At 53.0% G+C, this 139,387-nt stretch overlaps 7 protein-coding genes, 1 long non-coding RNA gene and 2 pseudogenes across 11 annotated transcripts; 4 read left to right on the forward strand and 6 right to left on the reverse strand.

Annotated features, from left to right (window-relative positions):
- Positions 1 to 1,963: 1,963 nt before the first annotated feature.
- On the forward strand, positions 1,964 to 6,528 carry LOC119248681 (GTPase IMAP family member 5-like). 2 transcript variants are annotated; one of them, XM_037515566.2, is made up of 4 exons: positions 1,964 to 2,062; positions 2,393 to 2,578; positions 3,643 to 3,691; positions 5,428 to 6,528. In XM_037515566.2, exons 3-4 carry the CDS (start codon positions 3,649 to 3,651, stop codon positions 6,312 to 6,314), a joined length of 930 nt encoding a protein of 309 aa, XP_037371463.1. In that variant the 5' UTR covers positions 1,964 to 2,062; positions 2,393 to 2,578; positions 3,643 to 3,648; the 3' UTR covers positions 6,315 to 6,528. The 2 variants fall into 2 exon arrangements, with proteins under 2 accessions (XP_037371463.1, XP_037371455.1); XM_037515558.2 differs by having other exon boundaries at positions 1,964 to 2,058.
- Positions 6,445 to 10,520, reverse strand: LOC119251522 (GTPase IMAP family member 3-like). The gene is given in 4 exon segments (XM_037518777.1): positions 6,445 to 6,563; positions 9,050 to 9,187; positions 9,190 to 9,708; positions 10,493 to 10,520. Coding segments are annotated over 4 exon segments (804 nt in total).
- Positions 10,521 to 11,308: 788 nt separating this feature from the next.
- Positions 11,309 to 12,187, reverse strand: LOC119251533 (GTPase IMAP family member 7-like). Its single transcript, XM_037518784.1, is given in 3 exon segments — positions 11,309 to 11,636; positions 11,638 to 12,070; positions 12,073 to 12,187. Coding segments are annotated over 3 exon segments (876 nt in total).
- Positions 12,188 to 22,823: 10,636 nt separating this feature from the next.
- Positions 22,824 to 26,256, forward strand: LOC119248727 (GTPase IMAP family member 5-like). The gene is made up of 3 exons (XM_037515606.2): positions 22,824 to 23,007; positions 24,066 to 24,114; positions 25,231 to 26,256. The coding sequence occupies exons 2-3, from the start codon at positions 24,072 to 24,074 to the stop codon at positions 26,109 to 26,111; spliced, it is 924 nt and encodes a 307-aa protein (XP_037371503.1). The 5' UTR covers positions 22,824 to 23,007; positions 24,066 to 24,071; the 3' UTR covers positions 26,112 to 26,256.
- A 3,848-nt stretch (positions 26,257 to 30,104) lies between these two features.
- Positions 30,105 to 38,456, reverse strand: LOC119251544 (GTPase IMAP family member 3-like; annotated as a pseudogene).
- Positions 38,457 to 38,495: 39 nt separating this feature from the next.
- LOC119251555 (GTPase IMAP family member 7-like) lies at positions 38,496 to 39,372 on the reverse strand. The gene is given in 2 exon segments (XM_037518799.1): positions 38,496 to 38,693; positions 38,695 to 39,372. Coding segments are annotated over 2 exon segments (876 nt in total).
- A 13,509-nt stretch (positions 39,373 to 52,881) lies between these two features.
- On the forward strand, positions 52,882 to 55,843 carry LOC129145373 (uncharacterized). Its single transcript, XR_008550905.1, has 3 exons — positions 52,882 to 53,122; positions 53,373 to 54,075; positions 55,514 to 55,843. It is a non-coding gene; the product is annotated as an uncharacterized LOC129145373 (long non-coding RNA).
- An 11,638-nt stretch (positions 55,844 to 67,481) lies between these two features.
- LOC119248572 (GTPase IMAP family member 7-like) lies at positions 67,482 to 75,320 on the reverse strand. 3 transcript variants are annotated; one of them, XM_037515473.2, is made up of 3 exons: positions 75,309 to 75,320; positions 71,480 to 72,297; positions 67,482 to 68,857 (listed from the first exon to the last, which is right to left on the reverse strand). In XM_037515473.2, exons 2-3 carry the CDS (start codon positions 72,265 to 72,267, stop codon positions 67,993 to 67,995), a joined length of 1,653 nt encoding a protein of 550 aa, XP_037371370.1. In that variant the 5' UTR covers positions 72,268 to 72,297; positions 75,309 to 75,320; the 3' UTR covers positions 67,482 to 67,992. The 3 variants fall into 3 exon arrangements, with proteins under 3 accessions (XP_037371370.1, XP_037371365.1, XP_037371361.1); XM_037515468.2 differs by lacking the exon at positions 75,309 to 75,320 and adding an exon at positions 73,630 to 73,667; XM_037515464.2 differs by lacking the exon at positions 75,309 to 75,320 and adding an exon at positions 73,569 to 73,605.
- Positions 75,321 to 120,290: 44,970 nt separating this feature from the next.
- LOC119251567 (GTPase IMAP family member 5-like) lies at positions 120,291 to 122,413 on the forward strand (annotated as a pseudogene).
- A 2,294-nt stretch (positions 122,414 to 124,707) lies between these two features.
- Positions 124,708 to 131,091, reverse strand: LOC119248809 (GTPase IMAP family member 3-like). Its single transcript, XM_037515690.1, has 3 exons — positions 130,942 to 131,091; positions 126,836 to 126,884; positions 124,708 to 126,062 (listed from the first exon to the last, which is right to left on the reverse strand). The coding sequence occupies exons 2-3, from the start codon at positions 126,876 to 126,878 to the stop codon at positions 125,383 to 125,385; spliced, it is 723 nt and encodes a 240-aa protein (XP_037371587.1). The 5' UTR covers positions 126,879 to 126,884; positions 130,942 to 131,091; the 3' UTR covers positions 124,708 to 125,382.
- Positions 131,092 to 139,387: the final 8,296 nt, after the last annotated feature.

The raw sequence follows: 139,387 nt of genomic DNA on the forward strand, positions 1-139,387 counted from the left end.
AGGTAGACTGTGATAAATGGTTAAATGCCCCAGAATAAAAAGCAGAGACCATAACACTGGATGAAAGAAACCAGTTATATGCTATTTACAAGAAACTCATTGTAAATACTACAAATGTATTTATTTTCTGTTGCTGCCTAGCCAATCAGCCAGGCTCTGTAAAATAAGGACACACACAGACCTGGGAGCATAAGGAAACCTACATTTATTATCGCACAGTGTCTGTGGGCCAGGTCCGAGGCTTATGCGAGCCCTCTGCTCAGTTTCCACCAAGTGCTGCCGTGCTGTGTTCTCACCAGGAGCTCCAGGCCCTTCCCTAAATGTACTCAGGTTGTTGGCAGAATTGAGCTGCTTGCAGTTACAGGACTGCAGTCCTTCTAGAATCTCCTGGAGGCTGATTCTCCTCACAGGCAGTTCACAACATAGACATTTGCTTTCCTCCAAGCTGGCAGGATTATCCTTTTCTTAGTGAGGCCAGACCCATCCAGCACAAGCCTCCCTTGGACTAAGCCAAAACCAACTGATTAGGAAGCTTAATTATGTGTACAGATGTTATTAAGAGTCTCTTTTTCTTTGCTATGTAACCAAGACAGTAACATCCACCTTATTCACACTTTTGCCCACATGCAAGGGGAGGGGGTGAGCCAGGGTTGTACACAGCTGGAGGGGGGAGGGCATGATCTTGGGCCCCATCCTAGAATTCTGCCTAGCATAAAAACACAGTGTAAAGGTAAAAGAATGGGGAAAGGAATATCATAAACACAGTTATGAAAAGAAAATTACTATATGAATTACTATATGAGTAGAAAGTTCATCCATAGAACAAGGACTATTAAACAATAAAGACAGACGTTACTAAGGCTGATGTGTGGACTCTCCAGGAAGACCCAGCAGTCCCAAACATGATCCACCCCCAGCAGCTTCCAAATACAGGAAGAAAAAACGAAACAAATCAAAAGGCTAAATAGACAAATGCAAAGTTATACGGGGAGACTTTAGATCTCTTAGTCATCAGTAAAGCACAGAGGCTGAAAGTGAGTAAGAAAAGAAGGTGTAAGACGATGATTCTCCCTCAAGGTCAGCTTCATCCTCCCTCCTGTTCAGCATCAGAATGGACGTCCAGCCAGCGACACAAGGCCGCAAAGAAAAGACAGAAAAATCACGCAGATTGGAAGGGACATAGTCAAGTCTTTACTCCGAGGTGATGTGATTGTCTGTGTAGAACAAGGACGGGAGAGGCATCTCTGTGAAGGTGAGCCTGAAGGCAGGGAGCAACCACTCGGGCTCGGAGCGAAGGGAGGAGCCTGACTTCAAGACGCCCAGCTCCCTGCAGCCCCAACTCTCGTCATGAAGAGATGAGAAGTTGACTTTTCCTTTGAATAAAGGCAATCAGGGAACACAGGCGCCCCCTCCCCATCACCGTGTGAGTGTGAGATGAACTGTGGTAACAGCTAGTGGGCTGGCTGACCCTCCGTGTGAGGACCAGCGTGATTGATCCTGAGACCATGGATGCGGGGGGGTTTCACAGAAGGGTTCCTGGGCTGGGCCGTCTCTGGGGTTTGCCTGTGCTGCGCCTCACGGCCGCCGAGCTCAATGCTCACTTGATAGTAAAATCGCTCTTTCTCTTCATTTTAGGGGAGAGTCTTTCTGGGTTGGCAAGTGATTGTTTTGTTTCCCCCGATTGTTCTTACTTCAGAAGTGGAGGGAGACATGCACAGACTTCGGGAGAGGCCCCTGGCCGCGCGCACTGTGCTCTCCGGCTCACTGTGCAGCTCGGTGGTTTCACGCTCATGACGCTCTCGGGGAGCCCTGGGTAGACAAACGGCGCGGCCAGGGGTCCCCCCTTGAATACACGCCCTTAAGCTCCAGCCCCTGAGCACGGGCTGGTCTGACCAGTGGGAGCGCAGAGCCGCCCTGCAGCGCATGGAGAGCTGGTCAGAGGCGCCTCCTGGGAGCGGCTCTCCCCGCCCCCTGGGGACGGCAGCCCTCTCTGTCCCTGGTCAGCAGGAGCCTTCTGGGGGCTGCAGCTTGAGGAGGCAGGGCCGGAGAGTCGCCAGAGTAGGTACTCCCGGGATGGGGGCCGAGGGGGGCGACGGCCACCCCACAAGGGATGTTCTGGGTGGAGGGGAGGCCTTTCTGCATCTGGAGCCCCGTCTGCCTTCTTCATTTTTTCCCTCCAAATTTTCTCCCTCCTTATTTTAACAAGTTCTGAAAAGGAAATGGGGGTGGGGGGCTGACTAGGGCAGGTTTAGCAGGAAGCTCTGGTTAAGGGGAGCTGAGTCTCCTAGGACTGGGTCCTGTTTGTGACAGTTTGTGACCCCGGGAAGAGATTCCCTTCTGCTGGGGGGCTGGGGATCCACTCCTCAATCTTTCTGTTTTCTTTTCCCTGCAGCTGTGCTCTGCGCCATTCAGCCACACGCAGGCTCCTCCTTAACTGCATCCGCCAGGCTTCCTGCTGCGCCCTCACTGAGCACCACTGGCTCCCGGGTCTGTCCCTTGGCAGACAGGACTCTTCCCAAGGACCGCCCTGTCCCGCTGCCCACAGCCTCGGAGCAGCTAGCCCGCAGCACTGCGCCTGGTAAGGGGAGCCAGGGAGGGTCCCCACATCTATGGGGACCCAGAGAGCACAGCTTAGTTCTTGCCTCTGGTTTCTGGTGGGGTCTCACACAGGTTACCCCACCTCCAGGCGATGGTGGGCGCATTCTGGGCAAGAGCAGGTCTAGGTGGGTGGAAAACCAGTGTGGGAAGCAGCACCCCACAGTCCCACTCAGCCACGGCCACCGCGCCGGCCTGGGCCAGCAGATCCTCTACTTCTTAGCCCAGGGGGTCTCGGGGCCACGCAGGATTCCATAAAGCTGGACCAATATTTTCAACCCGGTTGTCAGATGGGAAAAGGGAACCCCCAGCACTCCCTGCTGCGGGAACCAGGCCAGGACACACACCTCATCTTACCCTCCTCACTTCTCATTTCCCTCCCCGCAGCCCGTCCTGGAGTGTCCGTGGCCCAGTGACCCTGGGGGAGGGGAGCAGATCCTTGAGGTCCCGTAGGGCAGATGTGGCCTCAGTATCTCCCACCCCACGAGCTACAAGTTCCCTCGTCGCCTCTGCCCCCTTCTCCCCAATACACACTCATGGTGACAAGATGAGGGACTCAGCCTGAGGCCCACCCGAGTTCAGGGGAGTGGATGGAAGAAATCCATCCCTTTATCGGCCGAGCCTGTGGGGGAAAGTGTCACAGACTCACACTCACGGAACTAGAGCCGTGACCTGGGTCCCGGAAAACACAGGGATGGGCCAGAGGAGTGGAGGAGACTCTTAGGGCGCTTGGCCACTGTCCCCCCAGGGGAATGCGTTCTTCACTTCATGCTTTCTCAAGGGGAGAGGAGACCCTCCGTGGATTTGTTTAAAAACAGTTTCTGCTTTCTCGTAAGGAGTGAGAAGAGGGGAGAGAGACGCTCCAGTCCAGGGTGTGACACAGCCTCCCCCCCGGCTGCTGAGTGATTTACAGATGCTTGAAAATACAATAGAAATAAAATAGAAAATGGCCCAAGGAGATAGTTCCCCGAGGATAACGATGCTCAGGTGTCTGAATGTGAGGTGTTCTCAGACCTTCTCGACTTTTCATTTCTGTTTTTATTCCAGAAGGGAATGGAAGGCCTTCAGAAGAGCAGCTACGGGACTATGGCTGAAGGTGAGAAAGCCCCAAAGCACTGGAGACCTCCGGCCCTGGGGGTGTGGGGGGCTCACTATCTCCCCCACATGCCCCTGCCCCTCCCTTAAACACGGCAGCAGAAGCCAGTGGTTTAACCTGAAGGCGAGAGAGGCAGCTGCTCTTTGTCCCCCGCCTGCCTCCACCATCACATGCCCTGGGGGGGGGGGCGCCCGGCGCGGCCTGTGGGAAACATGGAGATGAAACTTCTGGCCACAGGGTGGAGGATTTGGAACTGAATTGTGAGACAATGATTTCTGCTGCTGCTTCTGCTCCTGCTCTCAGCTGAAGAGAGGAAACCTTCCCCTCGGAGGTTTAGTTATCATTTTGCTCCTGAAGGACAGGAAAACCACTGCAGCAGGAGGAATAAACCAGGGCCCTGAGGAGCCTGAGGAACTAAATTCATCTGGGCTCCCCAAACGCAGCAATCCTTGGGTTCTCATCTCTTCAGACCTTCAACGTGCTAGTTCTTGGTTCCAGGTCACCCTCTCCAGCTCCACTTTTGTTATAATTTCCCGGATTCCCATCAGCCCAGTAGATGATCCTCCCAGCACGTGTCCTGGAACATCTTCCCCACCCACCCGAGGTCACTGCCAGGCTCTCCTTGACATCAACTCAGACCCTTCAGGCTTCCCCATTTCAACACCCAACTCCCCACCCAAAGGGCACACCCCCCCAATTGACCCTGGGTGGAGGTCACGAGGCCGCGACCTTGGAGACTTCCTTTCTCCCCAGGCTGAGCTGTGGGTGCTTCCACCCGAGCACACCTGGGGGTTTTCTCACTCGTGACTTCTAATTCACGTTATTCAGCCTGAAGCTGGTAAGAACCATCCATGGAAGCCCTTTTTCTGCAGGCCCGGGGGCTGCTCTGGAGGACGGGCATGGGGCCCCCTCCTTGGAGTAGCAGGACTCACTCTGGGCTGTGGGTATGTTACAGGGCAGAGAGGGGGCAGCCCAGTCCCGGAAAATCTGCCTGCTCTAAATAGGTTCTGCCATCTGCTGCATCAACAGAAAACATATGAGACTTTAATAGGAAGAAACTTTATCACAATTAGTGAACAAGACAGGAAAGGCAAAGAATCTTGTTTTTAAATCAAGCACCCAAAGTGACCTGTCCCCTCGTGGGTAAAAGTCCACCCAAGCAGGATTGGCCCAGAGCAAGGCCCCAAAGCCTGTCCCAAGTCTAAGGCACCTTCCAGTGGGGACCCACAGAAAAGGGTCAGAAACAACCAGACACGTCTGGAGGGAAAAGAGCAAAATCAAAGTCAAGACGAAAACTGCCATTGTCACCTCCCCACGGGTCTCCCCCACATCTGAGTCACCCAGTCCACGACCAAAACACAAGCGCAGTTTCTTCACGTGTCTCTGCTCCATGTGCCTCCTCCAGGGCTCCTTCTGGCTCCATCCTGCTTCCTTCCATCCTCAGTCTCCTCTGCAGCTTCTTCTCTCTCTGCTCAGTCCACCCTCCTTGGGGTGGCGCAGGAAACCTGGAACCTCCCCGTTTCCTGGGGACCCCCCTGTTACTGGTACAGCCGGGGCTTGCCCTGGGGGTCCCCTTCTGCCCAAGAGCCTCCTACGTTGCCTACAAAACTTGGCACGTGTTCCAATAGGACTGTCCATCTGGGAAAGAGGCCCAGGGCGTCCATGAGGAGCTGTGACCAGAATCCTCAGAATTACTCAGTAGGGCACAGAAAGCTCCCTCTTTCTTTCACACACAGGCTGGGCAGGAGATGACAGGATCACAGCTTCGTCCTCACTGAGGCTCGTGCTGGTGGGCAAGACGGGCTGTGGGAAAAGCGCCACCGGGAACAGCATCCTCCGCCGGCAGGTGTTCGAGTCCCGGCTGGGGGCCCAGGCCGTGACCAGGAGGTGCCAGAGGGAGGCGGGCACCTGGAACGGGAGGAGCCTCCTGGTGGTCGACACGCCCCCCATCTTTGAGGCAGAGGCTCGGACAAGGGAGATAGCCCAGGACGTCGGGGACTGCTACCTGCTGTCCGCCCCCGGGCCCCACGCGCTGCTGCTGGTGACCCAGCTGGGCCGCTTCACGGAGCAGGACACGCAGGCCGCGAGGAAGGTGAAGGAGGTCTTCGGGGCAGAAGCCATGAGACACGCGATCGTCCTGTTCACCCACAAGGAGGACCTGGGGGACGGGTCCCTGCACGATTACGTGGCCGATACAGACAACCAGAGCCTGCGGGCGCTGGTCCGGGAGTGCGGGAGGCGCTACTGTGGCTTCAACAACCGGGCCACGGGGGAGGAGCAGAGGGTGCAGCTGGGGGAGCTGATGGCCCTGGTGGAGCAGCTGGAGAGGGAGCTGCAGGGCGCCCACCTCAGAAACAGCCTCTTCTCGGAGGCTGAGCTGCTGCTGCTGCGGGGCAGGGGCGGGGCCTGCGGGCAGGAGCTCAGGGCCTTCCTGGCCAAGGTGCAGGCACAGGTGGAAAAGCAGAAGGAAGAGCTGAGAGAGACCCAGAGCTCAGGGGTGATGAGGGGGTTCCTCAGAGTCTGGAGCTGGGTGATGTCTCACCCCGGAACTTCTGCCTTCCTTGGCGTGTGCGTGTTGGTTTCTGTTGCCCTTTTAATTTACTTTGGGGCTGGTGGCCACTGAGCACAGGGGACACGCTCTGCGCGCCTTCCCTTCAGAGCCGCCCGCTGCCCGTCGGGGCTTCCCTTCCCTTCGTGAGGGCACTTTCAGCCCCTCCCCCGGCAGGATCGCAGCCCTTTTCAGTAAATAAAGCCTAGAGGAAAAGCTGGCGTCTCTGGTTGTTGTTAAAAAGTCTGAGGGTGAACCCCAGGGACCTGGCCACAGCCCTGGAGCCTGGCTGCAGGAAGGGCGCGGGCCGAGGGGCTGAGGGGCCTAGGCAGGAGGGGAGGGGAGGGGAGGGGGGGAGGGGGCGCAGGCACAGGGCTGGTTCTGTGAGCTCTGTCCATCGTCCTCCGTGGGCAGTAAAGCTGCTGTGTTACTCTCCAGGGCTGCAAGTAAGTGATTCACAGCCTGCGCAAGGGCCCAGATGTAACCTCCTCAAACCCTTGAAGAGTTCTCAGGCCAAGGACCACCCCCTCCATGCAGCCTTCCCAGACTGCCCAACCTAATTTGTCCATCCCTCCTGGCTCCACTTGGTCCTGCTACACAGACACTAAGACAGGACCATGAGTGCCCAGCTCTCTGCTGGGAGCAAGGAACATAAGGTAGATAACACAAGGTTCCTGCTTGGAAGAAGTCACTGGGGATGAAGTCATAGAAAAATGGGGTAAACGTGATGTTGCTTGGAAGTGGGGTGTCAGCCAACAAAAGGTTATACTTGGCCCTTCAGAGGCTCCCTGGACAGGGTGGTGCTGGCCTCTCCCAGGAGTCACTTCAGGCTGAGGCAGGCCACAGCCCAGGAAGGGAGTGGGATCAGCCATGGAGAGAGGGTGCAGGGAGAGATGGCACTGGCAGGGCCTGGGCTACCAGGGCCAAGGGCTATGTCACAGGGCAAGGGTTGGTGTACTGGGAAGATTGCACATGGTGGTTGGAAATACAAGGCAAGCCTGGGGACTGGGGGAGTATTGGGGAGAAAGAATCCCATCTGGGGGGTCAGAACCAGGGCTGTGTGGATGGGAGCGGAGCAGGGAGGGGAGGATGGGCCTGAGGCACAGAGGAGGTGGAGGGACAGCAGTCGGGGAGGCAGCCAGTGTCATCCTGGGCATCTGGTGACTGTGCTCCCGTCACCCCCAGGGCCTGCGGAGGGAGAGCAGAAAGGTGAAGACTTCAGATCTGGATGTGTGGCCGTGAAGGCCTCTGGGGCATGTCCAGTCTGGGAGACAATCGCGGGGGGATCCCATCCTCCCTGTAGGAAAGACCCTTGATGCGTGATCCAGGCCTGAGGAAGTGTCAAGGGCAGGGCTATAGGAGGGTGGCTCCCGCCAGGGTGCCAATGGTCATTCCCAGGCTCCCATGGGGAACAGAGCACCCACACTTTGCCCACAAGCAGCGCTGCCTGTGACCCAGAGGGCCCCCGCCTTTGTGGATGTGGGAGGAGCAGAGGTTGGAGCGTGACCTGGAGATAAGCAGCCGTGGAGGAGAAGGGTTGGCCAGCCCTTTACTCAGGGGGAATGTTCAGGAAAAAAATTCCTTGGGAGTGAGCTCCTGAGCTGTGTGTTCCTGCTCCGTACCCCCCCCCACCCCACCACCCGGCCCTGCCTCCTCCCCCATATTCTCCCAAACAGTCCTGCTCTGAGTATCTGTCACTTCATTCAGAGTCTGTGAGCAGTTACTTGACCAGGCCCCTGAGCAGGCCCCGGGTCCCACCGAAATCTAAGAACAAGAGAAATCTGGTCCCTTGTCCCCAGGCCATGTCCTCCACCCTGACGCGTGTTCTCATATTTCAGAGGAACCGTGAGAGGCTTAAGGATTTAAAAAAAAAAAAATATGGAGTCGGGCCTCCCTGGTGGCACAATGGTTGAGCGCTGTGTTGCGAAGCTGCCCGCAGCCTCTGCAGCGCCGGTTCCATCCTCGGCCACCGGGGAGGGTCCCACATGGCGTGCAGACCTCTCCTGCTGCCCACTGCTCCCCTCAGCAGTGTATTTCGTCTGTCTGCCTGTTCTGTCCCCCACACTGGCTCTGGTGAATTCTCTCACCCTCCTGCGCTTCTGACTATACGCAGTGCTTGTATAAATAAATAAATAAATCTTAAAAAAAAATCATTAAAAAAAAAGAAATATGGAGTCAAATGCTTTCAAATGTAGGTAAGAAAAAGACCAAAACTCAAATAGCTTAATCAATAAGGGAATTTATTCTGAAATAATGGGGAATTCAGAGGTAAGTTGGGCTTCGGGAGCAGTGACTCAGGGGTTCAGGTCTGTGTCATCTCTGTTCTACTCTCAAGCATTGACTTCACCCCACCCTAGTGGCAAGATGCCGGCTGGCGCTCCAGACATCACCCTCAGATCCAAGAAGGATCTGAGACAGAGACTGTCTTTCTGAGGGACTCGTTGGCCTAAAACGAGGCATCACACCCATCCATGAGCTCGTCGGGGCAAAGAGACTAAGGTTGGCGCCTGCAGGCCACCAGGCGGCCCGGGGCTGGGCTGTTGTCCTCTGCTGGAGCACAGGGCTCGGTGCCAGCCAGGCAGAGTCCAGGCCCCCCAGGAGTGTCCGAGGCAGAAGGGAGGGACCTGCAGGGACAGCAGCCTGTTCTCTGTGGACAGGACATTCATTCCAGAATCGGTGACTCGAGGACCGTGAACCCACGGGGTGTTGTTTAGAACATGCTCTGACGTGCAGATGCCAGCTGGAGTGAAAGAGGGTGGAAGATGGCAAGAGAAACAGGAACAGGTCAGCAGAACAAACAAGACAAACACCCCCTTTTTTGCAGAGTGTCTGGTCCTTGGAGGGCTCAGAGCCCTTGAGGAAGGAGGCGCCCTGCAGCTCCCTCTCCAGCTGCGCCACCAGGACCATCAGCTCCCCCAGCTGCACCCTCTGCTCCTCCCCCGTGCCCAGTTGTTGAAGCCACAGTAGCGCCTCCCGCACTCCCGGACCAGCGCCCGCAGGCTCTGGTTGTCTGTATCGGCCACGTAATCGTGCAGGGACCCGTCGCCAAGGTCCTCCTTGTGGGTGAACAGGACAATCGCGTGTCTCATGGCTTCTGCCCCGAAGACCTCCTTCACCTTCCTCGCGGCCTGCGTGTCCTGCTCCGTGAAGCGGCCCAGCTGGGTCACCAGCAGCTGCGCGTGGGGCCCGGGGATGGACAGCAGGTAGCAGTCCCCGACGTCCTGGGCTATCTCCCTTGTCTGAGCCTCTGCCTCAAAGATGGGGGGCGTGTCGACCACCAGGAGGCTCCTCCCGTTCCAGGTGCCCGCCTCCCTCTGGCACCTCCTGGTCACGGCCTGGGCCCCCAGCCGGGACTCGAACACCTGCCAGTGGAGGATGCTGTTCCCGGTGGCGCTTTTCCCGCAGCCCGTCTTGCCCACCAGCACGATCCTCAGCGGGGCCTGCCCTGGCCCTGAGCACTCTCCTCCTCCTGTGGGGGCATGAAAGCAGGTTTGCCTCCCTCTGGGTTCCTCAGCTGAAACCCGTCCCCAGCATGAGGGCCTCTGGAAGGAGGTTTGGTTTCCATGGGGTCGTGAGGGTGGAGCCCCCGTGATTAGGGGATAGTGTCCCTGTAAGTAGAGGAGTCCAGGGGCCTCTCTCCACCAGGTGAGGACACAGCCCCAGGAGTGGGTCCTCCCCAGACGCAAATCCACCAGCACCTTGACCTTGGACCTCCCGGCCTCCAGACTGAGAGAGATTTGCTGCTTCCCACCCAGGCTGCGGCGCCAAGGAGGCCTCATGCCCTCCTGCCGTCACGGGGCTGCACCGAGAACCCCAACTGCCCCTCAACAAAAGCAAGAAAGGAACTCAGGCAGGGCTGGGAGGCCACATCACCCCAGCTGGGCAGAGCCCCTGGGCTCTTTCCTCCACGACTGCCGCCGCCCTTCTAGAACCTTCTCTCTATTTTGTTCCCACCCAAAGTGATGCTCAGGGCCTCCCACAACCAGGAGTTGATTGGCCCCTACTTTCCACTCCTGTCCTTCCTGCCTGATCTCTGTCTTACAAAATGACAGGGTTTTACTAGAAAAATGTAACCTCACTACGGAGAACATCAAAGCAAATAGCCCACCACGTGACATTTCCTGGGGAGATGCATGTCCTGCGTTGCTGATAAGTTGAGTCACCCCAAGGAGGGGAGTTTGCTCCCCGATGCTCAGGTCCTGGCCCCCAAGTTCATAAAAAGCTCGCAAGACCCTTGCCTTGTCTGGAGGCACCTTCTCCGTCCTGAAGCCCTTCTTCCATGATGCCCTAGAAGGACACGCAGGGACGGCCCACACTGGAGTGGCTGGGCATGCCCCACAAATCCCCACATTTATAGAGGAAACAGGGGTGGGAAGAAACAGCCACTGAAGGTGGGACATGCAGGAGGGACACCAGACCAGGTCTGCGGGGACCCGGCCCCACCCCACAGCCTGGGCTCCCGGGAGGTTCACGCACAGCCCAGCATGGATGCAGCCGCAAGGGCTTCCTGTCGCCGTGAGTAGCTCACGGGGGGGCACTGAAAATGCAGCGTCCACCCTGAACACCTAACCAGTGAGAGCACCGCTGCCTGCCAGCTCCAGGCCTCTGGGCTCCCGTCACTTTACGGTCAGTCCTGCCAGACTCACGGCTGCCTGCAAGCGTGCCCTTGCGTGCTGCAGACGGGCCCCTCCCTAAGCGTCTGCATGACGGGAGCACCTCACTTGTGCTGCAGATGGAAGGTCAGCCTGGATGGGCCAGTGAGTGGACCTCTTGTCCATGGAGGGTTCTCGGTGGTCCCGTGGGCTTGCTCACCACATGGTGGCCGGTCCAAGGGTGAGCACCCAAGGGAGCAGGGGGCAGGTTCCGGCTCCACCTGAGAAGTCCTGGGGCTGCGTCAGCCACCTGCTGTTCACCCACGTCAGGGAGGGACACAGACCCCTCTGCTCAACGGCGGGAGCAAGGTCAGGGTGCAGGGACAAGGAAGACAGGAGACACTGCCACGGCCTCACGTGGGGACGCACGTACCGCATTAGCGTCACCGCAGACTGGGAAGGAAGCTGAGGCTGACATTACTCCCAAAACCCGTCCCATACTCCTGACAGTTTATCCTTGACCCAATTTACAAAATTCACAATGTCGTCAAGCACACCGCCCTTAGCTTCATCCCTTGCATTTTTGCTCTGCTCTTCCCATTGCCTCTGCAGCGCTTCGATTTTCCTTTCCCTGTCTTCCCTTGGTTTATCAGCATCTTCCTTTTCTACCTGTTTAATTTTTTCATGTAATTGCTCCATGTACTTTTGCTTCAACTTCTCCTCCTTTTCTTTGAGCTTTTTCTCCATGTCCTCGTAGATGTTGTTAGAGAAGCAGGCCCCTCCGTTGCTCTGCACCATCTTCACCCACCAGCTCCTGCACCTGAGCCTCCTTCTCGGCCTCCCCCGCCCTGTTGTTGAAGGCGCAGCAGCGGCCCCCACACTCCCTGACCATGCTTCTTAGCGGCTCGGGTCCTTGTGCTATAAACTCACTCAGGCTATCGTCCCCCAAATCATCCTTGTGCGTGAACAAGAAGATCATGTGCTTCATGGCAGAATCCCCAAAGACGTTCTTGATCAACTTGATAGTTTTCTGCTCTTCCTCTGTGCAGCAGCCCAGCTGCATCACCATGACTACGGCGTGGGGCCCCGGGGCCGAGTGCAGGACGCACCGGCTGATCTCCAAGCAGGTGGTGTCCAGGGTGTCCTTGGTGTCAAAGAGCCCCGGGGTGTCGACAAGTAGAGGGCTCCTCCCCAGCCATACCTGGGATTCTACCTGGCACGTCTTGGTAACAGCGTGGGTGCCATTTTAGATTCAAAAACATTCTTCCCCAGGAGAGTGGTCGCTGTGGCACTTTTCCCACTTCCGGTTTTCCCCACGAGCACGATCCTCAGAGTGTTGTCCTCGCTGTCAGCCATGGACACCGGGTTGGACCTAGAGGGCAATGTGAGGAAAGAGAATCACTGTAAGCAATGGCGCGTCCTGACTAAGTGGGGTTTATCCTAAGAACCGAGGGGTGAGGTGGGGCTGGGGGAGCTCAAGGGAGAAACATGGTTCATATAAGAAATCTCAATAAGAAATGGAAGAAAAGGGCCTCCCCTGGTGGCGCAGCAGTTGAGCGCTGGGTTGCAAGGCTGCCCACAGCCTCTGCAGCGCTGGTTCGATCCCCAGCCACCGGCGAGGGTCCCACCAAAAAAACAAAAAAAAGAAATGGAAGAAAAACAAAAGACTGGAGAACTAGCCCAGCCTCTCCTCCTCTCATGCCCTCCGGACACACCCGCGCTGCAGGCTCCTGGGGCCGCTGCTTCACTCCCTTCCTCTCACTCTCTCATTTCCACCCACGCCCTCCTTGCTCTGCAGGAAAGCAGTGTCTACAGCGCTAGACGTCACTGTCTTCTCCTTTGGTGTCACGCGCGTTCTGATCCGGAACAGGCTCAGGTGTCTTCGTGACGACCGATCTGAGGACGCTGGTGGGAGCAGCTCGCGTTCCGTGCAGGGGAGACAGCGTCCTTACCCCAAAGCAGGCGCATCGGGCACTCAGAGTGTGGACTCGAGGGGGGAGTGGGTGCTGCCACTGGGCTGTGGGCAGCTGGGCCGCGGGGCTCAGCCGAGGGGATAACCCCTTGGGGCGGGATGTGAGCACTGCCTGGGGTTTGTGCTTGCTCTGTGTAGGCGGTGGGCGCATCTCATTTTCTCAGGTTACCCAGATAAAGAGAAATTTGACGTCATTGTTTAAAAATACTCCAATATTTACGAGAGCATGACGGAGTTACTTGTGACCTAGTGTGGGTCTGCTAATCCTAAGCGGCCTGTTTGGCCGCCATTTTGTTGCCTACGGTTCTGAATCCTAAGCAAGGTCAGAAGGGCCTGGTCAGTTAGGTCCAGGAGCCCCGCAAGGTGCCCTTGAGATCCATCAAGAGCACAAAGCTGGATCACGCTGGGAAGGGTGTGCTTCACGAGTATGACCGGGAACACCGGGGTAGATGTATAACAAGGGACCCCAGAAGCTGATCAGTGGAACGCCTTGTTGATAAGAATAAAACCAGGGTGGGGGGATTAGGGTGTGATCTCCATGACAACACCGAGTCATCAAGCAGATGAGAAGCACCTGGAGGGCAGATTCACAACCCCTGATCTTCTATATTCCTCCCCTTTCCTTAATCTCCTTCCCCTTCATCTCCTTCCTCTTTCCTTTTGCTCTGCCCCCTTACACCGATGCTGTGAATCAATAAAAAGGCCAGGATCTTGCTCTTCAGCAGCATCCCGCATCATGTAGCCTGCTCCACCACTCCCGTCTCTTTATCAGTGTGGTGTTGCCTGACAGAGCAATCTATCATGACAAAGTGTTTGAAGTGAGCTTTGGCATCTGACTCCGAATTCTAGAAGCTGTTCCTTTGCTGAGTGGTAACATAAACCAAATCACAGTCTTTATGAATTTCATGTGTGGGTTACAGCTAAATGCCCGTGACCATCATGGGCCCGGAGAGGCATCAGATAGAGAGTGACCCTGATGGTGAAGACTCCACAGTTGAGGAGCTGGAAGATCTGGTGGCCAGTCTGTGCCCGAGGCCAGGAGCAGGTGTTGCTGGGAGGGTCATCTCAGGCACTTGGTGCAGAAGGCTGTCCAGGCTTCACCTTTGGGGAAGGTGTGGCAGTGAGCACTAAGATGGGTCCAGGTGTGGGGGAGGACCACGCCATGCACAGCCTTCCTGCATACAAGCACTGGGTACAGTCAGAAGCACGGGAGGGTGAGAGAATTCACCAGAGCCAGAGCAGGGAGCAGAGCAGGCAGAAGGACCGAAGTACACTGCTGAGGGGAGCAGCGGGCGGCAGGAGAGGTCTGCGCGCCATGCGGGACCCTCCTCCGGTGGCCGGGGAGCAGCCGGGGATCGAAACAGCGCCGCGGAGGCTACAGGCAGCTTCGCAACCCAGCGCTCAACCGCTGCGCCACCGGGGAGGCCCCTGGAATTCACTTTCAATCAACCATTTTGTTCCATTTGGGCCTTGAGCTGATTGCATGAGACCCACCCACGTGGAGGAAGGCAAATTTCTGTGCATCTCCTCCACTGCTGGTGCTTCTCTCAGTGGGAAACATCCTCACAGACACATCCAGAAGGTTTGACCAAACATCCGGTCACCCCATCAATTGACAGACAAATTAGCCATCATGTTGGTGGTGCAGGACCTTGAGCTCTCACAGGGTTACTCCTACCACCTGTGGGGTCTGTGACTTATCACGGTCTGAAACGCAGGGGACACTTCTTGCTCCTGGAGCCAAATGTCTGTGCTGTACTTAGAATGTCAAGTGTTCTTCCTTTTATAAAAAAATTAGTGGTTACTCTAGAGTTTGCAATACACATTTACAAATAATTCATGCCAATTTCAAATGATGTTCTACTGCTTCCCGGATCAGCCAGGTACTTTATAACAGAGTATTCCCAGCTCCTGCCTCCCGTCTGCCGTAACGCTGCTGTCATTCACTTCAGTTACCCACGTGCTGGCATCGTGTGATGCGAAGCTCCTTTCATCGCTGTGAACAAAACATCACCTAGTAGGCCAGGTCAGAATAAGAGACATGAAAGATTTCCTACACAAATGCTCTTACTTTCCTCATGTAGAGCTGATTCCTGACCTGTGTTACTTTCCTTCCTCCTAAAAAACTTCTGTTTGTTGTGGGGCCGGTTTGCTGGTGATAGAATCCCTGACTCTTGTTTGCGTGAGAGAGTCTTTACGATTCACTCCTGAAGGCTGTTTTTGATACAGAGTCTACTTGGTGGTTTCCTACTTTCAGCACATTCAATATTTTACTCCTCTCTATGCCCCTTGCACGGCTTCTGACGAGCAGTCTGCTCCTGTTCTTACCCTCTCTCCTCCGTAAGTAAAGTGTTTGATCTTTGGGGCTCTTTCCAAAATTTTCTCTTTGTCTTTGTCTTTCTGCAGCTTAAATACTCTACGCCAAGTGTGGATGTTTTGGTATTTATCCCAGTTTCTCTTAGATCACGGCATCTGTGGCTTGGGGGGTGTCATTAACTTCGTCTGCCATTGTTCCTGAAGATGGATTTATTATGTTTTATTCTCTCTTTCTCTCTTTCTTGTATTCCAGTTATGCTCCTCTGGAAATTGTCACACAATTCTTGAATATTCTGTTCTATCTTTTCTATTATTTTATCATTTCAATTTGGGGAATTTGTATTATCTTCAAGCTCATTAATTCTTTCCACGGTTGTGTCCACTTGTCAATGAACGCCAGAAGGTCATTTCTCATTTCTCTATGGCACTTTTGATTTTTAGAATTTCCTTTTGAGACTGTCATGCTGTTTCCCTATCTCTGTTTACATTTTCATCTGTTTTTGCATGTTAGATACCCTTTCAGGCAAACCCTTTAACATTTCAACCACTCATTTTATTTAAAAAATTATTTACTTATGCGTACAATAACTGGGGTACAGGCCAGAGTTGTGGGGGGTGTGAGAGGATTCTCCAGAGACAGAGTGGGGAGAAGAACAGGCAGATAGACTGAAATCCACTGCTGAGGGGAGCAGTAGGAGACAGGAGAGGTCTGCTGCGCCATGTGGGCCCCTCCCTGGCCAGGCATCCAACTTGTGCTGCAGTGGTTGCGGACAGCTTCATAGGTTGTGCCTAAACTTCTTGCGTGACCAGGGAGGCCCCAGAGTGTATTCTCTTAATTAAAATATATTTGATGTACAATTTAGAGTTTTAATATAATCTTAGAGATTTAGATTGTTTCCTATTATCCCTACTTAAATGTTTTTCTATAGGAGGTATGTGTTGAAATCATGAAAGTCAAAAGGGTTTGGGTTACACTCCAAGGACACAATCCCGAATGCTGGAATTCCAAAGCCAAAATTCGAAAAATAAAATGATAGAGAACATCAACAATCCTTCCAGACATTTCTTGGCCTTTTGGAAAGGGCTTGCTCTGTGTGAGGGAGAAGTGAGCACCTGCTGTCCCTGCGTCTGGAGCGAGCTGGCCATCCACAGCGTTGTCAGCAGGATGTAGGCGCCGCTTGGTGATCGCGCTGCTGTGTCTCCCACCCTCTCTAGCCACCCTGGGGTGCAGGCTGGAGCCTGGGCCCATCTAACTCCCCCATGGGAAGGAGTGGGTGCAGGAGGCGAGACCGAGGACTGGGCGGAGACCGTCCTGCTCTGCTTGCGGGAGGCAGCTCTGAGACGCAGCTCTGAGACGCGTCTGCCACCCAGCATCGCCCCTTCCTGAGGGCTGGCTGAGGCGCAGCGAACACGAGCCCACATCCCATCAGCATCAGAACTGGAACCTGCCTGACCCAGCGACCTGGAATCCCAAGCCCAATCCTCGAGGGCCCACGGGCTTCCCTCCTGCTGGTCTGACCCGGTCAAGTCTAATCTGCCACACTGGGAGTCGTAAGGACACGTCAGCGGGTCCCGGGAGGGCACCCTCGTCAGCCCTCATCAGGAGGAGCCGATTCTGTCGCCCGTCAGGGCTGCGTGGCCGTCACGGAGTCTGTGCAGAGACCTGCCCTGACCACGGCCACCGTGTCCAGGGGCTTTGCCCCTGCTACTTCCGGCTGGTCCACAAGACCCCGCTGGTCCGGGCACCGGCTGCGGCCACCGCTGTGAGGAAAAGAGATTCAACTGTAGGAAGGAGATGGGAAGAGAGTGGAAGACACTGTCCTGGAGGGCCTGAGGGAAGGGATGTAGGGATGTGGACCCCTTTCTTCCTGACCAGCCCCCCAGGTGACTTTACACCCCCACTGACCCCAGGTGCAAAGTCAGGGCGGTTACTGGTCTGTGGAGAGGTGGGAAGAGGACCCGGAACTCCAGAAAGGGCTGTGGCCACCCTGGCCCCTGGTTATTTGGGCCAGGAGGGAGCAAAAGCACTGGGTTGCCCTTCAGTCTCCCACCAGCCTTCTCTGCCCACCCTGGGCCGGACACGGGACCAGAGGTTTTTGGTGACTGTGGCCTGTCAGGGTCCTTGCTGTCAGCCCCGGGATCGGTCACCACCACCCCCTGTCTGCTCACCACCTGTGGTCTCCTCTGGAGCAGCCTGCAGCCCCCCACCTGTCTGACCGGTGGGGACGTTGCGGGTAGGTGGGCCCTGGCCCTGCTGACCTGGGCAGAGGCTCTGAACTCGCTGCCCAGACTGGACACTCGGGCCATCCACCACGGCCCTCATTCCACCCCAAGTCAACAGGGGTCAGAGCCCGGTGGGTCCTGCCCGTGGCCATGGACCTGGTGGCAGCTCACGCCCCTCCTTCTGTGAGACGCAGGCCAGTTTCCCCTTTACAGGTGCGTGTTGGGGCGCGGGCTGAGGTGTGGGGAGTGCACACGGACAGAACAGCCCTGTTGCCAGCCGCTTTGGGAGGGCGAGACAGTCAGACACCAGATGGAGGGACAGACGCCGGATGTGTAACCTGTGGCTAAAGCCATAGACTGTTACAGGTGGCGGTGCCTGGAAGGTGGTTGGTGAGGACAGACATCTCTGGGAAAATGCTAAAAAGTATTGCATTTGGGGTGGGGCAACTGATAATAATATAAGGGGCGCAGATTCATTCAGTCTTCGAATTCAGGTGTTTGGATCTTCAGCATTTGGGTTGTGGATTCCGGCCCCCACCACGCCAATCTTCCAGAAAGCTCTTGCTGGCCTCTGAAGGTGGAGGCCTCCAGCAGCCAACCTCAGAGAGGAGAAGTTCAGAGGCTTTGCAGGTGCTGAGCAAATGAAACTGTTCCTGGTTTTGCTGTGGTTACAGCCTGGCAGGGAAGGCGAACACCTGGAGCTGGTGCTGGGTGCCCCGCTGAGCTATGAGTGGGGCCGTTTGGCGGTCTTTTAGCTGCTGCAGCTGCTGTCTGAGTGTCCCTTGTCTGGTGCTGCGCTGGGGGTCCCGGCAGCTCCGGGAGCATCTCCTGTTGTGTCTCCTGTTGTCTTCGTGAGGCTGAGCCTGGCCTCAAGTCTGGATCCTGCATGCTCCAGGTCAACAGAGGCGGGAAGACAGCATCTTGGGCACATGGCCTATTGTTCATGAGAGGAGCCCCGTGTCCTCAGTGGCAGGAAGACGCCATCTTAGCTGCTTTGTTTAGGACTGAGAAGCACTGGACACAGCTTCGGGTGAGGTAAAGGCCATTTTTGGCCTCAGTGACTCTTTGTTTATCCATGATTTGTTAAATAAATCCCATTGTTGTGGTTCCCTGAGCCTGAGTAGTCTTGTAATTGTGCGTGTGGGTGAAGAACTCAGACAGTGACTGGTAAACTATTGGGCAGTATCCTTAGCCAGTTCTGGTGCCCCTCGCTGCCCTGTGTCAGATGGAGGGGCAGAGGTGATCTAGGGGAGGCTCAGGCAGAGGCCCCAGCTGCGCAGTGGAGCAAGGCCAGGAGCTAGTGGCCCCTGTTGCAGGGACGCTGCTCTGGTGGAAATTCAGACCCTGTTGCTGTGTGAGGACTCTCAGGACAGAATCCCGTCAGTGGACAGGGGCCGGGCGACCCATCTGACCACTGTAGCCTGACCTCGCCTGCTCCCTGACATTCCCCCCACCTGTCAGGAAAGAACGTCCTTGCCTGGTCTCCAGCTCACCCGAGCTCTGACAAATTCCTCCTCAGAGGGCCTCAAGCTATGACCTGAAGTAGGAGACACTGTGAACGGGGGCTGGATGGTCAGCCCGGGTGTGAGTGTGAGTGTGTGTGTGTGAGTGTGGTTGAGTATTGTGAGTGGGTGAGTGTGTGATGACTGTATGGGTGTCACTGTGACTGTGTGTGGGTGAGTGTGTGTGTGATCAGGTGTGTGAGTGTGAGTACACGTGTGTGAGTGAGTACACGTGTGTGAGTGAGTGTACGTGTGTGAGTGTGCTCACTTGTGTGGCAGCTCCCCGAGGAGCAGCCTGGGCACAGGGGTCAGCCTGTCCGGGGCGCCAGGGGCTCTGCTCTCCCTTGGGGGTCTCAGGCCTGGAGCCTCCGGGGCCTGTCGGGAGCCCAGGCCGGGACTGAGGGGGAGTGTCCAGGCAGTTGCTGCCCCAGGCCCCGCGCACAGTGAGGACGGGCCCAGGACGCTCCTGACAGTGTGCGAGGAGGCGGGAAGGAACAGGGAGGGGAGGAATAGGCGCAGACTCCCCGTGGGGAACATGGGGTTCCGGGAGTGGGGGGGAGAGAGGGGTGGTATGGGGTGAAAGGTAACGTCCCTCCGGCCCCAGTTCTGCTTCTCCACTTATCCCTGCAGCCACCGAGATTATGGAGCTGAGACTCATCACGTCTGCGGCTCAGGAGACCCTCCCCGCGGTCTCGGGTCTGGCTCTGGGGAACCTCGGGTGCGCGTCAAGCTCAGGCTTTTGCCCCAGCCCGGCTCCCGCCATTTTGCCGCCTCTGAGAGACGCAGCCGCGGCCGTGGGGTTGGGGCCAGGCCCAGGCCTGGCCCCTCCTCAGCCCCTGAGCAGCACTGGTCTGCTCCTCACCTGAGCGGCTCTGCCTCCTGCTCAGCGCCTCCCGCCCCTTTTCTGTCTCCCCGTCGCTCCCTTTGCCAACCAGCCTCCTGGGGAGACCATCACTCAGGAGGGGCCCAGCTCAGGGCAGGGGGGCTGGTGCGCCTGGGCAGAGGGAGGCCGGTCCCTCTGGGTCCCCCAGGCGAGCTCGGGGCTGGGGTGAGGGGGTCGAGCTCCCTCCCCGCGGCCTGGGCTGTGGTGTGTGTTCACACGCTGAGGCAGACACGGTTGTTTTCACACTTGGGAAGCGCCCAGTAGCCGCGTCTCCTGGGGCAGAGCTGAGCTCACAGAGAAGTGACATGGACAGGTCTTGTGCCCGGGCCTGGCGGGAGCGGGGCTGAGCTCTGAGCCCCGGGGGTGTCAGGACGGGGTCAGGAAGCAGCGGCCTGTCAAGGTCACGGCCAGGTCTCCGGGGAACACAGTGCTGCTTCCTGCACGGAGGGGCCGAGGGGCCGGGGCGGGGTGTGAGGGGGCAGCAGCAGGCCTGGGGAGCTGCTCCCTGCCCAGCCTGAAGCGGGAGGGGGGACAGGGCTCCCCAACCCCCACCCGCCCGCGGGTCACACAGGAACAGTCAGCCCCTGGCGGCTCCCACTTCCCTCAGGACACACGTGGGTCCTGGACAGCTCACCCGCCTCCCGCTCCAGCCTCGTCTACACAGCCTGACCTCCCCCTCCTGGGGCTCCCCGCACCTCCCGGGAGCACCGAGAGCTCCCTGCGGCCCCAGCCCCGTCCTCACCTTCACTCCCCCCCTCCCCAGGCTCTTCCTGGGGCCCCGGTGCAACCCCCCTCCCTGGGGTGTCCTCTGTCCCCTCAGCCAGCAAGGCCTGCGCAGTGTCGCCCCGCAGAGAAGGAGAGGAGTGACGGGGGGTCGGGGGGAGATGGAGAAACCTTATTTTTTAAAACTATTTTTGAAACTGAATGATGACATAATTAATTCATTAAAATTTATTTTCTTTCTCATAAAAAGCAGGGGCGGGCGCAGCTCCGGGGGGGCCGGCAGCACCAGTCGGGGCCTCGGCGTGGGGCTCACGGGACCCGCGTCCTCTGGGGCGGGAGGCCCAGCGCCCCGAGAGCTCAGGGGGGCCCGACGCCCCCCGCCAGGCCCCGCGCCCGCCCCGCCGCCCCGGCCCGAGGGCTCCGTCTCCCGGGGTCCCTCCCCCCCGCGCGGGCGGCGGAGCGGCAGCCGCGGACCCTGCCCGGGCCCGGGGGCGGCCGTGGCAGAGGAGACCCCCCCCCCCCCCCCCCCCCCGCGCCCTCTCTGCGGGCCGGACCCCGAGGCCAGTGGGCCGTTCCGGGCCCACCCGGTGTCGGTGTTGGCGCCGCGGGGCCGCCCGTGACCCCACCTTGACCCGGGTCCCACCTGAGGCTCCACCTGCGCCCCTCCCGCCCCGGCCCCCGACAGCCCGCGGCTCCGGAGGACACGGCCCGGGCCTCGGGGTCCGGCCCCGCAGCCACCGAGATTAGGGAGCTGAGACTCATCGCGTCTGCTGCTCAGGAGACCCTCCCCGCGGTCCTGGGTTGGGCTCTGGGGCCCTCGGGTGCGCATCAGGCTCAGGCTTCGGCCCAGCCCAGCACCCGCCATTTTGCCGCCTCTGAGAGACGGAGCCGCGGCCGTGGGGTCCGGAGAGGAGGCGCAGGCCTGGCCCCACCTCAGTCCCTGAGCAACACTGGCCTGACTCTCCCTCTCTTTGCGTCTTTGTGCTGATACGGAAGCAGGAGTCACGCCGACCTCCATGCTGCTGACGGCGCCCCGTGAGCGGAGCTAAAACACGGGGCTCACCTGGATGACCAAACAGGGGCTGCGCCTCCTTCTCCGGGCGACCTGCCTGCTCTCCCCGCCAGGTCATGCTCTCTGCCTCCAAGTCATCCTCCTGTGCCGTGTCCCCCACCCGTCTGCCTGTCTGTCCCCAAAGCCCCGCATATTTCCAAACCCCTCCTTCGGGGGAAGCCCCCAAGTGACGTCCTCACCCCAGGCCGAGGGCACAGACCCCTACCCCGCCTGTCCACCGGGCCCTGTACTTCAAGGCGCCCAGCTCCCTGCAGCCCCAGCTCTCGTCATGAAGAGATGAGAAGTTGACTTTTCCTTTGAATAAAGGCAATCAGGGAACACAGGCGCCCCCTCCCCATCACCGTGTGAGTGTGAGATGAACTGTGGGAACAACTGCTGGGCTGGCTGACCCTCCGTGTGAGGACCAGCGTGATTGACCCTGAGACCATGGATGCGGGGGTTTCACAGAAGGGTTCCTGGGCTGGGCCGTCTCTGGGGATTGCCTGTGCTGCGCCTCATGGCCACCGACTCAATGCTCAAGCAATCATAAAATTGCTCTCTTCTTTGTGAATGGAGAGACTTTCTGGGTTGTTTTAAATTGTTTCCCCCGACTGTTCTTCAGATGTGGAGGGAGACACGCACAGACTCTTCGGGAGAGGCCCCTGTCTGAAGCTACACTGTGCTCTCCGGCTCACTGTGCAACTCAATCGTTTTATGCTCATTGCTCTCATGTTCGGGGATCCTTCAACAGGCAAGTAGCGGGGCGATGGGTCCCCACTTGAACACACCGCCCTTAAGCTCCAGCCCCTGAGCACGGGCTGGTCTGACCAGTGGGAGCGCAGAGCCGCCCTGCAGTGCATGGAGAGCTGGTCAGAGGCGCCTCCTGGGAGCGGCTCTCCCCTGCCCCTGAGGACTACAGCACCTTTCCCTCCCTGGTAGAAGAACCTTCTGGTGGCTGCAGCTTGAGAAGGCAGGGCCCGGAGAGTCGGCCAGAGCAGGGACTCCCAGGATGGGGGCCGAGGGGGCTGACGGGGACCCCACAGCAATGTTCTGGGTGGAGGGGAGGCCTTTCTGCACCTGGAGCCCCGTCATTGCCTTCTTCATTTTTTCCCTCCAAATTTGGCTTATTTGAACAAGTTGTGAAAAGGAAATGGGGGGCCTGGCTAGGGCAGGTTTAGCAGGAAGCTCTGGTTAAGGGGAGCTGAGTCTCCTAGGACCGGGTCCTGTTTGTGACAATTTGTGACCCCGGGAGCAGATTCCCTTCTGCTGGGGGGCTGGGGATCCGCTCCTCAATCTCCCCATTTTTCTTTTCCCTGCAGCTGTGCTCTGCGCCTTTCAGCCACACGCAGGCTCCTCCTTAACTGCATCCGCCAGGCTTCCTGCTGCGCCCTCACTGAGCACCACTGGCTCCCGGGTCTGTCCCACCCTTCGCATACAGGAGTCTTCCAGAGGGCCATGCTGTCCCGTGCACAGCCTCGGAGCAGCTAGCCCGCAGCACTGCGCCTGGTAAGGGGAGCCGGGGAGGGTGCCTGCGACTAGGGGGACCCAGAGTGCACAACTTAATTCTTGCCTCTGATTTCTGGTGGGGTCTCACACAGGTTACCCCACCTCTGGGCGATGGTGAGAGCATCTGGGCAAGAGCAGATCTAGGTGGGTGGAAAACCAGTTTGGGAAGCAGCACCCCCCAGTCCCACTCAGCCACGGCCACTGCGCCGGCCTTGGCCAGCACATGGCCTGCTTCTTAGCCCAGGGGGTCTCGGGGCCACGCAGGATTCCATAAAGCTGGACCAATATTTTCAACCCGGTTGTCAGATAGGAAATGGGAACCCCCAGCACTCCCTGCTGCGGGAACCAGGCCAGGACACACACCTCATCTTACCCTCCTCACTTCTCATTTCCCTCCCTGCAACCTGTCCCGGCATATCCGTGGAGCAGTGACCCTGGGGAGGGGAGCAGGTCCTTGAGCCCCCATAGGGCATATGTGGCATCAGTATCTTCCACCCCATGAGCTACATGTTCCCTCGTCCCCTCTGCCCCCTTCTCCCCAAATACACACTCATGGTGACAAGATGAGGGACTCAGCCTGAGGCCCACCCGAGTTCAGGGGAGTGGATGGAAGAAATCCATCCCTTTATCGGCCGAGCCTGTGGGGGAAAGTGTCACAGACTCACACTCACGGAACTAGAGCCGTGACCTGGGTCCCGGAAAACACAGGGATGGGCCAGAGGAGTGGAGGAGACTCTTAGGGCGCTTGGCCACTGTCCCCCCAGGGGAATGCGTTCTTCACTTCATGCTTTCTCAAGGGGAGAGGAGACCCTCCGTGGATTTGTTTAAAAACAGTTTCTGCTTTCTCATAAACAGTGAGAAGAGGGGAGAGAGACGCTCCAGTCCAGGGTGTTACACAGCCGCCCCCCACCCCCCCCAGTGATTTACAGATGCTTGAAAATACAATAGGATCAGAAAATGGCCCAAGGAGATAGTTCCCCGAGGATAACGATGCTCAGGTGTCTGAATGTGAGGTGTTCTCAGACCTTCTCAACTTTTCATCTCTGTTTTTATTCCAGAAGGGAATGGAAGGCCTTCAGAAGAGCAGCTACGGGACTATGGCTGAAGGTGAGGAAGCCCCAAAGCACTGGAGACCTCCGGCCCTGGGGGTGTGGGGGGCTCACTACTTCCCCACATGCCCCTGCCCCTCCCTTAAACACGGCAGCAGAAGCCAGTGGTTTTAACCTGAAGGCGAGAGAGGCAGCTGCCCTTTGTCCCCCTCCTGCCTCCACCATCACACGCCCTGCGAGGCCTGTGGGAAACGTGGAGATGAAACTTCTGGCCACAGGGTGGAGGGTTTGGAACTGAATTGTGAGAATGATTTCTGCTGCTGCTTCTGCTCTCACTGAAGAGAGGAAACCTCCCCCTCGGAGGTTTAGTTATCATTTTTGCTACAAAGCATCCGGGCTCCTGAAGGACAGGAAAACCACTGCAGCAGGAGGAATAAACCAGGGCCCTGAGGAGCCTGAAATGAACTAAATTCATCGGGGCTCCCCAAACGCAGGAATCCTTGGGTTCTCATCCTCTTCAGCCCTTCAACATGCTAGTTCTTGGTTCCACGTCACCCTCTCCAGCTCCACTTGTTTTACAATTTCCCGATTCCTGTCATCCCAGTAGATGATCCTCCCAGCATGTGTCCTGGAACATCTTCTCCACCCCTCTGAGGTCACTGCCAGGGTCAACTCAGACCCTTCAGGCTTCTCCATTTCAAACACCCAACTCCCCACCCAAAGGGCACACACCCCCAACTGACCCTGGGTGGAGGTCATGAGGCCCCGACCTTGAGACTCCCTTTCTCCCAGGCTGAGCTGTGGGTGCTTCCACCCGAGCACACCAGGGGGTTTTCTCACTCCTGACTTCTAATCCACATTATTCAGCCTGAAGCTGGTAAGAACCATCCATGGAAGCCCTTTTCCTGCAGGCCCGTGGGCTGGTCTGGAGGACGGGCATGGGGCCCCTCCTTGGAGCAGCAAGATTTATTCTGGGCTGTGGGTACAACCCGGGCTTGCCCTGGGGGTCCCCTTCTGCCCACGAGCCTCCTACGTTGCCTACAAACCTTGACACGTGTTCCAATAGGACTGTCCATCTGGGAAAGAGGCCCAGGGCGTCCATGAGGAGCTGTGACCAGAATCCTCAGAATTACTCAGTAGGGCACAAAAAGCTCCCTCTTTCTTTCACACACAGACTGTGCAGAAGATGACAGGTCCACAGCTTCGTCCTCACTGAGGCTCGTGCTGGTGGGCAGGACGGGCTGCGGGAAAAGCGCCACCGGGAACAGCATCCTCCGCCGGCAGGTGTTCGAGTCCCGGCTGGGGGCCCAGGCCGTGACCAGGAGGTGCCAGAGGGAGGCGGGCACCTGGAACGGGAGGAGCCTCCTGGTGGTCGACACGCCCCCCATCTTTGAGGCAGAGGCTCAGACAAGGGAGATAGCCCAGGACATCGGGGACTGCTACCTGTTGTCCGCCCCGGGGCCCCACGCGCTGCTGCTGGTGACCCAGCTGGGCCGCTTCACGGAGCAGGACACGCAGGCCGCGAGGAAGGTGAAGGAGGTGTTCGGGGCAGAAGCCATGAGACACGTGATCGTCCTGTTCACCCACAAGGAGGACCTTGGCGACGGGTCCCTGCACGATTACGTGGCCGATACAGACAACCAGAGCCTGCGGGCGCTGGTCCGGGAGTGCGGGGGGCGCTACTGTGGCTTCAACAACCGGGCTGCGGGGGAGGAGCAGAGGGCGCAGCTGGGGGAGCTGATGGCCCTGGTGGAGCAGCTGGAGAGGGAGCTGCAGGGCGCCTACCTCAGGAACGACCTCTTCTCGGAGGCGGAGCTGCTGTCGGGTACGGGCGAGGCCTGGGAGCAGGAGTCCAGTGCCTTCCTGGCCAGCGTGCAGGCGCAGGTGAAAAAGCAGAAGCAAGAGCTGACAGAGACCCAGAGCTCGGGGGTGATGAGGGGGTTCCTCAGAGTCCGGAGCTGGGTGTTGTCTCACCCCAGAACTTTTGCCTTCATTGGCGTCTACGTGTTGATTTTTGTTGCCCTTTTAATTTACCTTGGGGCTGGTGGCCACTGAGCACGCGTGGCCTGGCTCTGCACACGCCTTCCCTTCAGAGCAGCTGAGTCTGCCCCTTGGAGCTTCCCTTCCCTTTGTGACTGCACTTTCTGCCCCTCCTCCGGCAGGATCACAGCCCTTTTCAGTAAATAAAATCTAGAGGAAAAGCTGGCGTCTCTGGTTGTTGTTAAAAATTCTGAGGGTGACCCCAATGACCTGGCCACAGCCCTGGAGCGCGGGGTCTGCAAGAAGGCGGGGCCCTGAGATGCTGTGTGCACCTGTGCCCCGCGCCCCACTCTCTGTCCTGCTGCGGAGGGAGGGGAGGCCTCAGGGACCTTTATTTATGGGCAACGGGCTGGTTCCCCAGGCTGGCGGTGATGGAATGCACCTGTCCCCGCGCCCAGGAGACAGCGAAGGGACTGGAGGGAGAATCAGGCCATGGGGAGGCCAGAGGGGCTGAGGGGCTGTGGCCACGGAGGGAGGGGAGTGGGGGCAGCCACAGGCCAGAAGGGCTGAGCCGGTGAAATGCCAGGATCGAGCAGAGCTCATGGAACTCCCCAAGGCCATGAATCCTTGTTTGTCTTGGGTGACGTCAGCGTTAAACACCCGAGGACCTTCTGAGGTCACTGACCCAGCCCACAAGCGCAGGCAGGGCGGCTCCCATCTTCTGGGAGTAAATGGCCCTGGTTGAGCTTCGTTGTAGGTGACACCGTTTATCCCGGTCTAGGCCCAGCCGTGTGTCACGTGAGGGCCCCAGAGCAAGGGTGGGGCACCCCATTTGAGGGATGAGATCCGGGCCTCGGCCAGGCACCCAGTGGAGATAGGAAATCAGAGGCTCCCCCACCCTCCCCCTCTGGGTACCCGCTCCACACCCACCCTCTCTGCCCCCTGCACCCTGTGAGGGAGGCCCACAGACACCCCAGACAGCCTGCGAGGGTGGGGCGGGGTGGGCACAGGGCTGGTTCAGTGACCCCTGTCCATTGCCCTCCGTGGGCAGTAAAGCTGCTGTGTTACTCTCCAGGGCTGCAAGTAAGTGATTCACAGCCTGCGCAAGGGGCTCAGGTGTAACTTCCTCAAACCCTTGAAGAGTTCTCAGGCCAAGGGCCACCTCCTCCATGCAGCCTTCCCAGACTGCCCAACCTAATTTGTCTATCCCTCCTGGCTCCACTTGGTCCTGCTCCACGGACACTAAGACATGACCATGAGTGTCCAGCTCTCTGCTGGGCGCCAGGAACATAAGGTAGATAACACAAGTTTCCTGCTTGGAAGAAGTCACTGTGTGGTTGGGGATGAAGGCATAGAAAAATGGGGTAAACGTGATTTTGCTTGGAAGTGGGGTGTCAGCCAACAAGAGGTTATACTGGGCCCTTCAGAGGCTCCCTGGACAGGGTGGTGCTGGCCTCTCCCGGGAGTCACTTCAGGCTGAGGCAGGCCACAGCCCAGGAAGGGAGTGGGATCAGCCCATGGAGAGAGGGCGCAGGGAGGGATGGCACTGGCAGGGCCTGTGCTACCAGGGCAAGGACTATGTCACAGGGCAAGGGTTGGTGTACTGGGAAGATTACACGTGGTGGTTGGAAATACAAGACAAGCCTGGGGATGGGGGAGTATTGGGGAGAAAGAATTCCCTCTGGGGGATCAGAACCAGGGCTGTGTGGATGGGAGCGGAGCAGGGAGGGGAGGATGGGTCTGAGGCACAGAGGAGGTGGAGCGACAGCAGTCGGGGAGGCAGCCAGTGTCATCCTGGGCATCTGGTGACTGTGCTCCCGTCACTCCCAGGGCCTGCGGAGGGAGAGCAGAAAGGTGAAGACTTCAGATCTGGATGTGTGGCCGTGAAGGCCTCTGGGGCATGTCCAGTCTGGGAGACAATCGCGGGGGGTCCCATCCTTCCTCCAGGAAAGGCCCTTGATGCGTGATCCAGGCCTGAGGAAGTGTCAGGGGCAGGGCTAGAGGAGGGCGGCTCCCGCCAGGGTGCCGATGGTCATTCCCAGGCTCCCACGGGGAACAGAGCACCCACACTTTGCCCACAAGCAGCGCTGCCTGTGACCCAGAGGGCCCCCACCTTTGTGGACATCCGAGGAGGGTGAGGTTGGAGCGTGACCTGGAAATAAGCGGCCGTGGAGAAGGGTTGGGCAGCCCTTTACTCAGGGGGAATGTTCAAGGAAGAAATTCCTGGGGAGTGCGCTCCTGAGCTGTGTGTCCTGGCTCCGGCCACGCCCTCCTCGCGCCGCCTCCTCCCCCCTCACCCATCCTCCCAAACAGTCCTGTCTGGGCATCTGTCACTTCATTCAGAGTCTGTGAGCAGTTACCTGGCCAGGCCCCGGGTCCCACCTAAATCTAAGAACGAGAAATCTGGTCACTTGTCCCCAGGCCATGTCCTCCACCCTGACGCGTGTTCTCATATTTCAGAGGAAGCGTGAGAGGCTTAAGGATTTTTAAAAAAGAAATATGGAGTCAAATGCTTTCAAATGTAGGTAGGAAAAAGACCAAAACTCAAACAGCTTAATCAATAAGGGAATTTATTCTGAAATAATGGGAAATTCAGAGGTAAGTTGGGCTTCAGGAGCAGTGACTCGGGGGTTCAGGTCTGTGTCATCTCTGTTCTACTCTCAAGCACTGACTTCACCCCACCCTAGTGTAACAGGGTGGTCCCCAGGAAAGGGGGAGATTCCCTGCCCCACCCAAGGGAGGGTGGAGCTGAGCAGGAAGAGGAGAAGCTGCAGAAGAGACTGAGGAAGGAAGCAGGATGGAGCCAGGAGACCTGGAGGAGGCGCATGGAGCCTAGAGACACGTGAAGAAACTGCGCTTGTCTTTTGGTCGTGGACGGGGTGACACAGATGTGGGTGAGACCCGTGGGGAGGTGACCATGGCAGTTTTTATCTTGATGTTGATTTTGCTCTTTTCCTTCCGGGCTTGTCTGGTTATTTCTGACCCTTTGCTGTGGGTCCCCACTGGAAGATGCTTTAGACTTGTGGCAGGCTTTGGGGCTTTGCTCTGGGCCAATCCCATTTGGATGGAGTTTTACCCACGAGGGGACGGGTAACTTTGGGTGCTTCATTTAGAAACTAGACTCTTTGCCTTACCTGTATTGTTTCCTAGTTTTATTAAAGTTCCTTCCCATTAAAGTCTCCTATGTTTTGTGTTGATGCGGCGGATGGCAGAACCCATTTAGAATAGGCAGGTTTGCGGGGTTTGGGCTGCCCCTCTCCCTGTCCTATAACAGATTTCTTCCAGTGGGGACCCACAGAAAAGGATCAGAAACTACCAGACAAGCACGGAAGGAAAAGAGCAAAATCAACATCAAGATAAAAGCTGCCATGGTCACCTCCCCACGGGTCTCACCCACATCTGTGTCACCCAGTCCACGACCAAAAGACAAGCTCAGTTTCTTCACGTGTCTCTGGGCTCCATGCCCCTCCTCCAGGTCTCCTGGCTCCATCCAGCTTCCTTCCTCAGTCTCTTCTGCAGCTTCTCCTCTCCCTGCTCAGCTCCACCCTCCCTTGGGTGGGGCAGGGAACCTCCCCCTTTCCTGGGGACCACCCTGTTACAATAGTGGCAAGATGCCGGCTGGCGCTCCAGACATCACCCTCAGATCCAAGAAGGATCTGAGACAGAGATTGTCTTTCTGAGGGACTCGTTGGCCTAAAACGAGGCATCACGCCCATCCATGAGCTCGTCGGGGCAAAGAGACTAAGGTTGGCGCCTGCAGGCCACCAGGCGGCCCGGGGCTGGGCTGTTGTCCTCTGCTGGAGCACAGGGCTCGGTGCCAGCCAGGCAGAGTCCAGGCCCCCCAGGAGTGTCCGAGGCAGAAGGGAGGGACCTGCAGGGACAGCAGCCTGTTCTCTGTGGACAGGACATTCATTCCAGAGTCGGTGACTCGGAGGACCGTGAACCCACAGGGTGTTGTTTAGAACATGCTCTGATGTGCAGATGCCAGCTTGAGTGAAAGAGGGTGGAAGATGGCGAGAGAAACAGGAACAGGTCAGCAGAGCAAACAAGACAAACACCCCCTTTTTCTCAGAGTGTCTGGTCCTTGGAGGGCCCAGAGCCCTTGAGGAAGGAGGCGCCCTGCAGCTCCCTCTCCAGCTGCGCCACCAGGGCCATCAGCTCCCCCAGCTGTGCCCCCTGCTCCTCCCCCACGGCCCTGTTGTTGAAACCTCAGTAGCGCCTCCCGCACTCCCGGACCAGCCCCTGCAGGCTCTGGTTGTCCGTCTGGGCCCCGTAATCGTGCAGGGACCCGTCGTCCACGTCCTCCTTGTGGGTGAACAGGACAATTGCGTGTCTCATGGCTTCTGCCCCGAAGACCTCCTTCACCTTCCTCGCGGCCTGCGTGTCCTGCTCCGTGAAGCGGCCCAGCTGGGTCACCAGCAGCAGCGCGTGGGAACCGGGGGCTGAGAGCCAGCAGCATTTTCTGATGTCCTTAGCCTTGGTTTGAGCCTTTGCCTCAAAGATGGGGGGCGTGTCGACCACCCGGATGCTCCTCCCGGTCCAGGTCCTTGTCCCCTGCTGGTAGGTGCTGGTCACAGGCTGGGCCCCCAGCCAGGACTCGAACACCTGCCGGTGGAGGATGCTATTCCCGGTGGCGCTTTTCCTGCAGCTTGTCTTGCCCACTAGCAAGATCTTTAGCGGGGCCTGCCCTGGCCCTGAGCGCTCTCCTCGTGTGGGGGCATGAAAGCAGGTTTGCCTCCCTCTGGGTTCCTCAGCTGAAACCCGTCCCCAGCATGAGGGCCTCTGGGAGGAGGTTTGGTTTCCATGGGGTCGTGAGGGTGGAGCCCCCGTGATTAGGGGATAGTGTCCCTGTAAGTAGAGGAGTCCAGGGGCCTCTCTCCACCAGGTGAGGACACAGCCCAGGAATGGGGTCCTCCCCAGACGCAAATCCGCCAGCACCTTGACCTTGGACCTCCCGGCCTCCAGACTGAGAGAGATTTGCTGCTTCCCACCCAGGCTGCGGCATCAAGGAGGCCTCATGCCTTCCTGCCATCATGGGGCTGCACCGAGAACTCCAACTGCCCCTCAACATAAACTAGAAGGCAAGTCAGGCAGGGCTGGGAGGACACATCACCCCAGCTGGGCAGAGCCCCCGGGCTCTTTCCTCCACAACTGCCGCCGTCCTTCCTAGAACCTTCTCTCTATTCCGTTCCCACCCAAAGTGATGCTCAGGGCCTCCCACAACCAGGAGTTGATTGGCCCCTACTTTCCACTCCTGTCCTTCCTGCCTGATCTCTGCCTTACAAAATGACCCTAAACCTCCAGAGAGAAAAATTAACTTTCTCTTTGACGGCTGCTTTGTCAGACATGGCAGCGCCTGGGCCGGACAAGCAGGTGACCCGCCTGAGCACGGAGAGGGACCGACCCTGAGCTGAGCTCCAAGCCTGGCTGGAGCCAGGAGTGACGAAGGCAGACGAGGGGCTACCGGGGCGCCGGCCCCCACGGGAACTCAGGCACCAGAACTAAGAAAAGCTTCCTCCTGAGTCCCCATGGGGGAGCCGTCCTGGGCCAGCCAAAGAGCTTCAGCCACGCCCACCTCCAAGGGCCCCTTGCCCACTCTTCAGACAAGAACATTTAGCTCCTTTGTCCTCACCTCTGGTCCCCAAACCCGCATAACCTCATTTCCTTTATTCATCAGGGAGGCTGACTTGAAGGCATCTCCCCCTCCTCGCCAGTCCATCCACAGCAAGCTGATGTCTCCCGGGCCTGCTGCCCTGACCTGACCGGGCACCCAGGCAGGGACCCTGCTGGGTGACGGGACCACCTCGCTGGCGTGGACGAAAGTAATGAGGGCAGCCAGCCCAGCGGTGCCCAGGAGGGTTCGGGCAGGCGAGAAACTCGCTTTATTAAGGGAGACGAGGCCCCTAGGGCCCCCCTGGAGCCACGCCCTCCTGCTGTGGCTCCATCCTGGCTCAGGGGAGGGTTAAACCAGTCTTTAAACAATAAGCTGTGTTTCTCTATGAGAGTAAAATAAACACTTTACCTGAGCAGGTCACCTTGAGTCCCGCTCCTGAGTCTCTCTCGTCTCTGAAACGGGAACGTGTGTGCGGCGCTGAGAGGAGGCGACGAGGCGGGAGGATATCAGCAGAGCGGAGCAGGCCTGGTCGTGAAGTCAGGTGGAAAGCGAAAGGCAGTTCGCAGCCCACTGGGCCAGGGCGGCCTGTGACTCTGGGGAGGGGGAGGGAGGGAGGTGCCACCGGCCCCTGCCCAGGAGCCTCCAGGCGCCCAGGCCCAGGTAGCAACACTGGGCACACGTGAGAGCATTTTGCATAAACACGAGAAAGAGGCTCGTCACTATCACCAGAGGGCGCCACCTCGGCTACTTTTGCTCAAAAATTAACCTTCTGGAAGGTGTTCTATCAGTCATCTTTCAATGTGCAGTTATTTAGGCCTTTAAAGTCTGTAACTCTGGACCACAGTCATTCGGGAATAAATGGGCCTGGAAAGCCCAAGTGTCGGCGCCGACAGTGTCACTGGCAGGCCCGGAGGGAGAGACGGAGACGGGGTCACAGAGGGTGCAACGAGCCTTTACCTGGCAGGGCCTCCACTCTCGTGGGGCGACCCACCCTCCCTCCCAGGCTGCTTCCTGCCCTGGCTGCCGGTCTCCCCAGAGAGCACCAGGGCAGTGACAGATGGACACACGGCCCAGGCCGAGCTGCCAAGGAGGGCGGGTTTCGGGGTCAGGAACAGAGCCGTGGGCGTGCTTCCTCCCCAGCAGCTTCAGGGGAGCCCGGGGGACCTGGGAGAAGCCGGGGAAGAAGGATGTCTTGTGTTCGTTTTGTTTTTAATAACAGCTCCGGTTCCTCCTCCCCCCACGTCTGCAATGCTTTTGTGCAAACCAGATCTCCAGCAGAATCAGCCCAGAGACACCCAGGAAACCTGGGCCCAGCTGCGCCCCCCGCCACGCCCTCAGCCGCCGCTACCACCCCGGGGGCCAGCGTGCCCCACACGGCTCCCTCTCCCCGAGACAGGGTCTTTTGTTTGTTGTTCTTTTTACTAAGGAACTGCTGGTTGGTAACTCTGAGAATGATTTAGGGGCAGGTTTGCACCTCTGCAGGTGTCTGTCACCCCTCCCAACCCACCCCACAGCCCCCACAGATTCTACCGGGTCCACTGCCCCCCTGGCCCAGGGAGCCTCAATTCTACGGTCAGATTTCTAGAATTTTTTTGCTTTCGTTTTCTCTGTCGTTTTGTTCTTTATATTCCACAGAGAAAAACAACCCGGGGTGCCCTTCTCCTTCCCACTTCTCCTGGCTGCTGTGAGGGCTGAGCTCGGGGCTGGGTGGCTCTGTCCTCCCTGCTATTTCTCATCCATGCCCTCGGGTCCCCCACGCACCCTCTGAGGCGGCCAAAGGGCAGGACTTCCCTGCATGGAGGTGAACCCTCATTTCCCTGGAGACAGTAGCGCCCACCATGGGGTGACTGGGCCAGAGTGAGGCCTTTAAGGGGGGCTGTGCTCCTCCATAGCCTCCAGGCCCTGGGGGTGGGGGCCCTGGGGGTGGGGGCCCTGGTGGGGGAGGATGGGGCGAGCTCTGAAGCCCCTCTCCAGACCCAGCCCCAAGATGAGCGGTAAGTCTGCTCGCTCCTCTGGCGTGTGAGCTCACGGTTGTTCCCGGAAAACAACTCGAAGCGGAGGTGAGACCAGGTAACCCTCGGTCCTCTGCTGAGTGTGGCGCGAAGCCAGTTCTCTGCAGGAGCCGCACAGGCCTCCTGTCCTGGAGCAGGCCGGGCTCACAGGACCCCCTCCCAGCCAGCGCCGGGGCTTCAGCTTCTCAGGTAACACCCGCTGTCATCCTGAACCAGTGGGCAGAGGGCGTGCTTTGGCATGTGCAGCACGTTGTTCCTCTTCACCCTCTATCATTCCTCTGGTGTCTCATTTTTGTCAGAAAAAAAGATCTAAAGGTCAACTGCTCCAAACCTCAATGACTGTGTTGGGGACACGCGTCAGCTCCAAGCTGGTTTGCCGTGACTATGTCTACGCCTGAAGTCGCCCCACCCAGGCGCGGCTCACGTCTTGCACCCACTCGGGGAAGGGCACGTTCAGAGGCGCCTGCAGCCACCTGCCTGCGCCAGCGGCCAGCGTCCCACCCGTGGGCCTGCCCCGGCCACGCGTCACCATGGAGACCAGGCCCAGCTCCTGACCAGCTGCTGTCTGCCGGCCAGAGAAGCCGATCACTGCCACAAGAACCTTGGTTCTGTCTCCAGGACTTCCTGAGGGGCCGAGCCTGAGTCGGGGTGTCTCTCCTTGGGTCGCCCCAGGGCTTCCCTTCAAATTACTGGTTCTTCCACTTGGTGGCTTTTTCTGTAAATCCTAGGTAATTTTGTTGCCGATTCAAGAAAGGCCTTTGAAGGAAAGAAAGGAAACCTGAGCTCCTCCGCCCACACCCGCGCTGCCCTCTGTGGTCACCTCCAGGTCCCTTACGATGCCTCGCCTTGGAGACCCCTCATCCCGGCTGACTGTTCGCCCGCAGGTGCTCCTCGTGCTGGCGAAAGAAGCATCAGCAGTAAAGGGGGTGCTGTTCTCTGCCCTGTCGCTGCAGGGAAAACAGCAAATACCCCTGGAAGAAGCCCGTGTGACGTCGTGCTCAACAATCGCCGATTTGTCACACAAAAATAACCTCCATGTGTGAGGCCCTGCAGGTGGGTGATGCCCTTATTTACCAAAGCACCCCATGTTGGGAAGGAACTGAAACCCGGTGACCCCCAAGGCCCAGGGCTTGTCAGGGTGCTTGGGCAGACCCCACGGAGATCAGTAACAGTTCCTCCTCCCCCACAGACGCGGGTGATAAAATGAAACAAAACAGCCAGAGTCTGGGAAGATCCTCTCATTTAAAATCACACGACACGCAGAAAATCCCCCGCGGCTGTGTCACGAGCAGGCGAGCGGCGCCCCTGCTGTCTGCCGTCAGGTGGTCGTGAATGTCACCAAATGTCTCCTTTAAGGTGCCCGGCCTTAGACAGCTCCTTCCTGTCCTGTTACCCGAACATGTGTTACTCGTGCCCACACGGCAGTACCCGGCTCTCGCGATGCTTCACAGCAGCTTTGTTCATCCCCAAACTGGGAGGCGAGTGGAGAAGTGAGCGGTGCTCCCTGAGCGGTGGGTGCTGTGCAGCCCCAAGGAGAAATGAGCTGCCGCCTCAGAAAGATGGAGAAATCGCCAATGTCATGACGAAGGGAAAGACACTGGCCTGGAAATCCTGCCTCCTGCATAAGGGCAGGGTAAAGGAGTGTCAGGCTTCCTGCCCTCCCGCCATCAGGATGGATGATGGATCCTGCGGTCCTGAATGCCTGCCTGATGGTGGCACCCGGAGTGGGGTGTGGGCATGTGCTGGTGGGCACACCTGGGCTGGGTACACCTGGGCTGAGAGACTGGGCTTATAAGGGCGGCATCAGGGGGACGCCAGGAGCAGAGCAGAACCACGAGAAGAGAGAGAAGCAGAGGCCATGAGAGAACGCCAGGGAGCCCTGGAAGAGTGGAGACTTGCTGGGGGCTGGGAGGCCTGCCCGTCTCCTGACACCACCCCCGCCCCCCGCACCCCTGCCTGCCATGTACCTGGTAAATCCCAATAAAAGCCCACAAAAGCCACCAAGAGCTCCAGGACTCTCTCCTTTACCCCGCCTGCATGGGATCATAGAAAACCTGCGCTGTCCCTTCCTGCCCCTACAACAAGCCGCTGTGGGCACTCTGGAAAGGCAGGGGGAGGAGACACTCAGCGATTAGTGGCTGCAGGTGGGGGAAGGGGATGCACAGGTGGAGCACAGGGGGCATCTGGGCAGGGGAGACTAATGGTGTCACTCCACATCCGATCCCCATCCGACGGGAACCCCCTGAAAACTATGGGCTTTAGTTAATAATACTGTGTCAGCTTATCAACTGCAACAATTATACCTCATTGATACGAGGTGTTCATGACAGGGGAACCGTGAGCAACTTGACTTTTCTACAAGCCTAAAACCCCTCCCCCAAATTAAAGTCTATTTAATTTTTTAAAGGCCGGACGAGAGGAGGCGAAGATCAGGAAGGGGCTGAGGAAAGGGGGGATTGAGAGAGAAGGTGGGATGGGGATGGGGTGGGGTCCAGGAGGGGGTATCAAAGGTGAGAAAGGGTAAGAGGAAGGGGGTGGGGGAGCAGAGGGAGCAGAGGGAGAAAGGACAAGTCATTTGCATGTCGCAACCCCCTGCCTGTGGGGACTTACACATGGGAGAGGCAGCCAGGAACACTCAGCTGTGATTTGCTATAAGTAATATGAATAATATGAAGATAAGGATGTTTCAATAATTGTTAAGTTTTGTACTGACTCAAGGAGCTGCTCCCCCTCCCCACCACCCTTCCAGGTGACTGACAGCCCGGAGTGGAGACTTCATCCTCCCTGGCGCACACACAGTGTCTGCTTCACTGGGTTGCTTTGTTGTCGTTGTTTTGTTTTCGGCCTGCGGCGCCACCGTGAGCCACTGTCCAGTGATCGACAGTAGAGAGGATGCAAAGATGTCCTCGAATATAGGTATATACAAAATATGTGGGCCTCCCTGATGGCGCAAGGGGGTGGGCACCACACTATGAGGCAATCCACAGCCTCTACAGCACGAGTTCGATCCCTGGTCAGCCAGGGAGCACCCCACAGGGCGCAACAGACCTCTCCTGTCTCCCCGCTGCTCCCCTCTGCAGTGTGTTTCAGTCAGTCTACCTGTTCTACTCCCCACTCTGTCTCTGGTGAATCCTCTCAACCCCCACACCTCTGTCCTGTACCCCAGTTCTTGTATTAAAAAAAAGCTAATATGTAGACATACAAAATAGTAGAGACATAAGCTATGCTATTTTGAAGTCTTAAATGATGTGTGAATTGGTATAAAGAGGTATAAATAATAAGTTAACTGATTCTTTGTCGCAAGGGGTCAAGATGCAACCTATGAAGCTCTCCACAGCCACTGCAGCACGGAGTTCCATTCCCAGCTACCCACATGGCGCAGCAGACCTCTCCTGTCTCCCCACTGCTCCCCTCAGCAGTGTACTTCGGTCAATCTGCCTGTTCTGTTCCCCACTCTGTCTCTCATGATTCCTCTCACCCCCCACCTCGGCCTATACCCCAGTTCTTCTATGCATAAACAAATAAATCTTTAAAAAAACCCCACAATTTTAAAACCTCTAAAAGATTTACCAAGAAAAACTAGAAAACACAAAGTCCATCAAAATTAAGAATTTTTGTACATCAAAAATCACGATCAATAGAGCGGAAAGGCAGCTCACAAGGGGGGGCGGGGTCTGCTGGTCACGTCTCTTACGGGGCTGATGTCCAGACCACGTCCATCCCACAGCTGAAAAGATGACCTGGTGTAAAATGGGCGCGGGGTCACGGGGGTCACAGGGGTCCGGGGTGCGCACAGCACAGTATCTGCTTCACTGGGTTGCTTTGTTGTCGGTGTTTTATTTTAGGCCTGCGGTGCCACCGTGAGCCACGGTCCAGTGACAGACGGTAGAGATGATGCAAAGATGACCGAGAATGTAGGTGTATACAAAATATGCTAATGTGTAGTCATACAAAATAGTGAAGACTTAAAGCTATTTTGAAGTCTTAAATGATGTGTGAATTGGTACAAAGAGGCATCAATAATAAGTCAGTCAACGATTCTTTGAAACATCAACACAAGTTGAGGCCTCCCTGGTGGCACAAGGGGTAACGATGAAGCTGCCCACAGCCACTGCTACACAAGTTTGGTCCCCGGCCAGGGAGCTACCCACATGGCGCAGCAGACCTCTCCTGACTCACCTGCTGCTCCCCTCAGCAGTGCACTTTGGTCAGTCTGCCTGTTTTGTTCCCCACTTTGTCTCTGGGGAATCCTCTCACTCTCCCCCATATGTCTGGCCTGTACCCCACTCTTGTATCCATAAATAAATAAATCTTTTTTCAAAAAAGTTTGAAAACAAAAAAAAAAACCTAGTGGTTCAAAGGAAGAATCATTTATTTTAATGAATCCCATGTGGACGGGTCTGGGGGAGGGAGGGCTCATTGCTGCTCTCTCAGCCTCATGGGCCCTTGGGCAGCTGGAGCGTCCCCTGTCCCTGTTCCTCACTTATGCTGCAGATGGAAGGTCAGCCTGGATGGGTCAGTGAGTGGACCTCCTGTCCATGGGGGGCTCTCGGTGGTCCCGTGGGCTTGCTCACCACATGGTGGCCAGTCCAAGGGCGAGCACCCAAGGGAGCAGGGGGCAGGTTCGGGCTCCACCTGAGAAGTCCCTGGGGCTGCGTCAGCCACCTGCTGTTCACCCACGTCAGGCAGGGAACACAGACCCCACCACTCAACAGCGGGAGCAAGGTCAGGGTGCAGGGACAAGGAAGACAGGAGACACTGCCATGGACTCACGTGGGGACGCACGTACCCCATTAACGTCACCGCAGGCTGGGAAGGAAGCTGAGGCTGACATTACTCCCAAAACATCTGCCATATTCCTGACAGTGTATCCTTGACCCAATTCACAGTGTCGTCAAGCACACCGCCCTTAGCTTCATTCCTTGCATTTTTGCTCTGCTCTTCCCATTGCCTCTGCAGCGCTTCGATTTTCCTTTCCCTGTCTTCCCTTGGCTTATCAGCATCTTCCTTTTCTACCTGTTTAATTTTTTTTATCTCTGTGCTCTGTGTCCTTTTGCTTCAACTTCTCCTTTTCTTTGAGCTTTTTCTCCATCTCCTCGTAGATGTTGTCAGAGAAGCAGGCCCCTCCGTTGCTCTGCACCATCTTCTCTATCAGCCCCACCAGCTCCTGCACCTGAGCCTCCTTCTCGGCCTCCCCCTCCCTGTTGTTGAAGGCGCAGCAGCGGCCCCCACACTCCTCGACCATGCTTCTTAGCGGCTTGGGTCCCTGTGCTATAAACTCACTCAGGCTATCGTCCCCCAAATCATCCTCGCGCGTGAACAGGAAGATCATGTGCTTCATGGCGGATTCCCAGAAGATGCTCTTGATCAACTTGATAGTTTTCTGCTCCTCCTCTGTGCAGTGGGTGAGCTGCATCACCATGACGACGGCGTGGGGCCCCGGGGCCGAGGCCAGGATGCACTGGCTGATCTCCAAGCAGGTGGTGTCCAGGCTCTCCTTGGTGTCAAAGAGCCCTGGGGTGTCGACCACATGAAGCCTCCTCCCCTGCCAGACCCGGGATTCTGCCTGGCACGTGCTGGTAACAGCGTGGGCTGCAAGTTTAGATTCAAATGCTCTTCTCCCCAGGAGGGTGATCACTGTGGCACTTTTCCCACTGCCGGTTTTCCCCACGAGCACAATCCTCAGCGCGTTGTCCTCACTGTGAGCCATGGTCACCGGGTGGGTCCTGGAGGGAAATGTCAGGAAAGAGAATCAGCAGCGTTGGAAGCCATGGCGCGTCCTGACTAGTGGGGTTTACTCTAGGAACCGAGTGGGGAGGTGGGGCTGGGGAAGCTCAATGGGAGAAACATGGTTCATAGAACCTGCGAGGAGCCATTCTCTCCCAGTCACCCCGCAGGAGAGCAGCGGGACATGCTTCTGATCTTTCTCCATCTATCCAGCACCAGAGGCGGTGGACACGCTCTCACTCCCAGACCACGTTGGCGAGGGTGGAGGGGGTACGGTCAGCACGGGGAGAAGCAGTCAGGACAGGCCGGGAGGGGAGAAGACACGGGGTGGCAGTGACTCACCTGGGGGGGCTTCGCAGGGTGCTGCCGACGGGGGGACCGGGCAGGAGGCAGCACCCCCAGCCGAACTGGCCTGAGGGTAGGCGCCCCTGGAGGGGTGGGGTCGGGGGGAAGGCTGGGCTGGCCGGGAGGGCAGCCCCCTCCCCTCATGCTCCCTGGGACCTGCCGGAGGGTCCAGATGTCACCCCCAGAAGCGACGCCCCGCGACACCACAGGAGACAGGCCCGCACCCCCCAAGCCTGAGCTGGGGAGACTTCCCCAAACTTTCCCCAAAACACGACGCAAACCGGGCCCGAGGGGGACACCTGGACTTGGGGTGTGCGGCTCTGACCATGAGGCCCTGGGCCGCACCCCGCCTTCCTGACAGCGGGCAACAGCTGGGGAGAGGGGGACCCCGCGGTGCTTCTGGGGTCCCCGAGACCCCGGGGGATGAGAGACAAGTGCCACCCCGCAGTCAGGACGTGAGGGCATGTTGGAGAGGGGGCGCCAGGGCGAGACCCCAGGCCGCGGGGTCCCCCAAACATGTCCCCCGTGACTGTGGGCCCAGAGGAAGGGTCTCCGGGCAAACCCCGCGTTCCCCCGCAGACAGTGTCCGGCAGGTGCGGGCTCCGCTCCGGCCCCGGGGGCCTCACGGGCAGGTCCTGGCATTTCAGGGTGACAGAGGCCTCGTGCCCTGAAACCACGGCTCATTTGGAGGGGGCGCCCAGGGCGCGTGGCAGAGGGTAAGCAAGAGAACGAGAGGGTAAGGGGGGGTGGAAGGAAGAGGGCATTTTGTGTTTTGATTTTAGCACCATGTAAATACTGTACATCACAACAAGGTCATATTGAAAATTCCTTCTTAAAAATGAAAGGAAACAAGGGAACAGACCCGTGTGCCTGAGAACATCACAGGAAGAACTACACACAGGAGACACTCCAAGTGATTCAAAACACATTAATTGCATGAAAACCTCCAGCAAATGCATCCCAAGGTGGAAAAGAACCAAACCACTTTTAAGCTCTTCTTATAATTCACCACGAGTAACGTCGGTGTGATCCTGAAGTTGTGTGGATCTGTCTCTGCACACACTGAACACACACACACACTCTATTCGAAAGATCTAGACTAGGACACACCCTTTATTGCTTAGAGTCCAGCTTCTGGGACCATCTTCCAGGAAGAGGAACTTGGGGTTCTCCCAGGAATGCCTGACTGACAGCCCGAGACAGGAAAGGCACAAAGTGATGAAGCATGAGATGAGAATGAAATCTAAACATTGACCTGTGGAGGTCACTCCAGTAAATCTCTTGGTTTCCTGACACATCTCCCCTCACGCCAGCCCCCGCCGGCGCTCTCCTCCATGTCCCCCCAACACTCACACTCACACTCTTGAGGCGCATCACCACACCCACGGCCCTCTTGGCCTCACCTTCTCTGCAGACGATGAGTCTCGAGTTCTCTGGGAGAGCCCTGAGCTGCTGCCTCTGCTGCGAGTGAGGACAAGTGTGTTCCTCCTTCTGGAGCCCTGAGCCCTGGGCCACAAGCATAGGAAGCTCAGGTGAGCGGAGCCAGCGATGTGCATTTGCATTTACAGAGAAAAGGGAAATGTTTCCCTGTTGCTGGACTGGCCCTGCAGGTGGCTCAGCTCACACCTTTCCCTCCTTGCACCTGTCCCGTTGCTGGTTTTCAGCCAGGGGCCTTAGGTCACAGCCAGCCCAGGGGGCCCATGGCCTCCACCCATGTGCCCAGTACAGGGTGTGCTGGCCTCTGCCCTGAGACCACAGACCATTCCAGGATGAGCCCTGGGCTCCCCGCAGATGGAGTTTCCATGGCTGCCAGCTCAAGGTCCACCCAGTCCCCAAACTTAAGTTATTCCCTGGGTGACTCTGGGTTGTATTTACCACAACCAAACTAAGTACATGTCTGTGATCTCATGGAGTTACCATGTTCTTTTCTCTCCTTGTTTGTGGGGAGAACACTCCTATTTTATGGCTATTTACTAGTGCCTGTTGTTCTGGGCAGCACCACTGCCAATGTCGCAGGCACTCCTTTTGGTGAACACACGCACCTGCTTCTGCTGGGCTCCCCTTGGGGTACAGTAGCTGCACCCTGACTATTGAGGTAGGAGGTTCCCTAGCCACTACCAGGATTGTCCAGGGTGGTTTGACCCGCTTACATTTTCCCTCAATACCCTGTGAGAGTTCTGCTTGCTCCACATCCTGACAATCTTGTTCAAGTTTTCTTCAGGTCGATTTTTTTTTTTTTACATAATTTTAAAGGTTATTCTTCAGTATTTTATTTTTGGTTATTTTAAAAATGACAATTTGTATCTATTGGGCTACTGTTTCATGTTAGTCAATTTTTAGAGTTTTTATTTCATCTTGCATCCTCCACTTGGAATTGGTCTCATTGTTTACAGGAGTTTATCAGTGTATTCCCTTGATTTCCCCAGATATATGATCATAGCATCCACAAATAATGATAATTTTGCAACATCTTTTCATTTTTCATAGATGCAATTTACTTCTTGGTGCTGATCACGATCCTGAAAGACACAATCACAAACCCCAGATCCAGGAGGTCAAATCCTGAAATCTAAAATCTCGGAGCTCATGGTCCTGCGTGATCAAAATGTTGAAATCCTGAAGGCCTCCATCTCCGTGGCAATAAAGAGAAGAAAGTCTACTAAATCTAAGGGGTGTGAGAGCTGGGCTGGTCGCAGGCGGGTACTCCAGCAGGTGGATGGGAAGGAGTGCGCGTGTCCCCTCGCAGAGCTGGCACATGCGACCACCGCACAGGGAAAGGCAGAGCCGGGAAGATCATTCTCCCTGGTGCCGAGAAAAGAGGACCTGGCTCGGTGTCCACAGCAGCGCCATCACCAAGCGGCGCCTACGTCCTGCTGACAGCGCTGTGGACAGCCGGTTCGCTCCAGACGCAGGCGTAGCAGGTGCTCACGTCTCTCACACAGAGCAAGCCCTTTCCAAAAGCCAAGAAATTTTGCTTCAAAATTAAGCCATGTCTCCTCTGTGTTCAGCCCTCTGGACACCCTCCATTAATTCCCTCCTCAGGAAGTGGGGGTGATCGTCTCGGCCCCAGGGGACACACAGTACCTGCTGCCAGCTGCCTGGTGAGTGCCCGTGTGGGGGTGAGGGGTGTGTGAGGGATGGGCGTGTCTTTGAGTTTGTGTGTGCTGTGTGTGTGGGGGGTGACGGTTGTGTGGGAATGCTTGGTGTGAGTCAGTTGTGTGGCGTGTTTGTGCATGTGTATTTGTGTTTCTGTGCACGATATGTTTGTTCCTGTTACAGATGTGTGTGTATGTGCGCGCACATGTGCGTGTATGTGTGGTGGGTGAGTGTAACTGTGTTGTGTTGTGTGTGTGTGTGATGAGTGTGATGCTGTGTGTTGTGTCTACGCGTCATATTTAGGTGTTATGTTGTGTACGTAGGTTCGTGTGAGTGTCTGTGTGTTGTGTGAGTGTGTGTTGTCACCTGCTGTGCATGTGTTTGGGTGAACAGAGGGTGCCCTGGCCGCCTGTCTGAGGGGAGTTGCTGCTCCTTCCCGGGGACGTGTCCCGAGTTCGCCGTCATCCTGAGAACCCACCGGGGAGCGGTGCCTGCGGGTGTCTGTCTGGAGACAGAACTACCCCAAGCAGCACCCCTGGGGGCCCGGTCCGGGGCAGGGCTGGGGAGAGGCAGTGGCTGGGGTGTGGCTCACAAGGGGCCTGGGGTGCAGGATCCTGGTTCCCAGGTGCCTCAGGGCCCCGCCCTAGCCCAGCCTGCCCCTCTCTGGGAGGAGGAAGGAGACTCATGGGGGAGGCGCTGCCGCAGCCACAGCAAAAATGCAGGAAACCGAGGGCAAGGGGCTGAGTGTCTGCACTTTGCAGAGACTGTTCCAGAAGCCCCTGGGGGTTAGACGCCATGTCCCTGAGAGAGTGTCCGGTCTGGGAGACACTGCTCATAGGCCTGGAGTTCTGCAGAGAGTCACAGCTGACTGGGGAGTCGCCATGAGCGGCATTACACCCCACAGCCCTGGGCAGCTGCTCCCACCCACTGGCTCCTGGGGCTGGGGGTTGCAGCGCGTCCATGACCCAGAGCAGCACCTCTGGCCGCAGGGTGGGGGCACTGTCCATGTAGGCCCCTGAAGTTGGGTCCCACACCTGGAGACTCTGTCTGACTGCAAAGGTCTCTGGGTGTCCTGGATGTTCTGGAAACAGTCCTGGGCCGTGGGGATCCTGTCCAGGCTCCCAGAGAACATCAGCAGACCGGACCCCAGGGCTCCTGAGAGAGGGAGCCGGGTCAGTCCCCGAGGAGCCTGGCCGGGCGCCCACTGCTCTCCACCAGCAGGGTGACGGGTTGCTGGGAGGGGTGACACGGCCCTACATTTCCAAGAGGACTAAGACTTGATCTGAAAAGTGTCATGAATGTGCTGGAATCTTACTGGGGAAGAGAATCTGGTTCCACCAAGTACTGACACTCTGGGGACACCGAGGCCCAGGCAGCAGGCACCCCCTGACTGTGACTGTACAGATGAGCCCCAGGTCTCCCACTGTCCTGCCTGGGGGTGGGGGTGCTGTGCGTGCTGTGTTCTTCCCCCAGACCTGGACCCCCCGCTCTCATGCCCACATAGTGCTCACTGCCAAGTCTCCCCCATAGGTGAAGCCTGGACAACCTTCTGCCCCAAGAGCCAGATACAGCTCCTCCCAGCAACACCTGCTCCTGGCCTCGGGCACAGACTGGCCACCAGGTCTCCCACTATAACCCCAACTGCTCTGGGCCCCTGTTCCTCCGTCCTGCCCACAGAGCACCCCGGGGCCCCTCTTTATTCAAGTGCCACCCATTCAGGGGCAGGGAGATTGTGCAGGACCTTCCTCCATGACACCTCCTCGGTCCTGATGGACACCACAGAGGGTGTGTGTGTGTGTATGTGTGTGAACAAGTGTGCTCAAGCGTGAGAGAAAAGGTGTGGGGGGGGACGCAGGGTCCTGAAGAGGTAAAGTATCTCCCGCCCTCCCTCAGCAAGCTCCATGATTAAACATCCTCCGGCAAACACAAGTCATTTGATTAAAACTCAGAAAAATCAGAAACATGTCATATCTTCTCCCTAAAAGGAGGAAGGAAAAAAATCTGAAGAGCAAGTGCCTGAAGACATTCCAGAAGCGCGGTCTCAGAATCATTCGGGGGACCCATCGCCAGGTAACCCACTGTCCCAGCTGACTTGAATGTGAGAAGGTGCAGGGGGGTGACGGGCAGGTGGTGTGTGGAGAGGCCGCATCAGAGCCCCATCAGAGGGCCTCTGGGGAGGGGTTTTTCCCTCCTGCCCCCGTCAGATGAGAGGGAAAGGCCATGACAGGCAGTGTGTGGAAGGAATTCCAGCGCCCCTCACCCTGTACTGGACCCCTCCCTGTCCCCAGGCTGGGGTCTACATCCTGGGGTCCCTGCTCAGGAAAGAGGGGCTGACCCCACTGTACACAGTGGGTTGGGGCCAGCAGGCCCCGCGTGCCGGTCGGCTGGATCAGATGGGAGCTCCCGGCCAGGCTGCAGACTCCAGGTGGGCAGAGGATGTGCTGGCAGCTGCTCAGGACTGGGGACAGCTCTAGGGTACCCCAAAGCTCATACTGACATCAGGGCAGGTGCTCCACTTTCATGGCTCATTGTGCACTAACTTGGGAGACAGATCGGATGTGGAATCCATCCGTCTCCGGCCAGGATGTGTCATAAACACTGATGACACTGAAGATGTTTCACTAGACGAACTTCAAGGCCTGAGCCTTTAGGAGAAACCTGTGTTAACAGGCGGCATTAAAACACCAAGGAGTCCTGAGGCCTGATTTGCCCTTTTTAGCCATAAACAAGCTTCACTATTACTTAAGAATCCTCAGGGCCCAGGTGATGTGTTCTTCTTAGAGCCCAGTGACCGGTCTGGCTCTGGCTGGTTCTGACAGGAGACTGTCCAGCGCTGCGCTGGGTGGGCAGGGACGGGCTTCTGTGGGAATCCTGCCCATTCACTCAAGTTCCTTTCAAGTCACTTGGGGGTGCTCAAGGACCCCAAGTCATCTCATCAGAACTGGCTGGTGGGTCAGCCAGCCACAGGTGCAGCAATGGAAAAAGTGGGGTGCTGAGGAGACTCAGAGGCCGACAGGCCGGTCCCCCTCAGGGGCCGTGGACCCTTCCCGTAGACGCCTCAGGGACGTCGTGTGGGACAGGCCTGGCCCAGCCCCACCTGGCGCCTCTCATGGTGCTCTGGTCCTGGCCCTGGAGGTCAGGAGACGGGCCTGCCCTCTCCGCCCTCAGTCCAGGCATCACTGACATGCTGACACTGGGCTTCTCTATATGCCCCGTTATTGGTCCACGTCTCCGCTCAGCCGAATGTCTCAGCTCCATGCTGGTGAGAGGCTCAATCCAGTCACCAAGGAGTGACCTGGGATGTGACCCCGACGGGTCTGCTGAGTAGCCCCCACGGCCCACCCGCCCGAGGGAAAAGCTGGGGAGGAGGGTGTGACTGTCCCCTCGGAAGACGTGGTCCCTGAGTCACACCCCCCTCTCACTGAGAAGGGCCTTCAGTCAGGGTCCCTGGACACCCAGGCCCACGTCATGGTGGACGGGCCCCCTGGTGAGAACGCTGACCCTAAAATGAGGTTTAAACGTGAACCTGGGAACATGGTATCCATGTGGTTTCCCAGCATGTGCACCCCTAGAGCACATCGGACCAGGCCCTCTGGTGGCTGGCCAGACCCACCCCCTCTCCTCCCCAGGTCTGAGGGAGCTGACCCCGAAGCCCACAACGCTGAGGCTGCTCCTGGTGGGCAAAAGCGGCAGCGGGAAGAGCGCCACGGGCAACAGCATCCTGGGCCGGTGCGAGTTCGAGTCCCGGCTCAGCTCCCAGCCGGTGTGACCCAGGCCTTCCAGAAGGCGCGGCGCAGGCGGGCCGGCCTGGAGCTGGAGGTGCTGGACACGCCCGACCTGCTGTCCAGTGGGGGCCCGGCCGATGCGGCTCTGCGGGACGCCTGCGAGGCCATCTGGCTGTCGGCCCCGGGCCTGCACGCCGTGTTGCTGGTCACGAGCTGGTCCGCTTTACTGAGCAGGACCGCACGGCAGCCTGGCGCCTGCAGGAGCTCTTCGGCCTGGCCGTGCTGGCACACACAGTGCGGGTGTTCACGCGCAGGGAGGACCTGGGCGACGGCTCCCTGGACGAGTTCCTGCGCGACACCGACAACCACGACCTGGCCTGGCTGGCCATGCTGTGTTCGCGGAGCCACTGTGGCTTTGACAACGGGGCCAAGGGCGCCGAGCAGGAGGCCCAGCTGCAGGAGCTGCTGCTCCAGGTCCAGGGCATGCTGTGGAAAAGTGAGGGCCGCCACTTCAGCAACGCGGCCTACCGGTACTGCTAGGACCACCCTGGGCCCCAGGAGGTGCCCGGGGAGCCGCTGGGCCAGGGCCAGGCCACCAAGGAAGGGCCCCTGGGGGAGTGCTGGCCAGAGGGCCTGCGCAGGGTCCAGAAGGAAGTTGAGGGAACTCACAGACGGCTGCTGCCCAGGGCGTCCATTTAAGCCTCTGCTGGACTCCACCAGGGCCGTCACGTCCTGCAGCCTCCCTTGCTCATGGTCACCTTGCCCAGGGTGACTCGGTCACTTCCTGCCCAGGGTGACTGACCAGCCCAGGCCTCAGGCCACGCTGTCTGGTGTGGTGAGACAGGGTGTGGGCTCCAGTCCCGGCTCTGTCAGGCCCTTCATCAGGTTGTCCAGGGCACACGGCTCCCTCCCCTGTGCCCCTGTAGAGAAGGAGCCTCTCCCCTCAGGCCTTCACCTCTTGAGATGCTCGTCTCTAGCCCATAGACACGAAGCTGCCTCTGGGCAGCCTGGGCCTCATGTTCCTGTGCACCCCAGCGTGGGGTCCCTGCAGTCACTTGTTCATGCTGATGTAGCGTAACGAGCGGGAAATACCTGCGCTGTGTGGGCTCGGGGTGTGCATGGGCTTGGAGACACGTGGGAGGGACGGAGGCTGGGCCGGGCCAGGGAGTGAGGTGGGAAAGAGGCCATCGCCACAAACAAGCCTTCCCGCGAGACTCTTCAGGTGGGAGGGAATAACGTAGGGCAGGGCTGCCCGAGAAGGTGGACCCAGAGCTGGCTAAACCCTGGGGCCGCCAGGGGGACATGAGCAGAGAACCCGTCCCTGAGCCCACACACTCAGGCCTGACACCTGTCACTCCTCAGGCCTCCTGCCTCCCGGCCTTAGAAAATAAAGACCTTTTAAGCCCTGCCTCAGCCCCTTCCCTTCCCCCTTGCTGGTGGGAGAAGGCTTGGGTGGATGAGTGTCTGCCGTTTGAGTCCCCCAGGGAGATATCTGGGGGCGAGTATGGAGGGAGGCAGAGAGGAGAGGGCCCGCAAGGGGAGCAGATGAATGACTTGAACATCCTGGAGCACCGCCTGGTTGATGGGGAGCACCCTGCAGCGTGGGTGTCTGTCAGAGGAGGCTCCCGTGGACAGGACTCAGCAGAGGTGGGGTGGGAACAGGAGGGAGCAGATAGGGTCTGCTCGGGCTCTGGTCTGCCAGTGCCCTCGGACTGCAGGTGGAGGCTGACCCACCCCTGATGCAGCTCAGTTTCCTGGGGTCCAGACGCGCATGGGGAGCCTGACCTTCAGGGTGCAATGATGAGAGAAAAGGGGGGAACATGCTTCCCGCTCGCTCCTCCTTGGCTTTCTTCAAGCACAAGTTCTCTTGCCATGTTTTCGGTGGTGGGAGGGAGTGGAGGTGGGGTGACGACTGGTGAATAAACTGGAGTCCCAGGACACAGCCTCAGGCCTGGCCCACCCTCGCCTGCTGACCAGAGATCCTACACCTCAGACCCCTCACCTCAGGCCTCCAGCTGACCGCCAGGCCACCCTCAGGCCCCAGAGCAGTGGACTCCTACAAAAGGCTTAAGAAAACTTTTCTTTTGCTAAAAGCCTCGGAAAAATCTGAAGGCCGCACACAGACTTGTCTTGGTGTATTCTTAAGAAAGCCGCCTTCTCACGACAGCCAGAACCATGGACTTCATCAGCAACCCACTTCCCAGTGAACTGTATTCGGTTTTCATATCTTTGTCAAATCCTTGTCAGGATGTTTGACTCTTGTTCCTGTCTTCTGCTGTTCTGCTCCTGTGAATAAAGCAGTGATGGGATGACTGCCGTGTGGACTCTGCTGTGGTTGGCTGATTCCCCCTCAACCTTCCTCTCATATGCCCTTTGCTTCCCTTGGGCCTTTCCTATTTATGTGACAGGTAAATCACTCATTTCATTTTCAAAAAAGAATCTGACTGGTGTTGGCAGTTGGAATTCTCTAGTGTTTACACATGATTTTATCAGGAATTGGCAAATACTTCAAGGTTAAGTGAATCAAGGTCATCCACAAGGTCAGCGCTAGTAAAGTAAAGATAAAATCATCTGCATTTCCATTAGGGTAAGAAGACAGGTGTCCTTCATCAGGTGTTACTGTTTAAGCTTAGGTGTTAATTAATATCAAAATAGGTCATATGGGCATTTCACCAATGACACCCATCCAATCACTCTAAAGGCAAGTCAGAAAACATGTCATTTATTAAAAATTTGAAAGGAATTTTCTGTGTTTATATCAAAATGATGCTTTCTGTCCTTACTATAAGAATCAGGGAAGCCGCTTCCCCAACATTTCAGGAGGAGAGATCGGTGCTGCCACCACCCCCTGGCTCCAGAGAATGGGGAAGGCCCATTCCAGGCTTCCGGAAACCCCACAGTCTGGGTGCTGCCAGTAGGAGGGTGGACTGAGGTGCAGTGAGGAGGGAGGGTTGTCTTGGTCAAAGCTGTCAACAGTTCTACTGAACTTTAACATGGATGAACTTTTAATATCTATTGTTAGTGAACTTTAAAATGTCTATTTTAGAAAAATCATCTTACTCCGGAGCAAAGCAGGAGAGCCAGGGATTTGGGGTGTTTGAAGAGCGAGTGAGTGCAGGGTTGTTTGCTCCTTGTTGGGTCAAAGAAACTGTTAGAAGTCACAGGACAGTTTCTGACTCCCAACCCTCCTGAATAGCATTAATGAATGACGTAGAAAACACAAAAGAAATTTGAAAACTACCATTTTGAACGTCCTGGGAAGTACTAAGTATGGGCAGATATAGAGGGAACTTGACCCTGAATTGGGGGGAGTACCCTGCTGTCACGTGTGAGTCTTTTCCCCTGAAGATGCTTCCCATTTGCTGACACCGAGTAATCCCTCAAGCAGAAATTTACAGTGACCCGTGAATAAGAGGACGGAGTTCTGGGGCAGCCAGGACATTTAGCAAATGATGGGGAACTCTTGAAAGAAAAAAGCCACAGAATGGGAGAAAGGCCATTGGAAATTCTGCGTATAACCACACTTTAAATCACAGACTGACCTATGAACTCTGATCTCCAAAGTGATCAGGGGAGAATTTTCTGGAAGGATGAAATAACTGCTTTCTTGGTCAGAGAGGTCAGCTGTTGCCCACAGCAGCAATGGAAGCTCCATTCCAGCACATAAGAGGGTGGTAAACTTGGAAATTTCGACTGAAATACCAAAGGGGTCACACTTGAGGACTCAGAACCACATGAGGTCTAAGGAATTTGCGCTAAAGGAAGAGCAAACTTGTAGTGCCTTGTGAGTGACATGTCAATACAGGCCTTCCCAAGGTCATCGTGTTCTGCCAGTAACTGAAGTGCTGCTGGAACAAATTCATCATTCTTCAGAAGGAGATAACAGGATCCAGAGTCTCGACAGTACCCTGCGCACTATTATTTATTCTTCTAAATAAGGATACAAAGCCATGCAGTTTCTCTCTGTGTGTTTCTATTACACAATTTTTGGTATATCTGTTTTCATGATCATTCAGTTTAAAATACTTCGTTTTCTTTGTGACGTCCTTGTTTACTTGTGAATTAGAAGGGTGTATTTAATTTCCAAATACTTGAGTAATTTCAAGGAAATGCAGTTTGCGCTGGGGGAGCCGCCTGCCCAGAGGCTGCTGAGTGTGTGAAATCCAGCTGGAGCCCTGAAACACTGATTTTTAAATTTTAGTTCATTATAATTGGCTTTAGTTTTCCATTAAAAATTGGAAGCAACATAGGATTTTTTACCTCAAAACACTGCTTTACTGTTTAATAGAAACACACTACCTGCTGTATCACATATTTGCCGCATTAAAGGAGAAGAACGTATTTTGAATTTCTACTCTTCTACTGACACGCCAGAGAGCAGGCAGCATCCGGGCTGCCTCAGGCTGAAGGAGCTGTTTTACACGCGGATGTAATACTTTCATGTGACTATTTGCACAGACAGCACGCTAGAATGGCCCTCCCTACATTGACATCAGTAATTAAGTGTAAATAGTGATAATTATAACAAAATTACATTAATTTCAGCTGAAATATGGACACATTGTAACTTTAAGACAAAGGCAATAACTGATGTGAAAGTGACTGGAGGTGTAGTTTGCGCAAGGGAAGAGAGACGGGCAGAGAGAGGCGGGAAGAGCAGGCATCACAGCAACAAAGGCAGTGGGTTTGCTGCAGTCAGGAGACAGAGAGAAGAGCTGGTGAAGACCCGACAGCAAATACCCAGGGAGTCTGCAATGTCATTTCCTCTCAACAAGCAAAACCTCTGACAAGCCTGGTCACCTGAAGCCAGAATTAAAGGTCCAACAAAATATTCTAAACAAGGGTGAATAAGATCTGAGCTTGTGACTCGGCCCCTGGGCCCCAGGCCGTCCCCTCTGACTGGCAGGAGGGGTGGGTGCTTGTTCAGTGCAGGTCAGGGCATCTCCAGGCCTCCTCGCCACCAGCACGGAGGGTCGACCGCCGGGTGTGAGGACACTGGGAGCCGGGCATCCATCAGACCACTTCCTGCTATTATTTCCACATTTCAAAACAGGAAACACACTGAAGAGAGTGTCCTCTCCCCTGACCTGCGGGGACCAGGCAGGGCCTGTCCTGGTTCCTTGTTTCATTCCACAGGCGGCCAGAGTCCTCTCCCTGGCGGCCAGCAGGCCTGGGTCCACAGGCCTCAGGCTGTGACTGTCTACGCCAAGCTCAGTGCAAGGAGAAGCCAAAGACTCTGGCCTTTGGCCCCTGACATGGTCTCCACCGCATCTTTACCGGGAGGCTCCCGAGGTGTGGCGCCCACACATGACATGAGCTTATTCGATGTTTCCTTTTTTTTTTTAAGATTTGTTTGTTTGTTTATACAAGCACTGGGTACAGTCAGAAGCGCAGGAGGGTGAGAGAATTCACCAGAGCCAGAGCGGGGAGCAGAGCAGGCAGAAGGACTGAAGGACACTGCTGAGGGGAGCAGCGGGCGGCAGGAGAGGTCTGCGCGCCATGTGGGACCCTCACCGACGACCAGGGATAGAACTGGCGCTGCAGAGGCTGCGGGCAGCTTCACAACGCAGCGCTCAACTGCTGCGCCACCGGGGAGGCCCATTATTTGATGTTTCTTTATCTGCAGTTTCCGTCAGGATCCAGCAGGGGAAAGCATCCTTGTAGCCCTGCATCAGCTGGAAGCCCGAGGGTCAGGGGACTCGCCTCGGCCATTACGAAGGCATTTCCACTTTTTTCCTTCCAGCGCAGGGGTTCTCTCTGTGGAGGCCTCTCTGCAGGGGCTGGTTCTGTGGCAAGCCAGTCGGGAACCTGCTCTGGTAGCAGAATCTCCTGTTGCACGTGTCCACTGCATCGAAACTTTGTAGTTTAATAAGATTCCCAGGTGGCTCTGATGGCTACTGCCTCAGAGAATACTGAGAAACACTTAAACATCAGCCTCTAATATTAAAAAAAAAAAATTGTGAAAAATGCCAACTGTGTATGACTGGGAATTTCCCCAGAATGGGTTGTCTATTCTCCATCACTTGGGTTTTGGGGAAATACAGAAGAGGTGTGGCCTTATTTGGGCAACCTGGCTTGGGGTCCAGAGAAGCCAGTTTCAAGATGGCAGAGCAGGGAGAGCTGACAGGGTCTCCTGGGGCCACCAGAGCACGTAGGGGGACATGGGGTGAGCTGGAGAAGCCCCAGGAGCACCCAGGGGAAGGAGAACAGGAAAGGAGTAGGGGCTACAGTTCTGTCCCCCAAATTTGAAAGGATTTGTTACACCACAGCATCCTCAGAATGTTGGTTAACTATGATGTCTATCAGAACACAGTGAGGAGTGGAAATCCAGGGGAGTGGGGTCCCTGCTGACAGAGGAGGTGACAGCGGCTCAAACCCTCCGGGGAAGAGGAGCTGGAGAGACGAGGGCAGGTCCAGTCCACACCACCCTAGAGATTTTACCACACGTGAAACTCATCACCGTGTTCTCACACGCAGCGTGGCGACTCCCAAGAAAACCAGACGGCAACTGTGCACCATATGGAGAATAAAGCTTTAGTATCATAGTGATAAACAGCGACTCACCAGGTAGGCAGGCCTGAGCTGAGGACCCAGGTCAGCCAGAAGCCAGCTATGGGGTCCTGAGAGGGGGTGCGGGGGGGGGGGGGCGGTTACAAAGAGAGCAGAGAGCCGGGTGCTCAGCAAGTGGGTGATGCTGCGGTGGGTGAAGTGTGTCCGCAAATATATCTACAACGATTGTTCTGTCATCTGCTGCATCTCTGCCCTTCTCTTTTCATGGCATTTCATGTAATCAAGTACTAAAAAATCTAATTTCCAGACAGAGCTTTGTTCTCCAATGGGAAGGAGGTGAGAAATGATTGAGTCCTCCTGTAAAATGTAACTAAACATGTTTACGTTCATTCAGAGAGAGATCTATACAGTCCTCAGCCATAAAACTGACTCTGCAAATGCTTAACCTTTCTATAACCCACATGGGTGAGGTGACGGGGTCTGGAAGGTACAAATAAGGGCGGAGAAACCCTGGCAAGATCATCTCCCCGTGAGAAGACTCTGGAGAAAGGTGTGTTTGGGGGTAAGGAGAGAAAGCTCGGGGTCACCACCTTTGGTCCCTGCATCCTTTGCTCTGCGTCTCAGGGAGAAATCGCACGGCGGCACCGTCAATACCTTCTGCTCCGAGTTTCCCAAACTGAGAACTTGCGTGTCCTGCAAATCAGTGAAACATTTACCAGTTGCCACCATGAGCTTGGCTGTGTCCCATGGTGCTGCGAGCAGAGGAACGGGGAGTGTGTGACTGTGGGGAGTGAATTCTACGGGGCACGGTCTCCCAGAAAGTAGACACATTTCCATCACGCTTTCTCGTCCTTGAACAGACGTGAGAAAACCAGAAACGTCATCTCCAGCGCTTCCAGGATCACATCAAGTGTCCCTCTCTGATTCTCCTGTTGCGAGCCAGCCGCAGCAGTCTGGGTGTCAGGGGTTCCTGAAGGATGGGAAGGCGTCGGCGCAATTGTAGAGAAATGGTAAGGGAAGGGGAAGGGGAATGAAGAGACGCAGACACTTGATCAGGTGCTGACATCATCCTGCTGAGGGGCTCAGCAGCCCTTTATTTATACTAAGCAAATCGTGAGTGCACAAGCATAAGGTAGGAAGGTAATAATCATCACATGTCCTTTTTCAGGAGCCGCCAAGGGTCTGTTTGCCTTCCGGCAGAGGTGTCACATTTATTATTCTTTGTCTTAAAGAAGGCACAGTTGCTAAACAAATGTTTTCAAAGTCGTTATTTACAATCCAACAGTTATTGTATCACTAGCAAAAAAACCTGTGTGTCTGCAACTAACATTTCTAAGTTTGCCATGGTGAAGGATTAACTAAGGGCTGAGGGAAACAAAGGGCGGGGAGTTACCTGGGGGAAGGGAGACAAAGAGATGATTTCTAACTAACCTATAAAGTTTAGACTAACTTATAACTAATTGATTCAAGTAAAAAAACAGAAGGCTTTTATATAGAAATCATCATCTATAGTATATTGTTTTAATACTGATTTGATATTAAGGAGCCAAGGGCCTGGAGGGCGTTCATGCCAGGCAAGCCGCACTGACTCTTCCCTAGGCCCCAGCTCTCAATGAAGGGAGGAAGTCTCCTAATCTAAACAAAGAGTTTTCTACCTATCACTCCTCGACTATCTAGTCAGCCTAGTTTCAGTATTTAACTATAAGATCAAGGGGCAATCTCTCCTTCCATAAGGTTGCTGGTTGTTGTTTTAAGGAACTACAAATATTTCATCAGGGGCAGGAGCGGAGATGGTTATAGCCTTTGATTCTCAAAAATGGTCCATATGTGACATAGCAGTAGTTGTAACATTGACCATTTCCGAGTGCGTTATTTGTGCTGCCGTGATTACTAGCTCAACCAGTCACAAATTGCTGTTGACTTATTCTTGAATGCACACTCTAACAGCTACCATCCCAATTGTCACATCCAGGGGAATTAGCCCTAAACAAACAGGAAGAATTTAGCAGTAGTCAGCTATGGCGTCTCCTGGTTTATCAGGAATCTTCTTATACTTGGAGCATGGCTCGCCTCTGCCACCCAACTGTTATCTTTAACTTTAAAGTAAAGGAATTTCTTTCTCCAATTAGCTCTTGCCTCAAGACACCACATCTCTATATCAAAGACTTGGCTGATAGAAGTTTACAACCTTTTGGTTCCAGAAGTTTTTTCACTGGTTAATGTAAAGCCAAATGTTGCATTGCTGCCTTTTTGGCAGGGGACTACTAATTTTATGAAAAATGTAATATTTGTATCATGCAGTGCCATTTGCCATCAAATTGGTTATTCAGTGATTGATCAGTGTTTGCAGTTTTACTTTTAAGTGCGTATTTTTAGCAATGGTAGAAACTAGCCATAAACAAATGAGGAGACTCTTGGAGTCAGCTAACGAGATTCCTGATTTTTCAGAAATCTGCCCCATGCCCGGACTTTTGTCAGACGACATGAGTAGCGCGGCTCCCCATAATCTCCTTGCTGGTGTCAGCATCGGGTTTCTCCGTATCGAAGATGCCAGGCGTGTCCACCACCACCACTTCTCCCCCGTGCCAGGGGCTGCTCTCTCTCTGGCAGGACTTGGTGACGGATTGTGCAGCGAGGCTGGAATGAAACGCCTTCCTCCCGAGGATGCTGTTCCCCATGGCGCTTTTCCCTGCTCCAGTCTTACCCAGTAAGACCAGTCTCAGCTGTGACCCTCTGGGGTCTCGGTGTCCAAGGCCTGGGATGAGCTGGGGGGGCAGACAAAAGCCGCGGTGTCAGGGAGTCCACCTCCACCGCAGAGCCCCACCTGGTGCCCCCGCCCTGCCCACGGGGTGCTGCCCCTGAGGCCTCTGCTCCACAGGCAGCCATGCACAGCCCCACCTGATGCCCCTCTTGCAGCACTGGGGGAACAAACTCGTGCTTTCAGGGTTCCTTGAACTTCTTATTCTGATGACTCGAAGCAGAGAAGCCCACGGTGTTGTAAACAAAATGATCAACAAGTAAGCGCTGAGCAGCTTCAGTTCCTCACGAAAGAATGCAGGAAGCTAGAAAATACCAGACCTCAGGATCCCTCGCCCACTCCGATTTGTATTTAGATGGAACTTTGCTTCTTCCCATCACGGAGCCAGACAGGTGGTTATGCAACGCCTCCCCTCCCTGCCTTGCGGAGCACCTCGGTGGTGCCAGCGCAGAGACAGTGCCCCTTACGCCACAAACACGCATCCCTCCCCAGGGAGTACCGCCCAAGGAGAGCGAAATACCTGTTACTTCGGGTTAGCAAATAGAGATGGGACTAATACCCCCCCAGCAGTGGGGGGCCGTGACCTCTTCCCTGTCGGTGAGGTGGACCATGCTTCTGGCACGTGGGATGTGCTCCCTAAATTCCTGTGCACTCTAGTCCTTGGAGACATTGCAAAACGCATCTGGAAGCAGAGGGCCCCTGATCCTTTTGCTTGTTTGGGAACTTTCCGAGTCACTTCCTCAGGTTTCCCTTTACTCTCCCAGTTCTCTTCCACCGCACCCTGCCCATTTTACGCATTATAAGTAGACTTGAACCCCAACAACGTTTGCGGAACATTTAGTAGCATCTGGCCTCTGCGCCAGCGGTTTGGAGAGTCACAGGGAGGAGTTCCCCGGGCCGCCCTGGGCAGCTGTTCACCACACTGACCGTCTTCCCGCTGATTCACAAATGGAGGTGTTTCCCCCCATGTCCAGCAGGGAGAATCTCTGGGGTGACCCTTATAGAGCATCTCTTTCTCACCAAACACAAGGGGTTGGTCTGCCTCAGGATTTTAGCACATTAGGGGAGCCTGACATCCATCACACTCCGTCCTGCTGGGATTTTTTCTTTTCGAAAACTGGAAACACACCGAAGAGAATGTCCTCTCCCCTTGGGACCTGTTGGGACCACACGCGACCCGCACCTTTGGCTCCTTGTTTCAAGGTACAGGCAGACCAGGGAGTCCTCTGTGGTGGGTCCAGCTCAGTCTTACTCTTCAGGTTTCAGCTCTCAGGCCCCTTGGCTGTCGGATGACCACATTATGTGCAAATCAGTCTCTTTTTCAGGGAGAAGCAAGAAGACACTACCTGTGGCCTCGGGCCCCTGACATGGTTTCCAACCGCATCTTCACCGGGAGACCCCAGACTCGTGGTATCATGTGTGATTGGCCTCATTTGACTCAGCTCTGTGTGTACATTCCCCTTCAGAGTGCTGGAGGTGACAAGTGTCTTTGCAGCCCTGGTTCAGTCTGGTGAAATGCATTTTTACTGGCTCAGTCTCATCCCCTCTAGACACAGGAGGGACGTCTAGTCCCTCAGCCAAGACTCAGCAACATGAGTGAGTTAGCCCGCGTGAGCAGCCGTGGCCCACTGCGTCTCTACTGGGAGCCAGGTGCTGTGAGCTAAGGCGTGCACGCACAGACAGCACAGCGGCCAGTCAGGTTCCCGTGGACCCAGACACAAATGGAGTGAGTGCTTGAGATGCACATCCAGAGAATAGGGTGCCAAGGTCTATTGTGGGCAACAGAGCAAGAGGAGGAGCTGCAGGGAGACCTCCTTTAGCAAAGAGGCTCTCTCGTGGAGGCAGCTTTTGGGATACCTGGGGTTCTGTGGACTTTGGGTCCATTTCGCTGATGCCATCTAGGTGGTTTCTGGTCTTCAATTTCCCTTCTCCAACCACAAGGCACACTGTGGACTGTGAAGATAGCCGGGAGGTTGAAAAGATGGTTTAAGATTCAAGTAAAGATGAAGTGCTGCAAGGGCAGAGTGTAACAGTCTGAGATTAAAGAGAAACTTGTTCAGGGTCATAAACTAACAAGATGGTTTAATTGAGCGCTGCAGAGTCACCTGAGTCAATGGATCCCTAGAACTGTGGGGTGGGGTGTGACGGGGCACCCTGAAACTGTTGGGGTACAAGGTTGAATGCACTAAGTTGCTAGAGCCCAGCCTTCCCAACATGGCGGGCCCTGGCTGCCCTTCACCGTGATGACATAATCTCCTTCCTTCCAGTCCACGCACGGGGTATTTGCCTGCAACGTCCCTCTCTAGTGTGGCCCTGGCCCTGCCGCATCAGCCCCTCCTGGGAACTCGCTAGCAGTGCAGACCCTCTGGCTCCACCCTTCTCCCACCAAACCAGAATCTCTGTATTAACGAACCTCCCCGATGGTGTCGATCGGTGCTAGTGTGTCCCCGGACACTGGGGCGACTTGAAACCCAGGCTCGAATGAAAACAACAACAGCATTTCATGAAAACACATCTCCGTGTGTGCCCGGTAAGTCCTCTAGAGGGATTGTGTACTTCTGTCACCTTTCCAACGGGCATGTCCAGGCCCACCCAGCTTTCAGCGTCCAGGCACTAACCCTCTGCACAGGGGAGGTGCAGACTGAAGAGACGGCAGGCATCACTGCCTGCGCGGGACTGGTGACCTCCCCTCGCCCTCTCTCGGGGAAAGGAGAGAGAGAAGCGCAGAAGGACAAAACAGCTGTACGGGCAATGTGTGCTCACTGGGCGGCAGGGATTTACTAGATAACCGGGTTGGGTTCAGGCACTCCCTGGCTGTGAGTCACGGTCGGAGGAGGTCCTCGGAGGACGGCCATCGACACAGGATGCCGCCCTGTGCAGTTCTTGTGTCAAGGGTCTGGGGACAGGCCGGGGACCGCGCTGGGCAATAATAACAGACAAGACACCCTTTTGCAGACACACTCGAGTCAGTGACTCGAGCTGATCGTGTATTAATAACGACGCCACCTTCCGCGAGACCCTTAAGTAGAAGAACTGCTTTTGTGTAAAAAGTCTTTCCATCCGCAAATTATACTGCCCTCTATGAAACCCCTCTTCTTGGAAGGAAACAGGAAAACTGAGGTGCAAGTTCTTAAGATCATGATAACAACATGACCGCCCGTCGTGCTGAATGTCAGCGTCTCGGTGTATTCGAATGTCAATAATGTCTCAGATACTCTAATGTCAGGACACCGGCAGCGCCGGGGTTCATTGAAAGAAGTGATGGGAGGAAAACGCATGGCCGCCAAGAGTCTCAAACACAAAAGAGGAAGAGGAATGGATTAATGCTCACTTAAAAAAAAAAACAAACCTAGAAAATACAGCAAAATAAAGCAAAACAAAGCACAAGCGTGGTGACAATAGAAATAAAACAGGAATGTTTGAAGTGTGGAGGAGAAAATGTCAGATCTCGTTGGTAAACCAAATCGTGTTTCACTGGGAAAAGTTAACACAGACGATCAGTGATTCAGCATGATCACGCGCAGCCCCGCTCACACATGTGCATCACACGGCACCCGGTCAGCGTCTGGCCACCTGGCGAGCCCTGAGCACAGGTCAGGACGGAGCACGTGCCCACCTTGGCTAACCAGCGTCGTCGCGGGGGCGGCGGCCAGAGAGGTAGACGGGACGGCGGGCAGCGGCGCGGGAGCAGCGGAGGAGCGACCACTGCGGCACAGGTAGGAGGCAGAACATCCCCGGCGGGGAGAGGACAGGTACGCAGACACCCCACGTGGGTGAGCGCCAAGCCACCTGCTCAGCGGAGGGGCCCCTGTGCCAAGGCGGTTGTCTTACTTCTCACCGGGTTCCCCGCGTCAGGTGTAAACGCTGCCACGGATTGCCATCAATGGACGATAGGAACAAACCCCCGACATTTGAGAGCGGGGGACACGCCTCAGTTTCTCGTTGTGTCCATCACAACACGTGTCCTCTCTCATGGGCCTTCCGCCTGCTCTCTGCCCTGGGAGGCAAGTGGGCACCGGGCGCCAGGCTCTCCCCGACCTCACCCCGCAGGCTTCTCAGCAATTAGCTGCCCTGGAGAGCAGACGTGTTTTCTTTGCCTCATCGACAGCACGAACCTGGTGCAAAGGCGGGAATAAACGAAGGTGTCCATTTTGAGGAAAATGACCACGGCTGTCCAGAGCATCCGTCGCCCGCATTGTAGGGTATTTCCTTTCTCCTTGGGGGTACGTGCGGCTCTTTGCTTCAGCACTGGCTTGGGAAGGCTATAATGCAACAGAGCGTACGATGCGAGTCTTAGAATTTTCCCTAAAACTTCAATGACGAAAACAGCAGACAGACATACACCCAGATTCTGCACGGTGAATAGCTATTTTTTATTAAATGTACACTTTAGACTCATTTTTGTCTGGGGCGAAGGAGGGAGCTGCAGACGTCCTGCTTTGGATAAAATTGCTTGGGATGTGGAGAAGCCAGTTTCAAGATGGCAGAGCAGGGCGAGCTGACGGGCTCCCCTATGACCACCAGGACACGTGGTGGGACATGGAGGTGAGTTGGGGAGGCCCTAGAGGTGATTAGAGTTGGGAACTAGAAAAGGGATAGTAACTGCAGCCTCTTTTTCTGTAAACAAAAGAGCGTTTCTGCACCAGCAGAGCCAGAATGATCTAGAAACCGTGGTTAAACATAATTCTATCTGCATATAGAAATGAATCCAAGGAGAACATGGCCTTTGATCAGCACAGAGGGAGCAAGTGCTGCCCCTGGCTCGCTTTCCCCACCACTCACAGAAATACCCATCACTCCAGTTACAGGAGCGAGGGTGGGTGAGCTCTAGAGTTGTCCCTGGAGCTGTCTCCTCCCGAGCACAGTGGGACTAGGTGGATATAAATTATAAATTTATAATTCTCTTTTTCTCTGTATATCATTTACTTTCAACAACACTGAAAGATCTAGAAAGGTGAGTGTGTTCCCCTGTTCTCATTTGCTGATGCCTCCAGCTGGTAGGGCAGTGACTGGTCCTTAAAAGGCTGTCAATGAACTTGGCCTGAAAAATCAGTTGCTTAATGTTTTTTCCTATTCATAATTTGATTATTTGCTTTTACTCCTGCTTTTAAAGAATTAGTGAATAAAGAGCTGTGCAGATGATCTGGTGGTTAACTTACTCTCAGCTGACACGCTGCTGCTCTGATATTAACATTCATCTTTCCTAGGTGGGAAAGTTAGAAGTGCGGGAGCATGAGAGAATTCACCAGGGCCAGAGCGGAGAGTAGAACAGGCAGACTCATGAAGTACACTGCTGAGGGGAGCAGCGGGCGTGGCAGGAGAGGTCTGCGCGCCATGTGGGACCCTCGCCAGCGGCCGGGGATCGAACCGGCGCTACAGAGGCTGCAGGCAGCTTCACAGCCCAGTGCTCAACTGCTGCACCACCATGGGAGGCCCTAAATTTATAATTATTTATAAAATACTTGAGATGTTCACTGTGTACATAAGAAAATCATAACTTCCTGAAGTTAGGGTTGAGAGTGGAGAAGGCAGGTCAAACAACAGCAGTGTGGCCAGAGCTTCCCTCCCACAAAGTCCTAGTCATCACGACAAAAAATGGTTTTGTTTTTATACGCACCACATAAAGAGGCATATGGCTTAAAGGGACAGTTAAATCACAAGAGAAGCAAAGTAATTAACATCTGTGATGACATATTTAACACATATCTCTCAGACATTGCTAAAATGGCAGAGAAAATTTCTAAAGGACACAGAGGATTTAAACATGATCAAGGAACTTAAGCTAATGAACTCATATGAACTATTTCTTAAATGTTCAGAGTCAGTTGTTTTCAAGTATACAAGGGAATATTTATTAATTCTGGTCTTATTTTATCCTTAAAGAAATGCTCTACAAGTTTCACGGGTCTGAACTCACATAGCCCATATTTTCTGATCACAGTGTAATTAAATGTAAATAATCAAGTCAAAATCCCGTGTGTTTGGCAATTGGAGAACAGTTTCATATAACTCATGGCTCAAATGAGATACAACAGAAATTGATATTTACCATTAAAGCATAACTAAACTTCTTAATCTCCTGTATTTCAACATTCATGAGATACAGCACAGCTAGGACAGTGATGAGATTAAATTTTAACTTTAAGCATACATTTTAGATAAGAAACAAGGAATAAAAAATAATCAGCAGGGCCTCCCCAGTGGCACAGCGGTTGAGCGCTGGGTTGCAAAGCTGCCCGCAGCCTCTGCAGCGCCGGTTCGATCCCCGGCTGCTCCCCGGCCACCGGAGGAGGGTCCCGCATGGTGCGCAGACCTCTCCTGCCGCCCGCTGCTCCCCTCAGCAGTGTGCTTCGGTCCTTCGGCCTGCTCTGCTCCCCGCTCTGGCTCTGGTGAATTCTCTCACCCTCCCGCGCTTCTGACTGTACCCAGTGCTTGTATAAATAAAAATAAATAAATCTTTAAAAAAAATAATAATCAGCAAACTATGTATGAGAAGCAATAGGAAATAATAACTGGAGAAAATTTTGCAAAAGTCCAGTTTAAAATAGGCAAAATCATGAATAAGCACTTTGACATATTACAAGATGAGATGAGTGTCTGGATTGACGACACTTCACACACACAGCACCTGATGGCGTCACCACGAGTGTCACGAGTGTCACGGAGCCTCCTCAGTCTCGTTGGAGGCCCTCCCTTGCCGCTCTAAACTGCGCACAGATGCATGGCTGATGCCCCTGACAGGAGCGTGTGCGTGAAAGAGACCCACTACAGAGGGGTGATGCTATACCTTCGTGGAGGACATGGTGGTGATGCAATGGGGATGATGGCGACGATGACAATGATGTCATACCTACCGTCTCCCTCCACAAGGGGTTGTTGATGCCAACCCCAGAGAAAGCACTGCAGCTTAGAGGGGTTTAGATCATCAAGATGCTTTCAACAAGGAGGAAGGAGGAACTGAAAAACCATCACTTAGAGTCCATCTTATTTGCTTGTGAGCACAGAGGCCTGCTTTCTACAGACACACACAAAACAGTGCGATTTTGCACTCATGTTCAACAAGTGACTGTTCCCACAAGCTGGCTTGTTCTGGGCTTTTGCACAGCACACAGCGAGTGACTGCTCTCTCCCCAAAGCCTTCTGTGCCTGAGGGCTGTGGACTTGCTAAGTCTCTGGAGTCCCTCTGAATTGTCTGTGGAAGGAGAACCCACAGTGGGAAGGGTCTAAGTCCAGCTGCTTCTGCCCTCCCCAGAGTCAGTGGGGCTTCACTGGCCCCCAGACTGAGATGCTGTCAAGTGAAATCTGTTTCCAAAGACCTGGCTGTGCCCTCTCAGAGGGGCCAGTCTTGCACTCTCACCCCATGAGCTCAGCATCGGGTGTTCCAGGCAGAGGGGAGGTCACACCCGCTCTCCAAGTCTCTGTCCTCCTGTCCTGTCCACCAGGACAAGGTGACCCCTGAACATAGATTGTGAGCGCCCAGGGCTGGATGCCAAATGATCTGGAGAACAAGGCCCAGGGCCCCTGGGGACATGTAGTCCTGCTCCCTGTTGAATCTCTGGCTCTGGGCCTTCAGTGAAATCCTCTCCAGGTGTGGACACTGGATCCCCCAGGAATTTGGGGGTGCCCCTGTCCCTGTTACAGGGCAGGGAGGGGCAGCCCAGACCCCGCAAACCTGCCTGCTCTAAATAGGCTCTTCCAGCCACCACATCAACACAAAACACGAGACTTTCATGGGAAGGAACTTTAATACAATTAGGAAACAAGACAGGAAAGGCAAAGAATTTAGTTTCTAAATCGAGCACCCAAAGTGACCCGTCCCCTCGTGGGGAAAAGTCCACTCAAGCAGGATTGGCCCAGAGCAAGGCCCGAAAGCTGCGCCTTTTACTGGGGACCCACAGAAAAGGATCAGAAACAACCAAACAAGTCTGAAAGGAAAAGGGCAAAATTAAAATCAAGATAAAAGCTGCCATTGCTATCCTCCCCACGGGTCTCACCCACATCTGTGTCACCCAGTCCACGACCAAAGGGCTTCAAGTGCAGCTTCTTCACGTGTCTCTTGGCTCCATGCGCCTCCTCCAGGTCTCCTTCTGGCTCCATCCTGCTTCCTTCCTTCCTCAGCCTCCTCTGCAGCCTCTTATCTCCCCGCCCAGTTCCACCCTCCTTTGGGCAGGGCAGGGAACCTGGAACGTCCCCCTTTCCTGGGGACCACCCTGTTACATCCTCACCACTCACATGAACTCCCAGTTACAGGGACAAGGGGGATGAGCCCTGGGTCCCTGCCTGCAGCCTCCCTTCCTGGGCACAGCAGATCACCCACACATCACTATGTGACTAAGCCAGGGGGACCCAAGGGACCAGGAAGGGAGACACGTGCTTTCTTCTCCCCTGACACTCGAATGCGCCTCCTGGGGCTTCGAGAAGAAGCCTAGGCAGGCTCCACCCCAAGGACAAACCCTCCTTCCCTGCTGGTCACACTTCATCAGGGCCCCCCACAGCAGACTCTGCATTCCCTGAGGATGAAGCACCCCTCCTGGGCCGCACCTGCACAGACAAAGGACCCACGTGTGGGCCGGGCTGCCGCCTAGGTCTGGCCCCACAGCCGGCTCCTCCTGCAGACACTCACCTTGGTTCTGAATCTGGAGGGTGGGGGAGGAGGACACACTGAACTGGGATGTAGCCTCTGGGGAAGGGGTCCCAGTGCAGCCCTTGTCCTCATGGGGCCCCCCTGCTGAGTCTGCAGAGACCCCAGATCTGGGATACCAGTTCCAGGAGGCCAATCTCGCTCCAGCTGGTCAGCTCCACTTCAGCCCTGGGGTCTGGGCGCCCACAGCCCCGGCTCCTACCCCGCTGTTGAGGTCCCTATGGCCTCCTAGTGGCTTTGGCTTCTCCCTCCTGATTGGCCACATTGCTTTATGGGAACACACACTCATCCACAGGCGTGGACACCGGGTCCTTCATCAGCCTCCTGCATCTTTGCTGTGCCCGCTGTGACTAGCAGCCCCCGCTCATGTTCTCGAGTGTAGGAGAGCACAGGCGCCAACCAAACTCTAGAGAAGAGGGGTCACCTCTGCCTAGGACCCCCTGAGGACACCAGCCTCGTCCTCTGGCAGCACCAAGACCAACAGGCTGCCTGCCTTGGCCTGGGGTAAGAGGGAATCCCATCCCTTCAGGGGGGCACAGCGAGGGGTCCACATGGAGTCTCCCCTGTCTGATCACACAGGCCTCTTTCCTGGGAGCTGGGGCTCTAGAGATGGACCCCAGACCTGCCTGCCCCAAGGGCCATGTCCTGGTCACCAAATGTCCCCTTTTCAAAAGTCCTTTCCTCCTGAGCTGTCCAACCAACTGTGGAATTAATTTTATTACTATACATCACAAAACTGGTTTCTTCTAGATCATTCCTGTGCTAGCCCCACATAGATCTTCCAGGCCAGAGCTGTGGAATGTGGGCATATGGTGATTATTGAGGACGCAGCGGGAATGTTTACATTAAGACCTTCCTCGCTAACCCCAGGCCTTTCACATAATCCCCAGCCCGGTACTTAAGGTTAACCCAGGGAACCAGCACAGAACCCTCCCTTTGACATCTGATACTCACTTTGTCATACACCTCATGCAGCCACTGCTCCTGGCTCTACCCATCGCCTCACATCGGAGCTGCGGTCCCTAGCTCCCTTTTTACTGAAGAGAAGTGTGATCCTCATTCTCACCCCCACGGTCATGGACACAAACCTAGCAGTAGACTGAGTGCTGGATTCGCCTCCAGTCCTCTCTTATGACCCCTGCATGAACTGCCCACAGCAGGTCGGGGCTGCCGCAGCTTTCGTAAGAGGGACAAAGCGACTTTCATTGCTGGCACTTCCAGGGACCTCAGCCCTCAATTCTCAGACCTCAGAAGGACCCTCAGAGCAACTGGATATGAGGAAGGTTAAGGTCATTCGGTGGGGAGTGTATTTATTTCAGTTGCCTCAGAAGAGATAAAGTCAATATGATTGATTTCATTGTCTCATTTTCTCTCCCGAGGATGTCTTACTTTCCAAAACAGACTGGAAGTTGGGAGAAAAGAAATGAATGACTCGATTACATCTTCAGTGGGTACGAACACCCATCTGGATGCACACGAGTCAGGTGAGTTAAGATACTTCGGCAAGAAGTGTTTTCACCTGACAGAAAAAATCCTTCATATGGTCCTTAAAGGACTTCAGTCGCTAGAGATGCTGCTGTGCTGGTGAGACACTCACAAGGAGCCGCCTGGAAAGTAAGATGCCCAGGGTGGCAACGAGCGGTTGGGTGGAGCGGTCTGACCTCGCATGTGTGAGGAATGTGCTCTCTCACGTCAGGCTCTCTCCTCCATGTTGCCTTTACGGCATCCAGAAGAATCCTGACGGTCTCATCTTCTGCGGAGCTGATCTCTAGTCCCTGCCCCCACCAGCTTCATAGATGCAGTAATGCTCTGTGGTGCCCCGGGAGGAAACAAAGGACAGTGTATGAACCCCAACAACTGGAGTCTGGGTCGCCTCTGCAGTCATTATGTTGGAGGTAAGTCCCCCTTTAGCCGGAAAGTTCCTCAATTATTCTTGCAAGAGAGACAGATTCACCTGCTCACTGCTGGGCCCGTGAGTGAGGGTGAGCCTGCCCAGGAGTCCGGCTGTCAGGAGAGGTGTTCCTGGCAGCAACACGAAGGGATTAAAAATGACACAGGGAAGTCAGGGAAGGTCTGGAGGAGAAAACGAAGCAGGTATTGTGAGATTTATCAATCAGACTCCAGTGACAACTGGTGACCCGCTGTAATTCGGAAACAACTAGGTGTGAACCCTGTGGGGTGAGTGAAAACGGAGCCTATCGGGGGACTATGTAGAGAGACACCCCACCCCCGGGGAGGAGTAGGCCCTTGGCTCAGGGGTGCGGGTGGCCAGGTGACCCCGTAGGGAGGAGGGAGCACGTCTCCTGGCCTCGCCCTCCTACCCCCAGGTGATCCCCCGAGTGGAGGGCCCATGGGAATCCAAGCAGAAGTCAGAGAGCAAGAGACACGGGGTCTGGGCGTGGACAGGGGCCCCCGGGAGGGGTGTGGGGTCTGCAGAGACCAGTGAGGATGTGGCCCAGAGAGATTGCTGTGTGGCAGTAGGGACATTGTACGTGGGGTGGTTCCTTACAAAGGACAAGCAAGAAAATCAACAGGAGACTTTCTCACCTGAGATGCACCGGCCATGAGCGTCCAGCCAGAGAACCTCAGTGTCCGCCGCCCCCACCCTGACTTTTCAGGGGTTTATATTATGTCACTTTACTTCATGAGAGACCTCCATTGGACCCTGTTCTTGGTAAGCAAAAGAAATAGAAAGAGGATTTTTGCTTCGGTGGCAAAAGTGAAAGTAGTGCTGGGTTTTCACTTGAGGCCATTTAGCTCACACAGGATTCACAGGGATGTTGGGCTTTTGGGTCATAGATGCAGGGGGAACAAACCACATGGCCATTGACAACATGTCATGTCCAGTTCTGATTTGAATTTTCCTAAATGGACGTAGTACCCAGTGACAGATTATTGCCTCTAATGCCAATTTCTAACTTGTTCACTTGTTTGTGAGGAGGAATAAGGGGTGCAGGGAAAATGTTTAATGCTGGTTAGTAGAGCTGCACAAAAGACCATCCCAACGCCTACTGGTTGAAAAGAAGAATCATTTATTTTCTCATGAATCTGCATTTGGATGGGACTCAGGGTGGGTGGCTCGTCTTTGCTCTCTCCAGCTTCATGGGAGGGGGCTCAAAGGGCAGCTGGGGAATCCACTTCAATGTCCATCTCTTGTGCTGCAGATGATCATCAGCACTGGACTGGACAGTGACTTCAAGTCCTCTCCACGGGGGCTCTTGCTGTCCCCTAGGCTTGCTCAAAACATGGTGGCCAGTCCAAGGGCGAGCACCCAAGGGAGCAGGGGGTATGTTCTGGCTTACCCGAGAAGACCCCGGGGTTGCTTCAGACACCTGCTGTTCGTCAAAGCGGCCTGGAAGTCCATCCACTTCAAGGCAGGGGACACAGACCCCGCAACTTAATAGAAGGAGAAACAAGGTCAGACTGCAGGAATTAGTAAGACAGAAGGCATTTTTATAGCCATATTTGGGAAATACAATCTACCACATTAATAAATCCACTAAATTAAGTAGAAAACCTGAAATGTTTTTACTTGAAAAACTTATTCCACATTTTTGAAAGCATCTTCTTAAACCCACTCACAACATAATCAAATATATTCTTCTTAGCTTCTTCATTTATAATTTTCATTCTCTCTTCATGTTTCCTCCTCAGCTGTTGGATTTCTCTTTCCCTTTCTCCCTGGGGTTTATCAGCATCTTCCTCTTCTACGAGTTTAATCTCATTATTTAATTGCTCTGTGTAGATTTTCTTCAAGTTCTCCACCTTTTCTTTGAGCTTTTCCTCTATGTCCTTGTAGATGGCGTCAGAGAAGTGGGCCCCTCCGTTGCTCTGCACCATCTTCTCTATCAGCCCCACCAGCTCCTGCACCTGATCCTCCCTCTCGGCCTCCCCTGCTCTGTTGTTGAAGGCGCAGCAGCGGCCCCCAGCCTCCTTGACGATGCTTCTGAGATTCACGTGAGCTTCCTTTATAAACTCACTCAGGCTGCGGTTCCCCAACTCTTCCTTGCGCGTGAACAAGAAGATCATGTGCTTCATGACGGATTCCCCAAAGACGTTCTTGATCAATGCCATGGTTCTCTGCTCCTCCTCCGTGTAGCGGGTGAGCTGCACCACCATGAGGATGGCGTGGGGCCCCGGGGTCGAGGCCAGGATGCACCGGCTGATCTCCCTACAGGTGGTGTCCAGGCTCTCCTTGGTGTCAAAGAGCCCCGGGGTGTCGACCACTAGAAGGCTTCTCCCGTGCCATACCCGGGATTCTCCGCTGCATGTCTTGGTAACAGCGTGGGCAGCAACCCTTGAATCAAACACTTTCTCCCCAAGGATGGTGTTTCCTGTGGCGCTTTTCCCATTTCCAGTTTTCCCCACGAGCACGATCCTCAGAGGCTTGAAGCTTACAGAAGGGAAGAAGAGGGAAAAGGTAAAAATTACATGGAATTCATTCTCTTATCTCTCCCTCCCTGAAAACTGGGAGCCATCTACTATTCACCTTGCTCCTGGCAGAGACTGGAAGACGCAGCAGTTACGCTGCGACGATACAGAGTTTTCCTGCAAGAGCGCCAGGCCCAGGTCTTTCCCGGGGAGCCCTTGCAGGCCCGAAGATCTCATCGGATCCTCTCAGGGCTGCTTAACTTGCTTCTGATGATGCAGAAAAGAAGGAATCTTCCTTTCGTTCTACAAAACTGTGCCATTTTGGTCCCCAAGCTAAGATTTCACCAATAAACAAAGCTACAGCTATGTCTCAGCATGAAGGTTGATTCCCAAATCCTAAATGAATCACTAGACGAGGCATCAGGACAGCGTGACTAAGTGTGATCTATTGCAGCAATGCTGGGGTGGTCTCCTGTGAGAAAACTGATGCCTACACCATCGAATATCCCATGAAGAAATTGGAGGTGAACTACCCCATGCAGAAAAGACGCTCAGCACATTACACACTGACTCAAACACTACACAGTTGGGATTGAGAGACACTTTTCACTGTAATTGTATAGATCATACAATTTCAAGGGCTTGCCCTCCCTACTTCCCCCTGCGGCTGAAACAATCAAATATAAAGTTTTGTGAATGAAGAAAAAAGCAAATAAGCTTGAAAAATCAAGAAATCAGTCTACCAGATAGGAAACGGTCTGTAATGAGGGCAGTGAGCCGTTGGCGCATAAATGGGAGCCAGAGCAGAATCCTGGGCCTGCGGGAGCTGCAGAGACTCGGCAGCGCCGCCTGTGGCCTCCGTGCCTTCCCCCAAGCTGTGCGAGCAGAGAGACACCCGGGGCGGCTGGGTCGAGTTGGTGATGCTCTATGGGAGTCTTGCTCCTGGAGCCTGATTCCGTCTATTTCTAAGACAGCCTTTCCCTGGGGACTCCCCTGTGGCACAGCGGTTGGGCGCGGGGCTGCGAAGCTGCCCGCAGCCTCTGCAGCGCCGGTTTGACCCCCAGCCGCCGGGTGAGGGTCCCACATGGCGCTCAGACCTCCCTGCCGCCCCCTGCTCCCCTCACCAGTGCACTTCGTCAGTCTGCCTGCTCTGCTCCCCGCTCTGGCTCCGGTAAATCCTCTCACCCTCCCGCGCTTCTGACTGTACCCAGTGCTTGTGTAAATAAATAAATAAATCTTAAAAAAAAAAAAAAGACACCCTTTCCCTCCCCACTGTCACTCCCGCATATTCACAGAGAAAGGCCCACGTGTTGGACATTTGCTTCCAAACCTGCAGCACCTGTTGTTGAAGGCGCAGCCGCGGCCCCCAGCCCCCCGACGATGTTTCTGAGATTCACGTGAGCCTGTGCTGTAAACTCGCTCAGGCGGGTGACACAGGTGACACGAGATTGATGTATTGATAATTGTCTGCGGTGGAGCCACATGGATTTCCTGATATCGGGCTCCTTGTCTGTGATGGGATTAAAGCTCCCACTGTGAGACCTGCCCGTGTGCCGTGTCCACGCCAGCGCCCTGAGCCCCCCACGCTACGTGCTTCATTATCTCAGCGCCAGCAGCCGGGGAAGCTGACTCCATCCATCCAGCTTTTCAAATAAGTGATGTAATGGGACTTACAATGCTGAGGAAAGTGCCCCAGGTGGCCCTGCTACCGGGGTTGGCAGAGGGGCCCACTTAGTGACCCCACATCCACCCTGAGCCACTCACACTCCCGCCTCCCCCTGGCTGCTTCTCAGGCCCAGGATTCCAAATGTGGGTGACCTCACAGCAGAGACAGGCCAGGGCGGGGGGCAGAGCCCACTCTCTCCCTGACGGGGAGCTGCAGCAAGCCGGGACTCAGGGCAGAGGGAGGAGACTCCACTTATGTCGTCCCTTAGGGGGCCCACCCTCACCAGAGCACCCCGTCCTCACCCCACCTCATGCTCAGGGCCGCGGCTTCTCTCTGGGAAAGGCTGGCAGGATGCAGCAACCAGATTCTTCATTTCCCCCGTCACCGGTGACCTGGATGCCCCGGGAGCCCTCCCTCCCATCCCCACCCTGGCCAGTGAGGTGCAGGGCTGTGGTGCTGGTCAGACCCGGCTCCTCTGACCCCTGCACCCCCACTGCTCTGTCCAGTCAGTGTGGTCAGCAGATGGAAGATGGACCAGGTGATGGGCCAGCAGACATGGGGCCTCTGCACCACAGTCTCTTGAGGGCCCCTTGTGCTTGCTCACAACATGGTGTCAAGTCCAGGGGTGACCACCTGAGGGAGCAGGGGGCACGTGCCTTCTCTACCTGAGGGTCACATAGGGTTGCTTCAGCCACCTGCTGTTTACAAAGCAGCTGCAAGGTCCATCCATTTCAAGGCAGGGGACAGAGATGCCGCGACTTAATGGAAGGAGTAACCAGGTCAGATTGTGGGAAGAATTAGGAACCCAAGATAGATACTGTTAGGGGCATATTTAGAAAATACAACCGACCATCTTGGCACATCGTAGTAGATTAAGAAGAAAAGCCGAAATTCACATCACACCCAAACCATGTCCAGCGCTTTGACAGCGTCTTCTAAGCACACTCTCAGCAGCTCCAAGGGCATTGCTCTGCTTACCTTGTCACTTGTTTTCGGTCCTCACATTGCCTCTTCAGAAGTGCAATGTTTCTTTCCCTTTCGTGGGGTTTATCAGCATATTCCTCTTCCACCAGTTTCATTTCATTGCATAATTGATTATCGTAGATATTCTTCAGGTTCTCATCCTGCTGTATCAGCTTTTCCTCTATGTCCTTGTAGATGTTGTCAGAGAAGCAGGCCCCTCCGTTGCTCTGCACCATCTTCTCTATCAGCCCCACCAGCTCCTGCACCTGAGCCTCCTTCTCGGCCGCCCCCGCCCTGTTGTTGAAGGCGCAGCAGCGGCCCCCGGCCTCCCTGACGATGCTTCGTAGAGACACCTGTGCCTGTGCTATAAACTGACTCAGGCTGCTGTCCTCCATTTCATCCTTTCGAGTGAACAGGAAGATCATGTGCTTCATGACAGATTCCCCAAAGACGTTCTTGATCAGCGCGATGGTTTTCAGCTCCTCCTCCGTGTAGCGACAATCCAGCCGCATCACCATGACGACGGCGTGGGGCCCCGGGGCCGAGGCCGGGATGCACTGGCTGAGCTCCCTGCAGGTGGTGTCCAGGGTCTCCGTGTCAAATTGTCCTGGGGTGTCGACCACAAGGAGCCTCCTCCCCTGCCATTCCTGGGACGCTGCCTGGCACTTCTTGGTAACCGCTTTGGCAGCAGGTCTTGAATCAAACTTTTCTGTCCCCAGGAGGGTGTTTCCTGTGGCACTTTTCCCACAGCCGGTTCTCCCCACGAGCACGATCCTCAGAGTGTTGTCCTCACTGTCAGCCATGGTCACCCAGAAGGTTTCGGAGGGTGTTCACTTTAATATTTTAATGAGGCAGAAAAAAATGGATGTAGATAAATATCCCAACCTTTCTTTTCTTTATTTTATGCCCCCCTGATTATTCAAATCATGCCCGTCTCCTAAGACAAGTGTTTCACTAAGTTACTCTCCATTTCTTTTATGCCCCGTCCTATGTTCTGTGAGGAGAGCGGTGTTAACAATTTTAAATCTTACTACTTTTTCCTTTGTCTCCTACATATTTGATCCAGAACAGATTAGCTTATTTTCCTAAGAGCTGAAACCCGAGGGAGCTGGTGGGAGCACGTAGTGTTCCCTCTAGGAAAGTGCCGGTTAAAAAGCAGGAGCATCGGACACTCAGAGTGTGGGCTGGGGGTGAGGGGTGCCACCTGGTTGTGGGCAGCTGGGCTGCAGGGCTCAGCCCAAGGGAATGACCCCGTGGGGCGGGATGTGAGCACTGCCTGGTGTTTGTGTTGCTCTGGGTACACAGTGAGCAAGTCTCATTTTCTCAAGATACCCAGAAAAAATAAAGATAAATTTGACGTCATTATTTTAAAATAATATTTACAAAGAGAGATGCGATGTTTCATGCGATCTATAGTGACAAAGTGTTTGAAGTGAGTGTTTGGCATCTGACTCAAGAATTCTGAAAGCTGTTCCTACACTGGTGGTAACAGAGACCAAATCATCTTTTAAAATCGCATGTGTGGGTTACGGTTAAGCAGGTGATCATTGTGGGCCCCTGTAGAGGCATCAAACTGAAAATGGCCATGACAGTGAAGACCCCACAGAGAAGTACTTGAGGAGCTGCTACAAGGAGCCTGCCCCCGGAGCTGTCCCAGGACCATCCCATCCAGCCCTCAGCTCCAGACTCCCGGCCCTACTCACATTAACCTGAGAAGGGCGAGAGGAAACCTTAGGAGTCCTCCCAGGAGTCCTCCCAGGAGGTGAGCATCGCCTGAACTGCCTGACCCAGAAAATGACCCAGATTCTCATCCGTGATAAATACCCAACATTCTGACAAAATGTTAGAGAAAGAGGCTTCAGGAGCATTGTAAGAAATGGCTCGTCCCAACTAGTGGGATTTATTTTAAAAACCAAGGGGTGAGGTGGGGCTGGGGGGAGGGCGCAATAGGAGGAAAATTAGTCATGTAACATACCAGCAGCTATTCATTTAACACATTGCACCACGTATGAATTGCAGCATGCTTTCTTACCTGTTTTTCTATCTATTTAGCACCAAAGACAGCAAATTGGTTAATGTGCGAGCACTGCTCACTAAACCATACCTCGCTCGTCCGCGGGAGTTGGGAGTTGAGGAAGTCGCATGCAAGCGGAAGAAGCACTTACAGGAACAAGAAGGAAAGTAAGGAGTCGGGCGACCAGTGGTGACTAGTGCAGGAAGGTGCCTTGCAGGACTGGTGCACAGACAGGAGCTCAGGAGGCAGGAGGCAGCATCTGCAGCCACACAGGGCAGTTAGTTCCTGGCCTGTGAGCCCCACTCAGTGGAGAGAAGTGGGCATTGAACTGGTGTGGGGGATTCCTGGGAGTCGTTTGGGAACTAGATCTGGACTCATTCCTCAGGCTTACCCGGAAATATGGATCCAAAAACTAGTTGTTACAAAGTGCGATCATACAACGCTAGAAGAAAACAGGCCAGTTCTTTCAAAACAGAGGGTGAGGAAAACTTTCCTAAAATTATCCCAAAACACAGATGCAAAATGGACCCAAGGGGACAGCTGGTCTTCTGGCTTGCAGCTCTGACCATCAGCAGCCTGGATGGCACCCGCCTTCCCACCAAAAGCTGAAAAGAGGGGGACTTGGCAGCATTCTGGGGTCCCTGAGGCCCCGGAGGACACAGGACAAGTCGCCACACTGCAGTCAGGATGCAAAGGGCGTGTCGGGAAGGGGGCGTCCAGGGTGAGACTCCCCCAGGCCAAAGCTTCTAGGCAGGGATAGGGCCCTGATGGAGGGGCCGCTAGGGGCTCAGTGGGGACACTCTGAGCTCAAGTCTCCAGGGCGCCCAGGCACAGGGAGCCGCCCAGGCTTTTGTGAGCCTCACTGCTGGGAGCTGGGCCAGGTTCCCGCATGGTATCAGGGAAACCATACACACCCTCAGACGAAGGGCCGTGGTTCTCGCCGTGCAGGGGGTGAGACTAGGGAGACAGGTGCCCAGATGGAAGCTGGGCTTCTTTGAATTGACTGCGCTCTGCAGATTTGATTATAGAATGATAAATACTGCACTTGATTTTACAACAAAATTATATTGAAAATTCATTGAAATGAAAGGAAACAAGGAACGGAACCATGTGTGCTAAAGAACATCATAGAAAGAACTACAGACGAGAAAAATTCCAAGTGTTTTAGAAACACATTAATTTCATGATAAGCTCTAGCCATGTATCCTAAAGTGAGAAAGCATTAAAATCTCCTTTAAGCTCTTTTAATAGGGGGCTCCGCACTCTGTCTCTGGCGAATCCCTTCACCAACCCCTCTCCCCGCACCTCTGGCCCATACCCCGGTTGTTCTACGCCAAAAAAAACTTTTTATAATTTACCATTAGTATTACTGGTAATGTTAGCTGGAATTATGTGTGTATATGTGTGCATCTGCGGATTGTCTATGTAGACACAGAGACACATGCACACAGACACTCTATTGAAAGATCTAGAAACAGAAACATACCCAGCAGCTATGGACACCTTTAATGTTCATATTGTAGCTTTCAGTACCATTTTCAGAAAAGCAAACAAACAAATAAAACCCCTCAGGATTCTTGGCAAAATGATGGGAAGAGAGGCAGGAGACGAATAAAATTATCTGGGACTACCTCATTAGATGTTTTTTCTGCTTCTTGATTCAAACAAAACAAACTGTCAATGAGTTACGAGATAATCCATGAAATATGAATTCTGATGTGCGGACATCACTCTAATAAATGTCTTACTTCTCGTACTAGCTATCCCTTTCTCCCACCCTGAAGCGCTCCTCTATTACGCCTCCATTAAACACTCTCACGGGGTACTCACCACGCCCACGGCCCTCTTGGCCTCACCTTCGGCCCTCTTGTCCTCACCTTCTCTGCAGATGATGAGTCTCGAGTTCTCCGGAGAGCCCTGAGCTGCTGCCTCTGCTGCGAGTGAGGACAAGTGTGTTCCTCCTTCTGGAGCCCTGAGCCCTGGGCCACAAGCACGGGAACCTCAGGTGGGCGGAGCCAGCGACGGGGGTTTGCATGGACAGAGAAAAAGGAAACTTTTCCCTGTCACTGGACTGGGGCTGCAGCTGGCCTTGCTGACACCAGTCCCTCCTTGTACCTGTCCTGCCGCTGGTTCCCAGGCCTTGGGTCATAGCCCGTGTGCCTAGTCCAGGGTGTGCTGGCCTCTGCCCTGAGACCACAGACATTTGGGGCTGAGCCCCGGCTCCCCGCAGATGGAGTGTCCATGGCCTCCAGCTTGGAGCAACCCAGACCCCAAACTTCAGCCGTCCCCTGGGGTGACTCTGCTGAAGAGACTCACCTCCTCTGAGGTCATCCCCATCCCCCTATCCTATGCCCGCTTGATGTGGCAGTAACAGGCCTGGCTGTGCCCCAGTTGGGGTGTCTCTGGGCCTCTCTTAGCCCTGAGCTCCTGCTGGGGTGACAAGCGTGTGACCGGGGCTCGTCACAGCCCAGGGTGTCCTTCTGCCCAGCCAATTCCTCCCTGTCCCACAGGCTTCAGCCAAAGTGCCTCCTAAACTGGTCCTTGTTCTGGGGGAACCTGCTTCCTGGGGAGCCCTGGGTGACCCTCTGAAGCACATGTGACTTTCCTGATTGAGTGGAGGGAAAGCCGGGGATCTGCAGGAGGAGGGCTGTGGGGGTGACGGCTGCAGTGAGGTGTGGGCTGAGGGGCTGGGGCTTCCTGGTGGCGGTGTGGTGGAATGGTCAGTCCCCCCAGAGCCGCTGTCCTTACCAGTGTGTTTACAGCTGTGTTTCAGAGCAAACGTTCCTCTCCAGGATAGAAGGAAAAATTCCAGGGACCTGGTTAAAAAATCGACATAAGCCCATTTGCTGACATTTATGTGAATAGAGTTTCCCTTCCCAGGTGCATTGCACACCTTGCATTTTATTTGTCCTTGTACTTGTGCCCATTAGTCACGTCCTTATTTTTTTCAATTTTAAGTTTTTGTTGAACTATCATAGACGTAGAGAAAACCAGACATCAGTGTTCACACTCACTGGATTGTCTCCCTCTGTGTCCGCTTACTTCACAGGTGGATCTACCGCCTTCAACGTGACATGTACGCCTACCAACTCCGTTCCAAAAAACAAAGGAGGACCTGGGCCTCCCCCGTGGCGCAGTGGTTGAGCGCTGGGTTGCGAAGCTGCCCGCTACCTCTGTGTCGCCGGTTCGATCCCCGGCTGTTCTCCGGCCACCGGAGGAGGGTCCCACATGGCGCGCAGACCTCTCCTGCCGCCCGCTGCTCCCCTCAGCAGTGTACTTCGGTCCTTCTGCCTGCTCTGCTCCCCGCTCTGGCTCTGGTGAATTCTCTCGCCCTCCCGCGCTTCTGACTGTACCCAGTGCATGTATAAACAAAACAAACAAGCAAATAAATAAATAAATAAATAAAAACATGCCTTTAAAAAAAAAAACAAAAACAAAGGAGGACCTGCTGCACCTCCCCCTGCAGTGACCCTTAGGGCTAATGGCTTTGGTCCCTAGGTCCCGCTGGGCAAGGAACCAGCACGCAGGGGGAGAACAGCAAAACTCCCTGAAGCAGGGGGAGAACAGCAAACCCCCCAAAGGCATAGATAAGACGGAAGCCTGTTGAAAGATAACGACCCCCAGGAGCCACTACAGGAATGCTGTCCGCATGGAAACCTTATCTCGCCTTCTCAAGGCCCACAAACTTTATTCTAATACAACTGTCTCTCTAAAATCTTTTCTCTTTCTAAAATCTTTTCTCTTTCTCTGTCTAAAAAGGTCATTGGTTTGCTGATTAAAAAAACATACAAAATCTAATAACTAGGCTAATTCAAATGAAACGTTACTAAACTCTGTGTATTAATAGAACTGTTAACTTAATTTCTCTGTTGTATGCTTAGCCTTGTTAGCATTAATCTTAATGATACAAATATTACATTGTGAAAAGTAAAATTCACCCGTATTAATTAATAGTAATTTAGTGGTAGTGCGTAGTTTAAACAAAAAGTAATCACATAAAATAAAAAGAAAAATGAATAGCCTAACTACTTAGGAACGCGCCTGGGTCCAGATGTAAATCACGGCCCTGTCAATGATAAGCTAAACCTATAAGCAAGCTGATTTCTTCACCGATGTTCGCCATTCCTATGCCTTTAGAAAACACATATATATTGGTCACCAACTCAAAGAAAATGACACTCAGATTTTCACTCTCTTGAAGTGTGTCTGTTTGTCATTTCTTTCGCCGACGCCCTGACCACCCTGCACGCTTCTCTCAACCCTGAGGCGGCCTCATCGTCTACTGCTGTGCTGGCCCGCGGCAGTAACCCAAGCCTCCAGCTCCCTGAACCCCGGCTTCTCATCAGACCCCATCATCTGGCACCCAATGTGGGGCCTCACAGCACCAGTAAGGTGTCTTCCTCTCCCTCTTTCTCGCTCACCTTCTCTCTCTCTAAGCAGGTTAGTGTTGGGTGAGTGTTGGCTGCACTCCGCACACTGACGGTCCCTGGCTGAAGGGAAAATGCAGTTACTCGGGCTTTCTTCCGCCTCCTGCCGCTTGCCTCTCTGGCCCCCAGCTGCAGCCTTGCTGTCCGGCCAGGTTCCATGCCCACACGTCACATCACGATGGTGCAAGAAGTACTTGGGAGCGGGAGCATGGGCACCCATGGGCGCCCAAGGCTGAGGGGCATGAGCACGGGGCGAACGCGCCTATGATTATGGACGTCTGTGCCAAGAAGCGGATGAGCACGGGGCACGCACACCTGTAACTAGGATGCCCGGCCCAGGAGAAAGAGGGAGACCGGGAGAGAACACCAGAGGGAAGCGAGAGTGGGAGGGCGGAGATGGCAGGCGCTGGGTGGCTCATTTGCTGCCAGCCCCCAGCCCCCTCACCTGCCTGCCCAGCTGCCTCCCTGCCGGCTGGTGGGCCTGAGTGCCGGGTTCTCTGCTTCAGCATGAAAGGCCCGTCAAATTTACCGGAGGCTCTGAAATTCCCTTTTGGTCGGCCCGAATCAGCAATGAACCTCCCAGCCGATGGTTGCACAACGCTGGCCAAAGCTACTGTTTGGTGGGTGGCAAAGCAGGCGGGAACGGCCTTCCACTTCCCCTCAGCCTGAAAACGCAAACACTTGGCTTCCCTTTTCTCTCACTCGAATCTCTTCTCCTATCTCGTGGTAAGACCTGCGCTGTGCAACTGTCCCAGGCCTGGCAGGTTCACCAGTGATTCAGGCGAAGAGAGAAAGAACCTTGGCGCCTCAGGTAAATCTGACATGCTTTTAACGCTGAAGCAGGGACTGGATTCCCCGGGCAGGCAAGGCGGCAGGCAGGCAGCAGCCGAGCCAACTGCTTCCCATGAGGTCTGGCTTCTCGGCCCAGTTGTCTGCATTTTTGGTGCACGTACCCTGTGCTCTGCAGCTCCTCAGCCCGTGTGGCCGTAATCACAGGTGGGCATGCCCCATGCTCGTGCGCCAAAGTGCTTTTTGCAGTGACACGATATCACACATGGGCAATGAAACCTGGGAGGCAAAGCTGAGGGTGGCCCCCACAGAGGCGGCCACTGGGAGGCAGAAAAAAAGCCTAGAATCCATGTTCTTTACAAGCTGCCGTCCCCTTTCTCCCTTTGCTTTGGCAAAAGCGCTGGCTTCCAAGCTCTTCTGTTTTCAGACCAGGTCTCTGTGGGCACTTGAAATAATGGGCATAGGACCTGCAGTTAAGAGCTTTAGGCTGGCTGCCACTCTCGAGAACACTGCCATGACAGGATTTAGGCGGGACCTGGCTTTTACAACTCTGTCCTCCATTGCGGATTGTCCTGCTTGTCTGCATCCTCTGCGCCCTCACGCTTTCCCTTGCCGCTGTGAACAGACTCACTCCTGAAAAGGCTCCCTTTGTCCGCGTTGGTGCTGACCAGTAGCTGACCCAGACTTCCTGCCGCGAAGGTCGTGTTTCCTCCCTGCTGTGTCACTGCCTTTCGAGCACCTTCCTGCATCCTTAGAACTCTCATACCAACCTTCCCTTGCTTCGGGGACATGATTTTCCCTCCTTGGCTGGTGAGTGGGCTCTAGTCCTTAGCTCAGGGTTCAAACCTGCCTTAGCTTTAAAATTCTAGAAGAACAGAAGCAATTCCTGTCAAATCCTCAACCCTGAAGTGGCAGAATCTTATAAATCTGCTTATAAATCATCTCATCAGATGCCACAGGGTCTACATGGTAGCCCGGACTAAGACCAGGCACAACATGGACTAAGTGTACATCCAATAGGACCCAAACACATCCAGAGTGTAGGGGACAGCGACAGCAGTCAGGAGACCTCACCCCACCCCCGCTGTTCAGCTTTCTACAAACTGGCCCTTACAATTATCCACTGGGGTGGGGTGGGGGGATAATCACACAATCCCCCTCTCCCCAGAGAAGAGAGAAGTGGAAGGAGCAGTTATGGAGTGAAGGCTCGGGGATGCCCACAATAACAGGATTACTCCCCGTTTAGGGCATGCCCGTGGCTACCCCCCAACTCTGTGACAGACATACACAAGCTGTCCATCTGTGGAGGTGCTTGCCCAGTCGTTTAACTGCTCCCCTGGAGGGTGCACCCATGGGTGTCTGCAGACACTCATCCATGATGGGGTCTGCTCTGCCAGCCCTATGGGGTCTCCTCTGGGTTGTCTCTGGAGGAACTAGGTGCTTTTATTATAACAAAGCCTAGGTTCTTTACAAATAAGAGAACCAAGAGGCATGGCCTCCCTCAGCTCTACCTTTCCCAATTAGACCTCGTTCCCCGTGACTGAGGCAAAAGGCACAAATGCAATTAGTTCCAGCTGACTGGTGCAGGGGCTGCCTTCCTTGTCAAAAGCCTGCTGTGGGGCCTTACTCCAGCACTGAGATCAGCTGCCTCCCACCTGCAGGGAGCTGAACTCTCCTTCTGTCCACCTTGAGGGGCGGTTTTGGTCTGTCCCATGGCTAGGAAGTCGTATTTTCCCCATGCTTTCCTCCTCCTCTTCAAAAGGCCACTCTCAGGCTCTGTTTAACTGTGATTAAATTACGGTGGGCTACGAGACCATACAGGATGCTTATTGGTTGGTTGGAAAACTTCCAATGTGCTTATTGAGCCTGAAAAAATTTCAGTTTATTATTTAATAGTTTGATAAAATACAAATATTGAGACAAAAATGTGTCTTTTGGGGAGCCAAACTCCAAACCTCAGAATCCTGACAAGGATCTGAGAGCTGGCAAACTGCAAGATAAGAGATGTCAATCTATCCCCTCTCCTGTGCCCCTCATGATCTGTGAACGTGTTCTTTTGTCTTAGACTATGGGGTTGGTTATCAGTGAAGGTCCAGCAGCAAAAAGGACTTTGGGAAACAATCTGACTTCTCTCCTTTTACCTTTAAAGTGGTCCAGGCTTGAAACTTACTGGTTTTGTAATAATTAGAATGGGACAACCCATATTCTAAATGAAAGGATTTTAGCTTCTGCCTCATGCTGGAAACTTCCTTGATGGAAAAGCACATTGGAGGAGAACTTAGCTAAATAGGCATTTCCAACTCAAAAGCTAACCCCTAAGTTATTTCGGAAATCAGGTTATTAGACATGGGGCATAAATGAAATCTTTTTTTATCCAAAATATTCTCAAAGTTTTTAAGAGGAAAATTTCTGGCCTTAAGAAACTAGCTGAAGCTAGTTCTTTGGACCAAATAGCCATTTGTTCCTATAAATGCAAACATAAGGAGCGATTTCTTATCTGAAAGAGAAAAGAACTTTTCAAGAAACATTAAATCAATAAAAGTATTCAGTGTCTTCACAAATATTGGTGAAATAACTATTTTTTTTTAATCAGCGAACATGGACAAAATGTTAAGGAAATAGTGTCTACCACCTCTGGAGGGATATTATATTAGAATTAATTTAAATGGTGCCTATATAAGTTCTGATATAATAAAAATTGAATCAAAATTTTGAGATTGTGATCTAGAATTTTTGGCAAACAAGAAGTAGTTCAAAATCAAATGGCAACCAAATAATTACAAGGAAAAATTACAAACAATTCTCAAACCCAAACTTGATAACTTGGTTAAAATGGACCAACTCACAAACTACCACAGCTGGCTGAAGAAGAAATAGAAAATCTGAATAGACCCATAACTAATAAAGAGATTCAATAGCAATGAAAAATTACTTTACAACGAAAATCCCAGGACCATTTGGCTTCGCTGGTGACATCTAACAAATATTTAAGAGGAATTAATACCAACTTATAACAAACTCTTCCAAAAATAGAAGAGGGAGCCCACGTCCCAACTAATTCTAGGATGCCAGCATTATCCTGATACCAAACCAGGAAAAGATATCACAATAAATAAAAATGACTTATCCTATGACTATAAATGCAAAAATTCTCAACAAAATACCACTAAAAAGAATCCAGCAATATAGAAAAAGAATATACACCATGACCTAGTGAATTTATGCCAGGAATGCAATGAGATATATACCACATTAACAAAAGGAAAGATGAAAGTCACATAATAAAGACCACATTTGACAAGCCACACTGACATCATGCTCAACAGTGAAAAATGGAAAGCTTTTCCTTGAAGGTCAAGAAAAAGAAAGGAATGTCCAGCCTCGCCACTGCTGTTCAATATTGTATGGGCCCTAGCCAGTACAGGGCAATTTGCTTTATAAAAGAGAGAAAGGCATTCGTATCAGAAAGGATGAAGTAAAATGTCTCTATTTGCTGATGAGTTGATCTTATATGTAGAACCTCCCAAAGACAACACCTAAAGGACAGTTGGAAGTCATAAGCAAATTCAGTGAAGTTTCAGTATACAAAATCAAATTACAAGCGTCAGCTGTGTTTCTACCCAGTAAAAACAAAATATCTTAAAAAGAAAGAGAGAAAAAATCCCATCTACGATAGCATCAAAAACAATAAAATACTTAGGAATTGTTTTAACTGAGGAGGTGAAAGATTTACAAGCTAAAAAATCTGAGATTTTGATGAATGAAAATGAGACACAAATAAACGGGCAGATAGTCTATGGTCATGAATCAGAAGAAACATTATTGTTAAAATGTCCTTACTACCCAAAACCGTCTCTAGAGTCAATGCAATCTCTATCAAAATAGCAATGGCAGTTTTCGTGTGTGTGTTGTTTTGTTTTGTTTTTAACAGAAAGGGGCATTTAAACAAACAAACAAACAAACAAACAAACTTTGTATGACTCCACAAAACACCTTAAGCAGACAAAGCAATCCTGGGAAGTGAGACAAAGGTGAAGGCATCACACTTCCTGATTTCAAACCCTATTACAAAGCTATGTGTTCCCAAACAGTATGGTACTGGCATACAAATGAGCACGTAGACCTAGAAGACCTAGAAGACCTATGGAACACAATCAAAACCAGAGAAATGAAGCCGTCACATGGGGTCACCTAATCAAAGGCCAGGGAACCAAGCACGCTCAGTGGAGAAGGGGAAGCCTCTTCAATAAACAGTGTGGGGAAAACTGAACAAAACGAACAAGAATGAAATTGGTCCCTCTACTGCATCATTCAGAAAACTTAACTCATATCGGAGTAGAGACTTAAACATAAGATCTGAAATGCAAAAGCTCCGGGAAGGAAGCATAGGGTAAAATCTCCCTGATGTTGTTCTTGCTTAGACTGGAAGAGTCAGCTGAAGGAGGAAGACACTCCTGAGTCTCCAGAAACACCTTCTCTTCTAGGCTTGGGGGGTTAAATGAGGCAGCAGCAGCCGTGGGCACAAGAGCTCCAGGGGTATGGAAATGCACCCTGGTTTGAAGAAAGTCACTCTGATCCCATATCTGGAAACAGTGAGTCTCCCCCAAGTGCTTCCCCAAATTGCTCCTTCTTCTATGAGAAAGAGTGAACATGATTCACTTTCCAGGGAGTGGAATTTAAATATTCCCCCCCATTTAGAAACTCAGGAGCAAGAGCCACACTCTAGAAAGTGTAGGAGCACATGGAATGGTGCCCTGTGGGTAGAACCCGCTCAAGCTTCAGAAGACACGTGTGGGCACGGGGGTTGGCATTCCGGCCGAGCTCCCGCTGACAGCAGCAGGAGTGAAGGAGCCTGTTGGGGGACACGGCTCAGCTGGGACCCCAGCCAACACCACAGGGAGCAGCCCAGGCCCCCGTAGATGCCTGAGAAGTAGTCCTGTGGGGAAGGCATCAGTATATGGTGCCTCTCTCAAGAAGAGAGCGAGGCTTTGTGTTCTCTCCAGGACCTCGAACACAGAACCGACGGGAAGGTCCCTGAAAACAAGGGTGCACCCTCTTTTAGTAGACTACATCCACTTTGGTGGATATCAAGAAACGTTACCTTCAAAAGCGTCTGAGGCCAGTGAAATGCACAGTTATGGGATGGAAGCGCTGCTGGAGACCTGATAATAATGAGCACAGATGCTGACAGATTCCCAGAAGATCCCCCGCAGGGCTCAGGCGTGCTCTGCACGGTACCAGGGGAGGGACGTGCTACGAGTAGCTACCCCAATGACCCACTCACCATACTTTGGCTTCTAACCAAACTGCAGTCAGAGCCACGTGGGCTGTTGCTACTACTCTGGGGTTGCGATTTTCTCCTCGGAGCCAGTTCTCCTGAGGCGGCTCCTCCCGCCCGCACCACATCAGTGTCGTGTGGCCTGGAGGCAGGAGATGCAGGATGGGGTGGCCAGTCCCAGACGTGTTTCCACACCAGTGGCCCCTGCCTTCGCGCTACCAGAGAGAGTTAAAAACGGACCGGAGGTATTGAAACGGACTCTGCACTGTGTCCCTCTCCCTGCATAGGGACCGAGGGTGACGACAGGCAGAAACAGGCCGCTCTGGGCAGGTTTTTGGTTGTGCTGTTTCTCGGGATCGGCCACTGCCGAAGCCACCATGGGCAAGCCGGCTGAGAGGAGCCTCAGGGGAGCCCCGTTAGGACCCCACTGGGAGAGACATGCCAGCCGCCTCCTGCTGCAGGAGAAGCCACCCAGGATGTGACACTGCGGGGCACACTGCAGGGCGGAATGATAGAGCTCTGTCAAAGACAGTCTCCACAAATTCAACCAAGAATGAGGCCCAAGGTTGCCAAGCAGGAAACCCACAAACCTCAAAACATCCTGAGCCCGGAAGACAGAAGCCCAGGGAGAAACCCCAAGCACCTGAGGACAGGTCATAGCAGAACTGGAAGAACACGGCTGGAGGAAGTTCAAAGAGACACAGACTTTTGCCTGCATCCAGGAGATTTATAATTGGTTCTTTTTTTTTTTTTTTTAAGATTTATTTATTTATTTATACAAGCACTGGGTACAGTCAGAAGCCCGGGGGTGGGGGGGTGGGGGTGGTAAGAGGACTCACCAGAGCCAGATCGGGGAGCAGAACAGGCAGAAGGACCGAAGGACACTGCTGAGGGGAGCAGCGGGCGGCAGGAGAGGTCTGCGCGCCATGTGGGACCCTCGCCCAGCGGCCGGGGATCGAACAGATGCTGCAGAGGCTGCGGGCAGCTTCGCAGCCCAGGGCTCAACCGCCGCGCCGCCAGGGAGGCCCCTATAACTGGTTCTTTTAAATACGTTCGCAGAGGTAAGTCCACACATACCGTGGTCAGCCTGACGTGCGCCCTGGCTATTCCTTGGCCCACATTTGACGTTCATCTGTAACGTGGCCAAAATTCTGAACATGTGGGAAATGTAATGTTTCCTGAGTGGCCTGCTCACGCCTTTCTGAATCATGTAGAGAGGGGGTGGGTAGGCTTTTCTCACCAAAGTTTCACAGACGGAGGCAGCCGCCATCCCCGCCTGAGGGGCAGGACCTGACAGCAGTCCCCGAGCACATAGGTGTGTGAGGAGGGAGGGGAAGGGAGGACAGCCCCGCACAGAGCAGGGCCCCCTGACCACGCCCCCCGCCCCCCCAGAACTCCTAGTACAGTTTCTGTAAGTAAAAAGGAAGGAAAGGCAGAACACGAACAACTGTGTGAAATGAAATCAAAAGTTGCCTGTCAGTTGTGCGATTACAGTTTGGACCAAATGTCACCAAGCCCCAAGGATCAGGGTGCTCAGGCCACTTGGCAGTGACAGGCTGTCCACTGAAGGCCTGGACGTATCAGATTTGGGACAACATTTAGCAGTGGGCCTCTGTCTCCCAGAACTTTACGGTACTGGTGCTGGTGCTGGCAGGAAGGGCGGGCGCTCGGCCTGGGTGTGCAGGCTCCCAAACAGGGGAGCCCTCCACTCAGCTCTGGGGAGTCAGGGAGCGACCTCAAGAACATGAGGTTAAAGATGAATCCTTCAACCTGAACGATGAAGTGGAGCCGTCATCCAAGCCCGCAGATGGGGGTGGGGGGTCACTGTGCGGGTGAGGAGCCCACAGGGGGCAGCCCTGCGGGCAGGAGGGTCAAGAGTGGTGGGTTAGAGGGGGGTTCAGCGGAGGCCTCACATGAAGGGCTCGGCTGCAAACACCAAGGAGCCCAGACTCGCGGGGCTACTGAGAAGCCGAAAAGCCCGAGAACATCGCGGGTGTTCCTGGCTCATCCAGGGTTTTGACCTAAACGGGTGATGGGTTTTGTCAAATGTTCTTCCTGCAGCTGCTGAGACGATCCTGTGACTTTGGCCCTTTGTTCTATTAAGGGCTGCGGTGCACCGATGGATACTCATACCCTGGCCCAACCTTGCGCTCTGGCCAGTGCTCGCTCCTCCAGGCATCTCCTCCTCCCGCAAGCGGCTGTCTTGTTTGTTCGTGTTCTGTGGGGTGTTTTTAGTCTCTGTCCTTAGGGATATCAGTCTTTCATTTCCTTCCCTTATCCTGTTTTTGTCTGGCTAGTACTGACCTCACAGGATAAGTTGTGGAGTGCTTCCTCCCGTCTTACTTGCTGAAACTGCTTGCAACGTCTCCGTGTTCATTCTTTCAGCGTTTAGTAGAACTCACAAGGGAAGTCATCTGGTACCGAGTTTTCCCTGGGGGCAGCTTCTGAAATTACTCATCTAATCTCTTAACTTGTAGGTGTACTCAGATTGTGCTCCCGGAGTCGCCTTTAATAGTTTGTGTCTTTCTAGCATTTTGTCTGTGTCACCCGGGTTGGCAGACTGTTGTTCTTAGCATTTCCCTGCAGCCCTTTATATGTCTCTGTAAGCTCAGTAGCTCTGCTCCCTCTGTCATTCCCCACGTCAGTAACTTCAGCGTGTATTTCCTAGGCTGGCTGAAGACCTGCCAGCTGTGTTGGCTTTTTTTTTTTTTTTTTTTTGACTTACCACTTTGTATTTCCATTCATTTTTTTCTTGCCTCCCTCTTGTATTTTATTTACTTCTGTTCTAGCCTTTATTGCTTCCTCCCACTTTTTCTTCTGTTGAGTTGCTTTTCTTTTTCTAGTTTCTTAAGAAATGAAAGCTGACATTATCAACATGCAAATTTCCTCCTTTTTTAAAATAAAGGCAATTGTAGCTTTAAATTTTCCTCTAAGCCCTGCGTTAGCTGCAACTGATAAGTTTTATTGCGCTTGATTTTCACTGTAATTCATCTCAAATGTTTTCTAACTTCTCTGTGATTTATTTTTTGCCACAGTGGTTATTTGGAAAGGTGTTGTTAAATTTCCACTTATTTGGAAATTGTAAGATTTCTTCTGGTAGTGTTCTCTAATTTCATCCCACAGTGGTCAAACATGTATTATTTGTATTATTTCAATTCTTTTAAATTTTTGAGGCACACTTTATGACCAAGCGCATGGCCTGTCCTGGATGTAACTCCACGGGCTCTTGAGAAGCATGTGGGTCTGCTCTTATGGGTGCAAGTCCTCCAGATGTTTGTTAGCTGGAGTGGGTTTAGAAAACAGACTGTTTTCTTCCATGATCTTTCTAGTTGTATGTCCATTTGTGAGAGTGGGATATTATTGTCTCTATGTATTGCTGAACGGCCTATTTCTCCCCCAATTTTGTCAGAGTTTGCTTGATGTATTTCAGCATTCAGATGTCAGGTGCATACATATTCGTAATTGTTCTATCTTCTTGGTAGATTGAGACTTTTATTATTGAAAAATGCCCCTGTTTGTCACAAGTAAGGATTTCTGTATGAACTCTACATAGGCTGACGTTTAATAGCCACTATGGCTCTCTTACTTAAGATTTACATGATATCTTTTCCCTTTAGCTTTCAACCTGCTCGTGCTGCTGAAACTAAAGTGTGTCTCCTCGAGACAGTACACAGTTTCAAAATGCACTCTGCCAACTGCTTCCTTTTATTGGCATGCTTACTCACTTACATTTAATTAGCAGTAAGATGGATCTATGCCCACCATTTTGCCATTTGTTTTCTATATATCTTCTGTCTCTTTTATTCTTTTGAACCTACATTACTACCTTTTTTTATGTTAAATAGGTATTTTCATTTGCAGGCAAATACCCTGTGCTCCCAATGGAAGGAAGGCGATTATGTCATCACGGTGAAGGCCAGGCAGGGCCCGCCATGTTGGGAAGGCTGGGCTCTAGCAACTTAGTGCATTTAACCTTGTACCCCAACAGTTTCAGGGTGCCCCGTCACACCCCACCCCACAGTTCTAGGGATCCATTGACTCAGGTGACCCTGCAGCACTTAATCTTTAGGTTAATATTAAACCATCTTGTTACCTTATGGCCCCAAACCAGTTACTCTTCAATCTCAGACCACTTTGTTACATTCTGCCCTTGCAACACTTCATCTTTACTTGAATCTTAAACCATCTTTTTCAACCTCCTGGCTATCTTTACAGTCCATAAGTTGCCTTGTGGTTGGAGAAGGGAAATTGAAGACCAGAAACCACCTAGATGGCATCAGCGAAATGGACCCAAAGTCCACAGAACCCTAGGTATCCCAAAAGCTGTCTCCACGGGGGAGACTCTTTGCTAAAGGAGGTCTCCCTGCAGCTCCTCCTCTTGCTCTGTTGCCCACAATAGACCTTGGCACCCTATTCTCCACGTGTGCATGTCAAGCACTCACTCCATTTGTGTTTGGGTCCACGGGAACCTGACTGGCCGCTGTGCTGTCTGTGCATGCATGCCTTAGCTCACAGCACCTGGCTCCCAGTGAGAGATGCGGTGGGCCACAGCTGCTCACGCGGGCTAACTCACTCATGTTGCCAAGTCTTGGCTGAGGGACTAGACGTCCCTCCTATGTCTAGAGGGGATGAGACTGAGACAGTAAAAATGCATTTCACCAGTCTGAACCAGGGCTGCAAAGACCCTTCTCACCTCCAGCACTCTGAAGGGGAATGTACACACACTGTTGAGTCAAATGAGGCCAATCACACATGATACTGTTATAGGACAGGGAGAGGGTCAGCCCAAGCCCCGCAAACCTGCCTATTCTAAATGGGTTCTGCCATCCGCCGCATCAACACAAAACATAGGAGACTTTAATGGGAAGGAACTTTAATAAAACTAGGAAACAATACAGGTAAGGCAAAGAGTCTAGTTTCTAAATGAAGCACCCAAAGTTACCCGTCCCCTCGTGGGTAAAAGTCCATCCAAATGGGATTGGCCCAGAACAAGGCCCCAAAGCCTGCTACAAGTCTAAAGCATCTTCCAGTGGGGACCCACAGAAAAGGGTCACAAACAACTGGACAAGCCCGGAAGGAAAAGAGCAAAATCAACATCCAGATAAAAGCTGCCATTGTCACCTCCCCACGGGTCTCACCCACATCTGTGTCACCCAGTCCACGACCAAAAGACAAGCGCAGTTTCTTCACGTGTCTCTAGGCTCCATGCGCCTCTTCCAGGTCTCCTGGCTCCATCCTGCTTCCTTCCTTCCTCAGTCTCTTCTCCAGCTTCTCCTCTTCCTGCTCAGCTCCACCCTCCCTTGGGTGGGGCAGGGAACCTCCCCCTTTCCTGGGGACCACCCTGTTGCAATACCATGAGTCTGGGGTCTCCCGGTGAAGACGCGGTGAGGACCCACAGCCAGGAACCCGTTTAATATCGGGGTTGCTCTATAACACTTCCAGATGTGTTTTGCGGCATCTCCAAGGACTAGAGTGCACAGGAATTTAGGGAGCACAGCCCAGGTGCCAGGAACGTGATCCACCTCACCGACAGGGATGAGGTCATGGCCACCCACTGCTGGGGGTGTATTAGTCTCATCTCTATTTGCTAACCCGAAGTATCAGTTATTACTTTCTCCTTGGGTGGTACGCCCTGCGGGAGGGATGCGTGTGTGCCGCATAAGGGGCACTGTCTCCATGCGGGCATCCCTGTGGTGTTCCACAAGGTGGGGAGGGGAGGTGTTCCATAACCACCTGTCTGGCTCTGTGACGGGAAGAAGGAAAGTTCCATTTGAACACAAATTAGAGTGGGCCAGGGATCCTGAGGTCTGGTATTTTCTTGCTTCCTGAATTCTTTCATGAGGAACTGAAAGCTGCTCAGCACTCTCCTGTTATTCATTTTGTTTACTACTGGGAGCCATGCTACTCATGTCCTCTGACAAAGGTCCAGGCATGGGGCAGATTCCTGAAAAGTCAGAAATCTCGTTAGCTGTCTCCTAGATTCTCCTCATTTATTTATGGCTAGTTTCTACCATTGTCAAAATACGCATTTAAAAGTAAAACTGCAAATGCTTTTTGATCAATTTCTGAATAACCAATTTGATGGCAAATGGCACTGCATGATACAAATATTACATTTTTGATAAAATTAGTAATTCTCTGCCAAAAGGCAGTAATTCAACATTGGGCCTTACATTACATTAACAAGTGAAAAAACTTCTGGGAACAAAAGGCTGTAAACATTCCTTAGCCAAGTCTTTAACATGGAGATGTGGGCTTTTAAGGCAAGGGCTAATTGGAGAAGGAAATTCTTTTAAAGTTAAAGATAGCAGTTGGGTGGCAGACACAAGCCATGCTCCCAGTGTGAGAAAATTCCTAATAAGCCAGGAGGTGCCATAGCTGGTTCCTGCTAAATTCCTCCTGTTTGTTTAAGGCTAATTCCCCTGGAGGTGACAATGGGTATGGTAGCTGTGAGAGTGTGCATTCAAAAATAAGTCAACAATTTTGTGACTGGTTGAGCTAATAACCATGGCAGCTCAAATAATGCACTTGGAAACAGTTAATGTTACAAGTACTAATATGCCGTGTATTAACCATTTGAGAACCAAAAGCTATAACCATCTCTGGCCCAGCCTCTGATGAAATATTTGTAGTTCCTTAAAACAACAATCAGCAATCTTAGAGAGAAAAGAAATTTTCCCTTGATCTTAAAGTTAGATACAGAAACTAGGCTGATTAGATAAGTAGAGGAGTAATAGGTAGAAAACTCTTTTGTTAGAGTAGGAGACTTCCTCCCTTAATTGAGAGCTGGGAGCTAGAGAAGAGTCAGTGCGGCTTGCCTGGCATTATCACCCTCCAGGCCCTTAGTTCCTTAATATCGAATCAATATGAAAACAATATACTATAGATGATAATTTCTATATAAAAGCCTTCTGTTTTTTGCTTTAATCATTTCGTTATATGTTAGTCTAAACTTTATAGGTTAGTTAGAAAAAATCCCTTTGTCTCCCATCCCCCCAGGTGACTTCCTGCCCTTTGTTTCCCCTAGCTCTTAGTTAATCCTTCACTGTGGCAAACATAGAAATGTTTGATGCAGTTGCATAAGCTTTTTGCTAGTAATAAAATGACTGTTTGGTTATTTAAGGTAAATGACTACTCTAAGAACACTTTTGTTTAGCAACTGTGCCTTCTTTAAATCAAAAAATAATAAATGTCACGACCTCTACAGGTGGGCAAATAGACGCTTGACTGCTCTTGAGAAAGATGTGACGATTGTTATCTTCCTGCCTTAATGCATGTGCTTATGCACTCTCACGGTTTCCTGGAAATGCATAAATAAAGAGCTGCTGAGACCCTCGGGAGAATGATGTCTGCACCCTGATCAAGTGTCTGTGTCTCCTCATTCTCCATCCCCCTCATTTTCTACAATTGCGCTGACATCATCCCATCCTTCAGGAACCCCTGCCCTGACACCTAGGCTGCTGTGGCTGGCTCGCGGTAGGGGCGCCCGAACAGGGACCTGACAGGTAAGTCATTTTGTGCTCAGTTTTCAGGGAACAGCTAGGACCTGCTCAAGGGTACTGGGACCCCTCCATAGAGGTAGGCAGAGTAAGGAGGAGCAGAAGTTGAGAACTAATTGAGAAGCTATGAGCCATATTGAGTCTAAAGAAAGAAGACTCTTTGTAGACATTATTAAGCACATGCTAAGTAAAAGATGCATAAAAACCTCCCATGCTCACTTGACATCCTTTTTAAATTTACTGAAAACATACTGTCCGTGGTTCCCGAGGGACAGTGCAGACATGGAGAAGGGTAGGAGAGGAAATGTCCACATATTACTCGATCTTTGTGTCTGAAAATGTCCCTGTGGATGCCTTTTCTCTGTGGGGACTGCTACAAGACATGCTAGATCAAAGGTCTGAATTTAAAAAGATAAATAAAAAACTCAGAGTCAAGGCTGTCCGAGTCCTGAGCTGACAGCCTCATGTTAACAAAACAATTACCTAAACAAATAGGTCGCTTTAACCTGGCTAGAGGCAAAACTAGAAATGCAAAACCAAAAGTAAAAAAAAAAAAACCAAGCTAGCCTACAGTATTAGGAAAGGTGATCAAAATTCTTCAGATGACAAGATTGTTTTTTAAAGACTCTTTACAGATATTATTAAGCATATGCTTGTTAAAAGAGAAATAAAAACCTCATATGTGCAATTGGCTACTTTTCTAAATTTTGTAGAAATGTGTTGTCTTTGGTTTCCCAGGGATGGGAGTTTAAATAAAATGACAGGGAGCAAGGTGGGGGACTGCCTCTGGTCTCAGCAAGCAGCTGCCTGGATTTTTTCTCCAGTGTTGAGATCACTGGCAGGTCCCTACTGCCTTCTTGCTGTGGGGGACTGGACTCTTCTATTGTCCACCTTAAAAAACTATATTGGTTCATTCTAGAAAAAAAGTTCTAGTTCCCTGTGTTTTTCTGATTTTAAAGTCTAGTTTGTCTAAGGTAAAAACTGCTGAGTTACTTTGGACTTGCTAACAAACTGTACAAAATGCTTATTGGTTAAATAAAAGCTTTTAAATTTACTTAATAGACCTGTAAAAGGTTAAGTTTCTTGTTAAAACTAATTAACCTGGCAAAATATAAAGTGATAATACAGACATTTTTGAGCTAATTTCTAAACCTCAAATTTTAATAAACCCTAGAAACAGGCAGACCGTGAAAATCTACCTCTTCTCTTGTCCTGCCCATACATGGTTTTGAAAAGAAAAAAATGTCTTTTGTCTTAAAAATGTACTTGGTCTCAGTGAGGCAGAACTAAAACAATGTAACGCCAAATAATAACTACTTAAAAATACAAACTCAAAATGTTTTTCTTATCTAAGAAAGTTAGTACAAACTGCTTGACTTTGAAATTGTTGTGGTCTTAGACCCTAAATTTTAAGTAAGGGTTAAAATTAAATAGCTGTTCTATGCAAGAATTCTAGTTTCTATCTTATTAGCAAACTGCTTAATATAAAAAAAATTAAAAACTTCACTAAATGCATGTGTCAAACTTAAATTGTTACTAAAGAACTAAAATTTACTAAATTATAGTTTTCAGTGTCTTTGTTATAGGACAGGGAGAGGGGCAGCCCAAACCCCGCAAACCTACCTATTCTAAATGGGTTCTGCCATCCGCCACATCAACACAAAACATAGGAGACTTTAATGGGAAGGAACTTTAATAAAACTAGGAAACAATACAGGTAAGGCAAAGAGTCTAGTTTCTAAATGAAGCACCCAAAGTTACCCGTCCCCTCGTGGGTAAAAGTCCTTCCATATGGGATCGGCCCAGAACAAGGCCCCAAAGCCTGCCACAAGTCTAAAGCATCTTCCAGTGGGGACCCACAGAAAAGGGCCAAAAACAACCAGACAAGCCCAGAAGGAAAAGAGCAAAATCAACATCAAGATAAAAGCTGCCATGGTCACCTCCCCACGGGTCTCACCCACATCTGTGTCACCCAGTCCACGACCAAAAGACTAGTGCAGTTTCTTCATATGTCTCTAGGCTCCATGCGCCTCCTCCAGGTCTCCTGGCTCCATCCTGCTTCCTTCCTCAGTCTCTTCTGCAGCTTCTCCTCTTCCTGCTCAGCTCCACCCTCCCTTGGGTGGGGCAGGGAACCTCCCCCTTTCCTGGGGACCACCCTGTTACATCTTCACAAATATTAATAAAATAACTATTTCCAAAATTTTAAATGTATATCAAAAGATCTCTGTCTGTTTGTGTCTGTCCTTGTGTTGTGTTGTGTTTTGTTTTGTTTTTTCTCCAGAGGATTAATTATAAATGGCACCTAAATATATAAAAAAAAATCCTAAATTTTGAGATTGCCATCTAAAATTGTGGTAAAAAAAAAAGCTAATTCAAAATTTAACGGTTTAAAACATACATGCCTTAAGGTTTTAGTGTTGAATATTAATACATTACTCTGTTTAAATGTGTTTATTCATGCTATACAAAGGAAATGATAATTAACCTGGCCTATGCTAACAAACTTACTTCCAGGCTTTTATCTAAACTTCTCTTGATAAGGTCTCTTTCCAGGAAGACTGATCTATTTATCTTTTCCCGTTGGAGAAAACAATATTTTTCTCCCAGTAAATGACTAGAATTCTTTACAAAATTCAAGGTAACATGTAAATCCCTATGAACAAGTTACTGAAAAATGTATATAATATTAGATGTCTAATTTTTTTCCTTACTTTTGTCAATCTATCTAGTGCTTGCCTCATAAAAACTTGGTATATAGGGCCTCCCCGGTGGCGCAGCGGTTGAGCGCTGGGTTGCGTGCGAAGCTGCCCGCAGCCTCTGTAGCACCGGTTCGATCCCCGGCTGCTCCCTGGCCACCGGAGGAGGGTCCCACATGGCGCGCAGACCTCTCCTGCCGCCCGCTGCTCCCCTCAGCAGTGTCCTTCGGTCCTTTTGCCTGCTCTGCTCCCCGCTCTGGCTCTGGTGAATTCTCTCACCCTCCCGCGCTTCGGACTGTACCCAGTGCTTGTATAAATAAATAAATAAATCTTTAAAAAAAAAAAAAAGAACTTGGCATATGAAACTGTTACCATGGCAACTCTGCAGTTGATTTAAAATTCCAGTTCTAAGAAGAACTAAAACTAAACTAAGATTTTTCTAAGTTTAGTAATAAAAATTTGTTAACCATTTACTGAACTTTGAGGTTCACGTTTTGCTCCTTATTGTAAGGAAACTAAAGTTTAATGTCATCTCAACTAAAAAGGTTGAAAAATGTGTTTGTCTAAGTTGTGTAGTCTAAAGTGATGATAGTATAACAGCTGTTATGGTGTCTTACAGTGCAGAGATTGGAAACTAGGTTGTGATAATTCTGGATACAAGTGAGGTGTGTATGTGTGTTTAAAAAGAAAGAAATGTATTAAAAATGGATATTTTAAAGGTCCTTAAAATAATTTAAAGTAAGATGGGTATCTTTGAAATGAAATGGTATTAAAAAGAAAGAAAGCAAAAGAAAGTGTTAAAGGTCTGAGACAGAGATTTTTGACAGAAAATGTTGTGTCCTCAAATGACTTGCCATGGAATATTTTGGTTAACTTGAAGGTCCCTGGTGCACCTGTGCGGCACCAGGCTTTAGTTCTTTTGATATATAAAATTGTTTCATGTTGTGAATACAAACTGAGTCAATTTGGGTATATTGATACCTCATAGACAGTTTCTCATAGGATTGTTTCACCTTTTCAACATAAACGTAAACAAATGAGATTATTCTAAAACACATAAGACTTCTTAAAATCTAATATGCCAGTCAGTTATAAAAGGGCTAAAGAAAAACGTTACTCAAAAGTCCAAAAATTCCACGTCATTTCAGACTAAATTTGCTGAGGCTATAAAAAGGTATACTAATCTCGACCCTGAAAAGGACAGACAATTTTACAGTCTCAGTTCCCTTCATTAGTCAACCTTGCTCTGACATCAGGTGCAGGCTCCAGAGACTAAATCAAGGGCCTAAAATCCTTTTAACACTTTGGGCATGGCCTTCAAGGCCTACAGTAATGTGGAGGGGACTAGCTACACTAAAAAGAAAGGGAAAAAGGCAAGAGAAGGGCCCAGTAGATGGCAGTTGCCATTGTCAGTGCCCTGCTACCTCATACTCACTCAAGACCCAATGTGCCCTAGGGTACTCGGGACCTCAACCTCTTCTTAATGGGCTGCCAGCTTGCTTCAACTGCCAGCAACCTGGACACCTCAGCTGCAAGAAGTTGTCCCCAGGGTCATGCCTTTGTAACAGGGTGGTCCCAGGAAAGGGGGAGGTTCCCTGCCCCACCCAAGGGAGGGTGGAGCTGAGGAGGAAGAGGAGAAGCTGCAGAAGAGACTGAGGAAGGAAGGAAGCAGGATGGAGCCTAGAGACACGTGAAGAAACTGTGCTTGTCTTTTGGTCGTGGACTGGGTGACACAGATGTGGGTGAGACCCGTGGGGAGGTGACAATGGCAGCTTTTATCTTGATGTTGATTTTGCTCTTTTCCTTCCGGGCTTGTCTGGTTGTTTGTGACCCTTTTCTGTGGGTCCCCACTGGAAGATGTTTTAGACTTGTGGCAGGCTTTGGGGCCTTGCTTTGGGCCGACCCCATATGGATGGAGTTTTACCCACGAGGGGACGGGTAACTTTGGGTGCTTCATTTAGAAACTAGACTCTTTGCCTTACCTGTATTGTTTTCTAGTTTTTATTAAAGTTCCTTCCCATTAAAGTGTCATATGTTTTGTGTTGATGCGGCGGATGGCAGAACCCATTTAGAATAGGCAGGTTTGTGGGGGTCTGGGGTGCCCCTCTCCCTGTCCTATAACACCTTCAGTGCCATCATGCAGGGCGCAGAAAAGAGAGACTGTCTCACTCTCCAGAAAGGGATGGCCACCACAAACCATGGGCCAGGAGGGAGGACAGGCTTGACCATCAGCTGCCTCTGACTGTGAAGAACCGGGTGCAGGAGAAGACCTTCTCTGAAGAAGCCCAGAGGTGGGACAAACTCCCTTGTTTACCATTTATATAAATAAGCCTAAAAGTGGCAAACAAAAAATCACCTTTTTGTAAATAAGGGGCCACTTACTCGTTGTTAACACATTGTCAGTGTCGCCTCAACATGTACAACTGAGGACTAATTCTTTGTGTACATTAAATAATTTTCAGAAATTGCTCGGCCATATTAACTGGGTTCGACCCTATGTAAAGCTCACTACCAAAATCTCCATCCCCTTTTTAATGTTCCATGAGACAATTCTAATCCTAAATCACCTAGGCAATTGGCCCCAAAGAAAAAGAGGCTCACTCTAAAGTTAAGTCAGCTATGAATAAACAGCAGCTTCAAAAATTGGATTACACACAGCACTGGAAATATATAGTTTTACCGACTCCTCACACCCCAACTGGAGTGCTGTGGCAGGATGGCTCTCTTAAATGAATTCATTTGCCTGTCACCATAAAAAAAAAAATTGTTTGTGCTTACACTTCATTAGTGGCCTTACTGATAATTTAAGGCAGAATGCAGAGCACTGAGCTTTTTGGGCATAAATTTCAAATCTTAATTATTCCTTATAAAAAGGAGCAGCTTGACCCTTCATTCCAATTTAATAATAACTGACAAATAGCTATCCAATCTTTTAAGGGGGACATCAAGTTTCATTTGTCTTCCAACCCTTTGCTGCATTTCTTAAAGGGGCAGCACCTCATTTTTCCTCACGGTGTCAGTTCCTCACCGCTGCCCCCTCCGGCAGCTCTTGTATTTACAGATGGCTCCTCTGCTGAAAAAACGGCTTATATTGCTTATGCAGGGGAACCTAAGGCTGTTAAAAAAGACAATGCCCCTCTGCATATACTTCTGCCACCTTTAAAAAATTTTGTGCCTCATTTAAAATTTCTCATGCTACTGGCTACCTTATAATCCTCAAGGACAAGCTATAGTTAAAGGAGACCATCAAACCTTGAAGGGCCAAATTTCCAAATTGCAGCATTCTGGGCATAAATATAGCTCTGCACATCATATTTTAAACCATGCTTTGTTTGTTATTAAATTACAATTCACACTATGTTTCTCCAGCTACTAAACATTGCAATCCTGATAATTCTAACCCAAAGACACTGGTTATGTGGAAAGAGATGTTATCAGGTTCCTGAAAAGGGCCCAACACTCTGCTAACCTACAGGCGAGGCTATGCTTGTGTTTTTCTACAGGACGCTAATGCACCCATCTGGATCCCCAAGAGACTAATTCAGCACCTTGGTTCCTCCTCTTCACCGATTGTGACTTGAGGAGTCACAGACCTTAGTCCTACTTCGTCATCAACCTCTGCTACGCTGTGCAGTAACCCTCATCCCTCTATTCCCTTGTGTGAAATTTTGCTTTCTAATTTAAATAGTGCTTAAGATAATGTACACAAACTGTTTTTGTGATAGTTTATCAACCTCCGTATGTTATATTGTTGCAGAAATAAATTCTAGCCTTTACCCAAGCAGGGGAAGAACAAGCCATACTTTAGGAATGGGGAGGTCAGGAAAGCTTTATTACTCATGCATGAGGACTCAGACCTGGGTAGCCCCCTAAGGTCTGAGCACTGGTCTAGAGACTAAGAATTTCTTTTATACACAACCACTTTACATTGATAAAGCTGGTGAGTTAGCATACAAATTCTTAACAAAGGAAAAGGGGAAGGACACAGATCATCCAGGATGGCCTGGGAGGTCAATCAGCCTAGCAGGCTGCCAGACCTTGTTTAGATATGCTTATTAAGGAAGCAAATTTGTTATTTACTTTACATTTCCAGGTCTAGAACTATTTAACAGGGAAAGATTTCTTTTTTCTTAGCAATTCCCTTTCAATATTGCCTGTAAATTTAGAGAAATATTGGTATAATAATTTGGGTATTTATGCTCTTCAACTTGAAGAGCAGACTTTACATTGTCCTAAAAGATTTGTTGTTGCTTTAATTTTAGGCATTACTGCTCTTATAACAATCTTTGTTTCATTTGCTATGTCTACAACTGCTTTAGTGCAAAAAATATATATTACAAATTAAGTAGACATTTTATTATGTAATATTTCTACTGCCCTGTATTTGCAAAATCAAATAGACAAAAATTTAAAGCTCGGTTAAATGTTCTAAAAAACAAAAAAACCTGTTTTATATGTAGTCCTCATCCAATTCTTCAGCAGAGCCATCAAACAAACCCACGTCAAATTAAAAACGTTACAACTTCTGACCAAAAATCAAAAGGGTGAAATGCTTGGAGCCATGCTACTCATATCATCTGACAAAGGTCCGGGCAAGGGGCAGATTCCTGAAAAATCAGGAATCTCATTAGCTGACTCCTGCTAGTGGTGTTAAGGGGAAAGGGCTGTCTGTCCTAAAGCAAATTCCATACAGGCTTTGTGGACTCCACCCCCACCCCAGGCCAAAGCCAAAGACACTGGGAACTCCAAATCCCATCCCCACCCAAGGGAAGGTGGCTGGGACCTGAGGGTGGGGTTAAGCAGCCAGGGGGATACAAAAGGCAGACACCGCCAGCTCGCAGCATCAGGCCAGCTCGGAGAGTGCCTTTGGGTTTCCAGGTCGGCGGATCGGGTAGGACACATTAAAGACTTTATTTCCCTATTTTCTCCCTGAGTTGTATATTTTCCTTATTTCCTTTTCCCTTGTAAATAAACCTTTTATGAACCTTTTGCGTGTGCCTGTAGTGGAGTATTAATAAGTCCCTTGTAAGCGCGCGGGTGAGGACCCACAGCCAGGAACCCGTTCAATATCGGGGCTGCTCTATAACAGTGGGAGTTTCTCCTCATTTGTTTATGGCTAGCTTCTACCATTGCTAAAATATGCATTTAAAAGTAAAACTGCGAATGCTTTCTGATCAAGTACTGAATAACCAATTTGATGGCAAATGGCACTGCATGATACAAATATTACATTTTTTTTATGTAATTAATTCTCTGCCAAAGGCAGTAATTCAACATTTGGCCTTACATTAACAAGTGAAAAAATTCTGGGAACAAAAGGCTGTAAACATTCAAGAATAAGTAAACATTCAAAAAAAGCATTCAAGAATAAGTCAACAGCAATTCTGTGACTGGTCCAGCTAATGACCATGGCAGCACAAATACTGCACTTGGAAATAGTCAATGTGACAACTACTGATATGTCACATGTTAACCATTCTGGGAACCAAAAGCTATAACCACCCCCCGGCCCTGCCTCCCATGAAATGTTTGTAGTTTCTTAAAACAACAACCAGCAATCTTACAGAAAAAGGAATGTTCCTTGATCTTAAAGTTAGATACAGAAACTAGATTGAGGAGATTGTTGTGCCCAACGCTGACCAGTGCAGCCCCCAAGGACACAGACAACCGATGCAAGGGCACAAAGGAGTTTATTACGGGCTCGAGTCCGGGCCCTCGACACGCACCGATGCAACGGCAGAGGTCGAGAGCCCCGAACAGAGGAAGCTGGGGTATCTTATAGGGTCATGAGTGGCGCGAATTTTGAAAGAAGCTGGCAATTACTCACTGGCTACTACAAAGGCATTTTGGCGCGCACAGTTATAGTTTGAAACTGATTGGGCGGTTAGAGATGCTGTCCCATTTATGGACAGGACTGCCCTCATTGGCGGCTGGGGTGGTCTGCTTTTTCGTCACCAAGTGGAGTGAGGGTTGTGACTGCTGAAACTATCTCCGGAATGCGGCTGGACAAGGACTAACATATCAAGGTGGAGGATATACAAAATGGCAAAACCTCAGCTAAGCTTGGTTCCACAGAGATAAGTAGAGGAGTAATAGGTAGAAAACTCTGTTGTTAGATTAGGAAAATGCCTCCCTTAATTGAGAGCTTGGGGCTAGGAAGAGTCAATGTGTTATAGGACAGGGAGAGGGGCAGCCCAAACCCCGCAAACCTGCCTATTCTACATGGGTTCTGCCATCCGCCGCATCAACACAAAACATATGAGACTTTAATGGGAAGAAACTTTAATAAAACTAGGAAACAATACAGGTAAGGCAAAGAGTCTAGTTTCTAAATGAAGCACCCAAAGTTACCCATCCCCTCGTGGGTAAAACTCCATCCAAATGGGATCGGCCCAGAATGAGGCCCCAAAGCCTGCCACAAGTCTAAAGCATCTTCCAGTGGGGACCCACAGAAAAGGGTCACAAACAACTGGACAAGCCCGGAAGGAAAAGAGCAAAATCAACATCAAGATTAAAAACTGCCATGGTCACCTCCCCACGGGTCTCACCCACATCTTGTCACCTAGTCCACGACCAAAAGACAAGCGCAGTTTCTTCACGTGTCTCTAGGCTCCATGCGCCTCCTCCAGGTCTCCTGGCTCCATCCTGCTTCCTTCCTTCCTCAGCCTCTTCTCCAGCTTCTCCTCTTCCTGCTCAGCTCCACCCCCCCTTGGGTGGGGCAGGGAACCTCCCCCTTTCCTGGGGACCACCCTGTTACAAATGCAGCTTCCTTCCCCCAGGTAACTTCCTGCCCTTTGTTTCCCTTAGCCCTTAGTTCATCCTTCACTATGGCTGAAAGGTACAGCACAGTAAAGAATAGCCAGGCCAAGCTTCCTTGGGGGAAGGGAAAGTTTATTGCTACCGGGTGGACCTCAAAGACCCAAAACAGGGGTGAGTGGAGTCCCACACGTTGTTAGGGGGAAGCAGAATTTTATAAGGTAAGGAGGGGTCAGGTGGGAAGTTGGGTTCCTATGGTAGGAAAAGTTTGTAGGGCACAAAAAGGTTCTTGGGGCAGGTAGAAGTTCTTTGTCTGAGAAGAGACTCCTAGGGGGAGGGGGGGAGGCTCATTGTCTGAATCCTCCAGGCAGGTATCCACATTCCTGCCCCCAGGTGGGCTTCCTGGTTGGCTTTTGCATTCCAGCCTGCTGCATGGACCTTTCAATGGCAAACATAGAAATGTTAGTTTCAGTCACATAAGTTTTTTGCTAGTAATAAAATGACTGTTTGGTTGTTTAAGGTAAATGACTATTCTAAGAACACTTTTGTTTAGCAACTGTGACTTCTTTAAAACGAAGAATAATAAATGTCACGACCTCTGCAGGAGGGCAAATAGACACTTGGCTGTTCTTGAGAAAGATGTGATGATGTTATCTTCCTGTCTTAATGCATATGCTTATGCACTCTCCCAGTGTGCTTGAAATGTATAAATAAAGGGCTGCTGAGACCCTCATCAGGATGATGTCTGCACCCTGATCAGGTGTCTGCATCTCCTCACTTGCCCTCCCCCTCATTTACACAATTGCACCAAAGCCATCCCATCTTTCAGGAACCCCTGACACCCAGACTGTTGCTGCTGGCTCATGGCAGTAAAGAGCCTAGGCTTAGTTACAGTAATGGCACCTAGCTCCTTCTAGTTCCTCCAAGAAAACCCAGAGGAGACTCCATAGGGCTGGCAGAGCAGACCCCATCATGGATGAGTGTCTGCAGACACCCATGGGTGCACCCTCCAGGGGAGCAGTTAAATGACTGGCCAGGCACCTCCACAGATGGACAGCTTGTGTATGTCTGTCACAGAGTCGGGGGGTAGCCACGGGCATGCCCTCCACGGGGAGTAATCCTGTTATTGTGGGCATCCCCGAGCCTTCACTTCATAACTGCTCCTTCCACTTCTCTCTTCTCTGGGGAGAGGGGGATTGTGTGATTATCCCCCCACCCCCACCCCAGTGGATGATTGTGAGGGCCAGTTTGTGGAAAGCTGAACAGCGGGGGTGGGGTGAGGTCTCCTGACTGCTGTCGCTGTCCCCTACACTCTGGATGTGTTTGGGTCCTATTGGATGTACACTTAGTCCATGTTGTGCCTGGTCTTAGTCCGGGCTACCATGTAGACCCTGTGGCATCTGATGCGATGATTTATAAGTAGATTTATAAGATTCTGCCACTTCAGGGTTGAGGGTTTGACAGGAATTGCTTCTGTTCTTCTAGAATTTTAAAGCTAAGGCAGGTTTGGACCCTGGGCTAAGGACTAGAGCCCACTCACCAGCCAAGAAGGAAAATCATGCCCCCGAAGCAAGGGAAGGTTGGTATGAGAGTTCTAAGGATGCAGGAAGGTGCTCGAAAGGCAGTGACACAGCAGGGAGGAAACACGACCTTCGCAGCAGGAAGTCTGGGTCAGCTACTGGTCAGCACCAACGCGGACAAAGGGAGCCTTTTCAGGAGTGAGTCTGTTCACAGCGGCAAGGGAAAGCGTGAGGGCGCAGAGGATGCAGACAAGCAGGACAATCCGCAATGGAGGACAGAGTTGTAAAAGCCAGGTCCCGCCTAAATCCTGTCATGGAGTGTTCTCGAGAGTGGCAGCCAGCCTAAGGCTCTTAACTGCAGGTCCTATGCCCATTATTTCAAGTGCCCACAGAGACCTGGTCTGAAAACAGAAGAGCTTGGAAGCCAGCGCTTTTGCCAAAGCAAAGGGAGAAAGGGGACGGCAGCTTGTAAAGAACATGGATTCTAGGCTTTTTTTCTGCCTCCCAGTGCCCGCCTCTGTGGGGGCCACCCTCAGCTTTGCCTCCCAGGCTTCATTGCCCATGTGTGATATCGTGTCACTGCAAAAAGCGCTTTGGCGCACGAGCATGGGGCACGCCCACCTGTGATTACGGCCACACGGGCTGAGGAGCTGCAGAGCACAGGGTACGTGCACCAAAAATGCAGTCAACTGGGCCGAGAAGCTAGACCTCATGGGAAGCAGTTGGCTCGGCTGCTGCCTGCCTGCCGCCTTGCCTGCCCGGGTGTCCAGTCCCTGCTTCAGCGTTAAAAGCATGTCAGATTTACCTGAGGCTCCAAGGTTCTTTCTCTCTTCGCCTGAATCACTGGTGAACCTGCCAGGCCTGGGACAGTTGCACAACGCCGGTCTTACCACGAGATAGGAGAAGAGATTCGAGTGAGAGAAAAGGGAAGCCAAGTGTTTGCGTTTTCAGGCTGAGGGCAAGTGGAAGGCCGTTCCCGCCTGCTTTGCCACCCACCAAACGGTAGCTTTGGCCAGCGTTGTGCAACCATCGGCTGGGAGGTTCATTGCTGATTCGGGCCGACCAAAGGGGAATTTCGAGCCTCCGGTAAATTTGACGGGTCTTTCATGCTGAAGCAGGGAACCCAGTACACAGGCCCACCAGCCGGCAGGGAGGCAGCTGGGCAGGCAGGTGAGGGGCCTGGGGGCTGGCAGCAAATGAGCCACCCAGCGCCTGCCATCTCCACACTCCCGCTCTCGCTTCCCTCTGGTGTTCTTGTTATAGAGCAGCCCCGATATTGAACGGGTTCCTGGCTGTGGGGCCTCACCCACGCGCTTTAAAGGGACTTATGAATACTCTACTACAGACACACACAAAAGGGTTAATAAAAGGTTTATTTACAAGAGAAAAAGAAATAAGGAAAATGGACAACTCAGGGAGAAAATAGGGAAATAAAGTCTTTAATGCGTCCTACCCGATCCAATGACCTGGAAACCCAAAGTCACCCTCAGGGCTGGCCGGACGCTCCGAGCTGGCGGAGAGCCCAAAAATGGAGACCCCCAAAGCCCACGTGTCTGCCTTTTGTATCCACCTGGCTGCTTAACCCCACCCTCAGGTCCCAGCCACCTTCCCTTTGGTGGTGATGGGATTTGGAGTTCCCAGTGTCTTTGGCTTTGACCTGGGGTGGGGGTGGAGTCCACAAAGCCTGTATGGAATTTGCTTTGGGACATCCTTTTCCCCCTAACAATTCCCCCCTTTCACTTGTTGCCACCATTTCCATGGTGATGAAGATCGAATATATGGAGGTTGGGATGCAGTCTTAGATGAACATTTTGTCAGGGTCCAGTGTGAAAGAAAACCAGTCTCTCCAGGTATTTGTCCATTGTGAAAGCAAAAAGTCCTCCACTCCAGGAAAAATAGTTCATCAGTTTAAGCCAAAACAAAAAATCTGGAGGCATTAGCCAAAACAAGACAGCAGATATGTAAAAATTACAGGAAAAAAAAAATCTTAAAATGGTTCAACTGATGTAAAAAAAAAAAAAAACACAAATTTTCTCAACCTTGATCCCAAACTTTTAACAGCATAGCAAAAGTTTGCAAACTAAATCTACTTTTAAACCATTCTTCCTATTTTTGCATAAAATCACAGGGTATAAAGTTGGTCTCATCAGACTCCACCTGGGCTTTCCTCTTCTCGAGGGTACCAGGGCATTTTCGTTGGCCGGGTTGTCCAGTCCTGCCAATGGAGGCAAGCTTCCTCACCTTCTTTGGAGGTCTCTGGAACCCTACAAACAAGGCAAACAGGTTAAGTCTTTAATGCGTCCTACCCAATCCGACGACCTAAAAACCCAAAGTCACCCTCAAAACTGGCCGGACGCTCCAAACTGGCTGAGAGCCAAAAAATGAAAAGCCCCCAAAGCCTACGTGTCTGCCTTTTGTATCCACCTGGCTGCTTAACCCCACCCTCAGGTCCCAGCCACCTTCCCTTTGGTGGGGATGGGATTTGGAGTTCCCAGTGTCTTTGGCTTTGACCTGCGGTGGGGGTGGAGTCCACAAAGCCTATATGGAATTTGCTTTGGGACATCCTTTTCCCCGTAACATTCTCTCCTGGTCTCCCTCTTTCTCTTGGGCTGGGCATCCTAGTTACAGGTATGCGTGCCCCGTGCTCATCCACTTCTTGGCCCAGACGTCCATAATCATAGGCGCGTTCGCCCCGTGCTCATGCCCCTCAGCCTTGGGCGCCCATGGGAGCCCATGCTCCTGCTCCCAAGTACTTCTTGCACCATCGTGATGTGACGTGTGGGCATGGAACCTGGCCGGACAGCAAGGCTGCAGCTGGTGGCCAGAGAGGCTAGAGGCAGGAGGCGGAAGAAAGCCCGAGTAACTGCATTTTCCCTTCAGCCAGGGACCATCAGTTGGCGGAGTGCAGCCAACACTCACCCAACACTAACCTGCTTAGAGAGAGAGAAGGTGGCGAGAAAGAGGGAGAGGAAGACACCTTACTGGTGCAAGGAGGCCCCACATTGGATGCCAGATGATGGGGTCTGATGAGAAGCCGGGGTTCAGGGAGCTGGAGCCTCGGGTTACCTCTTGGGAAAGCTTCAGCAGAGCTCCCCTTTCAGCAGAGATGAAGATGCTGCACAACCACAGGGTGGTGAAGGAAGCATTTTAGAAGGACAGATTATAGGGAAAGGAGAAAGGAAGAGAAAGAAGAGGCACCTGCATAGACGCAGGTGGGCAGAGAGCTGCTGCTGCTACTACTGCTGCTTTTCACAGGAAAGGCTTGTGATGAGAGAAGCACCACAGACACAGCAGGCACTCCAGGAAACACATTTAACTACAAAAGATAAATATAGACTGAAAGTAAAAGGTTGGAAAACAATCCTACAAGTAAATGAACCAAAAAAGAAGGCAGGAACAGCTATACTCATATGAGATGAAATAGACTTCAAACTAAAAAAGATAAAAAGAGATATAGATGTGGTAGAGGGCAGGAAGAGGGGCACCCTCAGGGAGGAAAAGAGCAAAACCAAGATAATAGCTGCCATTGTCACCTCCGCATGGGTCTCTCACCCAGTCTGTTCCAACCAGCCCATGACCAAGAAGTAAGCCAAGTTTATTCACCTGTCTCAGCTCCACATGCCTCCTCCAGTGCCACGAGCCAGTCACAGCAGCCTGGGTGTCAGGGGTTCCTGAAGGATGGGAAGGTGACAGTGCAATTCTGGAAAATGCGGGGGAGGAGGAATAAGGAGACACTGACACTTGATCAGGGTGCAGACATCATCCTGCTGAGGGTTTCAGCAGCCCTTTATACATTTCAAGCAAACCATGAGAGTGCATCAGCATATGCATTAAGGCAGGAAGATAACAATCATGACATCTTCCTCAAGAACAACCAAGGGTCTATTTGCCCTCCTGCAGAGGTCGTGACATTTATTATTCTTTGTTTTAAAGAAGGCACAGTCGCTAAACAAAAGTGTTCTTAGAATAGTCATTTACCTTAAACAGTCATTTTATTACTAGCAAAAAACTTATGTGACTGCAACTAACATTTCTATGTTTGCCATGGTGAAGGATGAACTAAGGACTCAGGGAAACAAAGGGCAGGAAGTTGCCTGGAGGAAGGAAGGTGCTCTCAATTAAGGGAGGACTTTTCCTAATCTAACAAAAGTGTTTTCTACCTGTTACTCTGTAACAGGGTGGTCCCCAGGAAAGGGGGAGGTTCCCTGCCCCACCCAAGGGAGGGTGGAGCTGAGCAGGAAGAGGAGAAGCTGCAGAAGAGACTGAGGAAGGAGCAGGATGGAGCCAGGAGACCTGGAGGAGGCACATGGAGCCTAGAGACATGTGAAGAAACTGCGCTTGTCTTTTGGTCGTGGACTGGGTGACACAGATGTGGGTGAGACCCGTGGGGAGGTGACAATGGCAGCTTTTATCTTGATGTTGATTTTGCTCTTTTCCTTCTGGGCTTGTCTGGTTGTTTCTTTTCTGTGGGTCCCCACTGGAAGATGCTTTAGACTTGCGGCAGGCTTTGGGGCCTTGCTCTGGGCCAATCCCATATGGATGGACTTTTACCCACGAGGGGACGGGTCACTTTGGGTGCTTCATTTAGAAACTAGACTCTTTGCCTTACCTGTATTGTTTCCTAGTTGCATTAAAGTTCCTTCCCATTAAAGTCTCCTATGTTTTGTGTTGATGCGGCGGATGGCAGAACCCATTTAGAATAGGCAGGTTTGCGGGGCTTGGGCTGCCCCTCTCCCTGTCCTATAACTCCACTTATCTCCTCAGCCTGATTTTCATATCTAACTTTAAGATCAAGGAAAATTCCTTTTTCTGTAAGATTGCTGATTGTTGTTTTAAGGAACTACAGACATTTCATCGGAGTAAGACACAGGGCAAGCTAGGGTTATTAGGCAGTTTTAGGGACAGTGCAGGAGGGGACCTCTGAAGAATTTAGGGAGGCTTCAGAGATAAGGACAGCCAAGGAAATGTAACCAATTCCACTGGGAAAAACAAACATCCCAGGACCATTGTTAACAATAGGGGAAAAACAAACATCCTAGGACCAGGGACAATATTGTTAAGGATGGTCCTGGTTTTCTTCAGGTGATAAGATAAAATGTAGAGATGCTCACCTGGAGGACTAGACCATAAAGATAAAGCGATAAGCATAACAAATGGGGAAAGAAAAAGAACTGTTAGATAAGGAATGTGAAATTCCCCCACTTAATACCCTCTGGGAGTTAGCCAATCAGGAAGAGAGACTGAAATTTTAACATAATGAGAGAGAGAAAGTATATATTCCTAAAGTAATATCCCGTACCAGCTCATCTCGGCCCCTCCCAGGTACCTTATACCTGGGAGTCTTTCTTCTTTGTCTCTTTTCTTCCTAAATAAAACTCTTCTTTCAAAGACAAGATTTGTCTCTCTCTGCTTACTTACTCCAAAAAGTCTGTAAATTCCTTTCTACGGTTTCACGAGACAAGAACTCTTGGTAAAGCGGCAGGGCCGGCATCAGGAGGCAGGGCCGGGGGTGGTTATAGCTTTTGGTTCCCAGAATGGTTAATACGTGACATATCAGTAGTTGTCACATTGACTATTTCCAACTGCATTATTTGTGCTGCCATGGTTATTAGCTGGACCAGTCACAAAATTGCTGTTGACTTATTCTTGAAAGCACACTCTAACAGCTACCATACCACTGTCACCTCCAGGGGAGTCAGCCCTAAACAAACAGGAAGAATTTAGCAGGAGCCAGCTATGGCGCCTCCTGGCTTATTAGGAATTTTCTTACACTTGGAGCATGGCTAGCTTCTGCCACCCAACTGCTATCTTTAACTTTAAGTAAAAGAATTTCCTTCTCCATTTGTTATAGAGCAGCCCCGATATTAAACGGGTTCCTGGCTGTGGGTCCTCACCCGCGCGCTTTAAAGAGACTTATGAATACTCCACTACAGACACACGCAAAAGGGTTAATAAAAGGTTTATTTACAAGAGAAAAAAAATAAGGAAAATATACAACTCAGGGAGAAAATAGGGAAATAAAGTCTTTAATGCGTCCTACCCGATCCAACGACCTGGAAACCCAAAGTCACCCTCAGAGCTTGCCGGAAGGACGCTGCGAGCTGGCGGAGAGCCAAAAATGGAGGACCCCAAAGCCCACGTGTCTGCCTTTTGTATCCACCTGGCTGCTTAACCCCACCCTCAGGTCCCAGCCACCTTCCCTTGGGTGGTGATGGGATTTGGAGTTCCCAGTGTCTTTGGCTTTGACCTGGGGTGGGGGTGGAGTCCACAAAGCCTGTATGGAATTTGCTTTGGGACATCCTTTTCCCCCTAACAATTCTCCCCTTTCGCTTTTTGCCATCATTTCCATGGTGATGAAGATCGAATATGTGGAGGTTGGGATGCAGTCTCAGATGAACATTTTGTCAGGTTCCAGTGTAAAAGAAAACCAGTCTTTCCAGGTATTTGTCCATTGTGGAAAGCAAAAGTCCTACACTCCAGGAAAAAAGTTCGTCAGTTTAAGCCAAAAAAAATCTGGAGGCGTTAGCCAAAACAAGACAGCAGATATGTAAAAATTACAGGAAAAAAAAATCTTAAAATGGTTCAACTGATGTAAAAACACAAATTTTCTCAACCTTGATCTGCTGCTGACTAATTGTTGCTTCTCTTACACACGTTGTAACCCTGAAAAAAAGACTGTCTGCTAAGATTACACCATGAGATCTGTGCCACCATAGATATGGTGGAATAAAAATTAAAAGGGGGGATTGTAACAGGGTGGTCCCCAGGAAAGGGGGAAGTTCCAGGTTCCCTGCCCCACCCAAGGGAGGGTGGAGCTGAGCAGGAGGAGGAGAAGCTGCAGAAGAGACTGAGGAAGGAAGCAGGATGGAGCCAGGAGACCTGGAGGAGGCGCATGGAGCCTAGAGACACGTGAAGAAGCTGCGCTTGTCTTTTGGTCGTGGACTGGGTGACACAGATGTGGGTGAGACCCGTGGGGAGGTGACCATGGCAGCTTTTATCTTGATGTTGATTTTGCTCTTTTCCTTCCGGGCTTGTCTGGTTATTTCTGACCCTTTGCTGTGGGTCCCCACTGGAAGATGCTTTAGACTTGTGGCAGGCTTTGGGGCCTTGTTCTGGGCCAATCCCATTTGGATGGACTTTTACCCACGAGGGGACGGGTAACTTTGGGTTCTTGATTTAGAAACTAGACTCTTTGCCTTACCTGTATTGTTTCCTAGTTTTATTAAAGTTCCTTCCCATTAAAGTCTCATATGTTTTGTGTTGATGTGGCGGATGGCAGAACCCATTTAGAATAGGCAGGTTTGCGGGGTTTGGGCTGCCCCTGTCCCTGTCCTATAACACATTTAGCCCTGGCCTCAAAAGCCCACATCTCCATATTAAAGACTTGGCCAAGGGATGTTTCTAGCCTTTTGTTCCCAGAAGTTTTTTCACTTGTTAATGTAAGGCCCAATGTTGAATTGCTGCCTTTTGGCAGAGAATTACTAATTTTATAAAAAATGTAATATTTGTACCACGCAGTGCCATTTGCCATCAAATTGGTTATTCAGTAATTGATCAAAAAGCATTCGCAGTTTTACGTTTAAAGGCGTATTTTAACAATGGTAGAAACTAGCCATAAACAAATGAGAATCTAGCAGGAGTCAGCTAAAGAGATTCCTGACTTTTCAGGAATCTGCACCATGCCTGGACCTTTGTCATGACCTTTGTCATGGCTCCCAGCACTCCAAGGCTCCTTCTGGCTCTCCATCCTGCTTCCTTCCTTCTCCATCTCTTCTCCAGCTTTTTCTCCTCTTTAGCTCCACCCTCCGTTGGGTGGGGCAGGAAAACTGGAACATCCCCTTTTCCTGGGGACCCCCAATTACAGATGGACACTACGTTATGATTAAGGGGACAGTACCTCAAGAAGACATAACATTCATCAACATATAGTCACCAAATGAAGGAGCACACAATATAAAAAACAATTATTATCAGCTCTGAAAACAGACATTAGAGAAAATACATATATAACAGGAGACTTCAACACCCCACTCTCACCAATGGACAGATCAACAAGACAAAAAATAAACAAGGACACTAGAGCCCTAAATAAAAACCTAGACCTCATGGGCTTACCATCTATAGGACACTACACCCCAAAAAATCTGAGTCACATTTTTCTCAAGTGCGCACAGTTCATTCTCCAGAATCAATCACATACTGGGCCGCAAGACGAACATCGACAGATATATTAAGATCAAAATCATTCCAACTATCTTCTCTGATCATAAAGGCATCAAACTAGAAATAAACCATGAAAAGAAAGCAAGGGACCCTCCCACTTCATGGAGATTGAAACCCACAGCTGGAAGACCATTGAATTAAAGAGGAGATCAAAGAAGAAATTAAAAATACTTTGAGTTGGGGCCTCCCCGGTGGCACAGCGGTTGAGAGCTGGGCTGCGAAGCTGCCAGCAGCCTCTGCAGCACCCCCAGGCCCCCGGCAAGCATCCCACATGGCGTTCAGACCTCTCCTGCCACGCCCACTGCTCCCCTCAGCAGTGTACTTCATCAGTCTGCCTGTTCTGCTTGCCGCTCTGGCTCTGGTGAAGTCTCTCACCCTCCTGCACTTCTAACTGTACCCAGTGCTCATATAACTAAATAAATCTTTTAAAAAAAATACTTTGAGGTGAACAACAATGAGGACACAACATTCCAGAATGTATGGGACACAACAAAAGCAGTAATAAGAGGAAAATATATAGCAATACACGCTCACAGTAAGAAACAAGAAAGAACTCAAAGAAACAATCTAATCTCCCATCTCAAAGAACTAGAAAATGAAAAACAAAACAAAAAACCCCAAAAACAAGTAGAAGAAAGGAAATAATAAAAACCAAAGCAGAAATAAAGGAAATAGAAAAATTTTTTAAAGATTTATTTATTCATACATACAAGAACCAGGATACAGGTCAGATGTGCGGGAGGGTAAAAGGATTCACCAGAGACAGAGCGGGGAGCAGAACAGGCAGACTGATGAAATGCACTGCTGAGGGGAGTAGCGGGGAGACAGGAGAGGTCTGCTTCACAATTTGGGATTCTCACCGGCCGGCTGGAATCGAACCCACGCTGCAGAGGCTGCAAACAGCTTCACAGCACAGCGCTCAACCACTTGCACCACCAGAGGAGGCCCAGGAAATAGAAATTTTAAAAGATCAACTAAACCAAAAGTTGTTTGTATGAGAAAATAAACAAAATAGACACACCTCTAGCCAGGCTCACAAAGAAAAAAATGGAAGAAAACACAAATAAATAGGATCATAAACAAAAGAGGAGAAGTTGGAACAGACTCAGTAGAAATCAAAAGAATAATCAGCGATTACTATGAACATTTATATGCAAACAAGTTCAACCATCTAAAAGAGAGGGGCAATTTCCTAGAATGATACAATCATCCAAAGCTAGCTAAAGAGGAAATAGAACACCTAAACAGACCAATTACATGCAACGAAATTGAAACTGTAATCAAAACTCTTCCCCAAAACAAAAGCCCAGGACCAGATGGCTTCACAAATTAATTCTACCAAACATTGAGAAATGAACTAGTGCCTATCCTACAAAAACTCTTCCCAGAATTTGAGAAAGAAGGACTACTACCAAACACGTTTTATGAAGCCAACATTACACCAACACCAAAATCACAACGACAACACAAAAAAAGAAACTGCAGGCCAATCTCCCTAATGAACACTGATGCAAAAATCCTCAGTAAAATCCTAGCCAACAGAATCCAACAATGCACCAAAAGGATAATACACCACAACCAAGTGGGATTTATTCTTGGGGCACAAGAATGGTTCAAATAAAAAAATCAATTAATGTAATCTAACACATCAACAAAAAGAAATATAAAAACCATATGATCATATCAATAAATGGTGAGAAAGCATTTGTCAAAATTCAACATCCATTTATGATGAAGGCACTTGAAAGTCTCAGGATAGAAGGAAAATACCTTAACATGATAAAAGCCATATATGACAAACCCGCAGACAATATTACTCTTGATGGTGAAAAGCTGAAAGACTTTCCTTTAAGACAGTAACAAGACAAGGATGTCCACTCCCATCACTGCTTTTTCAATATAATACTGGAGGTCCTAGCCACAGCAATAAGACAAGAGAAAGACATACAAGGAATCCAAATAGGGAAAGAAGAAGTAAAATGACACTATTTGTGAACAATATGATACCATACATAGAGAACCCTAAAAACTCCATAGAAAAACTAATCAAAATAATCAACCAGTTTAGTAAAGTAGTAGGATACAAAATCAACACACAAAAATCAGTAACCTTCCAATGTGCAAACAATCTGAAAAAGATGAAATCAAGAAAACCATCCCTTTTATAATTGAAACAAAAAAAGTCAAATACTTGGCAATAACCCTATCAAATGAGGTGAAGGACCTATACAAAGAAAATTATAAGAACTTGTTAAACAAAAAATAGAAGAACACACAAAGAAATGGAAAGAAATCCCCTGCTCATGGATTGGAAGAATTAACATTATCAAAATGGCCATCCTACCAAAAACAATGAACAAATTCAATGCTATTCCAATAAAAATTTCAATGACATTCTTCAAAGAAATAGAACAAATATTGATGGAATTCATATGGAGCCACAGAAGAACCTCGAATAGCCAAAGCTTTCCTGACTAAAATGAAGCAGAATGGAGGTACCAGACTTCAAACTATACTACAAAGCCATCATAATTAAAACAGTATGATACTGGAACAAAAACAAACACAGACCATTGGAACCAAACAGAAAGTCCAGAAATAAAGTCCCATATATATGGACAACTATCTTTGAGAAAGAAGCAAAAATATGCGATGGAACAAGGACAGTTTGTTCAATAAATGGTGCTGGGAAATCTGGACCACCACAAGCAAAAGAAAGAAACTAGACTACTACCTAACACCATGCACAAAAATTAACTCAAAATGAATTAAAGACTTGAATGTAAGACCTGTAACCATAAAATATATAGGAGAACATATAGGTAAAACACTACATGACATACATCTCAGTATCATCTTTACTTATCCCCCAAAGCAAAGAAAGTGATGGAAAAGATGAACAGCTGGGATTACATCAAACTGAAAATCTTCTATACAGGAAAGAGACATTGACCAAAACAAAAAGCCACCCTACTGATTGGGAGAAAATCTTAGTACTCCATACAACTGAAAAGGGACTGGTCACAAAGATCTACAAAGAGCTCACAGGACCCCCATAAAACAAAGTTAAAAAAATCAAAAAAGTGGGCATTAGAGTAAAAAGACACTTCTCCGAAGAGGAAATACAAATGGCCAACAGGCATATGAAAAAATGTTCAACATCACTTGTCATCAGGGAAATGCAAATCAAAACTACCATGAGATACCATCTTATACCCAGTGAGAATGGCACATATTAAAAAAACTAGCAACAACAAATACTGGCCAGGATGTGGAGAATAAGGAACTCTCCTGCACTGCTGGTAGGAGTACAACCTGGTCCAACTACTATGGAAAGCTGTGTGGAGTTTCCTCAGTTTACTCAAATGGAGCTACCAAGTGACCCAAAAATTCTACTCCTGGGGATCTACCCAGAGGACACAAAAGCATTGATTCATAAGGACACCTGCACCCCTATGTTTATTGCAGCATTATTTAAAATAGGTAAGACTTGGAAACAATCCAAATGCCCAAAAACTGATGACTGGGTCAAGAAATGTAGTCTCTATCCTATTCAGCAATCAGAAAAGATAAACTCATGCCAACACAGCAACATGGATGAAGCTAGAAGGAATGATGCTCAGTGAGAAAAGTCATAAGGAAAAAGAAAAATACCAGTTGGTTTCACTTATAGGAGGAATGTAGGGGAACCAAATAAGACAACGGGGGGGGGGAAATAATAAGAATAAAAAACAAAACAAAATTCAAGAGGCAGCTATAAATCAGAGACCTGCAGGGGAAGAGAAGGGAGAAGGATCAGAATAAGGAAGGGAAGAGAACAAGGGACGATAGTGATGGTGCAGGGTGACCTGGTGGTGGGAATTCTCTGGGGACTACACCTGAGAGAAGAAAGCACACATTGCACAAACATGAACACTGATGTAAAATACATATAAATAAATGAATCATAAAAAAGTACAAGTCATGTAGAAAACAGGGCAAAGGGAAAACTTCTGATTTAGAATAGCCGAACACCAATAATACATTTAATAAGAAATATCCTCTGCGTGAAGGAGGCCCAGTGCCCGGTGGAGTACAGAGGTCCCAGACATCCCCCCAGTGCCCAGTCACCCTGCTCAGCTCAGCACCTGCCCAGCTCTGCCTCCCACGTCCTCATTTGTTTCTCTCTCTTGAATGTCCCTCCTGACTGGGAGCCAGGCTACTCATGTCGTCTGACAAAGGTTCAGGCATGGGGCAGATTCCTGAAAAGTCAGGAATCTCGTTAGCTGACTCCTCATTTGTTCATGGCTAGTTTCTACCATTGTTAAAATACGCCTTTAAAAGTAAAACTGCAAACACTGATCAATCACTGAATAACCAATTTGATGGCAAATGGCACTGCGTGATAGAAATATTACATTTTTTATAAAATTAGTAATTCTCTGCCAAAAGGCAGCAATTCAACATTTGGCCTTACATTAACAAGTGAAAAAACTTCTGGGAACAAAAGGCTAGAAACATCCCTTGGCCAAAGATGTGGGCTTTTGAGGCCAGGGCTAAATGGAGAAGGAAATTCTCTTAAAGTTAAAGATAGCAGGTGGGTGGCAGACCGGAGCCATGCTCCAGGTGTAAGAAAATTTCTGATGAGCCAGGAGGCGCCATAGCTGGCTCCTGCTAAATTCTTCCTGTTTGTTTAGGGCTGATTTCCTTGGAGGTGGCAGTGGTGTGGTAGCTGTTAGAGTGTGCATTCAAGAATAAGTCAACAGCAATTTTGTGACTGGTCCAGCTAATGACCATGGCAGCACAAATACTGCACTTGGAAATAGCCAATGTGACAACTACTGATATGTCACATGTTAACCATTCTGGGAACCAAAAGCTATAACCACCCCCGGCCCTGCCTCCCATGAAATGTTTGTAGTTCCTTAAAACAACAACCAGCAATCTTACAGAAAAAGGAATGTTCCTTGATCTTAAAGTTAGATATGGAAACTAGACTGACTGGATAAGTAGAGGAGTAATAGGTAGAAAAATCTTTTGTTAGATTAGGAGAATCCCTCCCTTAATTGAGAGCTGAGGGCTAGGGAAGAGTCAGTGGGGCTTGCCTGGCATTAATGCCCTCCAGGCCCTAAGTTCCTTAATATCGAATCAATATGAAAACAATATACTGTGGCACCAAGCATAAGTATTCTTAGCCATTGCTTTGTCATTTTGTGTGTAACTGCCATTTTAGAATTTTAGGTTTTGCTGTCCCAGGAAAGACGACTGCATTCCAGAGATAGTTTCCACAGTTTCGACCCTCACTCCACCCTCGCCCTCCTGTCACCAATGAGGGCGAACCTGCTGTCATTGGAGTTGCAGGCTGGAGCTGCATCTCTACAGGGCCAGTCAGCTTAGAATGATAGCCAGGCAAAGTTGGAGAACGCATTCTTGTAGCCAATGAGTAACTGCCAGCTTGATTTGACCTTATAAAAGACCCCTGCTGCCTTTGTTCCAGGCTCTCGGTATCTGCCACTGCCTTGGTAGGTGCCGTGATCCCGGACTCGAGTTGGTAATAAACTCCCTTTTGTGTTTGCATGGGCTGTCTTTGGGTTCTTGGAGGCTATGCTCGCCGAGTCTGCTGGCCTTGGGCACAACAATACTATAGATGATGATTTCTATATGAAAGCCTTCTGGTTTTTGCTTTAATCATTTTGTTATGTTATAGAGCAACCCCGATATAAAACAGGTTGCCTGGCTGTGGGTCCTCACCCGCGCGCTTTAAAAGGGACTTATGAATACTCCACTACAGACGCACACAAAAGGTTAATAAAAAGTTTATTTACAAGAGAAAAAGAAATAAGGAAAAATGTACAACTCAGGGAGAAAATAGGGAAATAAAGTCTTTAATGCGTCCTACCCGATCCGACGACCTGGAAACCCAAAGGCACTCTCAGAGATGGCCAGACACTGGAGCTGGTGGAGAGCCAAAAATAGGAACCCCCAAAGCCCACGTGTCTGCCTTTTATATCCCCCTGGCTGCTGAACCCCACCCTCAGGTCCCAGCCACCTTCCCTTGGGTGGTGATGGGATTTGGAGTTCCCAGTGTCTTTGGCTTTGACCTGGGGTGGGGGTGGAGTCCACAAAGCCTATATGGAATTAGCTTTGGGACAGCCTTTTCCCCCTAACAGTTATATGTTATTCTAAACTTTATAGGCTAGTTAGAAAAGATCCCTTTATCTCCCTTCCCCCAGGTAACATCCTGTCCTTTGTTTCCCCAGCCCCTTAGCTCATCCTTCACCACAGCAAACATAGAAATGTTAGTTGCAGACACATAAGCATTTTGCTAGTAATAAAATGACTGTTTAAGGTAAATGACTACTCTGAGAACACTTTTGTTTAGCAACTGTGCCTTCTTTAAAGCAAAAAATAATAAATGTCACGACCTCTGCAGGAGGGCAAATAGGCCCTTGGCTGCTCTTGAGAAACATGTGGTGAGTGTTCTCTTCCTGCCTTAATGCATGTGCTGACGCACTCTCCCGGTTTGCTTGAAATGTATAAATAAAGGGCTGCTGAGGCCCTCAGCAGGGTGATGTCTGCACCCTGACCGAGTGTCTAGGTCTCCTCAATTTCCCCTCCCCCGCATTCTCTACAATTGCGCTGAAGCTGTCCCATCCTTCAGGATCCCCTGACACCGGCGGAGCAGCAGCCCCGGCCCCGCCCGGAGGACACGGCCCGGCCCCGGGATGAGGAGACCCGGCCCGCCCCGCCTGCCCGAGCCCCAGCCGCGGGGGCCCCGAGCGCGGCCTGGGGTCTGGTCCCAGCGCTGCAGGGGCTCCCCCGCCCCCCGCGGCCCCGCCCTCGGCCTCCGTGACCCGCTGGACACGCGGTGGCCGCCCGTCCCCGCCCGGGGCTCCCTCGCCCGCGCCCCCCGGGGCTCCTCCCTCCCCCCCCCCCGCAGAGCCCGCGGGTCCCCGCCTCCCCGGACCCCGTCGTGTGTCCAGCCCCCTGGTGCGGGGCGCGTCCTGGCGGGTCCCGGGGAAGCAGCCTGGAAGGGGTCACTGCGGCCCGTGTTCCAGCAGCAGCAGCAGCAGCAGCTTCTCCCCCAGAGCCCCGCGCGCCGCGCTCGGACACCCGCGCCTGGGGGGGGCGTCCAGCGGGTCTTTTCCCGCAGACGGTGTCCGGCCGGACGCGACCCCAGCAGCGCGCCCTGGCCGGGGGGTGGCGCGGCCGCGGCTTCTCCCCGGGGCGAGGGGGCCGCGGGGCCGCGGGGCTGCAGCTCTGGGCCCGGAGGCCGCCCGGGCGCCCCGCGGAGCCCGCGCAGGGGGTCGGGGGGTCGGGGCAAGGGAGGCGGGCACGGTGGTCCGGCTGTGCTGCGCGCCCCGCGCCCCCAGCCGCGGCTGTGCCCGCCCGGCGGGTGGGCAGAGACCCACACGTGCTGATACTCGGGGGGGGGGCGGGGGGGGTTTGCAGGCAGCACCAAGCCGGGTCCTCCCCCCACCCCGCGGCGGTGCCGGGTCTCCGAGGCCCCAGGAAAGGGGGTTTGAGTGATCGGCACGTGGAGCCCGAGGCATCTGCTTTCACTGTGGGGACACAGCGGGGGGGGGGGGCGGGGAGAAACAAACCCACGACACCCCCCCCCTCCTCCCCAGCCCCGGCACCCCTGCCTGGCTTTTCCCTCCAAGTGAAATCCTTAAAGCTGCTTTTTCACTATTGATGGGAAAAGTCAGCAAAGAACTTTAAGACGCTTCCCAGGAGAGGAGAGGCCCCTGCCTGAGCCACACTGCGCTCGCCTCGCGGCTGTTTCGGGCGTGTTGCTCTGTGTTCGGGACCTCCGAACAGAAGAGCCGCACCCGTGAGTCCCCCCTGGACGTGACACACTCAAGCTCCAGCCCCGGAGCGCCTGGCAGGCCTGACCAATGGGAGCGCGGGAGGTGGCCAAGCTGGTCAGAGGCGCCTCCTGGGAGCGGCTCTCCCCGCCCCTGGGGACGGACAGCACATTCTGTGCCTGGTAGGAAGAGCCTTCTGGGGGCTGCAGCTTGAGGAGGCAGGGCCGGAGAGTCGCCAGAGCAGGGACTCCCCGGATGGGGGCCGAGTGGGGCTGTGGCCACCCCACAAGGGCTGTTCTGGGTGGAGGGGAGGCCTTTCTGCACCTGGGGCCCCGTCCTTGCCTTCTTCATTTTTTTCCTCCAAATTTGGCTCATTTTAAAAAGTTGTAGGAAAGAAATGGGAGGAGTAACAGGAAGCTCTGGTTAAGGGGGCAGCACCTGCTTCCTCCCTCGTACCTGAGCTCTGTTTGCCACAGTTTAACTGCAAAGCACCAAGTGGATTCCCTTCTGCTGGGGGCTGGAGACCCAATCCACCATCCCCCCATTTTTCTTTCCCCTGCAGCTCTGTACAATTCAGCCACACGCAGTCTCCTCCTTAACACATCCTCCAGGCTTCCTGCTGCGCCCTCACTGTGCACCAAGGCTCCCCGGGTGTGTCCTCCCAGCCTGAGCTCCTTCATGGACACAAGTCTTCCCGAGGGCCGCCCATGCCCCGCCACCCAGCACAGCCGCCATGCAGCTAGCCCGCTGCTTGCTAAGGGGAGCCGGGGAGGGTCCCCGCGTTTGAGGGGACCCAGAGCATAGGCTTAGTTCCTGCTCCTGGTTTCTGGTGGGGTCTCACACATGTTACCCCACCTCCGGGCGATGGTGGGCGCATTCTGGGCAAGAGCAGATCTATGTGGGTGGAAAACCAGTGTGGGAAGCAGCACCCCACAGTCCCACCCAGCCACAGCCACTGCGCCTGCCTTGGCCAGGAGATCATACTTCTTAGCTCAGGGGGTCTCAGGGCCACGCAAGGTTCCATAAAGCTGGACCAATATTCTCAACCCAGTTGTCAGATAGGAAAAGGGAACCCCCAGCACTCCCTGCTGCGGGAACCAGGCCAGGACACACACCTCATCTTACCCTCCTCACTTCTCATTTCCCTCCTTGCAACCTGTCCTGGGGCGCAGTGACCCTGGGGGAGGGGAGCAGGTCCTTGAGGTCCCTTAGGGCAGATGTGTCCTCAGTATCTCCCACCCCATGAGCTGCATGTTCCCTCGTCCCCTCTACCCTCTTCTCCCCAAATACACACTCATGGTGACAAGATGAGGGACTCAGCCTGAGGCCCACCCGAGTTCAGGGGAGTGGATGGAAGAAATCCATCCCTTTCTTGGCCGAGCCTGTGGGGGAAAGTGTCACAGACTCACACTCACGGAACTAGAGCCGTGACCTGGATCCCGGAAAACACAGGGATGGGCCAGAGGAGTGGAGGAGACTCTTAGGGCGCTTGGCCCCTGTCCCCCAGGGGAATGCCTTCTTTATTTCATGCCCTTTCAAGGGGAGAGGAGACCCTCCATGGATTTGTTTAAAAACAGTTTCTGCTTTCTCGTAAGGAGTGAGAAGAGGGGAGAGAGACGCTCCAGTCCAGGGTGTTACACAGCCTCCCCCAGCTGCTGAGTAATTTACAGATGCTTGAAAATAAATTAGGATCAGAAAATGGCCCAAGGAGATAGTTCCCTGAGGATGACTATGCTCAGGTGTCTGAATGTGAGGTGTTCTCAGACCTTCTCAACTTTTCATTTCTGTTTTTATTCCAGAAGGGAATGGAAGGCCTCAGAAGAGCAGCTACGGGACTATGGCTGAAGGTGAGAAAGCCCCAAAGCACTGGAGACCTCCGGCCCTGGGGGCGTGGGGGGCTCACTATTTCCCCCACATGCCCCTGCCCCTCCCTTAGGCAGCAGAAGCCAGTGGTTTTAACCTGAAGGCGAGAGAGGCAGCTGCCCTTTGTCCCCAGCCTGCCCTCCACCATCACATGCCCTGGGGGGGGTGGCGCCCTGCGCTGTCTGTGGGAAACGTTGAGATGAAACTTCAGGGCAAGGAGGGTTTGGAACTGAATTGTGTGACAATTATTTCTGCTGCGTCTTCTGCTCTCAGCTGAAGAGAGGAAACCTCCCCCGTGGAGGTTTAATTATCATTTTTGCTACAGCGCATCGGGCTCCTGAAGGAAAAGAAAAACCACTGCAGCAGGAGGAATAAACCACGGACCTGAGGAGGCCGATGAACTAAATTCATCTGGGTTCCCCAAACGCGGGAATCCTTGGGTTCTCACCCTCTTCAGCCCTTCAACATGCTAGTTCTTGGTTCCATGGCACCCTGTCCAGCTCCACTTTTCTTATAATTTCCCGATTCCCGTCAGCCCAGTAGATGATCCTCCCAGCACGTGTCCTGCAACCGTCTCCTCCACCCACCCGAGGCCACTGCCAGGCTCTCCCTGACATCAACTCAGACCCTTCAAGCTTCTCCATTTCAAACACCCAACTCCCCACCCAACGGGCACATCCCCCCAACTGGAGGTCATGAGGCGGCGACCTCGGAGACTTCCTTTCTCCCCAGGCTGAGATGTGGGTGCTTCCACCAGAGCACACCTGGGGGTTTCCTCACTCACGACTTCTAATCCACATTATTTAGCCTGAAGCTGGTAAGAACCATCCATGGAAGCACAGGAAGCTCTTTTCCTGCAGGCCTGGGGGCTGCTCTGGAGGATGGGCATTGGGTCCCCTCCTTGGAGTAGCAGGATTTACTCTGGGCTGTGGATATAGCCAGGGCTTGCCCTGGGGGTCCCCTTCTGCCCAAGAGCCTCCTACGTTGCCTACAAACCTTGACACGTGTTCCAATAGGACTGTCCATCTGGGAAAGAGGCCCAGGGCGTCCATGACGAACTGTGACCAGAATCCTCAGAATTACTCAGTAGGGCACAGAAAACTCCCTCTTTCTTTCACACACAGGCTGTGCAGGATATGACAGGATCACAGCTTCGTCCTCTTCGTCACTGAGGCTCGTGCTGGTGGGCAGGACGGGCTGCGGGAAAAGCGCCACCGGGAACAGCATCCTCCACCGGCAGGTGTTCGAGTCCCGGCTGGGGGCCCAGGCCGTGACCAGGAGGTGCCAGAGGGAGGCGGGCACCTGGAGCGGGAGGAGCCTCTGGTGGTCGACACCCCCCCCATCTTTGAAGCAGAGGCTGGGACAAGGGAGATAGCCCAGGACGTCGGGGACTGCTACCTGCTGTCCGCCCCCGGGCCCCACGTGCTGCTGCTGGTGACCCAGCTGGGCCGCTTCACGGAGCAGGACACGCAGGCCACGAGGAAGGTGCAGGAGGTCTTCGGGGCAGAAGCCATGAGACACGTGATCATCCTGTTCACCCACAAGGAGGACCTGGGCGACGGGTCCCTGCACGATTACGTGGCCGATACAGACAACCAGAGCCTGCGGGCGCTGGTCCGGGAGTGCGGGAGGCGCTACTGTGGCTTCAACAACCGGGCCACGGGGAGGAGCAGAGGGCGCAGCTGGGGGAGCTGATGACTCTGGTGGCACATCTGGAGAGGGAGCTGCAGGGCGCCTACCTCAGAAACGCCCTCTTCTCGGAGGCTGAGCTGCTGCTGCTGCGGGGCAGGGACCAGGCCTGCGGGCAGTTGCCCACGGCCTTCCTGGCCAGGGTGCAGGCACAGGTGGAAAGGCAGAAGCAAGAGCTGAATGAGCTCGAGAGCTCGGGGTTAGTGAGGAGGTTCCTCAGAGTCCGGAGCTGGGTGCTGTCTCGCCCCAGAACTTCGGCCTTCCTTGGCATGTGCTTGTTGGTTTCTGTTGCCCTTTTAATTCACTTTGGGGCTGGCGGCCACTGAGCACAGGGGACACGCTCTGCAGGCGCCTTCCCTTCAGAGCTGCCTGCTGCCCGTTGGGGCTTCCCTTCCCTTCATGAGGGCACTTTCAGCCCCTCCCCCGGCAGGATGGCAGCCCTTTTCTGCTCAGCAATTTTAGGTAAATAAAACCTAGAGGAAAAGCTGGTATCTCTGGTTTTTGTTGTTAAAAATTCTGAGGGTGAACCCCAGTGACCTGGCCACAGCCTTGGGGCGGGGCTGCAGGAGGGCGCGGGCCTGAGATGCTGTGTGCAGCTGTCCCCGCTCCCCCACGCCCCGAAGCCCCACTCTCTGTCCTGCTGCGGAGTGCGGGGCGGCACCGGGCCCCTTGTTTATCGGAAACATGTTGGTTGCCCAGGCTAGTGGTAAAGGAAGACTCCCCGTTCCCTTGCTGCCGGGATGAGGAAGTGCGAGGAGCTCATGGAACTCCCCAAGGCCATGAATCCTGGTTCTTGGATGACATCAGCCATTCAATGCCTGAGGACCTTCTGAGGTCACTTACCCAGCCCACAAGTGAGGGCGGGGAGGCTCCCACCTTCTTGTAGTAAATGGCCCTGATTGAGCTTCATTGTAGGCGACACTGTTTATCCCGTCTTGGCCCAGCCATGTGTCATGTGAGGGCCCCTGTGCAATGGTGGGGCGCCCCATTTCAGAGCTGAGATCCAGGCCTCAGTCAGGCACCCAGTGGAGACAGGGAATCAGAGGAGGCCACCACCCTTTCCTGGGGGTACCCGCCCCTCCCCCACCCTCTCTGCCCCCTGCCCCCTGTGAGGGAGGCCTGCAGACACCCCAGACAGCCTGTGAGGGTGGGGCGGGGTGGGCGCAGGGCTGGTTCTGTGACCCCTGTCCATCGCCCTCCGTGGGCAGTAAAGCTGCTGTGTTACTCTCCAGAGCTGCAAGTAACTGATTCCCAGCCTGCTCAAGAGGCTCAGGTGTAACCTCCTCAAACCCTTGAAGAGTTCTCAGGCAGAGGACCACCTCCTCCATGCAGCCTTCCCAGACTGCCCAACCTAATTTGTCCATCCCTTCCTGGCTCCACCTGTTCCAGCTCCACAGACACCAGACATGACCATGAGTGTCCAGCTCTCTGCTGGGCACCAGGAACATAAGATAAATAGCACAAGGTTCCTGCTTGGCAGAAGTGACTGCATGGTTAGGGATGACGGCATTTAAAATGGGGTAGAGGGAAATTTTCTTGGAAGTGGGTGTCAGCCAACAGGAGGGCACTGCAGAGTATACTCCAGGCTCTTCAGAGGCTCCCCGGACAGGGTGGTGCTGGCCTCTCCCGGGAGTCATTTCAGGCGGAGGCAGCCCACAGCCCGGGAAGGGAGTGGGATCAGCCCATGGAGAGAGGGTGCAGGGAGAGATGGCACTGGCAGGGCCTGTGCTACCAGGGCCAAGGACTATGTCATGGGGCAAGGGTTTGTGTATTACATGTGGTGGTTGGAAATACAAGGCAAGCCTGGGGACAGGGATAGTATTTGGGAGAAAGAATTCCATCTGGGCTGTCAGAGCCTGGGCTGTGCAGGTGGGGATGGGGGTGGGGGGGGAAGATGGGTCAGAGACACAGAGTAGGTGGAGCGATAGCACATGGCAGGGAGAGGGGCAGCCAGGTGTGGTCGTGAGCTCCTGGTGATTGTGCCAGGGCCTGCGGAGGGAGAGCAGAAAGGTGAAGACTTCAGATCTGGAAGTGTGGCCGTGAAGGCCTCTGGGGCATGTCCAGTCTGGGAGACAATCGCGGGGGGATCCCATCCTTCCTCCAGGAAAGGCCCTTGATGCGTGACCCAGGCCTGAGGAAGCGTCAGGGGCAGGACTACAGGAGAGTGACTCCCACCAGGGTGCTGATGGTCACTCCCAGGCTCCCACAGGGAACAGAGCACCCACATGTTGCCCACAAGCAGCGCTGCCTGTGACCCAGAGGGCCCCCACCTTTGTGGACGTCAGAGGAGGGTGAGGTTGGAGCGTGACCTGGAGATAAGCACTGGCTGTGGAGGGAAGGGCTTGGCCAGCCCTTTACCCAGATGCAAATGTTCATGAAAGAAATTCCTGGTAAGTGAGCTCCTGAGCTGTGTGTCCCAGCTCTGGTCCCCACCTTCTCCCCCTCATCCTCCCAAACAATCCTGCTCCAAGCATCTGTGACTTCATTTGGTGTCAGTGAGCAGTTCCCTGACCAGTCCCCTGGCCCCCCTAAATCTAAGAACAAGAGAAATCTGGTCACTTGTCCCTGAGGCCATGTCCTAGGCTCTGAAGCATGTTCTCAAATTTTGGAGGAAGCGTGAGAGGCTTAAGGGTTTTTTTAAAAAGAAATATGGAGTCAAATGCTTTCAAATGTAGGTAAGAAAAAGACCAAAACTCAAATAGCGTAAACTGTAAGAGAATTTATTCTGAAATAAGGAAATCCAGAGGGAAGATGGGCCCTGGGGCCAGTGGACTTGGGGCTCAGGTCTGTTCCATCTCTGTCCCTGCTTTGACACATGAACTTCACCCCCAGGATAGTGGCAAGATGGCTGCTGGTGCTCCAGACATCACCCTCAGATCCAATAATGGATATGTGACAGACTGTCTTTCTGAGGGTCTTGTTGACCCAAAAGGGGGTATCAAGCCTATCCATGAACCCCTCAGGATAAGAACAAGGTTGCATGCAGGCCGTGGGCTGCCCGGGGCTGGACTGTTGTCCCCTGCTGGGGCACAGGGCTCGGTGCCAGCCAGACAGAGTCCAGGCTCCCCAGGAGTGTCCGAGGCAGAAGGGAGGGACCTGCAGGGACAGCAGCCTGTTCTCTGTGGACAGGACATTCATTCCAGAATCGGTGACTCGGAGGACCATGAACCCACGGGGTGTTGTTCAGAACATGCTCTGATGTGCAGATGCCAGCTGGAGTGAAAGAGGGTGGAAGATGGCGAGAGAAACAGGAACAGGTCAGCGGAGCCAAAGACGAACACAGAACTCACGATGCGGAGTGAGCCCATTTGGGGCCCTAAAGGGCTCCTGCCTCCCCATGTTGCCCTCCATCTCTCTCAGGTTCTTCTTTTGGTTTTCTATCTGCCCTCGTTTTTTTTTAAATTCTTCAATTTTTTTAAGGGCTTGGAATCCCTGTGGAGGTGTTTGCCCTGCAGCTCCCCCACCAACCGCACCACCAGGGCCATCAGCTCCTCCAGCTGCGCCCTCTGCTCCTCCCCCGTGGCCCGGTTGTTGAAGCCGCAGTAGCGCTTCCCACACTTCTGGACCAGCTTCCGCAGGCTCTGGTTGTCCGTCTGGGCCACGTAATCGTGCAGGGACCCGCCCTCCAGGTCCTCCTTGTGGGTGAACAGGATGATCATGTGTCTCTTGGCTTCTGCCCCGAAGACCTTTTTCACCTTCTTTACTGCCTGCGTGTCCTGCTCCGTGAAGCGGCCCAGCTGGGTCACCAGCAGCAGCACATAGGGCCCAGGGTCCAAGTGCTTGTGGCAGTCCTCGATGTCCTGGGCTATCTCCTTTTTCATCTCCTTTGAGACCTTTGCCTCAAAGATGGGGGGCGTGTCGACCACCAGGAAGTCCCTCCCATTCCAAGTCAATGTCCCCTGCTGGTAGGTGCTGGTCACAGGCTGGGCCCCCAGCCGGGACTCGAACTCCTGCCGGCAGAGGATGCTGTTCCCGGTGGCGCTTTTCCCGCAGCCCGTCTTGCCCACCAGCACGATCCTCAGCGGGGCCTGGTCTGACCCTGAGCACTCTCCTCCTCCTGTGGGGGCATGAAAGCGGGTTTGCCTCCTTCTGGGTTCCTCAGCTGAAACCTGTCCCCATCATGAGGGCCTCTGGGAGGAGGTTTGGTTTCCATGGGGTCGTGAGGGTGGAGCCCCCGTGATTAGGGGATAGTGTCCCTGTAAGTAGAGGAGTCCAGGGGCCTCTCTCCACCAGGTGAGGACACAGCCCCAGGAGTGGGTCCTCCCCAGACGCAAATCCGCCAGCACCTTGACCTTGGACCTCCCGGCCTCCAGACCCAGAGAGAGATTTGCTGCTTCCCACCCAGGCTGCTGCGTCAAGGAGGCCTCATGCCCTCCTGCCATCACGGGGCTTCACCGAGAACCCCAACTTCCCTTCAACATAACAAGGAGGGAACTCAGGCAGGGCTGGGAGGACACATCACCCCAGCTGGGCAGAGCCCCTGGGCTCTTTCCTCCATGACTGCCGCTGCCCTTTCTAGAACCTTCTCTCTATTCCGTTCCCACCCAAAGTGATGCTCAGGGCCTCCCACAACCAGGAGTTGATTGGCCCCTACTTTCCACTCCTGTCCTTCCTGCCTGATCTCTGTCTTACAAAATGACAGGGTTTTGCTGGAAAAATGCAACCTCACTAAGAAGAACATCACAGCAAATAGCCCACCACGTTACATTTCCTGGGGAGGTGCATGTCCTGCGTTGCAGATAAGCTGAGTCACCCCAAGGAGAGGAGTTCACTCCCCAATGCTGTGCTCCTGGCCCCCAAGTACATGAAGAGCTCCCCCAAGATCCTTACCTTGTTTGGAGGCATCTTCTCCATCCTGAAGCCCTTTTTCCATGGTGCCCTAGAAGGGACACACAGGGTTGTCCACACTGGAGTGGCTGGGCATCCCCCACAAAACCCCACATTTATAGAGGAAACAGGGGTGGGAAGAAACAGCCACTGAAGGTGGGACGTGCAGGAGGGACACCAGACCAGGTCTGCAGGGCCATGGTCCCTCCCCGCAGCCTGGGCTCTCCAGGGGTTCACGCACAGACTAGCATGGATGCAGCTGCAAGGGCTTCCTATCGCTGTGTTTAGCTCACAGGAGGTGCTGAAAATGCAGCGTCCACCCCGAAGACCAAACCAGTGAGAGCACCGCTGCCCACCAGTTCCAGGCCTCTGGGGCTCCCGTCGTTTTACAGTCAGTCCTGCCAGACTCACGGCTGCCTGCAAGCGTAGTGCCCTTGCGTGCTACAGACGGGCTCCTCCCTAAGCGTCTGTGTGACGGGGGCATCGAAGACGATAGTCACCCTGTTTGCCCAGTACAGGGAGGACGCCTTATCAAGGGGCCCCAACCAGGCAAACCAGAGTGAGTCGGCCAGGCCAGGGGAGAAGCCTATTGTGAGCCAGGTGGGCAGGGGTGGAGGGCACAACCCTTCACCGAGTAAGACCCTCTAGTTAGAGACTCTCCATTAGAGGCCCGCTAGGCAGAGACTGGTAGGTAGAGGCCCGCTAGGCAGAGACTACAGACTGTGCTTCCCCGTCCCTGGCACAACTAGCCCGGGGTCAGTAGCCACCGCTGGGCACGCTCTCCTGCCCACCCTCCTCTCAGCGCCCTGGGCACACCTGTCCCTTGTTCCTCTCTTCTTGCCTCCTGCCCTTGCTCGGGCTGGGGTCCCTCAGGCCCCCCTCAGGGGCCCTCTCCCGCGTCACCGCCCTTTCTGCAGCTGTCAGCAGCTGCCCGTGAGCTACTTCCAGGGCGTCTCCCTGACAGGTTCGCAGCCCTGGAGCTCAGGATCTGTCTCCGGTTGTGGGATTTCAGGGTCTAGGGAAAACGAGCTGGAAAAAATCACTTTCTGTAATAAGTGGATTCTCCAGGCTCTCCTTGGGATCACATCTACTGGCTGTGCCCGGGCCCCACCTGTCAAAATGCCAGCGTTACCTTAGCAGGAGCAACAATTTAATAAATGTCAACAACTTTAATTTAAATATTCAGTATCAAAACCCAACTCTGCCAGCCCCCAGCAGGGTCTCCGTCACCCGTGCCAGCGCCGCTCAGGAGCCGGGAGCGCAGCAGTCAGAGCGGCCGCCCTGGACTCGCTCTGGTGTGGGCAAGCCCCACAGCAGCCCACCTACGCGCTGGCATCTGCAGCGTCTGTCCCGGCAGCTGCGCTCCCGGGTGAGAATCGCCCGCCGAGGACGCCCAGGGCAGGTGTCCCCCGGGGCCTGCACACCCTGGTGAGCAGCGGCCAGCGGCTGAGCCCATGTCAGCCCGGTGCCCACGGGCAACGCCACGAGTCCAGAGTCAAGGCGGGTCTCAGGTGCCAGCCTCGCTCAGCCACGGCGCCCAGGGACCTAGTCGGGCACTCTCCGGCGGCCGCTAGGGGGCTTTGCCAGCTGAGGGTGGGCGAGACTGGCCTCGCGGCGTGGGTGGGCCTGACCGATCAGGTGAAGGCCGCAAGAGTAAGACCTGCAGTTCCCAGAGAAGAGTCTGCTGGAGACGCCGAGGTCAGGCGCCTTTGGAGCAACACGGGTGGGTTCTGAGGTGACTATCCTCAGTGGAGTAAGTCAGAAAGTGAAGGCTGGACGCCCGGTGGCTTCGCTTGTTTGTAGAATATAAATGATTAAAGAAAGCAAAGGAGCAAAGCACAGCGAAGCAGCCCTCGTGCTCAGGAAAACATTCTGGTTTCCAAATGGGAAGGCGGGGAGAGGGGCCGTGCACCTGCGGTGTGGATGCGCCCCCAGAGGACATGGTGACAGGAATGTCTGACAAATGAGTAAGAATTGAGGGAAACAGGCCTCACACCAACTCCTGAGTCCCGGCCGGCGCCTGCCCCGGTGCACACACGCCAGCCCCAACGCCCGGGGTCGGCGCCTTAGAGGAAACTTCGCGCGCCTGCGGGTCCTGCTTCCCGGAGGGTCCTGGCACCCCGGCCAGCGCGTCCTCTCTGGGGTGACCTGGGGTGCCCGGAGAAGGCGCCCCCATGCGGGCCTCGCCTGGGCTGGTGCGTGCAGGGAGGTTGGGTGTGGGAGGTTGAGGTGAGCTCGCGGGGAGGGCAGTCCATGGAGCGCGAGCTTGCTAGACACCGGCCTGCTGCTGAAGACGCGCCATCCTGAAACCAGACTTTGTTTTCCCACGTTCTGCCTGTGACCGCCCCAATATGGTGCCCGGAGAGCCAGCAAGAAGGGCCCCGGGCGTCGGGGGACTCCTGGGTCACGGACGGGGCGGGGGGGGGGTGCTGGGGGCAGAGGTGAAGGGGGTGGGGAGAGGGCTGAGGGGCTGGCCCTGCACGCCCCGGGGAGAAGGGACCCTGGAAACCGGCTGACCGTCCCCCCAAGATATGAGGGTCGCTGGGCATCGGGTCTCCAAGAGAGACGAAGCGCTTGTTGGACGGTCATGAGGACGGGCGCCCGGAGTTGTGCTGTTGGGGAACTGCTCAGGACGCGGGTTTGGCTTTAGTCCCTGCAGGGAAGCGCAGGAGTCACTCAGGGCCAGAGGGTAATCATGGGGCCAGGAGGGGCTCCCTGCGCTCAGCTGCGCAGCCCCAGAGCCTTGCTGGGGGAGCCCGCGGGGTCTAAGCTCCTCCCTGGGCTGCTCAGGAGCGACCTCAGCTGCTCACGGGAGGTGTCGGGTCACGCCAAGGGCTTTGGGCTGTTCCTTCCAAGGAGGTGACGCTTAAACCGCTGCTCTCAGAGTCCAGCCTGGGCAGGAGACGTGCGAGCTCCTGCTGGTCCAGCTGCCGGGCTCCGTCCTCGCAAGTGCTTTGTGAGGATGTTTTCCCTCGCGGTCGCAGTGCCCTTCTCTGCCCAAGCTGCCACAGCTCGGGCCACACGCTGCCCTGGGGTCCCTGCCCACCTGGCCTCTGCCAGTCCTTCTCCCACTCACTGCTCAATGAAACCACGTCCTCTGCTGCCAGACACCAACCGCCCTGCCCTTGGGGGCACAGGACCAGCCTTCGGGACAGCTCCCCCACCAGGAAACATCAGCTCAGGGTGCAGGGCGAGCCCCTTGCCTCACCCGCGAGCCTGATTCCTGCACATCTCTACCAGGGAGCGGAGGGGAAGCCCCACCTCGCCCCCTCCCTGCCCCTGGACTGGGGCGTCTCCTCCTGCAGCACTGAGATGGGCGCGTGCGGGGAACCACAATCCAAAGCAGCACGAGCTGACCTGAAACTCGGAGACTGAGCCCGGCTCACCTGGGAAACTGGCTTCAGAGCCTAAAGCTCCAGAGAGAAAAACTAACTTTCTCTTGACGGCTGCTTTGGCAGACACGGCAGCGCCTGGGCCGGACGAGCAGGCGACCCGCCTGAGCGCGGAGAGTAACGGATCCTGAGCTGAGCTCCAAGCCTGGCTGGAGCCAGTGGCGAAGGCAGAAGAAAGGCTGGGGGTGGGGGCAGTGCGGGCGGGGAGGGGGGGTGCGAGCCCCCACACCAGGGTCTGAAGAAAAGCCTCCTCCTATGTCCCCACGGGTGAGGCGCCCAGGCCGGTGGAAGACCTTCAGCCACGCCCACCTCCAAGCGCCCCTCGCCCACTCTTCAGACAAGAACATTTAGCTCCTTTGTTTTCACTTCTGGTCCCCAAAACCCACATAACCTCGTTTCCTTTATTCATCAGGGAGGCCGACTTGAAGGCATCGCCCCCCTCCTTGCCAGTCTGTCCACAGCAAGCTAATGTCTGCCGGGACCTGCTGCCCTGACATGACCGGGCACCCAGGCAGGGACCCTGCTGGGTGATGGGACCACCTCGCTGGCATGGACCAAAGTAATGAGGGCAGCCAGCCCAGCGGTGCCCAGGAGGGTGCGGGCAGGCGAGAAACTTGCTTTGTTCTGCTGTGGCTCCATCCAACCCTCTCAGGAGGGTTAAACCATTCTTTAAACAATAAGTTGTGTTTCTCCATCAGAGTAAAATAAACACTTTACCTGAGCAGGTCACCTTGACTCCCGCTCCTGAGTCTCTCTCGTCTCTCTGAAATGGGAAGGTCTGTGCAGCGCTGAGAGGAGGCTATGAGATGGGAGGAGCAGGCCTGGAGGAGAAGTCCGATGGAAAGTTCCCAGCCTGCTGGGCCAGGCCACCAGTGACTCTGGGGGCGGGGGAGGGAGGGAGGAAGGACGGGAGGGAGGAGTTGCCACCCGCCCCTTCCCAGGAGCCTCAGGGCGCCCAGGCCCTGTCAGCGCCACTGGGCACACATGAGAGCACTTTTGCACCAGCACGAGAAAGAGGCTCATCACCATCACCAGAGGGCGCCACCTCGGCTCGTTTTGCTCAAAAATTCACCTCTGGATGATGTTCTATCAGTCATCTTTCAATTGGCAGTTATTTAGGCCTTTAAAGTCTATAATTCTTTTTTTTTTTTTAAGATTTATTTATTTATGCACACAAGAGCTGGGGTACAGGCCAGAGATGTTGAGGGTGAGAGGATTCGCCAGAGACAGAGTGGGGAGCAGAACAGGCAGATGGACCGAAGACACTGCTGAGGGGAGCAGCAGGAGAGACAGGAGAGGTCTGCTGCACCATGTGGATTTCTCTGGCCTGCTGGGGATTGAACTCATGCTGCAGAGGCCGCAGATTGCTTCATAGTGCGGTGCTTAACCCCTTGTACCACCAGGGAGGCCCAAAGTCTATAATTCTGGACCATAGTTACTTAGGAATAAATGGGCTTGGAAAGCCCAAGTGTCCGCACTGAGAGAGAGTGTCACTGGCAGGCCCGGAGGGAGAGACAGACACAGAGAACAGAGGGTGCAATGAGCCTTTACCTGGCAGGGCCTCGACTCTCTTGGGGCGACCCTCCCTCCTCTCCCAGGCCGCTTCCCTCCCTGGCTGCCGGTCTCCCCAGAGAACACCAGGGCAGTGACAGATGGACACACGGCCCAGGCCGAGCTGCCAGGGAGGACGTGCCGGGGTCAGGAACAGAGCCGTGGGCGTGCTTCCTCCCCAGCAGCTTCAGGGGGGTCCGGGGACCTGTGAGGAAGAAGGATGTTTTGAGTTTGTTTTGTTTTTAATAACAGCTCGGGTTCCTTCCCCCCACCCGCCACGTCTGCAGTGCTTTTGTGCAAACCAGATTCCCAGCAGAATCAGCCCAGAGACACCCAGGAAACCTGGGGCTGGCTACGCCCCCCAGCCACGCCCTCAGCCCCTGCTGCCACCCTGGGGACCAGCGTGCCCCACATGGCTCCCTCTCCCCGAGACGGGGTCTTTCATTTGTTGTTATTTTTACTAAGATACTGCTGGTTGGTAACTCTGAGAATGATTTAGGGGCAGGTTTGCACCTCTGCAGGTGCCTGTCACCCCACCCACCCACCCCAAAGCCCCCACAGACTCCACTGGGTCCACTGCCCTCTGCCCCAGCCTCAATTCTACGGTCAGATTTCTAGGATTTTTTGGGTTTTGTTCTCTCTGTTGTTTTGTTCTTTATATTCCACATATAAAATAACCCGGGGTGTCCTTCTCCTTCCCACTTCTCCTGGCTGCTCTGAGGGCTGAGCTCAGGGCTCCAGCCTCCCTCCTATTTCTCATCCATGCCCTCGGGTCTCCCACACCCCCACTGAGGGGGGCCAAGGGGCAGGACTTCCCCGCATGGAGGTGAACCACACTTCCCAGGAGACACCACAGCCCACCACGGTGTGACTTGACCAGATTGGAGCCTTTATGGGGGGGCCAGGGCCTCACCTTGCTTGGCTGTGCTCCCCCGCAGCCTCTTTGCCTTGCGGGTAGGAGGCCCTGATGGGGGAGGATGAAGCCCCTCTCTGAACACAGTCCCCAGATGAGCGGTAAGTCTGCTCATGCCTCTCACGTGTGAGCTGGAAACCAAATCTAAGCGGGAAGTGAGACCAGGTAGCCCTCGGTCCTCTGCTGGGTGTGGAGTGACACCAGCTCCCCACAGGAACCACACAGGCCTCCTGCCTTGGAGAGGCCAGGCTCATAAGACACCCTCCCAGCCAGCACCGGAGCTTCAGCTTTTCAGGTAACACCTGCCATCATCCCGAACATGAGGGGCTAGGGGCAGAGGGCGTGCTTTGGCATGTGCAACATGTTATTCTTCTTCACCCTCTAAAATTCCTCCGGCGTCTCCTTTTTGCCAGGAAAAAGAGATCTAAAGAGCAACGGCTCCAAATCTCAATGACTGTGTTGGGGACACGCGTCAGCTCCAAGCTGGTTTGCCGTGACTATGTCTACGCCTGAAGTCGCCCCACCCAGGCGCGGCTCACGTCTTGCACCCACTCGGGGAAGGGCACGACGTTCAGAGGCGCCTGCAGCCACCTGCCTGCGCCAGCGGCCAGCGTCCCACCCGTGGGCCTGCCCCGGCCACGCGTCACCATGGGGACCAGGCCCAGCTCCTGACCAGCTGCTGTCTGCCGGCCAGAGAAGCTGATCACTGCCATAAGAACCTTGGTTCTGTCTCCAGGACTTCCTGACGGGCCGAGCCTGAGTTGGGGTGTCTCTCCTTGGGACGCCCCAGGCCTTCCCTTCAAGCCGCCAGTTGTTTCACTTGGTGGCTTTTTCTGTAAATCCTAGGTAATTTTGTTGCAGATTCAAGAAAGGCCTTTGAAGGAAAGAAAGGAAACCTGAGCTCCTCGGCCCACACCTGCCCTGCCCTCTGTGGTCACCTCCACCACCCTCAAGATGCCTCCCCCTGGTGACCTCCCAGATGCTCCTCAGTGCTGGCTAAAAGAAGCATCAGCTGTAAGGGGAGGGGGGGAAGGGGTGCTGTTCTCTGCCCTGTCACTACAGGGAAAACAGCAAATACCCTGGAAGAAGCCCATGTGACATCCCCGCAGCTGTGCCATGAGCCGGCGAGCGGCGCCCCCTGCTGTCTGTCGTCAGGTGGTCGTGAATGTTGCCAAATGTCTCCTTTAAGGTGCCCGGCCTTAGACAGCTCCTTCCTGTCCCGTTACCTAAATATGGGTTACTCGTGCCCACACAGCAGTACCAGGCTGCTCGCGATGCTTCACAGCAGCTTTGTTCATCCCCAAACTGGGAGGTAGTGGAGAAGTGAGTGGTGGTACCTGGGTGGTGGGTGTTGTGCAGCCCCAAGAAGAAACAAGCTGCTGTGCCTCGGAAAGGTGGGGAAATGGTAAATGTCCATGACGAAGTGAAAGATACTGGCCTGGAAATCCTGCCTCCTGCATAAGGGCAGGGTAAATGAGTGTCAGGCTTTCCTGCCCTCCCGCCATCAGGATGGATGATGGATCCCTTCGATCCTGAATGCCTGCCTGATGGTGGCACCTGGAGTGGGGTGTGGGCGTGCGTAGGTGGGCACACCTGGGCTTATAAGGGTGGTGTCACGGGGATGCCAGCAGGAGACAGCAGAAGCAGAAGAGAGAGAAGTAAGGCCACGAGAGAATGCTGGGGAGCCCAGAGAGAGTGAAGACTTGCTAGGGGCTGGGAGGCCTGCCTGCCTCCCAAGTACCCCCACCCCGCACCCCTACCTGCCATGTACCTGGTTAAATCCCAGTAAAAGCCTGCAAAAGCCACCGAGGGCTCCAGGACTATCCTTTACCCCGTCTGCATGGAATCATAGAAAACCTGTGCTGTCCCCTCCTGCCCCTACAACAAACCAACTGTGGGCACTCTGGAAAAGTCAGGGTGAGGAGACACTCAGGGGTTAGTGGCTGCAGGTGAGGGGAGGGGGATGAGCAGGTGGAGCACAGAGGGCTTCTGGGCAGCAGAACTGTCCTGGGAGACTCTGATGCCACTCCACATCCGAACCCCATCCAACGTGAGCCTCCTGCAAACTATGGGCTTTAGTTAATAATGCTGTAGCTGTATCAGCTTATCAACTGCAGCAATTATACCTCATTAATATGAGGTGTTCATGATAGGGAATTGTGAGTGTAGGGTAAGGAAAAAATATCAGGCTTTTCTGCCCTCCTGCCATCAGGACAGATGAGGGAACCCTTTGATCCTGAATGCATGCCTGATGGCGGTCATCTGAAGTGGGTACACCTGCGCTAAGACTGTGCTTTTAAGGGCGGCATCACGGGGATGCCAATAGAAGCCAAGGAGAAGCTGAAAGAGAAGCCGAAAGAGAAACCAAGAATGAGCAGAAGCCAAGAGAGAAGCAGAGAATGCCGGAGAGCCCAGATAGAGCAAAGACTTGCTGGGGGCTGGAAGGCCTGCCAGCCTCCCACCCTCCACACCCCTGCCTGCCGTGTACCTGGTAATCCCAATAAAAGACCTGCAAAAAACCACTGAGGACTCTGACTCCTCATTTACCCGGTCTGCATGGGATCAGAAAACCTGCACTGTGTCCCTTCCTGCCTTTACAATTGGCGTAGTTGGCAGGATGATCCATGCAGATGGGTATGGAGCCCTCTGAAGACCTGGAGGGACTAAGGAGTAAAAGACTGCCTGTGATGACACTGGAGGCGTCATGGCGACCCAGGAGATGGACAAGGTCCAGGATCTACAGGACAAGATCACACCTGGAGGAGGAGACGCCCGAGAGGACCAGCCAATGACACCCGAAAGGACCAGCCAACGACCCCCGAGGCAGCAAGAATCATTGGGAAGACAGGGCCACGATTCGGAGCGCACCAGTGCTGATAGCAGGGAGAGGCCTAATGGACTCGGACTAATGGAGTTGGACTGACAATCCCGCCAGAAGGCGGAGGACCTTGCAGGTTGTTATGTTTTGGGACCCTGGGGGTGGAACAATTTCATTTGTAAACCCCAGGATATGGGAATCTGGGGGTGGCCAGTGGGCCTTGATGGCCAAAAGCAGCCTGTGTATGCCCAGCAGCCAGGCAGAGGAGAAAAGCTGACTGAAAAGGCAAAAGCTGGTGCTGATGCTAAGTTGTGAAGCCCTGAGCAGCTGTTAAGCAGCCTGAGTATGCTGAAGACCTGTGAGTCTGGTAAAATCACCTGTGGGTGATGCCCTGCTCATTCTTGAGTGAGGGTGAGGAGCTGAGGAACCCTTCCTTGGGGGACGGGTGGGGAACGTGGCTTGGGGTGGAGCCCAAGCCAAATGTAGAGTTTGGATCCCCGACCCATGTGCTTGTGCAGTGGGTTGGCCTGATTGCAGGGGTCTGCGAGTCGCATGGGTGGCTATGAAAGCCGAGTGTTGGAGCAACTGCAGACAGAAACCCTGAGGGTTGGCGATCACCCCCAACAGAATAGAATCGCCAATCCCAGAGCGAGTGCATCCTGGGGGTGGATGCTGTGTGTGGCTTGTAGCTGAGACTACAGCCAGAGAAGGCCGGGAAGCCTGACGGCTCCTGGTGTGTTACAGGAGATGCCGTGAGTGGTTCCCCTCCCTCATATGAGCAGTGCCTTTGGCAGCAGATTTGGTGGCTCATCTGCTGGTACCAATAATTGTCCTTTGCACTAGGTTTGTGCCCTGCCTGGATTTATTTGTGTTCTGTTGTATTTTGTTATATTGTGATGTATTTGCTTTTGTGGGCCATGGCTACATTGCTTATGTTTAAGGAAAATTGTATATATAAAGACTATGTGGCAGAAAACCCTGAGGGGGTGGACTGTAGGGTAAGGAAAAAATATCAGGCTTTTCTGCCCTCCCGCCATCAGGACAGATGAGGGAACCCTGTGATCCTGAATGCATGCCTGATGGCGGTCATCTGAAGTGGGTACACCTGCGCTAAGACTGTGCTTTTAAGGGCGGCATCACAGGGATGCCAACAGAAGCCAAGGAGAAGCTGAAAGAGAAGCCGAAAGAGAAGCCAAGAATGAGCAGAAGCCGAGAGAGAAGCAGAGAACGCCGGAGAGCCCAGATAGAGTGAAAACTTGCTGGGGGCTGGGAGGCCTGCCAGCCTCTCGGCCCTCCAGCACCCCGTCTGCCGTGTACCTGGTAATCCCAATAAAAGCCTGCAAAAAACCACTGAGGACTCTGACGCCTCCTTTACCTGGTCTGCATGGGATCAGAAAACCTGCGCTGTGTCCCTTCCTGCCTTTACAGTGAGGAACTTAATTTTTCTACAAGCCTAAAACCCCTCCCCCAAATGAAAGTCTATCTATTTTTTTAAAGGCCGGATGAGAGGAGGCAAAGATCAGGAAGGGACTGAGGAAAGGGGGGATTGAGAGAGAAGGTGGGATGGGGAGGGGGTGGGGTCCAGGAGGGGGTATCGAAGGTGAGAAAGGATAAGAGGAAGGGGGTGGGGGGAGCAGAGGGAGCAGAGGGAGAAAGGACAAGTTATCTGCATGTCGCAACCCCCTGCCTGTGGGGACTTACACATGGGAGAGGCAGCCAGGAACACTCACTTGTGATTTGACATAAATAATATGACTGATATAAAGATAAGGATGTTTCAATAATTGTTAAGTTTTATACTGACTCAAGGAGCTGCTCCCCCTACCCCACACCACCCTTCCAGGTGACTGACAGCCCGGAGTGGAGACGCCCGTCCTCTGTGGCGCACACACAGTGTCTGCTTTACAGGGTTACTTTGTTGTTGTTTTGTTTTAGGCCTGTGGCGCCACCGTGAGCCACGGTCCAGTGACAGACGGTAGAGATGATGCAAAGATGACCGAGAATATAGGTGTATACAAAATATGCTAATGTGTAGTCATACAAAATAGTGGAGACATAAAGCTGTGCTCTTTTGAAGTCTTAAATGATGTGTGAGTCGGTACAAAGAGGCATCGATAATAAGTCAGTCAACGACTTAGTAAGTCAATCAACAGAACTTGAGGCCACCCTGGTGGCACAAGGGGTTAAGCACGATGAAGGTGTCCGCAGCCACTGCAGCACAGGTTTGATCCCAGGCCAAGGAGCTACCCACATGGTGCAGCAGACCTCTCCTGTCTCCCCGCTGCTCCCCTCAGCAGTGTGTTTCAGTCAGTCCGCCTGTTCTGCTCCCCACTCTGTCTCTGGTGAATCCTCTCACCCCCCTACATCTCTGGCCTGTACCCCAGTTCGTGTATGCGTAAGTAAATAAATCTTTTTTTAAAAATCAACGTAATTTAAAAAGCATCTAAAAGATTTATCTAGAAAACACAAAGTCCATCAAAATTTTAAATTTGGGGGGCGGGGTCTGCTGGTCACGTCTCTGACGGAGCTGATGTCCAGACCGCGTCCATCCCGCAGCTGAAAAGACGACCTGGTGTAAAATGGGGGGGTCGCGGGGGTCGGGGGTGCGCGGGCTGTGGCAGCCGCCGGCCGCGGGGCGCGCCCTGGACACTCCCGCCTGCAGGGTCAGCGCCCCGGGACACCCGCAGCCGGCGAGGCCAGGCCCGCGGCGGGCAGCTGACCGCAGCCCCGGGATCGCCCCGCGCACCCGCCGGCCGGCTGCCCGCAGGGCCCCCCCCCCGCCCCCCGCCCCTCAACTGCGGAGCCGGGTGGCATCGGGGGGCCTCGAGCTCGGCGGTGGGACCCGGTGGCCGAGCGGCCTGGCCCAGGCGGGGGCGGGAGGGCTCGGCCAGCCGGGAAACGCGCCCCCCACCCGGGGACCCCAGAGCCCCCAGAAGAGGAGGCGACAGCGCCCCGGTCAGAGCAGGCGCCTGGGGGTGCAGAGCCAGGAGTGGGCTTGGGGGAGAGGGGAGGAGAGCCAGACCCCCACCCTCGGCGCCGGGGAGTCCCCCGCCCCCTATCATCAGGGAGGCCGCAGCGCCCGCCACGCATCGGCGGGGTGAGAGCAGGGTGGGGGACCCCAGCACTTGAAATACGAGAGAGCCGGGAGCACAGCTCGAGGCGCGGGAGTCTCGCGGGGAGCACAGGCCGCGGCGGCGCTGAGTGTGGCCCTGACCACGACGCGTGGACCCGCCCGCGGCCGCAGGAGGACGCGCCCCGCCCGCCGCCCCCGCAGCCCCCCGCAGCCCCCCGCGGCCCCCCACGGCCGCCACGCCCGGAGACCAGCCCTCTGCGGGCACAGGCAGGGGACCCCCGCAAGGCCCAGGCCCGGGAGGGCTGCGGGGAGGGGGGGGAGGTCGCGCTGAATCAGGGTCAACCCTCGGGAGGGGCCGCTGCTCGGGGCAGGTATTACCTGTCGGGAAGCTCATTGCCTCGAGGGGTGACCGGGCGGATTGGGGATTCCCCACGAGGGCCTCCTCTCCACGCCCCCCCGCCCGTGGTCAGCGTCTCCCTTTCTCTGCAGCAGCGGAGCCCAAGGATGTCCATGTCCACAGCTGCCCTGACCACCGAGGTGACCCTACGGCTGCTCTGACGGCTGCGCCGCCTCCAGGTTCCGGGCGTGTGATGCCTCTACACTTGAGGTCCTCCCTCGGCCTCCAGCGCGGCCACCTGCAGCAGCAGCACGGGTGACCCCAGGACAGCGCGCTAGGGGCGTCAGCGGGGACAGCAAACACCTGTATGAGTCCACAAGCTGTGGCACATGAAGAAACGGAGCAGACTAAGGAGCAGAATAAAACAAAAATAAGCTTTTACACTAAAGTCAAAGTCGTGGTGACCAGCGA

This window comes from Talpa occidentalis, unplaced genomic scaffold (assembly GCF_014898055.3).
Source record: "Talpa occidentalis isolate TD23 unplaced genomic scaffold, MPIMG_talOcc4v2.1, whole genome shotgun sequence".
Taxonomy (NCBI): Eukaryota; Metazoa; Chordata; class Mammalia; order Eulipotyphla; family Talpidae; genus Talpa; species Talpa occidentalis.

Bases quoted from the DNA above. Each gene is read 5' to 3' on its own strand.
- LOC119248727 (XM_037515606.2), top strand. From the start codon at position 24,072: ATGGAAGGCCTTCAGAAGAGCAGCTACGGGACTATGGCTGAAG. The intron at 24,115-25,230 runs GTGAGGAAGCCC...TTTCACACACAG, and splicing joins CTACGGGACTATGGCTGAAG to ACTGTGCAGAAGATGACAGG.
- LOC119248809 (XM_037515690.1), bottom strand. From the start codon at position 126,878: ATGGAAAAAGGGCTTCAGGATGGAGAAGATGCCTCCAAACAAG. The intron at 126,063-126,835 runs GTAAGGATCTTG...ATGCCCCCACAG, and splicing joins AGAAGATGCCTCCAAACAAG to GAGGAGGAGAGTGCTCAGGG.
- LOC119248572 (XM_037515473.2), bottom strand. From the start codon at position 72,267: ATGGCTGACAGTGAGGACAACACTCTGAGGATCGTGCTCGTGGGGAGA. The intron at 68,858-71,479 runs GTAAGCAGAGCA...CCCTTCTGTAAG, and splicing joins GACCGAAAACAAGTGACAAG to CTTCAAGCCTCTGAGGATCG.
- LOC119248681 (XM_037515566.2), top strand. From the start codon at position 3,649: ATGGAAGGCCTTCAGAAGAGCAGCTACGGGACTATGGCTGAAG. The intron at 3,692-5,427 runs GTGAGAAAGCCC...TTTCACACACAG, and splicing joins CTACGGGACTATGGCTGAAG to GCTGGGCAGGAGATGACAGG.